We start from the raw sequence: 144,179 nt of genomic DNA, 5'->3' as shown, positions 1-144,179 counted from the left end.
CCGTATATAGTATTGAGGTGCCTTTAACCCACAGTGAGACAGAGATACTTAGGAGGATCTGAAAATTAGTGCCTGACCAAACATTGGCGGCGGCACGCATGTCATGCAGGTTCTGTTTAGCCTAATGAGACTACTGGAGCAGCAGAATCAATTGAATTGAGTACAATCCCACACCATATAATGCCTGTCGGCCTAATCTGTGTTATTGTCAGCCAACTAGCAATGCTTCATCTCCACCCAAGAGCAGGGATGATTGTGGCAACCGGGCGCATGACATAGAGGACTCCTAACGGGATCCGTGGTGGATAGGAACTTATCCCTTTCTCTATGTTACATTAGTCTCACATTGGCAAAGACAAACAGAAACACAATATAGTTCAATAAGGTTTAATGAAGTAAAAGCATCTTTGATAAAATGGCATGTATTGCAATAATTAGGATGAAAAATACACTAGAAGCAAAATCGTGACAAGGAGAGTGAAACACAAAAACAGTCCCACCATACTGTCACTAGGAATAATATATTTGTTTCCTACCTAAGCTATGTAAGAGCACAGTGTGATAAGCCCTAATCTGCCGATACCTGAGCAAGGAAGCCTGTTGTCTAGAACGACACCGTCCCCAAACAGGCCAGGGATTCGGCAGTCTAAGCAAGCAGCTGTAGCGAAGACATTCAGTGGTCAGCATGCAGTCGTGGTCATCTGGCTGGAATCTCCCTCTAATGTATATGGGACAGAGAAGTGTTTTATAATAAAATAACTGATGTTCTAAGAAAAGGTCCCCACGTAAAGATATGTATGTTTCTGTGAATGTCAAAGACACATCGTAACACTTTTGTCGGCAATCCTATCTGATTGCAGCCTTGAGGAAAGCACAAAGTGAAATGAACGCAATATTAAGGATGTGATGCTGTCCTAGGCGAAAAAACAACCAGATATAGAAAATAAAACACCACAAATGTGGCTAATGCCAGAAAAATAAAGCAAAGCTGAATAAACTGTAACTGGACTAAAGTGCACAACGGCAGGCCTAGTTTGCTAAAATAACGTGTCTAAAACATGGCTAAAATAGCTATACAACAATATCATACCACTTTCATTTAAAGAAAACTCGAAAATAACACCTGGGTGGGATAATATTCACCTCTGAGACTTTAACAGAATTTGTATTGTCTTTAACATTGTCCACAAAATTGTAATTCTAAAAATGGAATTCCTCTGCCAATCCATGGCCTTAATAATATTTTCTAACTGCATACCCACTATGAACACCTTTGATGCCATCATCACTCTTGTACAATATATATATTAATGCTTGCTTGTTGTAATTCACCTCACTCAACATGCCAAAGTAGGTGAAACCACAGCTTGACGTGGAGACTTCCAGGAAATAAATAACTGCTTCACTCTCTTTTGCCTGTTTGGATTCATTCTAGCCTTTGTAATCTTTCTGACATAACACCACCCAAAGTTTGTGCTGGGTCAGTAATGAATGATATGAGACGATTGTTAGAAAAGGGGTCTTTGGTTGACAGTCAGTTTACCCCCTGTTCAAGCAAGGACCCTCACTCTAGTCAGGGTAAAAGAGAATCACCCTCAGCTAATCCCTGCTTACCACATTGGAGGCTTGGCAGAGCAGTAGGCTTAACTTCAGAGTGCTAGGTGTAAAGTATTTGTACCAACACAGAAAAATAGGAAATATTTATCTAAAAAAACAAGACCAAAACGACTAAAATCCACAATACACAAGTCAAGTTATCAATTAAAAATCAAAAAGAGTCTTTAAGTAGTTTTAAACACACTAACACTGTTAGCTTGAAAAAGTACCTTGGGTGCGTCAAAAATAACCCCGCATGGGCGAGTACGTGTCAAAAAGGGCCTGCGATGCGTTGATTCCACTCACGTGCGGGACCTTGAGTCGTTTCTCATTTCGGCGGGTTAGGCGCGTCGTTTCTTCTCACCGCAGGAGAGCGATGCGTCAATCCGGTCAGGACTCTCGGGTCCAGGCAGGCCTTGCGTTGTTTTTACACGCCCAGCAATACTTGAGTCGGAAATCCAGCTGCACGATGATCCGAAAACCCCGCTGCACGAGTTGCGATCTCCCAGCCTCTGTCAGCGATGCTGTGCGTCGTTTCTCCTGCTCAGTGCGTCGTTTCTTTGGTCATATTTCCGGCGAGAGCTGCGGAGCCGGCGGTGCGTTGTTTCTTCAGCTGCAGATCGGAGTTGCGTCAATCTTTTCCCCGCACGGCGCTCTGTGCTGGATTTCCTTGTCTTTAGGCTGCCAGCTTCTCCTTTCAGAGTCCCAGGAACTGGATGGGCACCACAGGGCAGAGTAGGAGTCTCTCCAGAGACTCCAGGTGCTGGCAGAGAGAAGTATTTGCTGTCCTGGAGACTTCAAACAGGAGGCAAGCTCTAAATCAAGCCTCTGGAGATTTCTTCTCAAGATGGAAGGCACACAAAGTCCAGTCTTTGCCCTCTTACTCTGGCAGAAGCAGCAACTGCAGGATAGCGCCACAAAGCACAGTCACGGGCAGGGCAGCTCTTCTTCCTCTTCGGGTCTTCTCCAGGCAGAGGTTCCTCTTGTTTCCAGAAGGGTTTCTAAAGTCTGTGGTTTTGGGTGCCCTTCTTATACCCAATTTTTCCTTTGAAGTAGGCCTACTTCAAAGTAAAGTCTCTTTTGAATGTGATTCCAAGGGCGGGTTTGCTGGACTCCTATTCAGAGCCACAGGGACATAACAGGCTCCACAATCTTGAACCCGCACCTGGACCCTGCCTGAGTATGTTCTGAACACTCAAGAGGTCACCACCCACTCCACGATCATTGGTTGAGGTGCTAAAGGTGCCCAGTTGGCCATTTTCCAAAACTGAGGGCTTAGACAAAATTTGGCCAAAATATGCTCTGAAAACCAGAAGGAGACCGCGACCAACCTGTTCGTCTATCCGCCAGAGGTGCAGCGCCAGTCGGCTTGACTTTGTGGATCTCCTGTTACGTTCTCTGCAGCAGCAAATCTGTTTCAGCAGTTGTTCACCAAAGGGGTATCTGACCTTGTGGAACTATCTTCAGCTACAGCCTTCTGCTTCATCCCGCTGGAGATTTTCGACTTCCATCTCGATGACTAAGTTTGAAGGTAAAAATCTTTGCCGCAGCTTTGCTCCACAGCTGTCTGATGATGATATTTCCTTCTCTGCCAACTTAGCAGCCTTGTCCCGCTGAACTTCTACCTTGTCAGATACTTTTACTTCAAATATTTTCTACGTCCGAAGGTAACCACTGACTGTGTATCTGAATTGCGCTCCGTCGCGGTAAGCCTCAACTTTTGTCTTTTTCCTGGTCTAGCATGACCAGATGTCAGAGGTTGGCACTTTTCTCTTTTTCGCGCTATTTTGAACCTTAAACTTTAAAAACTCATAACTCCAGTTCTACTGATTGATTTTTGTTGTTTTGGTATCTAAGAATTTAGTAAAATTTACTCTATTTTTCTAAATTGGTTTAGGATTTTTCTTGTGTTGTGTTTTTACTTTATTACTGTTTGTGTGCTGCATTAAATACTTTACACATTGCTTCTAAGTTAAGCCTGACTGTTTTTACACCAAGCTACCCGGGGTTAAGCACATGTTAATTTAGTGACTTTTTGGTTCACCCTGCAAGGGACTGCGGCTGTTGCTTGCTCAGGGCTCATGCCCCAGTCAACCAACAACCCAATTTCTCACAAATCCCTTTTAGTAAACTGCATATCAATTGGTGCTCCCCAGAAAGGCCTGCGGATATGACTAATCTGTATGTATTTATTGTCCTATATGCTTTTCGCTCCTGATCTTGTTCTGAAAAAAAATTAAATGTGTACAACAGTAGTTTAAGATGGATGAACAGTTCTTTCTGGACATCAGCCTGAACATCTGCTACAGGCACGCTGAACTGCTGTACCTCCTGAGAGTCTCTGGAGCCCAGATTTCCCTATTGAATGCGTCAACAAGCCCCGAATGGTCTTTGAGGATCCACTTCTGCCTGAAATTCTCTAGGTCATGTGCCATAGACTACCCTCTTCAAACAGAGGGTAAATGCCTCCCAGGGTATTAGTCAACAATGTTTCATACAGAGGCAATATTAATAGCACCTCTATAGACAGCTCTAATAGACTGTAGCACCACACCTGAGTTGATCAAAAAAGCATAATTATGATAATTTCCACTGGCTGCCTCCTGCCATGCATCATTGCTCAAAATCATTCTATTTGGCGGAAACATACAATTGAACTGTTAACCCCACAATAAAAGCAAGGTATCTTTTGCAACTGCCTCCATGTTTGGACTCCAGCTGAAAACTTGCTGCACCTGCCCGGTCAAGATGGATGCAAACAGTTCTATGGTAAACTGCCTGTAGCATTTAAGCAAGTTTCAGGAACCATTTCTAATCAATAGGCTTGATTACGAGGTGAGACTGCCAATGAGCAAAAGTGCCAAAGCCCTTTTGCTAGTTCTCTAAGTAGTTTTGAAATTGTGCCTCCAATGAGGTTGACATAGTGCACTAACCAGACGTTGTTCAAGGGAAGCAAGATGCAGCATTGTATCCTGTTCTTTTCAAAGGTACTACAGGGTAGAGATCAATCCAAAGGGCAAACAGGAAAGGTCCCAGGTCTGGTCTGTCCACTCAAAACTCAGCTAGGAATTATGTCATTCCTATACTGCTACTGACAGATACACATCTTTTAAGTCACGATACATCATTCAATCTCTCTGTCAAATCACATCTCGTTGAATGTGAATACCCTCCATTTTGAAATGTCTGCACATCAGCCACTGATTCAGTTGTGGTAAATTAATGAATGATTGCATTTACAAAGCTACCAAAAAACAACTGCGCAGAATAGCTTTAATTAACAAGTCTGTCTCTACTATGGCTCCTTTTTCCAAAGTTTCTTTTAAACGTCCATATCGATATGTTGCCGATTCTCTTTAGAAAACGATAGGCCTGACCGTTTGACACTGACCAAGGAACTCCGAATGGAAACCTTGCACTGTCTGTTTAGATCTTTGCACATGCAGGCATAATGTCCCTTGCGTCCACATTTTCTACACTCCTTACTGACATCAAAGCACACTTTTGAGTCAGAAGTGTGAAAAGAACTCCCATATCAATAGCAAATTTTTAAAAATTATTGTTGTTACTTTTCTGCTGTTTACTTCCCACTTTGGTACTGTGGTTAATTGCCTTCACATTCTAAAGACATTCTGTCTCCTCACCACCACCCATCGTATTATTTTTTTACAACATACATTGCAACATACATCGCTAAGATTCCTTCACAACCTTTGCTATGGCCATAGTATTCTTTAACGAAGGATTATTTTCTGTCTACAACCATTTATATGTTTCCTTACTCCTAGACAGAACAATTAACTGGTCTCTGACTAGTTCATCGGTTATTTGTCCTAAGTTATACTTGACTGAAAAGTCTTGTAAACCAGAAATAAATTCATCCATTGTCTCTTCTGGTTTCCGAGGTCTAGTGTAGAACTTATATCTAGTCATCACAATGTTCTCCTCCTTAGCAAACCTGTGTCAAAGTCACAATTTTGCTTCTTTGTAAACTTCTTCCATAAGTTAACCTTTATCTTTTAGGACCGGTGGAAGGTACTTGAATATATGATCTCCCTCTTTACCCAAGGTGCTCAACAGCAAGGCTTTTTTCCTTTCCGGTTTGTGTCCTTGCCCATCCAAAGCAATAATGTAATTCTATGTATGGCTATTGAGAAAAAATACATAGTTCACAAGGTTTTCTGGAGCAATGTATAAACAGCTAAAAAGGAACAATGTAAAAAAAAAAAAAACAGAATGGGCAAGCTTCTCAAATTATAACACATGACCTCACCAGTGTTTGTTAAGGCGCTTTTCTCTAATACTGAGAGGATATCAGTATTGATGTGCGCTCTCCATACTCCTTGATTCCCCTGTTGCCTCATCTGCAAGCCTGATACTCCTCCTGGTGCGAAAATACAGTAGCATGAGTACTGTATGAATGTTAAATGAGCACCGCATGGTGGCCACTTGCGGCCTCTTCAGTGGATGCAAGTGCGTGAAGCTTGGCTCGTCGCTTAGGCTCCCTATACGTTGTGTACTGAATGTCTTGATCCTTGAAGGCCTATGCTCACTTCAATGCTTGAATTTAAAAACTGCAGTTGAAATCTGTCCCACATTTACAAATAGAGGTGTAGCACAAACTGACAGCTTGCCAGCACATATACTCACGGACACCTTTTCACTTTATATCAATATCTTAGGCATGTCCCCTGTGTATGGGAGCTATTCTGCTTGTGCCATATGTTCCCTGATCCCCCTTCAGGCTGCTTGATCTCTAGGACTGGCTAAAGTCGTCGTCAAAATGTGGTGAAGAAAATGGAGGTAGTCTTCTCTCTCAACAAGATTTCTTGGTAATAGTCTGGAGAGACGTGATCATCCCCAGTCAGTCTGACATCAATGGAATCTCTGTATCTCCAACAAAGCAACAGAACATAGAATACCATGGATAACATTCAATAATACATATTCTTAAAGGAACCTCTAAATGATATAATGCTCAACATCACTACAGAACCCACTGGTGTACCCTATAATGAGTGCCTCCATGCTCCCTCAGAAATTGTTTGTCACACAAACATGTTTGCTGCACAATTTGTTCAAGGAAGTCAGCATCCAAAAAGAGATAGAGACAGTCAATTTGCAAAAAATTGGCCATATCGACTTTACATCCAGTGAAAGGTGGAATTTGTGAATGAAATAAATTGTGGGGTGCCAAGAGAACACATTGTCTGCGCTTGCAGCCGCACATGCCTGCTCTCTGGGATGGTTTAATCTGCTATGGTTGTCCAGCTGAACAGACTGTGCTTAGAAAGGGACAGCATCACTGCCATCATTATATCCTTTAGAACAGCTGGAAGATGAGTTGTCAAGTGGAACCCCACCAACTGAAAAATCACTCCCATATTCTGTTCCATTTTCCTCTCTGTCACATGCTGTTTCAGTTTCTGCTGTCTCAGTCTCTGATCCTGCCGCAGAGCTTTCTTCCATAACCCAAGTTAGAGTCTGGTCAGCAGTCATCCACCAAGACATCATCTAATGACTGGCTAAAATCGTCCTTCTAAATCACTGTCCTATGTAAAAGACAGAAGTATTGTTCTAAATCAGTTGGTGGGTGTGTGCCTGTGAGTTGTGTGCAACAGTAAATAGACGCAAAATTATTTATCTGGTTTCCTGAGTCTGCAAAATCTCCAAAGACCCTAAAAAAGACAACAAAGACACAGTGTTACTTCACCTTCACACATAGCCAATATCACAACATCGCTCTGTCATGGCTTATGAAAAGTTTTATTGCTAGGGGAGCTCCTGGACCTTTGCTAGTATAAAGCTAATTTTCAGAAGCCACAAATTAACATTTGATCACAAGAAGCAGGCCTTGTTGACATCGTAGCCCTTGCAACTTTGTGCGCAGGCGTGCTCCTGGTGAAAACACCATGCTATCACCAGGGTCATGGGAATCATGTTGCTACACAGCACCCACTTACAGCAGAGAGGTTGACTAAATTAAGCAACCAGAGAGGGTCAATTATGCTGCAGTATGCAGAAAATGTTTTGATAGATTGACATCCTTATTTTATGATTTGAACACATGATAATACTGACTGGGCAAAGAGTTCACCTCATTATCATCAGTATAGCATTCAAATACAGAAATAAGCAAGTGAAAGATGACCAGTCAACCTTTGTGCAGGGCCTTCCATTGCATGCAAACATGTTGCCCCCATCTTTAGTAACATTTGGTATATTTTAGCTAATTTTTCTAATAACGTCTCCTACTTTCCTGTTCTAAAATCCTGCCAAACACGGTGTGGCTATTTTTTCAGGGGGGAATGCAATCACCCCACCAGAGGAAATACACATTGTGAGAAATTGGGTTTTTGAATGTCTGGGATATGAGCCCTGGTAAAGCAACAATCACAATTCTTATCATGGTAAGGCATATGTAAACCTCAAATTAACCTGTGCTCACCCTCTGGGTAGCTTGGTGCAGAGCAGTCAGGCTTAATTTGAAGATAAGATGTAAAGTATTTATGCAACAGTTCAAACAGAACTTTGCCAGGTCGACATGGCAGTTTAAAATTGCACACACAGGTTTTGCAGTGACAGGCTTGAGACAGGTTGACAGACTACTTAAGTGTCTGTCACAATCAGTGCTGTGGTCCCACTAGTAGCATTTCATTTACTGGCCCTGGGCACATGTAGTGCACAATACTAGGGACTTATAAGTGAATTAAATAAACCAACTGAGGATAAGCTAAAGTTATAACGTTTTAGGGAAAGAGCACAAGCACTTTAGCATTGGTTAGCGGTTAATGGTAAAGTGTGGAGAATGCTAAGCCCAGCTATAATGAAGTCGACATAAACAGGAAGCCTGAAGGCAAAAAGTTAGGAATAACCACACCAAGGATGCTAGGTCTAACACACAAGTAAAAAAAAAAAAGAGCCCTCAAGGGGGACAACACATGTCTTCCGGTATGACCCCTACCTACATTTCTTTTATTTTTTTGAGTGGGAATGTGTGTTTTACAGGAAGGTGAGGGAGGGAGGGGGTTATTGTGTCCCCAGCCCAAGGCAAAAACACACATTCCCAAAAAAATGAGAGCCCAACATGGGGAAGGCACGTATGTCAGGAGGGCCAATACACTGATAATTTTAAGTTTTTTTTCTCTCTTTTTTTTTTACTTCCCCTGGGGGTTTCAGAGAGACCACATTGAGACTTGTCCACGACTTTTCTAAGCATTGCTGTTGATTCTAAAGAAAACACTTTAGTGAGACAGATGTTTAGTAACTTATGTGATAATTGAATCACCTCAAGTTTATTTGCTGCTTTACAGACTTTAACAGGTTCTGGAGGATAAGGGATAGGCGTGGCACCCCATTTTGCTGCCCTAGGATATCAACAAGGAATCCAAGATAAAGAACTTGCTTTAGCCATTCCTAAAAAGTTTAATTTTTTATTAAATAAAGCATATAGACTTAAAATGTATACAAAAGTTACCACATCATTGTGCTGAATATACGATATAAAAGAATCTTAGACACACGAAATCAGTGACAACTTTCTTTAAAACCTCAAAATGAATCGAGATACTTAGGCTTTTAGTTATCTGATATCCTATTCTGTAGAAAAAAAACACTGTTCTAGCTTTGTAAAAATATGTGATTTTGTGCAATCCTAGTTGTCTTTCATAGGTATATCATTTGGAGTTACAAATACTCCATGTTCCCCTTTGATAAATGTGTCTGTATGAAAGCATGGCAACTTCATCATTATGCTGACCTTTTCACCTAAATTAACTTGCAGTATTGTGTACAGATCACAGAAAAGCTCTCCTGTTAAACCTTCTGTTCATGATCTAGTTTTCTGCACTTTCAGGGGGGAATGCTTCCATGACTACCATCAGAATTGCTGATGTGTTCCCTCTGAAAAACACATGGGCATCCAATCTTTCCGGCTGTGGCGAATGAAGCATAGACTTTGGAACCAGCTGCTGCACCAGAGACTCATCCCACTAATTGTCTGTAATAGGGATTAGGATGATCAGTTTGTCACAATGAGTCCTGGGAGACCTCATCTAGCCTTTGCCATTTAGCCCCCACACAATATAAGAAAAAAAACAGAGAACAGCAGTGTCATCTTGGCCCACCCGTACTTGTGCACAGAATAGGCATATGATATGGTAAAAATATAAAAGAAATTGGTGAAACACAATTAAGTATTGTTCTCCCAGAGACTTGCATGCTCAAACAGCCAAATCCCACAAGACTGCAGTTGAAGGAAATCACTGCAAAAAAAGGGCCCCCTTGCTAATACTGCGAGTTCCAGTCCAGGGAAAGAGAACAAATTGTAACAAACAGTGGACACTCTATATTTGATCTCAAATTCTATTTATAACACACTTCAAAAGAAGGGCAGAAAGAAATGTGCTACAACACTCTACTTATCCAATAATGTTATTTATTATTATCTATCAATGGTAATTGTACAAATATATTTTAAAAAATGACAAAAATTACAGAAACATAAATCTCGAAAGCAAAAAGTCTAAACATCACCAATAATGTATACTATGATTGCTTCATTCAGAATGTTACAAATACTCTTCTTGTTAATAATTTATATCCACGAATCAATTCAATAATACATCACATAATACAATTTTTGTCTGGGTAAAAGCCCAATAATCACTAATGCCATTCATGTATGTTCTTGGTGGAACCGCAACAATCAAATCAACACGCACTTCGGCACAAAGATGCCTTCTTCAGGACATCCATCAGTTAGCCGTTCCTGCAATTATATATCACAGTTCGCAATTCTTATTGCCCTATCTTCTAAACAAAAATACACTGTGCATTAAAATGGCTCTAGCCACTGGACACAAGACTAACACCAAAACGATTCATTAGAACAAATAGTAAAATAATCCATTTGTGTTAAGAAGTAAAGTAAAACCGAAACAGTGAAGAGAAAACAGATTTGTGAAATAAATCAAAAGAAAAGTGAGCCAACAGCCCAAGTGGCCTCCAATTATCTAAAATATCTATACATCTAACTCCACAATTGTGAAAACCTAATAAGCACTTACCATTTTTAACACAGTAATTCTTACCCTCGAAATCCTGAAACGCTCTCAAAGATGGAGAAATTCTGGATAAAGATTCATCTGGAATAAACTTGTGCCCAGAATGCAGGATAATGTATCAGTTTGGTTAAACTCAAACACGAATACCACGACCTTGGGAAGAGGGCCTAAAGCTGAAAGTGAATTGAAATGACATATCTAATGACCACATATAAAAGAGAAGCTTACTTTGCTGAAACAACCTTTTCTAAGTGTTGAATACAAAACCAAGATTTATCGATACACTTACTAAAAGCACTAGTGGTGTCCAAAGTGCGCAAAGCTCACTGACAGGAAAAGTGCCTCCAGATTTTATGTCAAAGACAAGACAGGATAATATGGATTTCCACAAGTTATGTTGATGTAAATAGAACTTGCATGCTCAGTATTGAATGGGCCTAGAAATGGAAGATAAAACAGGTTACCCAAAACCACGCCTCCCAAAACACACCAAATGTATCAAGAGAGCAAAGAGCTCACAGCAAGAAGTCTTGAAAAGCCCCTCCAAGTTCTTAATCAAAAACAGGATGGGCTAATGTACGCTCCCACAAATCATGCCAGTAATTGTAAAGCTTACATATTCAGGATTAATGGACCTAAAACCGGAGGATGAGCAGATTAGCCGTTCACCATTCCTAAAATAGCACCCACCCAACAATCAAGGGACCATAGCTTACCTCTTATTTCCTGTAATATGACTGGACCGACTAGAGTGCCCGATGCCAACCGACCCGCGTACTAGTATTGATTCAATAAAGAGAGAGCAAGCAGTGTGAAATACCTACCTGTTTATAAGGTGTGCCACGATAGAAACACCAACCTCGCACACACCAAGGTTAAACATAGAGACCGGACTAGGTGCAGCCATATTTGATTGAAAAATAAGATACTGTCAACTGAATCCTAGATCATAAATAAATCTGCAAAATTTCCAGTAACAATACATGAAAGGGGTTAAGCACATGAAGTACCTTAACCTCAAAACACAAAAGAAAATAATAACATATGTACAATGATCACAGCTATGTCAGCAGCTATATTGAATGAGAAAAGCCAATACTGCGCTCTACAGGCTGAATCGTACACCAATGGCATAAAATAGCCTACAAATATCCTCACAGGTTACAGAAACTGAATTAGAATCACCACCATCAATGCACCGAAGAAAATAGCATGAGAATATGAAATAACTAGTGTAGCACTAATTACAATTCAATCATAACGTGGCAATCATGTGAGAATTAGTACGGAACTAATTGTGGTTTAATCATAACGTGGCAGTCATGTAAAAATAAGGCCACCGCTAGCAAAATTTAGAACCCTTAATGAACATGTGTATCTCCCATCTTGCCGTAATGTGCCAAACAAATAAAGAAGGTGGATTAACTGGCAAGCTCAATGCTATCCGCAGTGGGAAGTATATAAAGGCTTTGTTAAATGAGGCCAACTGCTGCACCTAATAATGCAGAACACGAACATCTCATCCTGAGCATCATAGAGATGACAGTTTACACTAGGAGATAATGTGGGATAAAAATGAACCTCAACCAACTAGTCCCCCTGTTAATGCATACAACAATACAATGTAAAGTGGCAGCCAGAGAATGGCAATTCCTAGAAAACTCTGCCCTTCCACAGGGAGGCTGTCCTAAATGAATATCTCTGGGGATCCATTAAAATCTTCAGTTATTAAACTAAATAACTTGTTCCCAGGGGATTTCATTTTTTAGTCTGTGTTTACGCGTCTCCAACGTGAAAATCCAAAACACTTCCCTACACTTACGTACTCCCTCTGAGTCCCTTCCTAGTTTAGGATCAATCTTTTCCAAAACTAGCCATATCTTCTGGTGTATGATGACATTGAGAGAAATATTTAAACATTAAAGCACACATTTTATTACTACGGATTGCTGAACGATGTTCTGTAAATCTTGTTGCAAGGGAGTGAGTGGTCTCCCCCGCGTAGTCTTACTAGCAAGGGGAAACCAAGAGATAAACAATGTTCTTACATCTGCAATCAGTAAAGGTCTTTAAATGTATTGTGTATGTTTCTGAAGTCTATAATGATCAGTCTCAATGGCAGAACCACAGGCTTTGCACTGTGTGCATTTGTATTTGCCTATAATGGGAGCACTTCCACCTATAGTCTGCTGTATGAAAATATTTTTTGACTGAACCAGTCATCTACTAACATCATCTTTAAGATTGTTATATCGCCTGAAGGCAAACATCGATCTCGGCAACTGTTGGCTTTTAAGGATGAATGCTGCATGATGCATACAAGTTTTGATTCACTTTTGCATTATCTGACCTGTAAAAGAGAATCCCTATCATAGAAGTGAGCTCTTTTATATGCTTCCCATGCGAGTTGGTACAGTTTCTCTTCGCAACTGAAGAAATTGTCCAAAAGGGATACTTTATTTTTGCATCCTAGGATAAAAGCTACTGAAATGAAGCAAAGTATTTCTTGCTGTTGGTTTAACATAGACATTCACCATCAGCTGGTAGCTGTTCTCTTTAATTAACATTTCCAAACGTTCAACCTGGCTTTGACTAATGTGAGCCCTGAACTTCAAATTGGCATCACATAAATGGATCCAACGAAGAAACTCATGCAGCTGTTCAGTTTCAGAATGACTTGAAAAAAGGGGCCACTTTATGATAGATGTATCTGTGTTAAACGTTTGCCATGTAGATACTCACTACTGTGGGGGCACAAGATGCCCGCATACTGACTCCTTTTATTTGTTTATGGAGTTGGTCATTATAATTCAAACGTATTTTCGTCAAGCAAAATATGAAGACAGTCCAGGATGAAAGTTTTAGAACCTTCAATAGAATACTCCTAGATAAACCACTCCATAGCTTCAATCCCTCCCTTTTGAGATATACTGCTGTAAAAGGAAATCTCAGCCGCCATTGCGTACCTCAGCAAACACATGGAAGTCATGCCCAAACATTCTGCTGATTATATGTTTATAGAAACTCAGAAAACACTGGTTGCAGCAATCCATTTCACAGGTTGAAAGGTGTAATATTTTCATTACTTACTTTGGCGGCAGCAATCTGAACCAGACAAGCAAAAAGAGTGTTTCAGAGTTAGTCTCTATAGAAGCACGTGTCAGTACACACACTATTTGTAATTAAACTTCAAGTCTGAGAAATGCCTTTTATTTGTGGAACCTGCCACAGAAACATCGGTTTGCATCTTTAAAGAAGACAGCAAACGAATGCAGTGTGGATTACTTAGTATTGTATATCTGAAACTCTAAATTGCCTTCAAAGTTCGGCGTTAGATAATTGTATACCAGAATAACACTGCTTTGCTGATATCTGAGTTTGACTCAAGAAAGACTGTGCTGTAACAAGTGTGTAAATCAGGAAAGTTTTGAAAGTAATACTGTAGCACACATTAAACAATTGCCAAATTGTTGTTTAAAGTTTTATCACATTCTTTTTATATAGGAATGAAACGTATCTTTTACATAAGCGAAACAACTGGAAGGGCCATTGGGTCCTTTTAGTTTCACAGTAAAGGTGTGTACTGTAGATCTCATAAAAAGAGTAAGAATTCAATTTGTCAGAGAGAACATTACTCATTCTTCAGTTGTGATGTTCTAGATCTTCCCCATAATACCCTGTCTAATTCCTTTCCCAGTCTGCTCACTGTGGAACTGCAGAAGTAGTGCTGCTTGAAGGTTGGCATTCTGAATGTACTATTTCTGAGGAATCAGAACCTTGGCAGAGCTAGTTATTGAACAAATTGCACCACGGTGGCACGAAGAAACGATTGGCTATGGGATGGCAGATTCGCTGAATGCACACCCTCTATCATTTTCGGAGGACTATACATTGACAATATGTTCTGCATTTGGCAAGGCATAGAAATATTACTCATATGATACCTACAGGAAGATATTAATAACAAATGGAACATCCAGATAATAGCCAATACAGAATCTGACTTCTTGGATATTACGATCTACATCACAGATGGGAAAATACAAACACGACTATAAAGAAAATCAACAACTGCTAATTCCACCTTAAGGGCAGACAGTTGCTACTCTCAAAGTATGATTATGAACTTTCCTAGATGTGAACTCAAACAAATTGGAGGCAACTGTAGCGACAATGAGCTCTATCACTCAAAAGCAAAATAACCATTTTTAACAGTCAATCCTTTCGGTATAAAATGTTTGTAATAGCATTTCAGTTGCAACTAAATCGCTGAAAAACTAATATTCTGAAATCTGAACAAACACCAATATGCTAAGCCTGAAGATTAGCATCAGGAATCTCAAAACATACTACTTACAATATAAATTCAGGGGATAATAAGAATCTCTTTTTGGGTTACTAACAATTGCTTTGGACTATTGTGTATTTTCTAACATGTTACCACGCACAGAAACAACCCAGGGTTAATCTGAAAGACTGTGATTCATGTATGACTGCGTGTCTCATACAAATCACGTAAGAGAAGAAAATAGCTTTTTATTGGTACTAGTTTTGAGGTACGGCAATACTCATTTAAGGCTACGGTTGGAAATGGCCTTTTCTGCAGTGGTATCCCCACCTTATCTTCTTTTTGTTGCCTTTAGGACTCTGGGTGTTTTACCACTGCTAAAGTGAGTGTGCTCTCTCCCCTAAAACATGGTATGATTGGCTTAGACCTGTTTGGCATATCTGATTTACCTGTAAACCCCTTGTAAAGTGGTAATCCATATATTCAGGGCCTGTAAATTAAATGCAACTAGTGGACCTGCAGCGTTGATTGCACCACCCACAGAAATAGTCTTTCAAACCTGTCTCTGGCCTGCAACTCCAGGGCTTGCATGCGCAGTTTACTGCCACCTTGACCTAGCATTTTAAACAACTTGCTAAGGGCTAAATTCACCTTTTATTACAGCTAAGTCACCCTTAAGTAGGCCCTAGGTAGCTGTATGGTTAGGTGGCTGTGTACCTAAAAGGTATACCATGTACTCTTTTGTTTTGCATGTCCTAGTAGTGATACACATCTTATTTTGTTTTTCACTACTGTGAGGGCTGCTCCTCTCATAGGTTAGCATTGGGAATTCCCTTATATACTGTTAAGTGGTAATTTCTGATCTGAAAGAGGTAGTGTTACCGTGTTTGGTATGTTTGAAATGGTAGCGAGACATCCTGCTTACTGGTGTAGTTGGATTTTACATTACTATTTTAGAAATGACACTTTTAGAAAGTGGGCATGTCTTTGTGCTTATAACTTTAGGAGCTTTGCAGCCTGACTCCACTCCACATCTGGGGCTGAGTGACAGTTACACTTTGTGCATACATTCCAGTCTGTCACAACACAAGAAGGGCTTTTTTGTGACAGAGGACATATCTGCATTCATATGTATACTGGTAATCTTCCTGGGCTGTGAGAGGGGGATAGGTTGTTTACACTTTCATGTCAATAGTTTGTGTTCTGCACTCAAACAAAGGGCTTATTTACCCTCTACTGATGTCTGGAGCCAGTGCTGGGTCGAACGGGGTTTGCTGCACACTTAAAAGGGTTCCTATGAAGTCACCCCTTGATCACAGACATTACAAGTTTGAGTACAGGGCTCTGACCCCCATGTTTTCAGAGAACTTTTGGAACGGGGACTGAATCTCTGTCAGAAGTACTACTGCGCTGCTCAAATAACTCATCTGGACTGCTGTTCTGCTGTTGCTCTGCTGACTGCTGGGTGGCCTAAAGGACTCAGTGGATTGCTTTTCTGTTGTTGCCCTGCTGTCATCTGCTACCTGAACTGTTCTGCCTGGGCACTGGGGTGCTGCCAGGAGAGAGCCCCATTGTAACTACTTTTTTTGTTGTGCTGGTCTGCCTGTCTACTGCTTCTTGCTTGTGCACCAAGTGTTCTCCTGGTAGTGGGCTGCCCCAGAATTGTCCGTGAAACTTTGAGTCCAGCCACTCGAGTTGCCTAGAATTTGTGCATTGTGAGCGCTTCATTCTGCACTCCTTCTTGATCTGCATGTGGGGAGTGCTTTACTAGTGTACAGCGGCTTTACTACTCCTGCCTGATGCCCTGCGAGTCCTGAGAAGCAGAGGCACTGGTGTTCTCTTCAGGATCGGGCGCTGCAGGAGGCAGGCCTGGCTTATAGTGGGTACATTGTGGTACTTACACCTTGTGCCAGGTCCAGTTATCTCTTATTAGCAGATTAGAAGTGTTCTAGCAGCTTAGGCTGATAGGAGGTAGTTATAGCAGAGCAGCTTAGGCTGAACTAGGAGACATGCAAAGCTCCTACTGTACCACTTATATCATATAGCAGTATATCATAAGAAAACACAATACTCAATAAAGGTACTTTATTTTAGTGACAATATGCCAAAAGTATCTCAGAGGATATACTCCCTTAGGAGATGGGTAATATACACAAACTATACACACAAACTAAAATGAGGTAAGTAAACAATTAGAAAAGTAGTGCAAACACTGTAGAACACAATAGAATGCCATAGGAGACAATAGGACTAGGGGCGACACAAACCATATACTCCAAAAGTGGAATGCGACCCACAAATGGACCCCAGGCCTAGTGTAGTGTGTTGCTGGGAGTGTAAGAAAACACTAAGGGAGTCCAAGATACTCCCCCCCCAGACCCTGAAAAGTAGGAGTAAAGCTACCCTACTACCCCAGAAAGACAGTAAAGTCGAGATAGGGGATTTTGCATAGACAACAACTGACTGCAAAGCACTGAAGACGGATTCCTGGACCTGAGGACCTGCAAAGGAAGGGGACCAAGTCCAAGAGTCACGCAAGTGTCCAGGGGGGGCAGGAGCCCACTAAACCCCGAATGAAGGTGCAAAAGGGCTGCCTCCGGGTGGAAGAAGCTGAAGATTCTGCAACAACGGAAGGTGCCAGGATCTTCTCCTTTGGTCAGAAGATGTCCCACGGCGTGCTGGAGGATGCAGTTGTTTCCACGCAGAAAGACCGCAAACAAGCCTTGCTAGCTGCAAGAGTCGCGGATGAAGGTTTTGGGTGCTGCCAGGGCCCAGGAAGGACCAGGAGGTCGCCCCTTGGTGGAGGAGACAGAGGCGGCGCTCAGCAACACAGAGAGCCCACACAGAAGCAGGCAGAACCCGCAGAAGCACCCGAACAGGCGTTCATAAGATCTCAGCATGCGGTCGTCTCAGCACAACAAAAGGGGGTCCCACAAAGTCGGAGTCCAACTCAGCAAGTTGGGCAATGCAGGACAGAGTGCTGGGGACCTGGGCTATGCTGTGCATGAAGGAAGTCTTGCAAAAGTACACAGAAACCCTAGCAGCTGCAGTTCACGCAGTACACAGGATTACTGTCTGACGTGGGAAGGCAAGGACTTACCTCCACCAAATTTGGACAGAAGGGCCACTGGACTGTCGGGAAGCCTTGGACCCAGCTCCTGTGTTCCAGGGACCACGCTGGTCAAGATGAGAGGGGACCCAGAAGACCGGTGATGCAGAGGTTTGGTGCCTGCGTTGGCAGGAGGAAGATTTTGTCGACCCACCGGAGATTTCTTCTTGGCTTCCAGAGCAGGGTGAAGGCAGACAGCCTTCAGAGCATGCACCACCAGGAAACAGTCGAGAAAGCAGACAGGATGAGGTGCTACAATGTTGCTGGTAGTCTTCTTGCTACTTTGTTGTGGTTTTGCAGGCGTCCTGGGGCAGTCAGCGGTCGATCCTAGGCAGAAGTCAAAGAGAGAAGTGCAGAGGAACTCTGGTGAGCTCTTGCATTTGTTATCTCATGATAAACCCACAGGAGAGACCCTAAATAGCCCTCAGAGGAGGATTGGCTACAGAGAAAGGTAAGCACCTATCAGGAGGGGTCTCTGACATCACCTGCTGGCACTGGCCACTCAGAGGTGTCCATTGTGCCCTCACACCTCTGCATCCAAGATGGCAGAGGTCTGGGACACACTGGAGGAGCTTTGGGCACCTCCCCTTGGGAGGTACTGGTCAGGGGAGTGGTCACTCCCCTTTCCTTTGTCCAGTTTCGTGCCAGAGCAGGGCTGGGGGGATCCCTGAACAGTCGTAGACTGGCTTATGCAAGGAGGGCACCATCTGTGCCCTTCAAAGCATTTCCAGAGGCCAGGAGAAACTACTCCTCTCAGGCCCTTAACACCTATTTCCAAAGGGAGAGGGTGTAAAACCCTCACTCAGAGGAAATCCTTTGTTCTGCCTTCCTGGGACTGGTCTGCCCAAGCCCAAGAGGGGCAGAAACCTGTCTGAGGGTTGGCAGCAGCGGTAGTTGCAGAGAAAACCCCGGAGAGTTAGTTTGGCAGTACCCGGGAGTTACCATTGTGACGCTACATATAGGTATTGACCTATATGTAGTGCACGTGTGTAATAGTGTCCCCTCACTCACAAAGTCCGGGGAAATTGCCCTGAACAGTCTGGGGGCACCTTGGCTAGTACCAGGGTGCCCCCACACTAAGTAACTTTGCACCTAACCATCACTAAGTGAGGGTTAGACATATAGGTGACTTATAAGTTACTTAAGTACAGTATAAAATGGCTGTGAAATAACGTGGACGTTATTTCACTCAGGCTGCAGTGGCAGTCCTGTGTAAGAATTTTCTGAGCTCCCTATGTGTGGCAAAAGAAATGCTGCAGCCCATAGGTATCTCCTGGAACCCCAATACCCTGGGTACCTAAGTACCATATACTAGGGAATTATAAGGGTGTTCCAGTGTGCCAATCAGAATTGGTAAAATAAGTCACTAGCCTGCAGTGACAATTTTAAAAGCTGAGAGAGCATAAACACTGAGGTTTTGGTTAGCAAAGCCTCAGTGATACAGTTAGGCACCACACAGTGATTTAAACCTGAAGGCTTGGGCCACAGTACTAACCCCTTTTTGGAACCCAGCCTGCCAATCAGCAAGGATGTGATGATCATCAATCCATGAATGCAACCTTGCCATTATCTGTTTGCAGAAACTCTTTTGGCTAACAACAATTAGGCGTATTGGTCTATAGTTCTCTGGGAGGTCACAGTCCCCCTTTTTAGGGTTGAGTCTGTGTCACATGTGCTTACGCATGCGTTTCGCTTGCGAGACGCTTTCGGAGTTATAAAAGGGCTCGGAGCCCCATTGACGTCACGTCAGTTGTCTTTCATTGGTTCGTGGGCTTGCCTGTTAAAATCTGCTTGCTTTCATTAGTGGAAGGCATGCATACGTCATGCCTTTTCTGGTGAATAGCCCTCCTCGAGCGCAGCGACCAAGTACTGAAAACATGCAAGGCTTGCTGCTTCCGTCAGGTTTGTGAACTACTTTTTATCTTTTGTTTGCAGCGCGATCTCGCTTGGCAGAAGTCGAGCGCTTTGCATAACACTGACCCTGTTACATAGCTAATAGCACTTTCGCCGGTTATGTAGATAACTGCATTTTTGCCGATAGGTTTCATTATGAGTGAACTGTAGCAGCGCGATCGCGCTGTTTTTTCTTTCAATGTGGAAAGAAAAATCCGGTTGCGAGTTTACAACTGCTAATAGCAGTGCGATCGCGCTGTTTTCTTCTTTCAATTTGGAAAGAAAAATCCAGTTGGGAGTTTACAACTGCTAATAGCTGTAACTCGTAGAAATGCGAGACCCTAGTGCATTGCAAATGCTTGTTATATATTGGCACAATTGTTGCTCCCCTCCATGTGGGGGGGGATGCCTTCTCCCTTCAAGATGGCAATACTTAGGGTGTTTATAATGTATATGGTGTCCAGACCTCAAGTTGTGATAAATACAAATCGTCTGGAATGCCATTAGGGCTCTGAGATTTCCCCTTATTTAGGGGCAGTAAGGCCGTGGAAGTTTCATCCAGAAGAAATTCTGCCAGGCTTGAACTAGAGAGGTTATACTTACTGTGTAATATGGACCCAACAACATCCCTAAGAGCTGTTGCTGGTGTCTTCCCAGTGACTCTTACACCATATAGCCCTTTAAAATGGGTCATCCATCCCTCTAGCTGGATTGTTGGTTCACACTCAAAAGCAAGGGGATCTTTTGTGTCTGTTACTAATTTCCAGAATAACTTAGAATCCCCATTGCGGAGAGCATCGGTCTATCCCATTGTTTACTTTCCCACCTCATTGTGGCATCTATTAAAGTTCTTTTATAATGACCTTTAGAACTCTGTATCTCCTCTTTGTGCTCCTTATCCACCACATTCAGAAGCTGTCATTTCGCCAATCTACAGGGCTTTGAAAACCACCTTGGTTTGTAAGGGTAGACCCCCCTCTACGTCTCACCAATGTAAAAAGAGTTCTCAGTTTGTCCATCAAATCCCAATGCAGTTGGACAAAATTGAACACTGAGGGGTAAGTAGACACCAAGAGAGACAGGCTCTCTATGACCCTAGAATAGATTGTGGACTGGACCTTCATAATCATTTGCTACCTCTACCCACCTTAAATTACTCCTGTTATTTACTACTTTGATGTTGCTACCCTCTACCCACAAAGACAGGCCACAATCTTTAACAAGCATTTGCAATGTAATCGGACTCGCATTTGCGAGAGTTAGAGCTATTGGCGTTTTAAATGACATTGGGGGTCATTCGAACGACCGCGGTAGCACCGCCAACAGGCTGGCGGTGCACCGCTGGGCATTCTGACCGCGGCGGTTCAGCCGCGGCCAGAAACGGAAAGTCGGCGGTGTCCCGCCGACTTTCCGCTGCCCTTGAGAATCCTCCATGGCGGCGGAGCGCGCTCCGCTGCCATGGGGATTCTGACACCCCCTACCGCCATCCTGTTCCTGGCGGTTCTCCCGCCGGGAACAGGATGGCGGTAGGGGGTGCCGCGGGCCCCTGGGGGCCCCTGCAGTGCCCGTGCCAATGGCATGGGCACTGCAGGGGCCCCCGTAAGAGGGCCCCAAAAAGAATTTCAGAGTCTGCCTAGCAGACACTGAAATTCGTGACGGGTGCAACTGCACCCGTCGCACCTTCCCACTCCGCCGGCTCAATTCTGAGCCGGCATCCTCGTGGGAAGGGTGTTTCCCGCTGGGCTGGCGGGCGGACTTTCGGCGGTCGCCCGCCAGCCCAGTGGGAAACCCAGAATGACCGCCGCGGTCTTTTGACCGCGGTACGGTCTTCTGGCGGTTACCGCTTGGCGGGCGGCTACTGCCGCCCGCCAAGCTCAGAATCACCCCCATTGTCTTTTACCCATGTGTTTTGGTTTGGAGTGGGGTGGATGTATATGGTGTGGAGTGGAATTATGTGGGTTGGATTGGAATTGTTAGATGTGGAATTGTGTGGTGTGTAGTGTATTTGTGTAGTAGAATTATGTAGTATGATGAATAAATAAGGGTGAGAGCTGCAGAGAATAGATAAAAAGGAAGATAGAGAGGGTTAGGTAGTGTGTGCATGAAGTGGTGAATGAACTCCATACACAGATGCAGAGAGATTGTGTGAAAAAGAGAGAAAGAAGGAGATAACAGGCCACAGACGTATAAAGAGGGAGCGCCTGTGTGTGTGCAGAAGACACTCCAAGAAGAGCAGGTGTGCCTGGGTTTGAGGGACGGAGACCTTCAAAAGGCACAGGATTTAAACTGTGCTCGAAGACCTGAAGTCAACCACATAAGAGAGGTGGGAAGAGAGAGGGGTGAGAGAAAGTACAAGAGAGAGAAAGGGATGAGTGGGAGGGACACCAAGAGGTGAGGGGGAGGCAAGAGGTGGACCAGTGCACGACATGATGAGATACAGGAGGGTAGCAAGTGTGAGCATGCAGTATGGAGAGGAGACAGGGAGTGTGAGGGAGGGATGAGATGGGACAGTGGGTGTGTGGGGGAGAGATGACAGGGTTGGTGGAAGTGGCATGGAGAGATAAGTTGTATTGAAATTGTTTGTGGTGGAATTGTGTGGCAAGGAATTGTATGGTGTGAGGTTGTGTAGTGGAATTATGTGGCATGGTGTTCTGTGGAATTTTGTGGATAGTAATTAAATGGCATTACGTGTCCTGGAATTATGTCAGGTGAGACTGTGTTTTATGGAGATAATTATGTAGAATAGTATTGTGTGTTGTGGGTTGGCATGTTGTGGAGTTGAATTATGTGGTGTGCTGTTAAGTTGTGTGGGGTGATGTGGAAATCTGTGGTGTGGATTGGAGCTATTTGGTGTGTTGTGGAATTGGTTTGTGTGTTTGAAATGTGTTCGCAATGCAGTGTAATTACACAAATAAGGAGGGTGAAATACACAACAAAATGGAAAAGTAGCACTGAAGTCAGAACATCTGTGTCAATGAAGCTATTCTGATGGGGCTAGCGATACAACAATCCCCTAGTAGAATGGTGAAAGACCATCACGAGACACATACGAGTACATGTGTATAATGTTTTAATTGTAAAGTACATAAGCCAAATGTGTGCACAGAAGTAAATCTTTATAACCCAAATAAATAACAATGAAGAAATTATCAAAACACATCCTGGAAATATAACAATGTGGACTGAGTAAGGACTAGAATATTCGCACCAGCCCCTCCTTGAGGTTCACGAGGATGCCCAATGTAAGCAGTAATCATCTGAAAGACAAATAAGTTTTAAAAAATTGTTTTTTCCTAAATGAGGATTATGCTGGTTTCAGTATACAACACTGTTTTGTATCAGCAAATAGAAATCTTATCACTAACAATGTTAGGCATTTCAGCTCATGCACGAAGTACAGCTAAATAGCTTCAGCAACATTGCTGGTGCGAAACCTACGAGCCTCATGCACGAAACCAAAGCAAACTACTCATGCGCTACACCTTAAAACACTCTCCTGTCACAACTGCAGTGCCAGTTGCAAGGGACTATACGATTAAAGCCTGTGAATGAAACATTGTATCCCAAGCCATGTAGCGTCATTAAAGTTGTACTGAGTACTCCCTCACCCCCTTCCGAGCAGTTTCTGTTTGCCTGCTGCTTGTCAAAATGTTGCTCCAAAGATTCATTCCACACAGCTTGTAAAGAGGTTTGAGACCCTTGACACACTGGTGTTTTATTCCCTGTATAGTAACCTAAGAAGGGATTGATCTCAGTCAGTACTTTATTTGTAAGTAAAAACGTGCAGGTGCTCAAAGCCTTCCACTTAAATACGCGGCTGCTGCAATTAAATGTGCAAAAACGGAATACTGAGGCAGAAATCCTGAGGCCATCTCGGGCCTCTTTACTCGATTTATAGCCACTCCATGTCGCTTTAGCTCACTGAAGCAGCTTTCTGCTTTCTCCCTTTGTAACTCTTTTTCGTTTTTCTCTTCCTCCTTCTTTCCCAAATGTGTCTTTTGTTCGCAATTAATGCTTGAGGCAGAAAATTAAGCGCTCAGCACCGGAAACTAAAAACACAAATTAAGCACTGATCTGAGCTGAATACAATGAGGTGATCCCATGGCCGGAGGAAGCGAGCTCAGGAAATGTCTATTCTGGAATCCATTATGTTAATTACAGAGGAGCATGTAAATGCCTGCAATTATATCCACAACATAAAGCCAATTTAATCAAAATAATTTAGTGTCTCAGAAAGTGCCTTACCTCACCCATATCAATCTGAGAATTTAAAGTTCAACAGTCTGTATTTCAAACTCAGCGGCTGGCTGATGGGCTCAATGTGGCACTGGTCAGTCTAAGTCACCGGTGGAAGTATAGGAAAACCGAGTGTCACAAATGAAACAGTACTTCCAGAAAGCCAATGTTTGTTTCGCACTATTAGAATAGTAATTAAAACAAGACAAGCGAGATCGCGCTGTGAAAAAAGAGAAAACGTAGTTCACAAACCCGACGGAAAACAGCGAGCCTTGTATGTTTTCAATACTTGGTCGCTGCGCTCGAGGAGGGCTGACCCCGGATGATGTATGCATGCCTTCCACTAATGAAAGCAAGTAGATTTTAAAAGACAAGCCCATGAACCAATGAAAGACACTGACGTGACATTAACGGGGCTCCGAGCCCTTTTCTAACTACTACAGCGTCTTGCAAGTGATACGCAGGCTCAACCCTAAAGAGGGATGCTGAAAAGGTCACGCAAAGAGCCTGATGGTCACTGTCAGCTCTGGGGGTCACTGCCATGTCAATAGTGTTAGAAATGGGGTCCTTGGTTGACAGTCAGGTTACCCCCTGTTCAAGCAAGGATCCTCACTCTAGTCAGGGTAAAAGAGAATCACCCTCAGATAACCCCTGCTTACCCCCTTGGTAGGTTGGCAGAGCAGTAGGCTTAACTTCAGAGTGCTAGGTGTAAAGTATTTGTACCAACACACACAGTAACTTAATGAAAAACACTAAAAAATGACACAACACCAGTTTAGAAAAATAGGAAATATTTATCTAAACAAAAACGACAAAAATCCACAATACACAAGTCAAGTTATCAATTAAAAATCAAAGAGTCTTTAAGTAGTTTCAAACACACACTAACACTGTGAGCGTGAAAAAGTACCTTGGGCGCGTCAAAAATAACCCCGCACGGACGAGTGCATGTCAAAAAGGGCTTGCGATGCGTTGACTCCACTCACGAGGGGGACCTTGCGTCGTTTCTCCTTTCGCCGGATCAGGGCGCGTCGTTTCTTCTCTGCAGGAGAGCGATGCGTCGATCCGGTCAGCACTCTCGGTTCTAGGCAGGCCTTGTGTTGTTTTTCCACGCCCAGCAGTATTTGAGTCGGAAATCCAGTCGCACGATGATCCGAAAACCCCGCAGCGTGGGTTGTGATCTCCCAGCCTCCGGCGGCGATGCTGCACGTCGTTTCTCCTGCTCCGTGCGTCGATTCTTCGGTCGCGTGTCCTGCGAGTGTCGTTTCTCAGCTGCGCAGCCAGCGGCGCGTTGTTTCTTTAGCCGCAGATCGGAGTCCCATTGATCTTTTCCTCGCATGGCGAGCTTCTCCTTTCAGGGTCCCAAGAACTGGATGGGCACCACAGGGCAGAGTAGGAGTCTCTCCAGAGACTCCAGGTGCTGGCAGTGAGAAGTCTTTGCTATCCCTGAGACTTCAAACAAAAGGAGGCAAGCTCTAAATCAAGTCCTTGGAGATTTCTTCTCAAGATGGAAGGTACACAAAGTCCAGTGTCTTACTCTGGCAGAAGCAGCAAATGCAGGATAGCGCCACAAAGCACAGTCACAGGCAGAGCATCTCTTCTTCCTCAGCTCTTCTCCAAGCAGAGGTTCCTCTTGTTTCCAGAAGGGTTTCTAAAGTCTGTGGTTTTGGGTGCCCTTCTTATACACAGACACTCACCAGGGGGTTGGAGACTGCATTGTGTGAGGGCAGGAACAGCCCTTTCAGGTGTGAGTGACTACTCCTCCCCTCCCTCCTAGCACAGATGGCTCATCAGGAAATGCAGACTACACCCCAGCTCCCTTGGTGTCACTGTCTAGTGTGAGGTGCAACCAGCCCAACTGTCAAACTGACCCAGACAAGGAATCCACAAACAGGCAGAGTCACAGAAATGGTATAAGCAAGAAAATGCTCACTTTCTGAAAGTGGCATTTTCAAAAACACAATCGTAAAATCAACTTGATTAAAAGATGTATTTTTAAATTATGAGCTCAGAGACCCCAAACTCCACATGTCCATCCGCTCCCTAAGGGAATCTACCCTTTAATCAGATTTAAAGGTAGCCCCCATGTTAACCTATGAGAGGGACAGGCCTTGCAACATTGAAAAACAAATTTAGCAATACTTCACTGTCAGGACATATAAAACACATTACTACATGTCCTACCTTAACCATACACTGCACCCTGCCCTTGGGGCTACAAAGGGCCTACCTTAGGGGTGTCTGACATATAAGAAAAGGGACGGTTTAGGCCTGGCAATTGAGTACACTTTCCAAGTCGAATTTATAGTTACAACTGCACACACAGACACAGCAATGGCAGGTCTGAGACATGATTACAGAGCTACTTATGTGGGTGGCACAATCAGTGCTGCAGGCCCACTAGTAGCATTTCATTTACAGACCCTGGGCACCTCTAGTGCACTGTACTAGGGACTTACTAATAAATCAAATATGCCAATCATGGATAAGCCAATTACATACACATTTTGTAAAGGAGCACTTGCACTTTAGCACTGGTTAGCAGTGGTAAAGTGCCCAGAGTAACAAAAACAGTAAAATCAGAGTCCAGCACACATCAACAACCTGGGGAACAGAGGGAAAAAGTTAAGGGAGACCACACCAAGGATGAAGAGTCTAACAACTAGGGATAACCAAAGCCTTTGGCCCAAAAAGATGTAACCAAGGTGACATGAATAGGCTCCCCTCCTAAACGTGGGCAGGGCCGGAGTTTCTGATCTTGTATTTCCATTTACCTGTTTTAACCCCATACTAGTGATCAAATTCTCAAGGTAGGCTGCTACCCCGTGGCTCTATATATCTCTTCCTGCACTGGCCTTGATCTACCCAAAGATCTATCATAGGGTTAAGTCATTAATGAATAATCTTCATTAGATCTTAGCTTTGTATTGCAGTCCCCAGCCACTATAACCTGCGTGTTCCCAGGGAGCTAGGTTAATATATCAGCAAGGTGGTCCATCGCAAGTTGGTCACTTGAAGGGGCAGATCTAATATAATCGTTTACGATAGCTATATGTTTCATTCCCAATTGGGTCGCAATCTTAAACTCTACTGCCAGTATGTCCATACTGTGGCTGGGGATTACTTTAGCTCTTAATAATAAATCCTGTTTAAGTCAAACTACAGGACCTCCTGCAGCACGTCCTGAAAGTGAAGGGACAGTCAACTTTTGAAAAGTTAAGTATCCCACTCTGTATAGTACCGCTGGGGCCCAGGCCTCCTGCATCATGATAATATGATGCTGGTCTATAAAATTACACCACTCAGGGTCGCTTACCTTCATTCTCAGGCCCGCAACATTCCATGAGAGGAGTTTAACTGGTTCACCATCACACATTCAAGGTCCTACCTCTTCACATAATTTGGTTCCGTCTAGTGTCACTTCCACGTCCCTGGGCCCCTCTTTAAGGACTTCATGATTGCATTCACACCCCTCCTCTCTATTCACTAACGGCCAGACCAATTTAGTGTTTACCAACTTTTTACTACTTGCAGTGGATGGTTCCACCATAGTTGGTTGTGGCACCTCCTGTCAATCAACATCTGATGTATGCCCGATAACTTCCGGGCAAGAACATTTTGGGAAGTGAGGGGAGGGGCTTCCAATATATGACACTTTTCTACAATCGGTGGGGGTCTGGGGGGCGAGTGATGTAACCCTTATTTGTGACATCGTATAAGGCCTAAATCTTTGCTCGAGCAGTAAAAGGCCATCCACAAGCTCTTGGTTGGCTAATTTCAGCCCAATAAGACCCTGAGCCTTTAAGTCTCGTGGCATGCCCTATATCCTCTATTATCACCGATCTGCAACACCTAGTTTGCCTGATCCAATGAACTGTTTTGTTTGAGTGAATCTTGGGTTTCTCTTTTCCCTGCAGACAGTTTTGGGACATTCGACAGGTACAGTTCATACTGCATTCCTAGTTTGTTGTTCTGAGGAGATCTCCCTGAGATTCCTTGATTCTACAGCCTCCTAGAGCCTGTTCTTTTCTACCTACTAAGTTGGAACTGCAACTATGTGAAGTGGCTGGTGCTCGGGGTTCAATAAGAAGCCTTTCCCTTTCAGGACTGGGTTTAAGTGTGTTAATTTGCATCTTTCCACTTCCTTTGTTATCAAGCTTACTGGGGGTACAAGAGCTATAGGTGTCTGGACAAGATATGTCAATGGGTGAGGGGTATCTAGCTTTGTGACCACGGTCGTCAAGCAATCCAGTTTTTCCTCCAACCTTTTACCTAGTGAGCTTATATCATTTTTCAAATTCTTAATTTCACCTCTCAGTTGCGCTAAATACACCCTTGTAGGGACTTCTCCCTTGCTACCATCATCATTATCAACCCCAGGGAGATTTACACTTTCTTCAAAGATGCATCCGGGCTCTTCAAGGAGTGCATAACTGTTTGAGCTTTCAACGGGTAGCTCCCCAGGACTACATAATAGATATGGTTGGGGGGGGGGGGAGGACGCATAGACCTCTGGTCCTGGGTACCACCACCTCCCTGGGGATATACACATTTTTGACATCATGGAAGGCCCCCCACTTTCCGGGCCATATACGGCCCCAGGGACCACCTCCATAGGCGGTTTGCTTTTGCTTGGCAGAAGCTGTGACAACTCCCTCCAAACAAAAGCAAGCATATCTCTGCTCCCAGCAATTGGGAGCATTTTCAGCAGCTCCCTGCAAGCGTGAGCAATGCTAGCACCCGCAGGAGGAGGGGAGTCGGCTGGGACCACTGGTGCCTTGAGGCTCCCCCCTGCAGTCCCAAACAAGGAAGGCAGGAACACACACAGTGGGGCTGAGAGCCAAGAAAGCAGTGAGAAGGAGAGACATGCAGGCAGCAGGGACACACACAGCGGGGGTGGGAGCCCACGGAAAGGAGCAAGGAGGGACAGGTAGGCAGCAAACACGCCCACAATGGGGCTGCATCCTGGCAAAAGCAGTGAGAAGGAGGAGGCAGCAGGCACACATACAACAGGGATGAGGGCACAGAGGCAGCAGTGAGAAGGAAGGACAGGTGATGCAGGAGGCACTCACAAAATGGAACTGAGAGCCCAAGAAAGCAGTGAGAAAGAGGGACAGACAGGCAGAAGGTACAAACACAACAGGGCTGCAATCAAGGAGAAGTGAGTAGTGAAAGGCAGGCACAAAGCAGAGCTAAGAGTAAGGAGAAAGCAGTGAGGTGGAGAGAAGTCAAGAAACATGCACGCAAAAAACCTGGGGTGGCAATGACAAAGCAGTGAGGATGAGAGAAAGGCAAGCAGCAGACATGCACAAAACAAGGCCAGCCAATCACACACCCACTTAGACCCATACAACCACTGATATACTCACTCACCCGCCCATACAACTACTCATACACCCACTCACACTCGTACAACCACTCACACACCCACTCATACATCGATAGAACCACTAGCACGCCCACTCACAGAACCATACAACTACTCATGGCCCACTCACACTCATACAACCATTCACACACCCATACAACTACATCACACACATCCCTCATGGACTTCATGTACGCAGACATGAAGTTAGTTCCTCTGTCAGACACTACCTCTTTGGGGAACCCCAGAAGGGTAAAGATCCCTATCAGAGTTCACCGTCCTCAGAGGGATAGCCTCTAGATAGTGTGTGGCATGGTCCACCAAGACCAGGACTAACCTCCTGCCTAGGGCTGGCTTGGGGTCCAATGGACCAATGACGTTGATGCCCACCCAGTCAAAGTGGGTTCTAACGACGGGAAGTGGGATCAGGGGAGCTTTCAGATTTTTCCCCTGACTTCCCACTGACCTGGCAGGTGGGGCCAGAATGTGTCTGAGGGTGTCTTCATTCGGGGCCAATAGAAGTGGGCGGCAAGCCTAGCAAATGTCTTTTCTTGCCCTAAATGTGTTGCCAGGGGTATGCTGTGAGCAAAAACCCAGTAGGAAGGCCCGATACCCGTGGGGGACCACCAGCACATGTGTTGCCCCAGTACCCAGGGCCTTAGGCTCGATATACTGGACATCATTCTCCCAGTAGATTAGGTGATCACCAGAGGCTTTACCTGCTGCACAGGTGAGGCCTGTCGCATAAAACCCTCAAGAGTTGAAAACTCTTTCTGCGCTTTGCAGAATTCCTCCCTGGTGGACCTACCCCCAACTTGCCAGCCAGCAAGCCTAGGGCAGCAATGTCATCCCTGGTTGGCTCAGGGGGTCTCCTCCTCAGGGACCCCATTAACTTCCACCGCTGGAACTTCAGGGACTGGTTTCCTGTGCCATCCCCATGTGCTCTGCCCAGGCCCTCAGCGACATTTGAAACTCCACCCTCTTAGTGGCTCCTCAGGCTGGTAGCCCATTCCTGTGCAGAAGCTTTACAAATGGCTGATGGTGTAATCCTTCAGCCTAGCCAGCTCATACTCCCTGGCTCCACTTGTCGAACCAGCCAGAGACATGATGTAAAGGAAGTATTAAAAATGCAAAACAGGATAAATTGCAGAAAAAGACAAACAAATTGAAATGATCTTTAAAGGTGTGCAAGTAGTGTACACATAGCTATTGGATGGTACTGCACAAACGCCATTCCGATCCTCACTGCTCATCACCATTGTTAGAAATGGGGTCTCTGGTTGGCAGAGATAGGCATCTTGTCCAAGTAGGGACCACAATCCTAATCAGGATAAGTCACAACACAACCTAAATTACCCTGTGCTCACCCTCTGGTAGCTTGGCACAGAGCAGGGAGGTTTAACTTAGAAGGCAATGTGTAAAGTATTTGTGCAATAACTCATAGAGTAACACAGTGAAAACATCACAAACAGTACTCCACACCAGTTTAGGAAAATAGATAATATTTGTCTGAATAAAAAAATAAGACCAAAATGACAAAAATCCAATATACACAAGTAAAGATATCACTTTTTAAAGGTTTAGATGAGTCTCAATCCTTAAGAATCAGTGGTTGTATCCATTAAACACACAGTAACTGAAGTAGGAGATGCATCGAAAAGTAAAGCGATGCAGTAATTTTTCCGCTGCAAAAGGTGATGTGTCATTTCTTTCCACACTGCAAGGCAATGTATTGCTTTCCGGGAGATATTTGATGCCGAGGGACAATGTGTGGAAAACCCAAAATGCGTTGAGAAGAGGCAACAAGCGATACGTCAATCTGGCAGGTGATGCAGTGATTTTTCAGCCGCAAGTCAGGCATTGTGTCAACTTTTGCAGGAGTTGTGTCGATTTTCTGACGTGCTGGATTCTCTTCTCTTTGGTGAAGTCTTTGAAAGCACTGAGGCCTCAGAACAGGGGGCAAGGTCAATCCAAGCTCTTGGAGTGCACTTGTGGAGAAGGCAGAGACCTTCCAGCAGAGTCAGGGCGTCAGCAGTTAGTAGGGCAGCAAGCAGGCCAGCAGTCCTTCCAGAAAAACAGTCCAGATGAGTATTTTAGGCCGAGAGACAGTCCATCTGATAAAGTGCAGGTCCAGAAGTGTCAGATGTGGTGGGGTCACAGTCCCAGTATATAGACACACACCCAGAAGTGCCATTGAAGTGGAGGAAACTTCAAAGTGTGGTTTTGAACTGCACAAGTTACCCATTCAACCCAGCCCTGGCTGCCGGAATCCCTGTGGGGGGTTATCAGTCCTTTGTGTGAGGGAAGGCTACTGGCCTTTGAAGTGAGAGCCACTCCACCCTAACTGCCCAGGAAGACTAATCAGTATGTAGATGAATGCAGATGCAGCTTAGTGTCCTGTGTTTATGGCTGTCTGGGTGGAATGTACAAGGGGAGCTGTTAACCAGCGCAGACCAGATGTAGACTGTAAGCCACAGAAAGCAGTAAGTGCAGCAAAATGCCTACTTTCTAAAAGTGGCATTTCTGAAATAGTAATGTAGAATCCAACTTCACCAGTAGGTGGGATTTCTCAGTACCATTCCAAACATGACAAGCCTATTCCTCTCAGATCAGAAATTACAACTTAAAAGCATATGAGGGAATTTCTAATGCTGGCCTATGAGAGAAGCAAGCTTCAGAGTAGTGTAAAATGACTTGGGAGGGGTGGGGGGGGGGTTCACTACCAGGACATGTAAAACTTATAAGTACATGTCCTGCCTATTACTTACATAGCACGCTGTCCTATGGGTTACCTAGGGGCTACCTTAGGTGTCATGTGTAGGGAAAGGCAAATTTAAGGCTTGGCAAGTAGTTTTGAATGCCAAGTCGACGTGGCAGTGAAACTGCACACACAGACCTGGCAATGGCAGACCTGGGACATGGGTAAGGGGCTACATATGTGGGTGGCACAATCAGTGCTGCAGGCCCACTAGTAGCATTTAATTTACAGGCCCTGGGAACATCTACTGCACTTTACTAGGGACTTATAGGTACCTTAAATATGCCAATTTGGTATGAGGCAATTTTAGGGGAGAGAGCACAAGCACTTTGGCACTGATCAGCAGTGGTAAAGTGTGCGGTCCTAAAACCAGCAAAAATGAGATTAAAAAATGGAGGGAGGCAGGCAAAAGGTTGGGGGAAGACCATCCTAAGGCTCTGAGGTCTAACATTATATACATACTGTGCCTATTACCCAGCCTAAATTAAGAGGACACTGGCACTTGGAGCTGGACAAAACTTTTCTGTAACAAACTTTTCCAGGTCTCACCAACTAGACAGCTGTTAGTTTTGTTATAAACCTATGAACTATACAATAAACGTTGAGTGAGTGTGGAGCCAACCCACTGATTATGACTGGTTGGCTTTATTGTCACACATGTTCTTGATTCTCACTCAATGGATTGCCTCCCTCCTCTTGTGTTTGGCCTCCTCTGGAGCACAGCCTCTTTACCATCATTGTGATTGGGTGACATCTTTTCACACCTTGCTTGTGTTTAGTGAACTACTATTTCAATTAAGCACTCCATATGTTTTCTTGTTTTCTCTTGTGCGCAGCTTACCCCCCCTCAAATGGTTCCCCTCCCCACTACTGATTCCCATTCACCCCTCCTTGCTTCTCTACCCCTCTTGGTCCTTGAAATAATTTTTTTATTTCACTTTTTGGATATCATGCAAGCTGCCATTTTACCACTTTCGGGCACCTATTATCTCGCATTCTGTCAGTTGTTTTTTTAATTAAAATTTTTTGGAGAGCATGGCGATTGCCATTGGCTGCTGAGCCATTTCGCTATCTGAAATGTGTTTTTGTACAAAAATAATTATTATTTTTTTCCATTTACTGATCAGTAATTAAAATGTTAAAAAATAAACAAAACCACTGTGCAACCACACCCCTAGCAAATAACGCGACTGGCAGCAATGGCCACTTCACCTCACTATTTTTTGTTTTTGGCCAAGGCACCGAATTCACAAGAAATACTGCAAAAAAACAGTAGGTCAATAAGAAGATACCTATTACCCATAACAATGGTTATTTAATTTTAGTTCTGTACATAATGAATATTCTTATGAACAAAGCATATTAATTTAGAATGTTCTAGCACACACAAAAAAAGTTACACCCTTGATCGCATGAAACATTTTGTTGGATTGCTTTTTGGGTCATTTTCCTCGCTGAAGTTAATTACTAATGAAGGAGATGTTTACTTGATATAACAAAGTTTGTGAAATAACAAAACATTCTTTGGTTGACACTGCATTCCTTAGAATCACGACTGTTGCAAATATCAGATATTTCAATCATTGTACTGTAACTGTTTTTATATCTCCCTTACTACTCCTGATGAGGTATTAAAGCATTTTAAAGCAAGTGGCATGCAGCTCCAAAACCCAAGGCCATTGGCTAATCCACTGATTATCTGGATTAGTTGTGTGTTCTCAAGTAAATCATTAAATGCATTTTTCCCGGTTCTGTATGGTAGATTTAAATAAATAGAAGTAAGGTGTGACCATTAGCTGGAGCTACACAAGTTCACACAATGGTTGATGGGTTGAACAGTTAGTCTGGCAGAGATTTGGCATTGCTAGGTTGCAGGCATGCTTTCAAAGGAGATGTTGTGATCTATGAATTGAGGTGGGGGTTGTATGCGACACTGTACTAGAGAATAAGTTCTAGATGTACTAAGATTAGGAATAGTGATTTTCTAATTGCGATTTCTTGCTAATCATTATTAGGGAATCGCTATTCCTAATGTATGAAACTCATTGAGTTTAATTTAGCGATTTGCAGTGCATCGACAATAGACCTACTCATGAATAATAATGAGGCAGGTCACAATTTGTGACGCACTAGGATTCGCTGCCATCACAGGGATGGTGGCTTTCTGGGGTCAGCAGACAGCTTTTCAATAAAGCATACTGGTTGTTTTTTACATTTAGCCCATTTTCCATAAAGGAAAACAGGTTTTCAAAAAATAAAATTGAGAAGTTTAATTTTTACTTTTTAAAAGTATGCAGTAGCCTGCAGGACCACCTCCTGCTCTTAAATATTTATTTTTATCATTTTAAAAGGGAAAGGAGTACCAGGGGACCCCCTTCCCATTTGCTACTGGGTTACCACCAACTTTGAGTTGGCGGTAAAGTGTGAATGTTTTGCAACCACAATACGGTCACAAAACATTCAGACACACCAATGTCAATCGGTATTTGGAAGGGAAACCCCAAACACACTCTTTCAAATACCGATATGCAAACTGAAATTGCTATTCAGTAACAGGTTACAGAACCGTAATGTGGACTTTGTGCATTGTAAAAGGCATTTTTGCATTTGAAAACGGACCAAATCTGTGAATCGGGCCGTTTGAGAAGGCTCTCTTCCTCTGCACTCACAATGGCATCCCACAAAATGATATACCCCATTATCAGTGGCAAATTATTCTTTGTACAGCTTTACATGTCTGAACTTCTAATACTGTACACCCATTGCGGCCCTTGAACCTGGGACAGCTTTTGGCATCCCACTACTTATGTGATCACAAGAAATTACATAATGTTGTGATATACACTATGGGAACTGGGGGGGGGGGTGGTTGGGGTGGGAGTTGCTATAACTTGTTCAAAGGCCACTTATACAAGGAGGCAGTGTTGGACTTTTTTATGATGTATTTTATTCAGTACGTAATGCGACTACAGTTCTTTCCCTTTCAAGTGCTGTAACCTCTATCAAAATGTACATTCCTGGCCTCACCATAACGACTCACTGACGTAAGAAGGAAACATCTAATTACTGACCTGCACAGAGACAAGATATAAATTACAAGATAATACAGATACAGCCTCAACAAAAAGAATGAAGCTAAACAGAAAACACATCTTGACTTTACATCGGTATTAGCAGAGAAAATCTTAGGCAAACTGATATTCGCTCTTGGTTTTTACTTTGCCGCAGTATCATATCAAGCTGGTAAATGGCTCCATGTCATGGGTGATGTTTTCAACCACAGCTTACTTTGCAGCCAAAAGTGCAATGCGAACTAAAAAACATCTTACAATGAAACATGTTTGTTTCTCAAGAAATCGGAGTAACTCACAAATGTGAACATCTAACAATTCAAACATTACACAGTGTCTCAAAGCATTCTTTTATTTTACTGCCATCTCAGCGCTGTTTCTCACTATGATCACAATGATCCATTTATGTGTTGCCCAAGTATATACTAAACGTTCCACTTGACCACAGCCTGGCACCCCAGACTTCAGTTTACATTCCTCCAAAGGTTTGAAGAAAACGCCTACAAAGGGATATCAGCTCCAGTCACACACAAGCATTGGTCTGTGAAGCACTTAACAGAAACACCACCCTTTATATCAGTAAACACTCATACTGTATAAAAAGGGTACCAGTCTCTACAATTCTTTATACATCAATTCTGGACACTTCACATAACAAGCACGTCCTTTCTTCAGCGGGAAAAAGTAGCCAAAGTGCTACATAGAATGACACTAGCTTCTTCCGTCAAAGATACTAACTAGCACCGTCTACTTTAAATGTGGGGGTGATAAAACAGAGCTATAAAACATGAGGGACGAAAACAGTAAAAAAGGATCGCTAAAGATCTAAATGGAATCAAAACATATCAAAAGAAAAAAAGACAAAGATGATTAAAACAAACAACGGGCTGCAATCTTGGAATGGACTAATCACTAATTTAGCAGGTGGCCTAGCCTGACAACAGCTGTCCACTGGCTAAGATTGTCCTCTGTTAAGCTTCCTTTTGGTCAAATAAGGGTTTACAAAATCACATAATAAAATGAAAGCAGATATGTGCAGGAAAGGTATAGCTGAAATATAGTTTATGGCATAATAGCATTGTAGCTATGCAATCTAAAACTGTCAAGACCTATGCAACCTGAACTGGGCTCTTAGGACCATTAAAACTGCGGGACCCATGCCACATTGTAACATATCAAACATAGAAAGCTTCATATAACGGGAGTTCTTTAACGATTCAAATCAGGACACACGTTGAAAGTACAGGTGGGCAGACAGTACCTACTCACTCTTTTCACAGGGTGGACACCGTCTACCCTGCCAAGAGGTTGGCCCCCAGAGAAATTTGCTAAAAACTTGTCCCAATTTTCAGACACCAGGAAACATTTAGCAGCACCTGCACGTTGTTTGCTTTTATTCCGAGCAGCAACATGCAGGCAGGAGGGGGGCTTATCGGATTCCAGCTGGGCCCCCAACAAAGGCAGATGTTAAGGGGCCATCGGGCCTTCTTTTGTTGGAGTATCGTGACGTGGAGCTACTGGAAGCCTCATACCTAAATGCAATGCAGGGGCAACAAAGGCGTACAGCTTATTACTTTACAGGTACTTAAGAGAGACATACGTTTTACTTTGTTCAGTCAATATAAATAAGAGATTAACATCCAATGTAAGAATGTCAGATGTGTTGCTCTGTACCAGTATTTACCAAAATAATTTAAATACCATTATTTCGCTACTCATCCAATGCAGGGTGTCTTAGCACTTTACATCACAAGTATCAACTGACAATAAATCATGTGTGTAAACTGATGTGTTAAATAGGACAGTGAGGGCTACAAGGTGTAGGAGCCACATGTTGTTCATAGCTCACTGTGCTATGTTAGAAGGATTGCAATGTATGAACTGCAAGTAGCAAAATTATCTGTTAAAAGCAGTAACAACTTAACCATTTACATAAAATAGCAATCTGTCATTTGTGAGTTACACGCGCTTTGTCAGTATCACACATCAACGCTCCATGTATTTTTGATTCAGAACTGATACTTGACAAAACACAGATCTCTCCAGCAAATAAGTTAACATCCAGTGTTATCTTACTATTATCATTACCTGATATTTATTTGGCACACAATGATCGCTGCAGCAGGTGCCTTAACCCTTTAAGATATTTTAAAATGCACTTTGCAACCAGTTAAGCAGAACAGATTTACTGTCACATTTCCCCTTGTTGCCAATTTCTTTGTGGCAGAGTTTTTAAAAATAAATGCATAAGTTGAGGCCCAGATTTTGTATCAGGGTTGCTTCACTTTTTTGGAACAACCCCGATGCAAAATCTCATTTATTGAATATTATAATGAACTCAAATGTACCGATGATAGACGTGCTAAATTTACGTTTGAGATGTTAAGATCTGATGCCATTTTTAAGTCGCACATAGATGGCACTTGCTCAGTCTCGAGACGTGTAGTTTCTACACTGTGGGCTTACAGCCTGCCTCTTGCTTGTTTGTTAATGTATGCTTTAAAAAATACTTCCTCACAGGTGGTTAATCTTTGTTTTTTTGTTCAAACGTACGGAGCAGCGCTCCAGTACTTGGCACCTTCCACTTAGCCTGTCTTATTTTCTACCTCAGGGACTCTTTTTTTAATGGGGAAACTGCATTTCAGTGGAGTGTACATGTTTAGACTAGCTCTCACCAGGCTCTTTCTCCCACCCCTCCCCAATCAGTCCGTGCCAGTTTCTTCTCTTATCCCACCCTGCTCATTGATGTTGCCGACTAGCTTGTTAGCAGCGTTCTGTATCGCCGCTTTTAATCACCGCTTTCAAAACCCAGCTTTAGCCACACTCTGCACAGGCTCCTGGGACTTTGCTCGAGGCTCTCCCGTCTGCACCTTGTCAGCTGCAGTGGCCATACAGGTACCAAACCCGGAGCCTGACATCCAGTAGTACTTATTGGCATTCCACATCTGGGCTATGCCATCTTGTTTAGTTAGTAATCGAGCATCCACAGCGCTACATTGAATCGTAGTCCGTTGGACTTTGGAAGTAGCCCTGCTCTTCGCCTGTGTTGCTTTTATATCCATCCCCTTACCAAACCCCATGCTGCTTTCACATCCACCCCTCAACCCCTTCCCTGTGTTGCCTCTGCGCTCACCCCTCAATGGTCCCCCTTTTTAGGTCGAGCGCGCAAGCGCTCTGGCCTGTTGTAATCTATCTGTGGGCTTTTAACCACACCGCACACCCATCACTATCGCCCGTTCATGGGCTTGCCTTTCAAAAATTATTTACCATCATTGGTAAATGCTTTACGCTTGTCCCTCTTTGGGGCAGTTTTGTAACCACCTTGGCCATCTACACTGTTACATGAATAATTGCACGATTGCTGCTGCGTTTGACTAGGAGCAAACTGTTTTTTCCCCTTTTGTGTCTCACCTTCACGTTCAAGGCAGCGTGGCGCTTTGAACCGGCTTGCTTAAGTCAACTGTTTTACTTTTCATTTTAAGTTAAGTGGCAAGCAGAGTCCAGTTAGGAATTTACAGCATTAATAGCTCTAACGCAAGCAAATGCAAGACCCATTGCTTGTTTTTTTTATTCTCCGACTGAAGTCTAGTCTCACAGCCACCGTGGAAACGGTTCTACTCTGGTCCGAACAAGCTCTGTGCATGCCTCATGGGGCTTTGCTCCAGGCTCTTCCATCTACAATCACTGCATTCAAAACCCCCAGTTTACCATGCTCCGCACAGGCCTCCAGGGACTTTGCTCAAGGCACTCCCGTCGGCCTCACCCAGTCCGCAGCTTGTCGGCTGCAGTAGCCATCCCGGTGCCAAACCCAGAGCCTGACATCCAGTACAACTTCTTGGCGTTCCACATCTGGGTTATGCCATCTTGTTTAGTACGTAATGGGGCTAATAGGACTTTGGAGGCAGACCCGCTCCTCCCCCATGTTGCTTTCGTATCCATCCCTCTCACCCAACTCCATGTTGCTTACACATTTAACCTTCAGCCCGTGTGTTACCTCTGCACTCACAGCCCAACCCCACCCCCTTGTTGTTTTCTCTGATCAGAGTCCAGCCTCTTGCCCGCAACAGACACAGTCCTACTCTGGTCAAAACATGCTCTGTGCAGAACTTGTGGGACTTTGCTCCAGGCTCCCCCGTCTGACTCACCCAGTCCGCAGCTTATCACACCGCTGTTGGAACAAGGAACGCTGCTGCTCCTCATGTCTCATATCACCCCCACCACTATAAGGCTCCACAAAAGGCAATTGTCAAAGCTAATAGGTCCCCAAGGCAAGGTCTTTTAGCTATGCCAATGCTTGTTTGTGATGCACACCCTGGGTTGTGATGCCACGTGGGGTCACACAATGTCATGTCATGCACATGTGGCTGGCATATTGCTTAACTTGGCTAGACACCCCACTTTTTTTTTTTTTAAAGAACCTATGCACTAATTTCGACAGAATATTTTGACATTGCCTCATTATGTTTCAACCTTACATTCATGAGAAACCAAACACCTCGAATAGGGTCTAGATATCAGCCATTAAATCACATCACGCTCCTTGCTGTACTTGCATGTTGCCCGCCTAGATCAGTCATGAGCTTTTCTCGTTTGCCAGCCATCTCAATGGCCCCTAAAGCAATTCATCTATAGTTTTTAGTTAAAGAACAGGTCGCTCTCGGCCTGGGAGATCAATTAAAGAGACATACACGTGACAGATGATTTTCATGAGACAGAATAGCTCTGAATGTTCAAATGGGACGAGTGCTCAGTAAACATAGACCTCCAACCATTCCCAACTCCCCCAAAAAAAGAATACGAGTGCGCACAGCCCGAATATGTAAAGGGCCCCGGTAGAAACAGTAACGTAAATCATACATTTAAAAAAAAGGCTGGTGGGCGGAGGAAGATCAGACGGTGAAAGCAGACTCCGCACATTCGACACTCAATCCGAAAGGCGATTTGGACACAGAAAGGCCACGAACAGATTAAGGCCGCTTCGACGGAGGGAAGATAAACAGAAGGCTCGCCGCTCGCCTGAGAACGTCGACTGCGTCAAAAAGAACTACTATCACTGAAGGATAGATCGGACGCTACCTGGGGTGAGCGAACATCGCCGGTGATCAGACGTGATTGAACCACTCAACGGCCAATCAGTGCCTTGTCTACGTAACGTCTGTGATGTAAACTTCCCTAGGCCACCCAATCAGAACCTCCCCCAAGCCAGCGGCGAGACGGCGGGGAAGATACGTCAACTGTTGACCTGCGCCCCCACCAACAGCCTGTTTAATACTTGGGAGTTGACGAGAAACGCCGGGAGAAAAGTAAAGTAACTCAATGTAATTTTACAAATATTCAGGAAAGGCTTCGCGACTATATACGCAATGTTCTGCCCCCGTATGTTTCATACAAACCCTCTCCTTTACGATAATCTAGTTCAGTTACTGGATTCGAGGGCTTGTGGGGGTACTTATTCTTGCGCCAATCAAAGTAATTATGCTCCTGCCATTTTGCTGCCAGCTCGTTGTTCTAGTTTTTTTGGTTTTGTGGTTGTTTCTCGAATTGGATATTAATCAGCAGCACCACGCTTTCTGCATCCCATAGCTGCCTTTATAGTAAAAACGGATGTGCTTTATGCAGGGACACTGAGCAAATGACTATTCTGTAGCAGGACGAACTATTGATCCAGCGAAAATGAAAACAAAACATTTCTTAAAGAGCTAACTATATTGTTGATCAGTAAACTTTTTTGCTCTTTGTTATTCTTTTTTGTATGATGGTAAAATTGATTTAAATGAAAGCTACGAGGATTTGAGGTGCAAGCTAGTATTTTGTGTTGCATGCGCTATTTTGAACCTTCAAAGATTATTTCCAAAAATGTGCTCAGTAATAACATTTCTTGTTTTAAAATACTATCTCGCAAATAACTTTCATAACATTGATGTCTGTTTATCAAAATATGATATATAAAAGTAGTTAAAATTAAAACTGCCTTTGCATGAACTGCCTGCTTGATTTTTCTCGCTATATTATTCATAGACGTGCCAAAGGGTGCATTGATTTTAATAGTTCTTAGTACATTAGTGGCAGTTTAATTTTGTTGAGAAGGATTCTGTCCTTCTTGGTTTGAGAACCTCTCAATTGACATTGCTAACTTACGTTATTTCCTATTTTTTTGCAGGAGAACATTTTGATGTATTTGAAATATTTTGCTCTGTCTCTTGCAGACAAAAAGTGTTTAATGAAGATTACGTGGCACATTTTCAGTTAATTGGAGTGTCTTGGAAAGTACTGATTCCTCATTGTTTAACAGCTGCAAAAGCTTTCTCTGGAACTTCTGTTTTAATTGTTAGGAAGGTTTTGTGGAAATCTGTATCTAATGACGTCAATGGCAAGCTTGTTTTCTTTTACTAGTCCAGCTGTCAAACGTTTGCTGGGATGGAAGCAAGGTGATGAAGAGGAGAAATGGGCAGAAAGGGCAGTTGATGCTTTAGTTAAAAAGTTGAAAAAAAAGAAGGGTGCCATGGAAGATTTGGAGAAGGCTTTGAGCTGTCCTGGCCAGCCAAGCAAATGTGTTACAATTCCTCGTTCCTTAGATGGTCGACTTCAAGTGTCTCACAGAAAAGGCTTACCACATGTTATTTATTGCCGTGTTTGGCGTTGGCCGGATTTACAAAGTCATCACGAACTTAAACCGTTGGAGTTTTGTGAATATCCCTTTGGATCAAAGCAGAAGGAAGTGTGTATTAATCCATACCATTACAAAAGGGTGGAGAGTCCAGGTTTGTTTATAACGTAGACACATTTTATGCTTCATAATTTTTATGTGGTTTGCTCTGTACAGAACTCATCATTCAGTATTTAACTTTATTGTCCAGTTGTTGGGTTACTTAATGCGTAGTTTGCATAAGATCAAATGGCACTTCAAAATGTACCAATATGCTATTTATATGTTTCCACTAATTTATCACAGGCATATTTTACATTTGTATTCTGTTCACACTTTTGTGGAATAACTCATTCCGTGTAAGAAGTTTACCTAAAAAATGGCACAGGAGTTCAAGAGACTAATGTAAGCAGTAGGTGTAATTGTTTTTCTTTTTATCCTATCTCATTGAGTCCTCATCTAGAACCTTCCGATTGTCATGGCCATGTTCAAATAGAATTTCACATTTCATTTTCTTCTAGAATCATGTGACCTCATTGTCTTCTGACCTACATCCTATTCCCACTGAAAGGCGTACACATTGAATAGCCCACCCAGTTCAGTGTTGTTTTTCTGGAGATTACCTGCAAATTCATTTTCTTTCTCTGCCCACTCCACTTCTTGAAAAGTGTTGTATATCACCTTGTAGTTTTTACATTTTCCACCAAGCGACCCATTGAGATTGGCAACATTAGATAATTCTTGACTGCCAGGCTAGACCTCAGAAACACAATTTTTCTTCAAATTTTGAAAACGATGTTCGTTTTACCCCTTCTACATTTTAACTGTAAAAGAAAAACAACGTAAAACTACAGAACCAAGAGAAACACAGGTCTGCTCTTTAAAAGTGTTTAAACGGTTAGGAATGCCTACTTGAGTTCTGCACAATTGTACTTTTTTCTGTTATATTACTATGTAAAACGTACATTTTGGGGAGGGAGAGAAGGGTAGATTACTCATCTGAGGAGGATAACTTTGCCGGAAAATCAGTGCTACAGTTACGTAACACTTATATTTAGACACCATCTTCAGATTTCTGACCTTAGAGTAGAAATATAACAGGAACTGGCATCCAGTTCTGTGCTGTTTAAGCATCTCGTCCATGGCCTAGTCACATTTAAACCAAATAAATAGCAAAGCCTGTTATTGACCTAATTGCATAATGGTTGTGGTCATTACCCATCCTTTGTGTCCATGATTTTAAAAAAAAAAGTGAAAGAAATAATTTGAATTGTATTTCTCCTTCGAAGAATTAAATATAATTGGGAGAAATTGAATACATATACAAGCATTGGCAAAGTCATTACGTCTGACTGTAATGTTGTAACTTGCATACACAAATGCAGATTTGCATTCCTGTGCTAGTATGCATTTGCTATAGCCACATCTTGCAAAGTGCTTTTTAGATTTTTCATTTCACATAGAAACAAAAGCACAGCTATATCGAAGGCCCCTTTCCTGTAAATGAAGGTTGGATGGCTAGTGAAAATTCATAACATTTCTCCTTTTAGTTATATGGCATAAAAAGACATGCAAGAATACATTTTCATGCATTTCCTGAATGGAAATTAACTTGCACATTGCTGTTTTTTTGTTTTTGAGGCCTGTTGCATGGTTGAAAATCAGTTGTAACCTAGGGCAGAACGAGTAGTGGGATAATTTAGAATATTCGAGATGCTGGCTTTTTGGTCATTTTTCCCCCCACATTTCTTCCAGAGTGTATTGATACGTTGTAGTCTTCCTGAATAGATTTTTAGGTTTGGCGTTAGCCATTACTTTTAGATTTTACTAAAATAATATGTATATTATTCTTATTGATTGGGGGTTTCATCTTGCCCTCTTTATCCATTAGTATGGTGTAGTGCAGTTAACATTTTTCTTCTGCTCTTAAAGCATACACCATGGATCAGTATATTATCCGACTTCAGCCACTGACTGAATTAACTGTGAGTGACGGCATTCTGCCCTTTAAAAAGGTGCACAAGCTAAATAGTTCTCTTAAGCTCCAGGGACTACAATGGCAAAGTGTGATACGAGTCAAAAATATTTTTGCTTTTAGTCACTTTGTTTTCAGGTTGTGATTGTGTATATATATAGCACTTACTGTCCCTGACGAGGTATGAAAGCATTTTTCGGTGAGTGGCACGCTACTCCGGAACCTAAAAGGATTAGTGATGGATTAGTGTGGGGAAATAAAACCACAATATTAGTATAGGGAGGTATGCGTTAATTTGACCAGGAGACATGTGGGACTGTTAGTTGCTTTGAATAGAATAATGGAGGGATAGGGGAGGGACGAATCCAGAAGTGTTAATTGGAAGATCAAAGTAGTAAGATGAGTTTTCGGATGAGGAAAGGAGAGATGGAGGAGGGAAGAGTCTGTACAAAGGCATTAGGGAGATCATAGTAGTAAAATGGGGTTTGGAATGTGTCAAAAGAGAGATAAATGAGGAAGAATCTAGCAGGGTTGTGTGGGAGCTCATAGTAGTAAATTGAGGTTTGGGCTGAGCCAGGAGGGGTGGAGGAGGGAAAAGTCTAGGAAGGGTTACTTTGGAGATCATAGTAGTAGAATGGGCTTGTGATGTGTTAGAGTGGAGATATAGGATAAACAGAGATATAGGGTGATGGTGAGACAGAGTAGAGCTTTCAAGAGAGTATTTTTTTCTTTTTTGTTCTCTTGTACAGTAGAACTAAAGAAATAAATATATAGATAAATGATTACGTAGTAAGGGAATATATGTTTAGGGAATGTAATATATTGAGATATAAAGTTGTACCATATATAAAAACTTTCAGAAGCTGCAGTATTTGAAGTTCATTTATTTGTGTGTTTTATAACGTTTTATCTTTCTTCAATATTTCAGTAGTGAAATGTGTGTTGATAGTTACGATAATATTTATCTATTGTGATAGTTAAAATAAGAACAGAGACTCGTAAGCATCTACGAGGCCTGCATGCTATGACCAGATCCATAAATTCACTTTGTGATATTTGTTTGAAGGAGTGCATAGGTGGGTTGGCTTACTCTTGGAGGGGATTTTTGGAAACAGGTTTGTTCTTGTGGTTCTCCTTTGTTTTAAATAGGAGTCCAATGTGTCTGCCTTGGTTGTGTAATGATTTCCCAGTTTGTCTGTGAATTCTCGAGTAACAAGATGAGTTCCTCCCATGTATTTAGGTTTTGAAATTCCTTGACAATTTTATAAAATCCTTTATTTGCAGATAGGGTATTTTGAATTCTGAGTAGTACCTTTTTTGATTTCTTTTTTTTCTCCAAATGTATTTATTAAACAGTTCAACATCTAGTCGCTTCAGTAAACAGTGAACAACAACATACATCAAGGAAATTGTATAATAGATGAATACATTGAACATTTCCCTCCAAAAATCCCATGTTCCCACCCCTAAGCTTCCAACAAGGTTCCAGCTTTTGGTATCACATCTACGGGATCTAAGTGTATTAATCTAGCATCATATTGTTTATGTTGAACAGACAGATAACAACACCCAGGTTAGACCCTATATGCCATTGCAGGCTGTGGGTTTTTTCAAGTTCAGTGTCAACGGACTGAGGTGTTTTGAGGTGTCAGCCATCCCACTCAGGGTCCTAGTCATTTCTGACCAAGCCATTATTATATCTTGTGTTTTGTTATCCTTTCTGGCTCAACCTCCTCCTCCTCGGCTCCTGCCCATTCAACAATATCTGATTCCCAAGCAGCTCTCTGTGGTTCTCTGGGACTCACCCAGTGGATGGTGATGCACAGTTTTGTGACCACCCCCCACAAAACCCAACACTGTATACCTCCTAGTCAGTTCTTGGGGTGGGGGATGGTTCTCGGGAGGAGTCCCAATAAGCATTGCCCAGTCTCAGTCTGGACTACCCAGCCTGTCGCTGCTCTAAGTTGCAACATGATTTCCCCCCAAAAACAACTTATTTTTGGGCAGCGCCAGGAAACATGGATGTAGTCAGCGCTGCCCCCCATATTCCCCTCCCTCCGCATTTAGGACAGTGAGTGTCACGTGTGGGGTATATGCATGCATACGCTTGGGGTGTTAGATATACCATATGTAGAAAATTATATTGGACCAATTTAAATCCAGCACAGACTGCTACATCTTTAACTCCTTTATGTATCTTGGTCCATTCACTTGAAGTCAGTGTACGGTCCATGTGTGAGTGCTACTGATTCACCACTTTTAGTGGTGGTTGTGTTCTGTCGGTGCGTAGTGCCCTATATAGCTGGGTAATAAGTCGGCGCCTCCCTGCCAGCTCCAACAGTGTAACCAAAATCTGAGTCGGTACCGGTGCGTCTGGGACTATAGACCACAACTGTCAGGCTACAGTTGCAGTCTTTGCAAATTGCAGAAATTGTCCGTGCCCCACCCCAAAAATGTTCTTGAGCTTGTCGGAATGTAATAACTCTATCTTCGGGGTAAAGATCTGAGAGCATCATACAACCATCCTCCTGCCACCTGGAGACTGACATAATTTGTTTAATCTGAATAAAGGGTGTTATAATCCAGATGTCCAGATCTGGTGCATGCATACCCTCTTAAGAACTTTCCTGACTACTCTTTCCCACACACTATCCATTACCTGAATCAGTAGGGGGAGTGTTGGTAGTATAGCGTTTTCCCATCATCACATGTTTTCCCAGTTGGTAAAGCCTCATGAGTTCCCTCCAATAGGTTTCTTACCTTCCTAGGCGCCCATCGAGCCAATGCGCTGCGTGTTGCAAGTGGGTGGCTAAATAGTACAACTCAAAATCGGGGATTTCCAGACCACCCTTTTCCCATTCTCGTCCTAGAGTGGCTAGGCTTACCTTACAGCGTTGGCTGTCCCACAAAAGGTCGATTACTAAGCGGTCTACTTCTAAGACCGATGTCGGATTTTCAAGGAAACCCCCTTACATAACATATAAACTTAATTGTAACACCACCCCTTTCTGCAGTGCTCTCTTCCATATTAGGGAGAGACTTAGTGTATTCCAAACTGTATAAAGGTTTTAGTTTTCATATTACTGTGCCAGGGTAATAATTAAAGAAATCGTGCTCATTATTTGTGTTGTGTATGCCTAAATATTTAACTTTGCCCGAGTTCCACATGAAGCCTGCTAACATCTCGCCCCCTGATACCTGAGTGACCAAATCACCCACCGGGAACAGACTCGATTTCTTTATGTTGACTTTGAGTCCTGAGATTCTGAGAATTCCTGCATTACGTTTAAGAATATGGGAACCAAAATGTTAGGGCGCCTTATATATATCATAGCATCATCTGCATAAAGGGATACTGTATGCTCTGTGGTTCCCACCGTGATGCCCCAACCCTACAATATGTGTCTGTCTATAGGCTAAAGGTTCTAATGCAATCGCAAATATTATTGGAGACAGCGAGCATCCCTGTCTCGTGCCACGGTTGAGGACAAAGTCCTCCGACACGTAGTGTCCCGTCCGAACTCTCGCCCATGGATGGGCGTATAATAATTCAACCCTGTTGATATATGAGGATCGAGGTCCAGCTTTCTCAAGGGCCCTCCATAGATATTTCCAGTTTAAGGAATCAAAAGCTTGTTCTATGTTGAGAAAAGCTAGTGCATAGCTTCCCTCCTGTATCTGCTTGTCTTGGATCACGTGCATTAATCTACCATTCCTGGGTATTTCCCCAGGAATGAACCTGGATGTATCACCATGGATCAAGCAAGGCAGGTATGGCAGAAGTCTGGCTGCCAACACATGACTCAGGAGTTTAAAATGAACGTTTAACATTGATATGGGGTTATAAGACCCCGTTTCAAAGGGGTATCTTCCCGGCTTTGGAATTAAAGTAATTAAGGCCTCTTTCGTAATACCAGGGAGGACCTGTCTTTTATAACCCTCTGCATACCCTTCCACTAATTGGTCTAATAAAATAGTAGGAAAGTGTTTATAGACTTTGGGGGGTAATCCATCACCTTCTGGGGATTTGGCTGTTTTTAAAGTGTGAATGCTTCCACCAACTCTTGTTTATTTATGGGGGCCCCTAATATTTTTGGTCCTGAGTAAGAGATTGTGATCGGAGCATATTTAAATGGGTTCCCAGTTTTTCATTAGTACGGGGAAGGCCATGAAAATTCTGTTCGCCCACTCGTTATGGTGAGTCGTATTTTATGAGGTTGAGCTATTTTTTGGGACCTACTCACCCCTTCTGGTGAGTTGACAAAGAACAGGTGTTCTGTTCAGTATGAAAGTGTAGGAGCAATAAAGATGCCTTTAAATCTTGTGATCTTGTCACATTAGGTCTGTGTTCAGAGACAGAGGTTAAAAGTCATTTTGTCTTATAATTAATTTTCCTTCTGACCCCAGAGTTCCAGGATTTTGTAAGGTGAACTCTGACCTACTGTACAAAGTATTATTTAAATGTGTGTGTGCAGACATTTCAAAATATGTGAAAGCCCATTTGATGTACTTCTGTGTGATGAAAAAAGTATTTTAAGAGGATTGGTGGTTTGCAAATGATAAATATGTTTTCTGAAACCCAATTTTCATACATTATTGTTAAAACACTATATGGTATTATCAGTAAAGCTGCAAGTTAGTGGAATGGTTTTAGGACATTTCTTGGAACTGTACTGACTGTAAATGACAATGTGCTGCCACATCATGCTTCAGTAATACATTTATTAAAAGTGAGTGTTTATACGTAAACTGAGAAACACTCCTGCCCTGATAGCAATGTTTTTAGTAAACTAAGAGGCAAGTCATTAATTATATGTCTCCTATTTATGTGCTAGGTTCTTCTTATACATGGAGCAAACATTTAGTCTATTTAATCAAACAAAATAGTTTTTTTGTATAGCAGAAATGCTAAGCTCACTTATTTGAAGGTGCACTTGCATGTGAGAACAAAGAAAAAGGTGACTGTAAACTAAAATATGTGCTTAGGATAACACTTTGAGACCCATTTACAGATCAAGTGCATCACAGTTAGGGCGAGTAGATTATTTAATTACCAGACTTGCAGGTTTAGTAACATTTTAATAATTTTTCGAGGCCTGCCGGGTAATTGTGGTTGCGAATATATCTTGCGCATGTGCGCTGTGAAAACCCTGTGAATGGATTGTTGGGTAAAGTGTAACTTATTTTCATTATCTTGTATAGAAAGAATGGGCATGGGAGCAGTTTAAGATTTGATCAACCTGGCTAACACTCTACGTCCCATGTCCCCTTCATAGTACCAATGTTGTCTCACCTGTTTTCTACCATGTTTCTCCAGCTGATCCCAGAGCTCACATAGTTTGTGTCTGTCTATCCCAGGCTAGAACAAGTGATGGGTCATTAGCGAGTTGCCTTTCGAGCTTCGCCAGTTCTGTCTCTTGTTTGGAAAGGTCATGCTCTAGTATGCATCGCACCCCACCTGTGGTGGCCATGCATAACCCTCTAAAGACCACCTTCATGGTGTCCCATTCGGTGGCACAGACTTCAGTTGATCCCCATTTGAACTTGAAGTATTGCGTATTATGAGGAAGCTATGTTATCGTGAGATGCTGGATCAATAAGAAAATCTGCATCTAGCCACCAGAGTGGCGCCCTGGGTGGCTTTCGACGGAGAGAGTATGTGAAAAGGAGAGGAGAGTGATAGGAAATATATTGCGCTATGTAACGAACATGAGATGTCTTGGGTGCAGCCGAGGCTTGTATAAAAACTTAGTCGAGACAACTGTGTTTTGCAGTGACTGGAGTATAACAGGAGTATTTATGGGTGGTAGGATTTCGATGTTGTCACAAGCTGTGTATTGGAGTGCTGCTGAGGCGTGGGCTTTAAAGCCCTCCCGAGGAGGATATCTATGAATATTTCCATCAATCACATAGTTGACATCCACAGTAAGGACTCCTTCAGTATCAGGGGGCAATATGAGCTGCTCGGATTACTACCCCTAGGAATTCTTTATCATCGGTGTTAGGTGCATAGATATTGATAATACATAATGCATGGGCATCTAGTGTCCCTTCTAGGATAGTATTTCTGCCCTCAGGATCATTAACGATCCTGTATTGAAATGGGGATCCGGGGGCTATCCATATCACGGTCTCTCGGGCACATCCAGAATAAGATATGGCTGTTAGCTTTCCTCTCCATCGTCTCTGCAGTGCCTTAATACTACTACACCACAAGTGTATCTCTTATAGACATGCAATCACTACCCCCAACGCATTTTAATTAACCCTCTATTCCGTTTCTTTGGGTTTTCTAGGCCCCATATTCCATGTCATAAATTTATAATGTGATCCCCCTGTGGTCTGAGTCATATGGGGTAGTGTACTTGTCTGTATTGGTTCCAGTCAGTGGAACCCAGTAATACTGATTTTTGTATCTCTCATTTTGGAAGCTTCCCAAACCCAATCAAAGTAATCAATTGTCTACAAATTTCTCAGAACCCCCCCCCTCCCCAGGAAATGGCTGATGGTTCCTCCAGTCTCACAAGAATAACCGAAGATTGTTGTGTCGAGAGCAACCCTCCACGTCCTCCTCATTGTTTTCGAGTTGCATTGTGGTACGTTGGAGATTCTGTGTCATTGTTTGTAGCTCATGGACATTGTTTTTAAGGGTGACAAGTTCACCTTCTGTGTTTGTGACTCTGTTCACCACCTTCCATAGATCGAGGCATAGATGATTTATATCCATTGCCATCGAGTCCATTTTGTTTTCAAGTGCCACTCTGGTGCCATGGATTTCGGAGGTGGTTTGCCCTGTTGCACGGTTTCCCAGAGATGGTGGGGAACCGAGTCTCTTTTGCGGCTATATCTCAGCCCTGTACACTATATTACACAATTGTATTCACTTGTGTGCTTGTCCATTGTTAACAGTTGAGTAGGGACCCCCTATTTGGGATGTAGTGTAGTATGATTGCTGCTGTGGCACTTGTACGTGGGAGAGTGAGGCTCCAAGTCTGCTAGATCGAGGCGCAGGATCAGCCATGCTCCCAGGTCAGGGGCGGTCTGTGCGTGCATGCACCAGGAGGATGCCCGGAGATCTTTCTCCGCCTCTCGCCTCTGTGTCGGTCCTACCCTCGCTAAGGAGCCACACCTGGGAAGCAACCTTCAGGGAGCTTGTGTAGTGCAGCCCAATTCATCTCCCTCGGGTGCCGGAACTCCCATGCTCCGTATACCGCCATCTTGCCCCGTCATAGCCCACTAATGAAAACCCTGTACAACAGGACTCACAGACAGGCGAGGCATAGAAAATCCAGAACATGCTGCAGGGACCCACTGGGGTGGCATCTATGGGTTTTTTCGGGCTTAGATTGGTCTAGGTGGACAGGATTATAGCAGGATATTTTCTTCGGGGCAGAGCTCCAGCAAGCTGTGTCTAAGTGGTCAACTTGCTCGACCACTCCCCCTCACCTTTTTGATGTATTATTTTGTTAAGTTTGCATAGGTGAAGTTTGTCTCAAATGTTGTTTATTTTGAGCCAGGTTCCTTGCAGTCTTCTGATTTGTTGTTTTATCTTTTTTTTAGTTCTGTATTAACCAAGGTGCTTGTTTTCTTTTGTCCTGTTTAGTTTTTTTCCTGAGTGGTATTAGGATATCGAAAGCTTCCTGTAGCCACTCAGAGTTTTTGGAATGAATTTATTGTTCTAGATCTGTGTTGGCAATTAGTTGTGTTTCTAAGTATTCAAAATTGAGTTTGTTCCATGGTCTATAGGTGGATGTACGTAAGGTGGTCTTGGGTGTGTTGATATGTAGTGTTTTATGTTGTAAAGTTCCCAAATGGTGGTCTGACCAGGTGACTGGTGTGATGCTTTTAATGGTAATTTAGTTCTGGGTTTGCAAAAATGAAAAACAAATCTAGGATGTGTCCCGCGATGTGCGTGGGATGTAAGATCAATGTGACTAAGCCAGTGATGATAGTTTTTGGGTGGGACATATTGGGTTTGTCAAACCAAATGTTTAGGTCCCCAGGCATGCATAGGTTTGAGTATATTGTTATAAGGTTTGAAACTGTGTCTAGAAATGTGTCTGGGAATGTTTTATTGCTTGTTTGTGGGCTGTAAAGGAGGAGGAAAGTTGGTGTAGGGTTGCATCTGGTGATGAGGGTCTCAACTTTTTTTAGGGATGTTGTCTGTTTTGCTGAGATGTATTGCTTGTTTGAGTGTAACACCTCCTCTTTTGTTCATACAATTTTGTGTGATAGTTTGATAGCCTGGAGGAATGGCTTTGTGCAGCACTAGAGCCATGTTATCTACCGACCATAATCCAGTTATAAAGAGTAAGTCAGGTTGTGTGTCAGTGAGTAGGTCGTAGATGTGGTGCTTGTTTTTGGAGTTAACGAGCATTTATGAGTAGGCAGTTTGGAGATTGTGCTTTTGTGGTGGCGTAATTTTGTTTTGGAGACAAGTGAGCAGTGTATTTTGAACTTGTAGCAGGTATATCGTTAGTGCTGGTATTAACTGTATGAAGATCACAATAGTGTTGTTTTTCTATATTGTTTTCCGCGTTCAGCAGACTTAGAAGGCATTTTGTTTGGTGTTGGTGATGGAGATGGTGGTTGAGAGTGGCATGGTGAGCTGTACTCTTGTAGAGTAGCCTTGTTGTGTAATAGTCAAGGGGGTGCGAAATTGTGAAGAATGGCATATTGTTTATTTTGTTTGCATCTGTTTAGGGAAGACTGAGTATGGGGTAGGGGTGGTGGTGGTGGAGCATATGGGTCATATTCTAAGGCTCTAAATTGTGCTAAGGATGAGAGGCGGGTGAATGAATGTTTCTGTATTGGGGTCTTTGTAGTAGATGTTGGTGAAGATTGAGAATTTGGGATAAAAGTGGGTTCAGGATTTGTATTATTTGTGTAGTCATGAGGGTGGGAGTGGGTGTGATGGAAAGTGTTATGAAAAGTATGTGCGATTTTGATGTGCTGGTGTGTGTGTTTTGTTTTTATAGAGTAGCTAGATTGATGCAGTGTTTTTCTGTGAAGGATTTGCATATGAGTTACTGCTGGTGAGTGTTATTTGAGTAGTGCAGGGGGTGGTGATATGCTTTGGAGAAGACTATATGTGGTGTGTAAGAGGGGACGGACAACAGTTATAAGTGTTTTAGATTTGATCACTGGAAGAAGGAATATGTGTGGTGGAGTGTAATGTATGTTTGTGTGTTTTTGGTAAAAGGAGGAGGGTGTTGGTGGTTGGTATGATGGAAAGCTGAGTGTAGATTTCAGCATGATAAAAAGGGGTCTGTTAGGAGCAAGTACAGGATAGAACTGGTATTTTGTACGAACAGTGTGTCTCTGAATGTATTCAAGTTATGTATAATGTGGCTTTGTGTTTTGTGGATGTGTTAGTGGCATAGGGCAGAGTTGTGTTTTGTGTGAGAGTTAAGGTGTCAGTGTTGTAGTTGTGGTAGAATTGTGTTTAGGTGTGGTATGTTGGGTTTGGTGTGGATGTTGAGACACTGAACTCTGTATGAGGTTTGTTTGTGGTGCATGAGTAGAATGCCTTTGCTGATATTGTTTGGATGTTGTATGAGGTGGAGGGATTAAGATGGTTGCTTAAAATTGGGGAGCATTTCTGGCCTGAACAAGCCCAAACAGGCAACTGCCCATGTCTGCTCCACCCTTAGCCTTGATGCCCGGCCAGAGGCTACCTGAGACCTAGGCTTAAGTAGCCAACCGAGCCCTAGCCCTAACCAATCCAAATCCTAACCCTAAAGGCTAGAGCCAATGGGAGACATGGCCCTATTAACCAATCACAGCAAATCAAAGCCCTAATTACAAAAGGAACCTTAGCCCTACTAACCAATCAGAACCTTACCCTTGACAGCCAATTAGAACTGTAACTCTTATCCATTAGTCCAGTGGAAACCCTAGCCCTAGTAGCCAATCAGAACCCACATCCTTAAGCCAATCACAGCTCGGACCCTAAGATCCTAATCCAATGGCAGTACTAGCCCTAGCAACCAATCTCAGCACATGATGCAACAACCAATATAAACGTACACAACGGGCTAATGACCTTAAGCCCAGGCTGCTGTGTCACAGGGCAGGAAGGTGCTCCTCTATTTAGAATCTCCTTGGTTAGCGACAGGCACAATCCACACTTCCTAGCTACCAGATTCTACTTTTTCAGGTAAGGAAAGCCAGCCTTAAAACCACTGACATACAGCTTTTCGCACACTTAAAATAATCATAATTTCATGCCAAAAAACAAGTGCTGCATACACTTTCCAAGCGCAGTTTAAACCATAGAGCAGATTACGCAGCCTACTAAACACACTGGTTAGCCACGGATGTCTATTTAGCCTGTTTTAAACCTTGAAAAGAGGCACGGTATAAGGGGGAGTTTAATTGATTGATTGGTTGATGAGAGTGCAGTATCTCCCGCAACAATAACATTTTGCAAACACCATGACGAGAAGCATTGACCAAGCCATAAGGCTGATAATACATCCATTGCTGAAGCAAGCATATATTGTTAACGTTTTGTTTTCAAATTCCACAAGGGTGTGGCTGCCCCTTTCCACATTGAGGTCCAGCCTGAAGAATAGTGTTCTTCAACATGGAAACCTTCAACAAATTAATGAACACTGGATCCCAAACCCCCTTTACAAGAGAAACGGATAATGAAAAAAAACAGGTTAATGAAAGACAACGCTACACTACAGTCTTACACTGAGTTAGAATACACTGTGTCTTTAAGACTGCATGCTCGCCCAGGTCTTCCAGAGAGCACAGCTTAAGTCATTTAGTTTTTCGTTTCATGTTCCAGTGTGAAGATCCCTGACCACAGGGCTCTGCCCGAGTTACTTAGTATTTTTCTGTCACAGTTTCTTTCTATCAGCACCTCTCTACATCTTGAAATGTTGTTTTGTTTTTCCACTATTATACTTTATAACATTCTGATCTTTCCTGCTTTCTTCTTGTCATAATTGCCTTCAGTATTTATTAAATGCCATTTGTGTAGCATGAAGGTGTCTGGAAAAAGTCATCACGGTAATGGTATACTTTTTTGCTGCATCATCAGGCAGTAGATCAATACTTATAATCTTCCAGAAAATGTACAAGTGAGGAAAGTATCTGTAGGCAAGAGTGGAAAAGAACATTCCGGGAATCAAGAATTTTGGTGTTGTGGCCATACAGAAGAGAGATAAGCTTGAGGGAGTATATTCCTCTGCCCCAGCTTTGTTTTTGAGTAATATATAACCACAAGTACAGTTTCGAAAGAGGAACGAAGGTTCAGCAGTTGCACAACATTGAAAGATCTGGTACCCTACCCGCTATGTATGACAGACTGAAGGCAGGCGATGCCAAGGGTCAAAATTCATACTTGCTGGCGAAAATAAATATCAAAGTACATGACATCAACAATAATAGTCTCATTACACTTATTTTCCAGGCCTTCCATGTTGAGCAACATGTCTTCATACCTTTTCATGCTGAGATAAAAATCTTTACGCAAGTTCCTAACAGCTGTTCTGCTCCAAAGATAGTAGTTGGGAGAAGAGAGTAACAAAAACAAACTTCAACGTAACACAATCTTTGCATGATGAAAGCCACTCTGACACCTTTCTAGACACAGTAAAAGAAAAGCCTGTTGCTGCAAGGAATCCTGGAGAATAGTAGTTCAATGTAAATCCTAAGACGCCTTCCACATTACCACAGGCATATTTAAGCCCTCCGCTAGAAGTGCCTCAAAGTCCCATAAAGGAAAAATCCAATGGCTACTCATACTGAAAGATCAAGTTCACAGTCTCTTGTAGCATCAGAGGCTACATAGAGTATGTCCTTTGTCCACAATATCATTGGCAGTTCTGAGCAATAGTCTGCACAAACCAAAAATGTCTCAAGGGGCCGGCAGGCATTGTCACATGAGAGATTGACTTCTCAAAGGTTGTAGGGCCCATGCAAATTAAGTCACTTAAGATCTGCGACTGAATGAATGAAAAATCCCTACATAGTGCACTGTTACTCTAACAAGGTGCCCCGGTGCCCCAAAAGGCTGACAAATCAAAGGCCAAATAGAAGCTAATGAGAAGAAAATAAAAATTAGTATTGACTGCTTTACTGAAAGCAAGACGATTTGATAATTAATTTAAGAAAAATGGTATAGAATTATGTTGTTTATCAGCAAGAATTGTAAAGGAATGACTGCCACTGTGAGGTAATTAAAGCTGCACTAAAGATGCAATATGAAATAAGAAAAACTAGTCAGGTTTGTGGCGGGCTAAATGACAGTTAGCAAAAGTATGGTAGATGAGCAATTGGCAGCTTGAATCCAGTGAAGTTTAGAAAAGTGGGAAAGAATAAAGACGTGTGAGAGACCAATCTGGCTGCTGCATTTTAAACTGTTTGCACCTGCTGGAAGAGATAAGCAGGCTCGAGTGAGTTACAGTGACAGTGTGTGAGAAAATGGTTGCTTGGGCAAAGCTTTTGTGATGACTAGATTACAAGGAGGAATGATCTGGAGTAAAGGCCTTGGGTAGAAGAAATAGGAAAAAGAGACCTAGTTGATTTGCTCTGAAAAGAGTGATCAAATATTATACCAAGTTTCCTAGCAACCTTAACAGGAATAGCTGAGGAGCCTAGCTTCTTTGGGCTCCACGGTGGTAAATAAACCGTGGAGTTCCCCCAAAGATAAGGATGTTGTTGTGAAATATTAGAGCTGGGCACAGTCAGTCACATCTTTGCGTTGTCTCTCAAAGATCAGCTATGCTAAGGTTAGAAATGGTCAACTGTCATTTGAAATGGTAATATCAAACATTCTAATGTGAATAACTCGAGCCCAACACTATTGCATCACATTATAAAATAGGGAATGTTTTCGGCAAGTTTAAAAAAAAAAAAGACTAAAAATATAGATCGTCTCTAAGCCGAGGGGCAACATACCTCAAGTTGTGGGTCTAGTGTGAGATATTCTAAAATTTTAAACCATTTAAAACTCACATTTAAGTCATCTGGGTGATTAATAAATTTGATATTGAAGTTCTAATCCAGTCAATATGTCTTCTCCATTGTAAATCTTATTGTCTTGTCTGATGTAGATACATTGATGTTGCTGATGAGGTTCCGCGTCCAGCATTTGCACGGTTGGGATTAAGCTATCATCAGTAACTTTCTAGCCCGCTGTTCTTGGCATGTGATCTGCGAGGTGGCCTCCTGACCTAGTCATGTTACAGAACAATTGTCACTAGACCTCAGGAGTTCAATTATCAGCACTAACCCTCCACCCTTAGTCTGTATATCTGCATTCTTCAAACTGTCCTACAAGTTGGCAACATAGAGGCTGGGGTGTAAGAGTAAGTACAAGTGAGCTTTTGTATTGGGCTGTTATAGATGATGAGGAAAGCAACAGGTGTGTGTAAGAACCTGGGCATATTGGAGGACGCACTGGCAGCAGGCTGGGCATAAATGGGTACTGCAATGCTAGTTTATCATTACTAATACTTTGTTTAGGAGTACGAGAATGAGTGGATGATGGGGAACCTGTAGATATAGAAGCCATTTTGAGGAGAACAAAAGTATGGATAGTTTTTAACAGTGCTTATTTATCACTAATTGACAATTGTTCTACATTGTGGCTTAAATATTGTTACTGCCCCTTTCCTCCCCTTTTACATCATTTACGCCGTAATTTGGAAAAACTTTTTGCTGCAAATGTGTATGTTTATCTGATTACTTTTTCTTTCTTTCAGTTTTACCACCTGTGTTAGTTCCCAGACACGGTGAACTTAACACACAGCACAGTCTTCTGGCTCAATTTAAGAATCTGACTCACAATGAGCCACTTATGCCTCACAATGCTACATTTCCAGATTCATTTCAACAGCCCAACAACACCCCTTTTCCACTTTCACCTAGCAGTCCCTACCCACCATCTCCAGATGAAAGTCAGTACCCGAGCTCCCCTGCTAGTTCTGGATCATGTAGTCCATTTCAGTTACCAGGTAAGAAAAAAACATGCTTCAGCTTAATTCTTGCTAACATGTTCCTAGTATGTGCTCTGCTGCATCACTTGAATTATGCAGCGCTTCTGTTGTTTTTAAACGAGTTTTTGGCTGACCTATACAAGGCAGTGTAAATGTATAAATTCTAATTATTCATAACCCTTTCTAGATATGTCTCAGTGCCAATCTCATAGGTCCCAGTAAAGGGCTCCTAATGCTTGAGTGTAGTCCAGAATATCGAAGCAGGAATATCGAGTGCTTTTAATATTGTGACCAAGATATCAAAACCCTGAATATCAAGAAGGTAAGTGCACAGAGGGCAGTATAGATTTACTATTCTTAATTCCTCACCTGTGTACGTAGGATATATATGAATACAATAATATGGAGTTGGGTATAAAAGTCTTTTGAACACTTACCTGTCAGTATTGTGGGTTTCGTTATTCTGTTCATGACTTTGTGACAAGTCGATATTCCTAGTTCAGTATTTTGAAACGGCACCCTAATTCTTTTCTCACTTGCCTCGTATGACAGTAATGCTAGAGGAAGGTTTTGAGGATTGTGCAGAGAAGGATACCTCTGAAATGTAGGAAGCCGGACTGGCGTGTGGTGGACCCCTATGGTGTTTGAACCTTATGCCTGGTCCAAGCAACCCATTTTAGTTAGTGAAACAGTGTCTAGGAAGCCAGGGCTCTCTAGTGGTATCTGTGGTGAGCAGCCAAGACTTATCAAGGAGGAGTGTAAAGCACTTGCAATACCACAGGAGTCGCACAGTAGCTTATCTCAAATGAAAGGAACCACATTGAGTTGCAAAAATAGAAGTAATTTATTACAGTAACACTGAACTAGACTACTTATAGGCAGTCTCCCAACTGGAGGATAGTACACACTATATATACACCGTAAGTATTAGGAAGTAGCATAGATAAAAAGCCAGCATTGTCAAGGAATATCAGAAAATAGCTAGGGCCGGGGGTGGGGGGGCAAACCATATAGTGGAATGCAAAGTAAGGTCCCCCACCCAAGGATGTAGAAGGGAGGTGGGAGAACTCGGGACCCCAAGAGGTGAGTACCTATATGACTCCCAGTGACCAGTAGAGCAGAGGTAAGTTACCTGGTCTTGCCAAAGACTAAGGAGGGAACTTCGAAAAGTAACTTTGTAAGAACAGGACCAGTCCAGTGGAACCCAGCAGTGGATTCCGGTAGAAGAGGACCTGCAAAAAGAAGGGGATAGAGGCCAGTCGACGCAGGAGTGTCCAGCTGGGGCAGGAGCCACTATAACCTTTCTGTGGATGTTGATCTGGGTCGACGGTGGATGATAAAGGCCAGCTGTGGAGCTCAGGAGCTGAAGAGCAGTCCCTGAAGACGTGCAGCTGTCCCATGCTGATCGCCGGGCCGCAGTTGGGTCAGTGGTGAAGAGGACCAACAAGCCTTGGCAAATGCAAATCCAGGCAGAAGAGGACTAGCAAGTTCCTGGAGACTCGACCATTGGAGGGGAGTCTGGGCTGACCCTCCGCAGTCGGGAGATCCAGCAGAAGAAGTCGTAACCCCCATAGCCAACCCACTGGCAGCAGGCACAATAAGTTGCAGTGAGTCACCGTCAGCACACCTGGAGAGGAGTCGCTGGAGCAACAGAGGACAGACTGTCCTTGCAAGGATGAAGTGCTGGAGGCTGGGGGTACTTGGAGTCTGAAGATCCCTCGTAGTGGGAGTCAACAAGCCTTGGTTGCTGTAAGAGTCGCGGTGCAGAGGAATTCTGTCCTGCAAGGAGAGGCAAGGGCTCACCGTCTCCCAACTCGGACAGAAGGCAGAGAGGACCAAGAGGACACTCAGAACTGCCACCTGTGATGAAGGATCCATGCAGTTCCTGTGGAGAGCAGATCCCAGCAACCAGACATAGTTGCCTTAGGTTCCTGCAGATGTAGAGGAGTGACTCCTTCACTCTGAGGAAGATTCCTTCTTGCATCTTTGGTGCAGCTGAAGTCTTGCCGACCCCCAGAGGATGCACAGCCATGGAAATGTTGCAATTGCTGGAAGGTGCCGGACAGACAATGTTGCAAGGCAAGGTCATCTCTGGAGTTGAAGGCTTGTTTGATTCCTGTGAAGTCCAGCAGCTGTTCTGGTGGCCTGAAGCAGAAGAGGTCCATGCAGAGGATTTCTGGTGGAGTGTTGCATGCCAAGCCTGGCTACCCACCACAAGGGAGTCCCTAAATAGCCCTAACTGGGGGCTTGGTCACTCTGCAGGGTGATCACCTATCAGATGGGTTCACTGATGTCAGTTACCTGTCCTGACCAACCAGATGCTCCCAGGGGCTTCTGCATATCTTGTTCCCAAGATGGGCAGAATCAGGTGGTCCCCTAGAGGAGCTCTGGGCACCACCCGTGTGGTGTGATGGACAGGGGAGTAGTCACTCCTCTTTCCTTTGTGTAGTTTTTCCCCAGAGCAGGGACCAGGGGTCCCTGAACTGGTGCAAACAGATTATACACAGAGGGCACCAAATGTGCCCTTCAGAGCAAGCCAGTGTCGTGGGGAGGCTACCCTTCCCAACCTTGTAACACCTATTTCCAAGGGAGAGGGTGTTGCAACACCCCTCTCCCCCTCCTCACACAGGAACCTGCACCCTGCATTCTGGGTAGGAGAACCTACCATAGGGGTGACTTCCAGTGACCACTAGTGAAAGGGTGCATGCACCTTTTCACGTGGGATACAATAGCAGGCCTGTAGACACAGTTTGCATGGGGTCCCATGGGTTGCATAATACATGCTGCAGCCCATGCAGGACCCCTGGTGTACCAATGCCCTGGGTTCCTATGTACCATATACCAGGAACTTACAGGTGTACACCAGTATGCCAACTGTGTGGTGTAAAGGGTACCACAGCAGCCACATTTAGAGGAGAGAACATAATCACTGGGGTCCTGGTTAGCAGGATCCCAGTGAGAACAGTCTAAGCACACTGATAACAGGCAAAAAGTAGGGGTAACCATGTTGAAAAGAATGACTTTCCTACATGAAAGGTCACATTTTTAAGCATACTTATGGGCTATGCCTTAGTGAGTATTGACTTAAGGCTTAGTGAGGCACTCCTATTCCCTTTCCTTTTAAAGAATATGCCCTTTTTCCAAAGGAAGTTTGTCAAAGGGAAGTCAAAAGTTTTTTTTTTTATTCTCCTATCCCGGAAGTGACCTATTCAATTTTCTATAACCTGTGTTCATTCACCATTGTGTCAAAAGATAAAACCTATGATTCCCACTGCTTGCTATACGTCGGTATTACAACCTGCCATGATAATGAGACATTACTTCTGTGCTCTGCATGGAAAACATAGGGCATGTTTGGGTGAGGGTCTGACTAGAGATTTCATAGTTAAGAGGTGTGTGCACATTCTTTTGGGCTTGTCCTGCACAAAAGAAAGTTGTTATGCTATGCAAAGCTGCAAGTTTGACCTCACGTTCTGAAGTTGTATAATTTTTTATATATTTACACCTTCAAATTCTGCTAAAATATAGTACGTACTTGTCAATCTTTCTGTCTTGTAGCTGATACACCGCCTCCAGCCTACATGCCTCCAGAAGATCTAATTGGACAAGATGGTTCTCAATCTATGGACACCGACAGCTGTATGATCCGTTCAATTTTGCCAACTGTGTCTAGTAGAGGTAAGGAGATAATTCCAATTTGAGTAACTTGTACACGCTTCTCAAAAAATAGATTTTTACACAGGCAAATCTACACATGCACATTTGCTTGTGTTAAATTACAGTTCACAAATACTTTTTTAGAAGTACAATTTCCTGGTCCACTTCTGAAAATTTTCATGAATTCATGAAAGGCACTAATGAAAAGATATACACCATATACACATAACTTTCTTTTAGTGTGCCTTTTGCCAGTGTTTGTTACAGTCGTGAGTGCCTGGCAGCTCCCACAACAAAAAAGTGTTTCTTGGGCGATACGACTCAGATCTGTGCGCTAGAGGGTGTGGTATGGTGCAGTCCTTTTTCCATATCCTCTGGTAATGCCCCATAATTCAGCAGTACTGGAGGGGGGTGGTGCAAATTATGGCCCAAGTCACAGGTCTCACTGTACCACTGGAGGCGAGGTGGCATGTACTGCACATAACGGGAGATAAAGTGTGCCCCAGATATCAGAGGATCCGGTTTATGTTACCACTCAGGGTGGCTAACAGGAACATTGCAAAGGCGTGGTGTGCGAGCAGACACCCCCCGCCCCCAAGTATTCAAAATTGGGAGAATGATTTAGACTGGTGCTAGTGAGCAGAGCAGGTGATGTATCAAAGTCGGGCTGTCCTAGAAAATATAAGAAAGGTCACTGTTGGGGGGCATTTGTGGACTGGAAGTGTTTCTAATGCGGAACATGCTTGTTTCTGGATCAGAAATATAAATATGCATTCTATACTGTTGTTCGCTATTAATCACCATTGTAATGATATTGTACCTTTTCTTCGCAACATTTCCATTTATTCGTCAGATTGTACCAATTCTATGCACTGAGCAACTGTTAAATAAAAAGATTTTTTAAAACAAATCCAATAAAGTGTTACAAAAGCCATGTCAAAACAAGGCATGCACTGGCAAAACAAAAAGACTGACACCCAATGTCTGATCGGTTGGCTTTGCAAGTGCTTGTTTATTTTCATGTTTCCCATTATCTTGTTGAACATGCTTACACTGGTTTTCCATTATGAGTATTTTTTTAAATACTAGCATGCATCAACACATTTTACTAAATGATGCTTTAAAGAAATTGTACCTAAAATGTCACAGTTATTTAGCAAAACTTTTTTTCTGAATTTTTTATTTTGAAAGCAAAGAATTGTCAATCATGCTTACAAGCTTCTGCAAACATTTGCATCTTATCAGAGAGTATTCTGGGAGCATTATACAGAGCGTCATATTGTTAAATTTTTCAAACGTGTGTACACCTTTTTACTGGAAGCACTGTCAGTAGTGCAGCGTCACCTTAAAAAGTTTATTTAGAGAGCTCAGCCTAATAATAAAGGCTTTGCATTACTGAAACATAAATAGAAGTTCGAACACCATCAGCATATGGCTATAAATATTACCTCAACTGCAGAAAGTTCCCTGCCCTATAAACTGGCACCTTAGGTGTTTGTGATGCAGGGGATTGACCTACTTGTCCCAAGGACAAAATAAATAGGAAAACTTCTTGTGGTCCTTGACCCCAAACAATATGTCCTGGGCATTGGGCTATAGGAATGTCACACCCCTGATAAACCTTGACCCCAAACAATATGTTCTGGGCATTGGGCTATAGGAATTTCACACCCCTGATAAACCTAAGAGCTCCCGCCTTATTTGAATACTTTGTTTCTCATTAGCAAAAGCTTGTTCCTTATTCAAATGCATTGTTTCTCATTAGCAGAATATAGATATTTTTTTCACATCCATAATTTGATGGCTAACTTTAATATACATCTCTTAGCACACAGTGCTTTGACATCTAGGGCTTTAGCTACATTCAAATCAAATGAGAGCAGAATGTCCAGGAACTGGGCACATTATTAACAAGAAAGTTACAAAACCAGAGTCAATCTTCTATCAAATGTAATTTTTTTCATATCGGACCTCACGCCTTGTAAGTTAACTTTCCCACCTGGGATTGGTGGCATTGTATATCCTCATAGTCCTCTGAATATGGACACCTTTGGAGCCTTTTCAGGAATGTGTTGGGGTTCATTGGTGCAAGAGTACAAGCTACTAGGGGCAAGATGTACAAATGTACAATGTACAAATTGCGACCAGTAAAGATTTTTTGGAGCCTAGCTATGAACTAACGGGTTGGTTCTTAAAAACCCTAGTCGTAGTGGGCCGCAATCCAACCTACCTCATGAATATTATTGAGGTAGGTCACAAATTGTGACTAACTATGATTGGAGGCCATCATGGGGATGATGGCAGCAGACCACCATGACTAAGATTGCCTTTCAATAAAGTAAGTTAAAAAAAAAATGCATTCCATTTTCCTTCAAGGAAATTAAAGTGCAAAAAAAAGTTTACTTTTTAAAATCTTTGTTTAATGATTGGCAGCGGTTTCTTGGACCACTGCCTACTCTTCAACAAACTTTTTGTTTTTAGATTGTTTTTTGGCAGGATTTTGGTCGCAAAAAATTGATACACTGTATACCAATTTAGTATTTGGGAGGGATGACTACAACACTGTCCTAATAGATACCAAATCTGTTTCTTTTCGCCATCCTACTTTAGAAGTCAGAAAAATATTTCTGACTTTTAAAAAGTAATTAGTACAAAAGAAAAAAGCATGTTAATGATTTACAAATGCCAAGTTGGAGCATTTGCGAGCGTTAAAATGGTTAGTACTTCTTGTGTAAGAGACCAAATTGATGATAACACTCGCAGTTTTTCAGTTGTCTCCCTTGGTGTGTCATTCAAAGTATATGTCAAATGGAGTACTTTTATAGCCGTGGGTGGTCGAATCCTATTGCATCTCCATGGTTGAACCACTTCACACCCTGGAATTTTAGCTCTGAGAGAAATAATTTGTATTACTTTTTTAAAAAAAAAATGTTTATCTTGTCTTGTCGAAAGTCATATGCAGACTAATAGTATCCTTGTTAAGAGTGTTTGTAATTGCCCTAGCATAGTGCCTATAACTGCTTCTCCTGCTAATCACATGGGAGATTGCTGTAGGGAATGCACCTTCTGACTAGGATGGAGTGCATCGTGCTACATAATAGCTGGCCTTAAACAAGTGAACTATGTGTCTTCTGAGTTCTTACTCTATGGGCCTCTGAACCTTCCTCCTCACTTTGTGAACATCTTGAATAGTGCTGTTATGATGCTGCATCTGCCTACAAAAAACAGTTAAAGATACTTTATTTATACAGAGACATTGATCACTGACCGTTTAAAAAGAGATGTCATTTGTTACCATTCTAATCAGAATTGATGTGATTTTCAACGTTGTTTTAAGACCTATCAGACTGTATTATCACTTTGATAAAACTTAATTCCAGCTATCTGTTTTCACTATTCCTCTGAAGCATTTGTTGAAGCGTCTTAAAAACCTTTAATCTCCACCTAGAAGGCCTCCTCTTCTTTGGTAGTTAAAGGCAGCCATTTCTATATTGATGGTTTTTCCTTTTGAACCATTAAACAGACCTGAAATCCAACACCATTTGCTTAAGGTGTTTTTTTTTAGAAGGTGACACATTGGCCAGGACGGTACAGAAAATCCATCTATTGTTTGTCATCTCTGACATTTATGACTAAAACATTGATCACTGCAGATAAAAAAAAAAAAACTATTGACATACTGGTTTCTGAGAAATGAGTGCTTGGTCACCTATCTAGACAGCACAATGGGTGAAGGAATGCCTATTGTCTTCCATAACAGTCTACCCCGCAGCACTTAATCCGCTTAATAGTGACTCCAGGTCACAGACTCCAAGCATCTCACTTCTAACTTCATGCAAATACTACATCTACATTATCTTGGGTTACACACTCCAGGGATGTGCCTGCAATTTCCAGAGTTACATGCTGGTCTACATTTTCAAGTTCCCACTCATGGCAAAGATTGTGTTAGTGCCCTAATTTTCCTTTGTGTTCATCTATTCCAGCCAAATGGGCTTAACCCATTTACAAATTATTAGATCTAGTATTGGTCCAAAACATTGATATTTATTTATTTATTTTTAACCTGCCTTTCAAAAATCAATATGCTGCTGATAAGGTTACATCATAACTGAATAGGTTAGCCACATTTTTGAAAATCAGGTTTCCTGTTTGAAAGTTTAAATTCAAACCTCCTATTAGTAACTCTATAAGAAGTAAAATGGCTATTATTTGAAGCAGTCGGTCTCCTTTAATTGCCCTGACTGATTTTTCTCTTTGCCAGCACATGAATGGAAGATAGAATGGTATTGTCTCATTGTATTTGTGGCACTTTCTAAGGACACATTGGCCCTTGAATGATGGGATATTGCCAGTATTCTATGCTTCCATACGTCATTCTCTACGCAAGCAGCAATTCAGAATGAGGAAGCAATATGCCAAAGTCGTATTTATCCATACAAAAAAACACATTGCTTTATACCACAAAGTCCAGTCAGCACCAAAGTTCTGCAAGGATAATGTAATGGTAGCTCATAATGCACCCAAAAACGTTCCTGCACTGTTCAGATTTTGTTTGAATACTGTACATCCATCACCTCTACAAAACAACATTTGCATTGCATGAAAACGTATAGATTATGAGCTGGCTACTGATACAAGCACTTATTTAGTCCACTTGTGAGTTAAGGTTCTTTCCTTCCTAAATGAAGGAATTCCCTAACATATTGTCTTAGGCAAACTACTATGTACAGCGGCCACAACCTGATGGTTCCAGAGATGAGACTGGTATACAGATTAGGAGTGTGACTTTGCACAGTGAAGGGTGGAGAGTGGCTTTGGAGGTCTGCTTGAATTGATGAAAGTATTTGTCGTCCAGATATTTATTGGTGTTATTGAAATGTCACCTGTAAATATTTTTCCCAATTACATTCCAGTAGTTGTTCTGTCAAAACGTCAAGCTCAGGGCCCTTAGGATCACAGACTGCACTAACTAGAAACAGTTGATTGAATTTAGGCATTACTAAAATGTTGTTTTGGAGTATCTTAGTGAGTTGGCCGACAAGCATTTAGTGGTATATTGTTGAAGGTAGTGAAAGCCATTAATCATCAAGAAGAAATTAAGAAGGTTTATATTGCACCCTTGGCGGCTCTAAATGAAAGAAATCAGCCTAGTTGATTAATAGCATGCTTCATATGGTATTGCATTTTAAACCCAGCTTTATTTGGGGCAGCTGTGTTCTAGATTATTTCCTGTGAAATGTCCTGTTAGTCCAGAAACAAAGACCCTGAGTTTTATCAGCCTTGCAAGCATAACAGAATGAATTGCATAGATTTTCAGTTTGTTGGTAAGTAAATAAAGATGTTTTCTAGCCAGGTACAGTTTGGCTGCTGATCCGTAAAAACGCTTTGTGATGAGAGTGGTACAGGATAGCCTCTAGTTAAAGGAGAATACCAAACAAATACAGCTGGAATGTGAGAGTATGAAGGCCATGTAAAAGGGATGCCCCTTAGATGAGAAAAAAACCCATGACAACTATATCTGTCATGCCTCTGCTGAGATGCAATTATCATGTTTTTTCCAGCTATGGATGCTCTTAGCATCATCAGACTTGTGGGTGTAAAAGTCAACCTTAATAGGATCACGACCACAGAACCGTCCTTTCTTTTCCGTACCAATGACAATTTGCTGTTAATACCTGCAATTAAAAAGTCAGTGGGCGGAGCCTAGCCGGACCGCAAGATGGCCGCTCTGTAGAGGGAATCTGCCAGACGAATAAAAAAAAACCTGCACATATCTGTCTCGTGGCTAAGGAATATGGCAATCCGACCGCCACAGCGACTCTTATACACTATATGACAGCAGCTGCGGGGATTTCTTTGAGAATTTGACCATCCTAAACCTTTGCCGCATCCGAGCTTGGGCCGTAGCCTATTGCTGGAGTGCTCTGCCTGTGCTGCATGTGGGCAGTGAAAATAGTGCACCCAGCTGGAGTGTCAACCGGAAGGGCATTTGAAGCTAGGAAGCGGAGACTTGCAGCGGACCCCTTAGATCACCGCCTGGCCCCCTGACATATGTTTTTCACCCATGACAGGTGCATCACGATTGGCAGGCGGATCAGCTGTCGTGGTTATGGGCCTCTGGCAGGTGCTTGTGGGCACGCTACTGGGACTCCTGATTCCACTGTTTCCCCTGGTTTTGTGAAGTGACTGGCTGGATCCCAGCTGGTGGCCCAATGGTGCCCTGACTTTTCGGCCGCCGGGGATGGCTTGTTTGTGGAGTCTGTAGGGATTGGCCAGACGGGAAATCCTGCATAAAGGCCTGACAACTTGTGGCCCTGTGGGCATCTCTGCTGTGGTGCAGTCAGGGAGCGGGCCGCCTGGAGGTAACCCTCCCACCCCCCACACTATGTCTGGGGCCCAGCCCTTGGCCCATGTTTTTGCAACTGGGGGCCGCATCACGAGCACTGGGGAATGAGGAGAGATCTGGAACTTCATTGAGTGCATTAGGGGTGTTCTCCCTCATCGTCGAAGGCCCCTCCTGTCTGCTGTCCAAACACTAGTCATTAAGCAGCCCAGTGGATGGGCCCTTGGACATTATAATTCTCTGATTGTGGGGCCTGCTGTGAAAACCTGGGACAAATTTCAAAACCACTTTGTGCCCCGTAAGTACTGCTCTCCATATTACCCTCCACTAGGTTGAACGAGCTGCTGCCAGGAATTGCAACCATCCTACATACCACCTCTACTTCACAGGCATCACAGCATATCTGCTTCCCCCTCAGTCAAGGCTCGGTCAAAGAGCTATTCATTGATGTGAAAACTTGCCTGAAAACAATAGATGCACAATTAGATATCCATACGAACTGCCTGGATGAAGTCAAGCAGCATGTAGACAAACGCAATAATAGGCTCAACATACTGGAGAACCGTGTCTCAGATGCAAATAATGCCCAGATGAAATCCAGAGAGCACCTTCTGCGAATGGATAAAGTCCTGAACCTTATCAAAGCTGAAAAAAAATACCTCAAAGCGCGATCCAGGCGAAACAACCTCAAAATTGTGGGAGTGCCCAAGTCCACTGCCATAACAAAGAAGGAAGACTATGTGGAAATCTTGCAACGTGAACTCTTCGGGGAGGCCATGTCCCCAGTGTTCATCATCGAGCATGATTGCTTACTTGCATGGATCAGTACACCGTCCTGCAACTTGTGTGTGAACACCAGAAGACACAGCACCAAGGCAATGACCTTTCCTTCTACCTGGATTTTACTGTGGCGGTCCAGGCCGCCCGTCGAGATTTCTTACCTACCAAAACACTGTTTACAGCAAGCAGATATTCCCTACGCAGTACTATATCTGGCCAAACTGCATGTAACCTATGGAGGCAGATCTAATTTCTTCACAGATGCAAAGTCTGCCCTCAAAGTCGCTAAAACATGTCACCGGAAGCGGGTGGTTGCGTGTGGCCTCGCCAGACGCCCCTGATGAACACCCCCTCAGTGACAATGACTAATGCCAGATGATTTGGGGGCTCCTTGTGCCATGTCACTACGCAATTCTCCCCTCCACCCTGTGCAGAATAGACGATTCTCAGTAGAGTACCAGCTGTGTTTATTATAGCTCCCCTGCACACTTTAGAAATTCGAGCTTAGTGTGAGCCCCCTATCTGGGGTGTCCCAGTTTGGCTTCCCAGCCTACCTGGCTGGGTTGTTTGTCCGGGTCTACTTTGTCTCCAGGGATGGTTCCTAGTTGCATCTTTGTACTGATCTTTGGTTTGTTGGGTGTGGGCAAGGTGTGTGATTCGTAACCATGTTCCCGGGTTGGAGTGGGTGGGGGGTGGAATGGAATTGTTTCTCATGTTTGGTTGTTGCTGATGTTTCCTCTTCCCTCTATGTTCCTGTCACTGTATATTGCCCTACTTCAGCATGCTTGTGTGCTACTCACTACATTGTACATTTTTGGCACCCACAATCCTCATCAATCCCTGGTGACGACCTCAATCACATCTCACCTGAATTATTTGAGGTCTCAGTGATTATAGGAAAGTTGCCTGGTTCACACACACCTCTCTACGCATAAACTTGACATCTGTTGCCTGCAAGAACTACACTTTCTGCACTCAACTGCTCCAGGGCTGTGCGCCCATTGGTGTGGTGTGACCAACACTTCACTGTATTCTAATTATGCCAGAGGTGTCACCATACTACGGCGCAAGGTGCTCCTGTGGCAACAAGTGCACTTTTACAGATAGGGAGGGTCACTGTTTGATCGTTGCCGGAACACTACATAGACATCCTGGGATCTTGGCAGCATTATACGGACCGAATACAGACAACTTGACTTCTTCACCAAGGTCTGGTGGTGGATCGCTGTCTTGTGGCCTAAAGCCATAATGTGGGGTGGCCACTTTAAGTGTACCACTGGAACGACAAAATGGATCGATCTGGAGTCTCCAGACGCCAGCATCCAAAGACATTGTCAACCCTTACTCCGTTTATGACAACTATCTGCAGGACATCTGGAGACACACACACACACACACACCTCCCCCACCTCTACCTTACAGCACAGCATAATGTGTGGTCAAAAATTGACTACTGGCTGATCTCTAGGGATGTCCAGACATGGACTGTGAATGTATGGCATTTGCCCTGCACTGTAGGAAAGTACCATCTTGCCTGGCATGTTACCCCCATATTTTCACTGTATATATGTTGTTTTAGTTGTATGTGTCACTGGGACCCTGCCAGCCAGGGCCCCAGTGCTCTTAAGTGTGCCCTGTATGTGTTCCCTGTGTGATGACTAACTGTCTCACTGAGGCTCTGCTAACCAGAACCTCAGTGGTTATGCTCTCTCATTTCTTTCCAAATTGTCACTAACAGGCTAGTGACCAATTTCACCAATTTACATTGGCATACTGGAACACCCTTATAATTCCCTAGTATATGGTACTGAGGTACCCAGGGTATTGGGGTTCCAGGAGATCCCTATGGGCTGCAGCATTTCTTTTGCCACCCATAGGGAGGTCTGACAATTCTTGCACAGGCCTGCCATTGCAGCCTGAGTGAAATAACGTCCACGTTATTTCACAGCAATTTACCACTGCACTTAAGTAACTTATAAGTCACCTATATGTCTAACCTTTACCTGGTAAAGGTTGGGTGCTAAGTTACTTAGTGTGTGGGCACCCTGGCACTAGCCCAGGTGCCCCCACATTGTTCAGGGCAAATTCCCCGGACTTTGTGAGTGCGGGGACACCATTACACGCGTGCACTATACATATGTCACGACATATGTATAGCGTCACAATGGTAACTCCGAACATGGCCATGTAACATGTCTAAGATCATTCTGGCATTGGGGAGACAATTCCATGATCCCCCGAGTCTCTAGCACAGACCTGGGTACTGCCAAACTACCTTTCCCGGAGTTTCACTGCAGCAGCTGCTGCTGCCAACCCCTCAGACAGGTTTCTGCCCTCCTGGGGTCCAGCCAGGCTTGGCCCTGGAAGGCAGAACAAAGGACTTCCTCAGAGAGAGGGTGTTACACCCTCTCCCTTTGGAAAAAGGTGTCAGGGCTGGGGAGGAGTAGCCTCCCCCAGCCTCTGGAAATGCTTTGATGGGCACAGATGGTGCCCATCTCTGCATAAGCCAGTCTAAACCGGTTCAGGGATCCCCCAGCCCTGCTCTGGAGCGAAACTGGACAAAGGAAAGGGGAGTGACCACTCCCCTGACCTGCACCTCCCCTGGGAGGTGCCCAGAGCTCCTCCAGTGTGCTCCAGACCTCTGCCATCTTGGAAACCGAGGTGCTGCTGGCACGCTGGACTGCTCTGAGTGGCCAGGGCCAGCAGGTGATGTCAGAGACTCCTTCTGATAGGCTCTTACCTGTGTTGCAAGCCTATCCTCCTTCCTAAGTAGCCAAACCTCCTTTTCTGGCTATTTAGGGTCACTGCTTTGGGGAATTCTGTAGCTAACGAATGCAAGAGCTCATCAGAGTTCCTCTACATCTCTCTCTTCACCTTCTGCCAAGGAATCGACCGCTGACTGCTCTGGATGCCTACAAAACCGCAACAAAGTAGCGAAGACGACTACTGCAACCTTGTATCGCTGATCCAGCCGCCTTCTCGACTGCTTTCCTGGTGGCGCATGCTGTGGGGGTAGTCTGCCTCCTCTCTGCACTAGAAGCTCCGAAGAAATCTCCCGTGGGTCGACGGAATCTTCCCCCTGCAACCGCAGGCACCAAAAGACTGCATCACCGGTCCTCTGGGTCCCCTCTCAGCACGACGAGCGTGGTCCCTGGAACTCAGCAACTCTGTCCAAGTGACTCCCACAGTCCAGTGACTCTTCAGTCCAAGTTTGGTGGAGGTAAGTCCTTGCATCCCCACGCCAGACTGCATTGCTGGGTACCGCGTGATTTGCAGCTGCTCCGGCTCCTGTGCACTCTTCCAGGATTTCCTTTGTGCACAGCCAAGCCTGGGTCCCCGACACTCTAACCTGCAGTGCTCGACCTCCTGAGTTGTCCTCCGGCGTTGTGGGACCTTGCTTTGTGACTTCGAGTGAGCTCCGGTTCACTCTTCTTCGTAGTGCCTGTTCCAGCACTTCTGCGGGTGCTGCTTGCTTCTGAGTGGGCTCCTTGTCTTGCTGGGCGCCCCCTCTGTCTCCTCACGCAATTGGCGACATCCTGGTCCCTCCTGGGCCACAGAAGCATCCAAAAACCCTAACCGCGACCCTTGCAGCTAGCAAGGCTTGTTTGCGGTCTTTCTGCACGGAAACACCTCTGCAAGCTTCTTCACGACGTGGGACATCCATCCTCCAAAGGGGAAGTTCCTAGTCCTCTTCGTTCTTGCAGAATCCACAAGTTCTACCATCCGGTGGCAGCTTCTTTGCACCCTCAGCTGGCATTTCTTGGGCATCTGCCCACTCACGACTTGAGTGTGACTCTTGGACTTGGTCCCCTTGTTCCACAGGTTCTCTCGTCTGGAAATCCATAGTTGTTGCATTGCTGGTGTTGGTCTTCCTTGCAGAATTTCCCTATCACGACTTCTGTGCTCTCTGGGGAACTTAGGTGCACTTTGCACCCACTTTTCAGGGTCTTGGGGTGGGCTATTTTTCTAACCCTCACTATTTTCTTACAGTCCCAGCGACCCTCTACAAGCTCACATAGGTTTGGGGTCCATTCGTGATTCGCATTCCACTTTTGGAGTATATGGTTTGTGTTGCCCCTATACCTATGTGCTCTCATTGCAATCTATTGTGACTGTACATTGCTTGCATTGCTTTCTATTGCTATTACTGCATATTTTTGGTATTGTGTACATATATCTTGTGTATATTTGCTATCCTCATACTGAGGGTACTCACTGAGATAATTTTGGCATATTGTCCTAAAAATAAAGTACCTTTATTTTTAGTATATCTGTGTATTGTGTTTTCTTATGATATTGTGCATATGACACCAGTGATATAGTAGGAGCTTCACACGTCTCCTAGTTCAGCCTAAGCTGCTCTGCTAAGCTACCTTTTCTATCAGCCTAAGCTGCTAGACACCTCTTCAACACTAATAAGAGATAACTGGACCTGGTGCAGAGTGTAAGTACCCTTTTGTACCACTACAAACCAGGCCAGCCTCCAACATGCACCCTATCAGATCATGCCCCAGTAAAAATCAAACTGCAGATTCCTCAAGCTGCCCCTCGGGCCTTCACCTGACGGTTCCCACCAGGTGTGCTTCGAGATGCTGTGTTCCGTAATGATATCTGTGAGTAGATAATGGATTACCTTGCGCTCAGTGGGGGCTCTGTACGATTGGTATCTATGCTGTGGAAGGCCTTTAAAGCGGTCATCCAGGGCTCTTGCGTTGCAATGCAAACTGGGAAACACAATGCCATCCCTGGGAGGCTCGGGCCTAGAGCGCGGTATTCGTGAACTTCAAACAGCGCTTTTGCTCAATGACACAACCTCACTAGCCAGCATTTGCCACAAATCTGAATTCTCAGAGGAAGCTGCTGGGGAAATGTATCTGCACTGGGATGTACAGGCCCAACCTAATGGGGAGGAGATGCCCCAGCAAGACCCTCGTGAACCTGCTCCACCACGTCACGTAATTACTAGACGATGACTTCAATTGCATGTCCGCGCCCTCAGGGCTACTAACCGTGATGGTTTCTTTTACTCCATGTTATATACAGCCCTCAATGTGCTTGATCTCACCGTGTACCTAGACACAATCCAACTGGTGTTGCAGGACTGTGCTTGCTGCATCTATTTAGTCTCACCCATAACCACAGAGGAAATAGTCCAAGTAATCCATAGCTAGCCCAGGGACAAGGCTCCTGGGGGAAAAAAGGCCTCACTACCGCCTTTTATTAGGAATTTGCCCCCATGTTGGTGCAAAATCTCTTGGCAATGTATGAGGAGTTCCTTGAAACTGGCTTGTTGCCCCCATCAGTCCAGAAAATGGTCATTGCTACCCTACTCAAGCCAGACAAACCCACCTCAAGGTGCAGCTCCTACAGGCCCTTCTAACTTTTAAACTTGGCCAATAGCATTTTCTCTAAAATTCTTGCAAACCATTTCCTTCCACTACTGCCAAAAATAATTCGGCCAGATCGATCTGGCTTTATCCCTGGGCTTTCCACATTCCATAACCTCCAAACTATTTTTGCGACCATGCATCACCTTGACCCTTGTTTTCTTGTTTCTGCTGCTCTCTTGCCACGCTTCATCCGCCAAATACAACTCCTTTACACCCTTCCCACTGCATGAATGAGATTCAATGGATTACTGTCAGAACCTTTTTGGATTTCGCGTGGCACACGCCATGGCTGCCCAGTATCGCAGACTTTTTTGCAGTGGCCATGGAGCCATTAGCGTCAAGACTCAGGCAAAATTACACGCACCACACCATTGGTTTCTCTACTATGGGACTGGTAGGCTTGATGTATGCAGACAGCGTTGCTCTGTATATTTCTGATCCGCAGGAGAACCTAGGCCCCAGCACTCATGAAGTGCTGCCCTTTGGCAAACTAGCAGGCGTAAAGATAAACTGGTCCAAATGTGTTCTGTTTCCTCTTCCGATAGCACGCCCCCTTTTGACACGGACTGCCCACTGACCTGGGTGATGGAAGTAGTGCGCTACCTAGGCATTTGTTTAAGTAGCGATCTCAATGAACTATGGCGAGCTAACTATGGTAGAGCCATTACCTGGCTGTAGATCAGGCTACTTGTGTGGACCAAATTGCCACTGTTAATCGCCAGACAAATAGCAGTTGCAAAGATGGTGGTACTGTCTAAATTTCTCTACCTGTTCCTCAAAGTTCCTATTCCACTAACGGCCCATATCTTCAAGTGCTTGAGAACTGCCATGGTAACCTAAGTGTGGGCTGGCAAGCAGCCACTGATTTTGTGGGATCTCACACTCCCGCTTACCCAACGGGGATTGGGGCACTCCCTTTCCCGAAGTGAAGCTATATTCTATTTGTGCTCAAACCCAATACTTACATGTCTTCGTTTATCCAACACCTCTTCAGCCCCATGTTGCCATAGAGACTGCTCTGACAGCTCTGTGGCCCCTTATCCATGGCACTCTACGCACCATATAAACTCTTGAGGGTGGGTATAGACACGGTGGACATGGTACGCTGGATGTGGGTGGGACTGAGAAAGAGAGCTAAATTACCATGTCTCTAAGCCCTTTCCATTCCACTTGGCAATAACCTGCTCATAGCACCACTGCAAGACAAGGGAGCTAGGACGAGGGCCCGCAACTGTAACATCATAACATATTGTGACTTATACCTTGAGGGTTAGAAATGGGGTCTCTAGTTGGCAGTCGGTTTGCACCCTGTTCAAGTAGGAACCCTCCCTCTAGTCAGGATAATGAAGATACCCGCTCTGATTACCCCTTGGTAGCTTGGCATGATCACTCACGCTTTTTTCAGAAGCAATGTTTAAAGCATTTGCACATAACACACCATAATAAATGAGAACACTGCAAAAGGACACCACACCAGTTTTAGAAAAATAGCCAATATTTATCTGTATAAAACAAGGCCAAATACAATAAAAATCCAACATACAGTAATAAAGATATGAATGTTGAAAGATTTACTCAAAAAATACAGTTCCTTGAAGTCGATGGCTCCACCTGAGTCTATCACGGCGCCGTGATTAACAAAACCAACAGTTCAGGCCGGCTGTGGTGTCAAGGGTCAGCTACGATGTCGGGAGGACCTGCAAACGGTACCTTTGGAATTGTAGGGCGTCATGATCCTCGGTGAGCTCTGGACAGCGGCCTCACTGGCGTTGCGCTGTTGGTCCCGGAGTCGGTGCGGGAGTCGTCGGGCCCTTAAAGTCACACGTGTTGCGGATCAAACTCCAGGCTGATGAAGTCAGAAGCGATTGTGTGGATAGCGTCGGGGCTCCAGTGTGAAGTGGGTTGATGCGACATGCAGTGCCCACAGGTCACGGTGCAGTCAAGTGGCTCTGCCATGTGCTGTGTCACCAGGTCAAGATGCTGAACCGCTGTCGTCGGTAGGCCCAAGCTGGGGGTACAGGACGGTGCTTCATGTTCCTCACGAGCATTGTCCACAGGCTGTGGTGCAGGCAGGGATGCCTGGTGATGCCACTGGAATCAATAGTGCTGGCGTCGGTGGACCGGGGCTTTGGTGCGGGACGTTGCTTTGTGCTCCTTACAGGCGGTGTCCACAGGCCCACGGTGCAGGCAGCGGCGCTGGTGTCAGCAGGAGCTGTGATGTCTGGGATGCCCAAGCTGCGGTGTGAGCAAGGCCATGGCAGAGTGTGGGGCCAACAGGTTGCGGTGCGAGCAGCAGCTCTGTGAAGTCGTCTGATGACTTCGTCGGTGGGGACCAGGGTCGCGGTGTGAAGTGGGGCAGTGTGGCTCCGTGAGCCGTCAGCAGGTCGTGGTGCAGGGCAGCGGTGTTGTTGGCATTGCAGTGGTTTCTCCTCATCAACACCACAAAATACACAGTTCCCAGTGCTGCAGGTCAAGGAATTTGAGGTCTTTGGTGTCCCTGAGACTTCCAACAGGAACACTCCAAGCCCTTGGTGAACTTTCTCAAGCAGGACACACAGCAAAGTTCACCCTTTGCACTCTTTTCAGGCAGAAACAGCAACTGCAGGCCAGTCCAGCAAAGCAACATAGCAAAGGGACAGTATTCCTCCTCCAGCTTTTCAGCTGTTCTCCTGAGCAGAGGTTCCTCTTGATTGCAGAAAGATTCTAAAGGTCCATGGTTTTGGGTCCAATACTTATACCTTTTTCTGCCTTTGAAGTTGGCAAACTTCAAAGCAAATTCTCTAGTGTTTCCAAGATCCTTCCTTGTCCAGGCCAGGCCCCAGACACACACCAGAGTTGGAGACTGCATTGTGTGAGGGCAGGCACAGTCCTGTCAGGTGTAAATTACCACTCCTACCTCCACTCTAACTCTGGTGGCTCATCAGGATATACAGCTCTCTTTGTGTCACTGTCTAGATGAGAAGTGTAAACAGCCCAACTGTGAAACTTACCCAGACAGGGAATCCACAAACAGGTAGAGTCACAGAATGGTTTAAGCAAGAAAATGGCTACTTTCTAAAAGTGGCATCTTCAAACTTGCAATCCAAAAACCAACTTCACTATAAGATGTATTTTTAAATTGTGAGTTCAGAGACCCTAAACTCCATATTTCTATCTACTCTCAAAGGGAATCTGTGCTTTAAAGTTATTTAAAGGCAGCCTCCATGTTCACCTATGAGAGAGATAGGCCTTGCAACGGTGAAACCCGAATTTGGCAGTATTTTACTGTTAGGACATGTAAAACACACCAGTACAGATCCTATCTTTTAAATACAATGCACCCTGCCCATTGGGCTACCTAGGGCCTACCTTAGGGGTTCTTTACATGTATAAAAAGGGACGATTTACTTGCCAGGACTAACTGGCAGTTTAAAATTGCACTCGCAGACACTGCAGTGGCAGGTCTGAGCCATGTTTACAGGGCTACTTATGTTGGTGGCACAATCATTGCCGCAGGCCCACTAGTAGCATTTGATTCACAGGCCCTGGGCACCTGTAGTGCACTGTAGTAGGGGCTTAACAGTAAATCAAATATGCCAGTCATGGATAACCCAATCAACAGTACAATTTACATAGGGAGCACTTGCACTTTAGCACTGATTGACAGTGGTAAAGTGCACAGAGTCAATAAACCAGCAAAAACAGAGTTCAGTAAACCATAAAAAAAAAGGTCAGAAGGCAAAAAGACAGGTGAGACTCGCCAAAAAGCTTCCAGGTCTAACACTGAGAACCACCTGACCCGGCATCACGACCCACACCATGCTATAATATGTTACTCTAATACCAACTTCGAGCTACTTGCCGAGCCTTACACGGCACATACCCAGCCCCACCTGCGAGACTACCTGCATTGGAACACATGCTCACCTACCCCTCACAGCACAAACTTGTAACACGCCTCAACACTATCCTGCAGTCATCAGCGTCCCCTTGTCCCACCTGAGTCACACACAGCGTGGAAGCCTAACGGACCCTCCCATCACCGAAAAACAATGGTTACACTACTGCAAACAATTACATGCATTCTACCCTAACTACAGATTGCGCCTAATATAATTCATATTTCTTCATTGGCTTCATCACACCCCCCCATGCAGCTCTTTAGGATGGGGCTTGTTGCTGCCCCCCGCTGATCCCGATACGGTTCATCCAAGGCCTCGTTTATCCATCTCGTGCGGCATTGCTTGAGGGTGGAGTACTTCTAGGAGGGTGTATTCCCTACTATTTACTCAACCACTGTGTCTTCTACCCTACGGCCCCCCCCCCCGGTGGGTCTGTTGGGCTATGTAAAGGACACACCACCTGGCAACCGCCACCTAACTGCCATGCTGCTCCTTCTGGCCATGTGCAGAGTGGCTGTGCACTGTAACTGCTGTCTTGCTGCGACTCTCCGGGCATGGCTACAGGACGTAACCTACAGTCAAGAATAGCTGTCACATTACTGGGAAATAATGCCCCCCAATTCCCGCCCAAAGGATATATAGGACCCATTCCTCTCATTTCTTAAGCAGCAGGAACCCCTCCTCCCCAGCCCTGTTGGTAACCAACTCCAACAACAAATCTTCTCCTGCCAAGGCAATTTGAGCGGGACTTCACCACTACATACCCCTTTGTTCAGTATACACTGGTGCCTGCGACTTCACACGTCATATAAGACTATTGGGCCAGCAGCCTATACTCCTATCTCCAGTCCCTAGCTGCCCCTATTGGCATACTCCATTTTCTTTATTTCTGTCCGGTTTTAAAATTGTAAAAGATTGACTGACAGGTGTGTGTCAAACGTTTGCACTTCTTTACCTTGACCTACCCCGTCTTCCCTCCCCTTTTCTGCCTATTCCCCTAGGATTTCTGCACCATTCCTTCCTGGATACTGTACCCCTTTCACTCCCTTTCCCCATGGTTATTATGACAGTTATATATACATATTATTTCTTTCCTAAAATGCAAATAAAGAGATTTAAAAAAAAAAGCCAATGATAACATTTCAGTGTTGAAAAATACTGTTACCACCCACCTTTCCTTGTTTAGCACTGGGAAAAAGACATCAAAATGTATCGCTTCTTCTTGAAGTTGTCCTCTCCATGTGACCAAGTATTTGTTGTAAACTGTCGCCCATGTTGTTGGTTAAGAATTAAAAACCCTGTAATAAATGGCTTTAATGAGTGCTAACATATTCAGAAGAGTTAAGGTTGCTGGTTTTGTCCCTTTAAGGAGGCTGTTTTAGTACTATTTTATCCGAAACACGACTATAACGTAATTCAGTAAAATATTGCTCTTTGGGTGTGATAAGAGTTTCATTTTGTAAAAAAACAAAACTTTAAATCCAGCTAGATAGAAAAAGGCGAATTTTTACTGGGTTGTGTTTGATATGGGTGGGTTTCATTTTGAAAGGTGCCATCCTGTGAGCTTTAGTAATTATGGTGCCCCTTGTAGTTTTAATATTAACAGTTCTTTAAAAACTGTTTGCTCCTTTTAAAATGGCAAAATATTAAAAAAGGTTAATCAACATACCCCACACTAAGCCAAAATGAATGTGCTAATATTTCTCAATATTGATGGTGTTATTTTAAATATTCAAAATTTTAAAAGTGAACCTTCATTTGGGAGGACATAACATAGACTCAGGATTCTGGTAACATCTTCTAACATTAGGAATGTTATTTGCTTTTAGATGTGCAACCGGTTTCTTACGAAGAACCAAAGCACTGGTGTTCAATTATGTACTATGAATTAAATAATCGTGTCGGGGTGGCATTTTACGCCTCTTCAACCAGTGTTCTAGTAGATGGCTTTACAGATCCAACAAATAATAACAACAGGTTTTGCTTGGGTTTGCTGTCAAATGTTAATCGGAACTCCACCATTGAGAACACCAGACGTCACATTGGAAAAGGTAATTTTCTTCTTCATTTGATTTTTATTTTATTTTTTTTAACGTTTTTTTTTTGTTGTTTTTTTGTTGCTGTTTATACAATTACTCCATAACACATCGTTTAGTACTTATTACTCAAATGTATTATGTATGCATAAAATTAAGTCAGATTCGACTTTAGAAAAATATTCTTTTTTTTTTTTCTTTTTTTTAATTGGACAGTCTTACGGATCCTATTGAATTAGAATGACTTTAACTTACAATATTTTATTTGTAATGATTGCTTGGTTTTACAGGAACAGACTAATTGATGTCGTATTGTACTGAAAGTTTTTTTTCTAATCTTTTTCTAATTGGCTCAGACAACTGATTATCCATGTGTACAGGTGTTGGCAGGAGCCTGATGTCGTCCACCACTCCAAATATTGTTGACAAGTGTTTTTTTTCCTTCAAGATTTTAATTTTCTCTGTTTTACTGAAAAAAAGCTTACAATGTGATTTCTCTTTGTAATATGTTCTGCTTTTTCAGTGTGGCTTGGCAGCACAGCGGTCTATGAGAAATTGTATCAGTTATCTTCTAAAAAATATATATACTTTGGCTTTAACAAGTAAACATCTCTCATCACAGGCTCTTGGCTGTTTGGGGTATCATTCTGTCTCATCCGGTCTTCTTCAAAAGCAGTGAATGCAGAAACCATCTTAGAAGCAACACTCCCCTATTAAAAGTAACACAGTCTGCATAGGTAACTGTTAATGTATCAATGTCGATATGCAGACTATATTAAGTACTACTTTCACAACTCTGGAAACACATTAATCATTTTGTGAGTAAGTGAAGTAAAAATATTAGTAATGGTATTTTTATTAAACCCATAACTATGCTAAATCTTTATGGATAAAAATTAAGAGACAACTATTCTTTCTCTTCCCTGATATTTATTTACTCCAATGCAGTTAAAAACACCCCAGTGGATTATAGCATCACTTCTCTTACATTGCTTCAAGTTCCAGACTGTTGTTAAAATGAACTGAATCAAAAATGGTTACTCTGAAGTCTTGTGAGAAAAGCAACAAGATCCATAATCTCACAAGATTTCAGGGCAGCCATCGTAGGGTCTGCTGTAAAAGCACAGTCAACTTTATTTTTCATAATATTGCCATTTCTTTCATCATACATTATTATGTTCTCTTTCACTTTTTATTTATTTGTACATAACAACTAGTACAGGAAAATATGCACAAGATCATTTGAAACCTTTTCAGAATATACAGTAATCATTCATGTGTGCATTTCTTTTTACAAATATCCTCAATTCCCATTACTTAGCAAACATTCTGTTATAAATGTGTTACTTTAAAAAAAGGAGACCTCTGTTATCCTAACATTGAGTAGCATTGGTATTTATTTAAAATGGGGTTCTTTAGTAATTGCTTGTGATACTTCACCTTTGTCAACACTTTTCAAGGATGTTGCCTTTCTCACGAGGTAATCTAGTTTCAGCAGACAGTACTCCTCCGTTGTGAAAGAATCTGAGTGCGTTTTTTTCCTCAAAGTTTTGGGCAAAAGTGTATTAGCTAACAATTTGTCTATCTCGGGCATAGTGCGGTCTTTTCAAAGAAAGAAGCAACTGCCATTTTATTTTTTGAACTTGGAGCACAAGGTAAAGAGCTGTGAATAAAGATAGGTACTTTTTAAGTAACCATTACTGGAAATAAATGTAAAGATTATGGAATATTCACCTGAGTCTTCTGGATTAAACAGTAGGTGCACTCTAGCCTGCAGTAATGACTAGCACCATCACCCCAAAGGTAACCCAGCAGTGAGATATTTATTTAGCTTATAGAAAGCTAGGAAAAAATAAATTGACTGCAAAAGTCACACACTCTCTGTGTGCTCTCTTAAGTATTTTCCAACTCTTTGTAAAATGAGTTGTTCAGGGTGTGCTCTGTTCATAATTCATGCCAGACCCACTGACTGTGCCAGTGCATATTGTATTATTGCACAATAGTGACTTTATCACAACAGGGTAATCAATTGTTTTGGTACACAGAAATTTTGAAGAAACGTCAGTAATGCGTAGTCTGGCAAAGAGTGCTTTGATTGGTTAAGGTGCATGGCAAACTGTCCCTCGTTGTAGTAACTGGTTACACAAATTAATAATTTACCATATTTAAAAGGGAACCTCCCTCTTGTACTCATTTCGCTTCTGCAACAGCTGAATAATTGGCCTTTGCCTTGGATTCTAGGGTTGTGGAAGGAACTGTCAAACTGATTAAACAAGGAATGAAGTTAGGGTGACAATGTAAGCACTGGGGAACAGAGTTGTAGGCTCAGTTTGTAGGCCCTGTTATATACCCCTACTACCAATGTTGGCACAGATGTCTGCCTGATTATGGCAACAGAAAGGCATCACTACATCCTCAGAATAAAGGTAATTACTGCAAATATATTTAACTACTAATTACTTCCCTGGCAGTGCTATATGAAGTTAGGCAAGTGTATTGTCTGCTGCACTACATGCACAGTCAAGCTTTGCAGCACAATGTCACTCTCTGTGAGCAGGAATGCTCTTATAATCTTAACTGAACAACTGTTGCCCTTCCCAAGAGGAATTCTGAAACGGTTTTGAAAATCAGTGTTGTTTTATTCATTCCCCTACACAGTGAGAGTAGGTCGTAAGGTGGTGTTGCTTCGCTGTATAAGTATTCCATCGAGACAGTATCTACAGTCAGACCCGTACCTGCTGCTATCAGCACGTAAATGGTTGTCAGCAAAGAAAAAAAAAAAGTGATGTACGAATTCATTTTGCCCTTATCATTCTATCCCTTACCTGCGTAACTGGTATATTAACAGAGTATGCTTAGCAGAGTAACCTTTGATAGGCCAACTTTAAATGATTGTGTTCTAAACCTCCCTGCTTTACGCTGCCCCTCTGCTTCTTTCATCTACTCGTCCCCTATTACTAGAACCAATTTTATCCATATATTATCTCCATTTTCGCTTTCCACCTTCAAAACTGTACTAAAGACATTCTGAACGTTGAAAGTAGTCACACTTAATTTAGTTGCCCTTCTACCCCCTCTATTTTCCCACATTTCCCAATTCTACTTTATTTGAATTACGATTAAACTGTCATCAACAGTATACTGAACCTTGGGCAGTACTGGCCTCATGTTACCGCAAACATAATTGTAAAGTGTCCTCACCAAAAGGTATGTAGCTTGATATTATTGGTATTTGCTAGACCTGGCATCCTTGGTGTGGTTCCCCTAACTTTTTGCCCTCTGACATTCTCACCTAATTTTTGTTTGCATCAGGACTCTGGACACTTTACCACTGCTGACCAGTGCTGAAGTGTATGTGCTTTATCCCTAAAACATGATAACATTAACTTACCCACAGCTGACATATTATTTTACCTATAAGTCCCTAGTAAAGAGCACTACCTATGCCCAGAGCCTGCAAATTAAATGCTACTAGTGTGCTTGCAACACTGATTTTGCCACCCACCACAGGAAGAGGCCTTCAGACATGTCTCAGGCCTGCCACTGCAGCACCTGTGTGTGAAGTTTTCAACTAACCCCCTTGCCAGGCCCAAACCTTCCTTTTTAATACTTCTAAGCCACCCCTAAGGTAGGCCCTGGACAGACCCCAAGGGTAAGGTGCAGTGTATTTAAAAAGTTGGACATGTACTTTTAAGCTTTACATGGTAAAGTGATGGAAAACTCTTCAATTCGTTTTTCACTACTGCAAGGCCTATCTCTTCCATGAGTTAAAAATGAAATTGCCTTATTACATTTTATAAGTGGAACCCCCAAGTGTGGTGTCTCTGGAATCACAAATTACAATCACAACTTATGATGAAATCAGAATTGTAATTCTACAAATGCCACCTTTTAGAAAGTTGCCATTTTCTTACTTCAAATCATCTAATGCCTTCTCCCTGTATCTGAATACACGTCTAGGTGGGTGACAGGTAGGCTGTTATGCAATCCCTCCAGACAGCCCCACACAAAGGTAGCTGGTGTGTGTCTGAGTGGCCATTTGCATGTTGATGGAACAGCCTGGGTGGGATGGGAGGAAGGAGCTGGCACTCCTGAATGGGCTGTGTCCTGAGCCCAGAAAAAGGGTTGCATAACCCCCTTTAGTGTGTCTGGAGGCAGGGCAGGAAGGGTAGGGACCCTGTTCATTTCAAAGGATGTCTTTGAAGTCTCCCCCACCTCGAAGGCACCACTGGGTATAAGAACTGGACTTCTGACCCCACCAAATCAGTACACTTCTGGACCCAAGGACACTCTGCCAAGAAGAAGGACTGCTGGGCTGCTGAAGGGGCTGTCACTCTGCTAGAATTTGCTGGACTCCTGCTTTGCTCTGCCTGCTCTGCTGCCCTCCTTGCCTTGGAGTGAGAAGAACTGGACCTGCATCTCTACTTCCTCAGAACCAAAGTGACTCCAAGGGCTTGCTGGCTTGCCTCCTCTCTGAGGTCGCAGTGACAACAAAGACTTCCAACAACCTCGCTGCAGCTTTTCAACTCTATCATCGGTGAGTCCTGCCCTGTCAAGGGGTGCCAATCCAGTCCTGGGCCCTTGGACGTGGGTTTGTTAGTGGTTTCCTACCAGAATCCATGCATTGCAGTTGTGCCCATCGGAACCGATGCATCACTTTCAACGCCACCGTAAAAGACTTTGCCATATGTGCCGCTCGATGACGCATCACCTACATCTAAGGGGTTTGACATTGACGCATATCCGATGACTTGGAACCGATGCATCGCCTACACCATCAAGATCGGCGGCGATGCTTTGACAATTCTGCTCCTTGCATCGCTTCTCAATGTCAACGCAAAACCAAACTAAGGTATTGATTTCAGTGGGACAAGGTTTGTCCTTTTTTCATACCCACACTCCACTGCGGTCGGCTTGACTTTTTAGGTTTCACCATGTCTAGCGCGACCAGATATCTCCGGGTGGTGCTATATGCTTTTAAGCACTATATTTGCAGGTATTCTTGAAAACTTCATATTTCATCTTCTAGTTATTGGATTTTTGTCATTTATGTTCATTAAATCAATGCTCTATTTTTCTAACCAGGTGTTGTATCTTCTTGTTTGGTGTTCTCACTGTTTTACTTTTTGAAGTGTTGCACAAATACTTTACACATTAACTCCTAAGTTGAGCCTGCCTGCTTTGAGCCAAGCCACCAGAGTGTGTGCACAGGTAAATTTATGGTGTGTAACTGGCTTACCCTGTCTAAGATTGTGGTTCCTGCTTTGACAAGGTGCATACCTCTACCAACTAGAGCCCCAGTTTCTAACAGTATTGTACCACTGTTCTTCTAAAAGTTTCTACCATTCTTTTCACCTGGTATCGCCACACAGTTTTGCTCCTAAGTGCATTTATCTGCTACTGTTTTATGTGCGTTCCAAACTCTCCTCTCTGAAGCTGTTTGAATGCTGAATTTTGAAGAATTGTAGAGATATCTGCAACAGAGAAACACCTTAGTTATTTATACATACAGATTGGAAGAGCATTTAAATCTGCCTTGTTTGTATTCCGCCAAAGGTTGACCAAGAGGTAGATATTTGACTTCAACTGAATATTTTCAAAGGAGAGTGCTTAAAGCTGGTGCATCGGAAATTTTGGTTTTCTGAAAGAAGAAAATAAATAATTATTTAAGCTGTGCTGATGAAATAATACTGCTTTTTTTATTGCTTTATTTTTTTTAATTTGATGAAACAGCTATCCAGTATTCAGCCAGGTGTACAGCAAACACATGGTGTTTTTGTGTCCACTGATAGAGAATTATTATGCTTATAGTTATGTTGTAGCGTGTTGTTAAATGCTTTAACTCAGTTTTTTGTCTTGAAGGTGTCCACCTTTATTATGTTGGAGGAGAGGTATACGCTGAATGCCTTAGTGACAGTAGCATATTTGTTCAAAGCAGGAACTGTAACTTTCATCATGGCTTTCATCCTACAACTGTGTGCAAGATTCCAAGCGGGTGCAGTCTAAAGATTTTCAACAACCAAGAGTTTGCTCAGCTTTTAGCTCAGTCTGTCAATCATGGATTTGAAGCAGTCTATGAACTCACCAAAATGTGCACAATTAGAATGAGCTTTGTAAAGGTAAATACATTATTCTTCCTTTTTTTTTTTTTTTTTTTTTTGTTGTTCTTTTTTGTTTACTTTTTTTTTTTTTTTACTTCTTAGAACAAGTGCTAAAATGTGTGCGCAGTCTCTAAAATAATTTTTGTCTTATCATTAACTGAAAATGCTATTTACTTTGAGTGAGACAATGTTCCTGGCCTTTCTCGTTGATTGACTTCACTGAAGCGGTCATATTGGAGGATTAGAAGTTTAGTTTGCCTTCTACATGTTTGCTTCAAAATATTGTATAATCCTAAATATGTGGTAAAAATCTCTTAATTTGCATTTTTCATATCCAAGTGATTCCACCATGTGGATTGAGTATTTATTGCACCGTAATTTACAGATGTTGCCTTTTTAACCGATATTTACTATTGATCTATTTTGACACGTTTTACCCAGCAAAATCTGTCAGATTAAAACTACTGTAGTTTGTTTATTACAACTAAATTCTGATTTCCAGTGCCTCCACAAACTCCTCTTTGAGCAGGGATAGAAATGTATCCCTCAATGCTGAATCAACACATTAGTGTCAGTCTCTATTAAAAGTAGGACAAAGGAGTGGCTACTGTCTAGTAGATTTCATGAACATAAACATTTTGAAATACTGCTTTTTGGACTCTGTGTCTTTCTAAATATCTAGCATGCACGCAAGGCATAAAAGTAATACTGAGCCTGTATGTGTACATTCTAGCCATACACGCTTTTGACTTAACTGTCAGTTACTTTCTGAAAATGTGTTGTACATATATTGTTTTGATGAACCATTTGTTCAAGGAATGAAGCAGCCCACACTGTTCACGTGAACAGTATTATTTTTAGATGGATGCATTTAAAGGTATGTATAATCCGTTAATGTATGTGAAGCTGCACAAATAGGGGAACAATAACTACATTTTATACATTCGTAAAGTGTGGATTTGTGGTACAGGGGACTTCCAAGTGGAGTTTAGTTGTTGCAGTCCGAGACATGAGTCCGAGTCACAGGCGTATTGATCCTAGTTATAGCAAGGTTCACGAAGGCAATCTTAAAAGAAGATGGTTGGTGAAGGTTCTTGGTGGTTCATAGCTCAGCAGGGAGTACATTCCAGTGTAAGGGTCCTTTTAAGGGTCAGCATGTTGAAATTCTATGTGATAAATTACAGTTTGGGGTGAGAAGGTTATAGTGAGCAACAGGTAAATCTTTGTATTGGGTAAATTGAGGCAGTACTGTGAAAGGCTTTGAAGAGCAGGATAACTATCCAACCTGAAGACGATAGAGGGTGATGATTTTGTGTCTATTATATTGAAGAGTGTTCATATAGCAACATTTATGACATTTATCTAGTGGAAAAAAAAAAAAACCCGGGGCAAACCAACCAGGTGGCTGTTATAGTTGTCATTGTTACTCATGAAGTGTGCTGACTAAGGCTTTGGCTGTTTTGACAAGAAGGTGAATGTGGATTTATATATGGTTATTTTTAGGTCACTTGTGAACGTATGACCTCTTGTATTCTTTTAAGCATACTTCTTCTGTGGGCTTCCAGCTATTTCATTTGTTAATTTCAGTGTCGTTTAAAAATCCTTGTTTGCTAGTGGTCAGTCGTGCCTCCTTGTCCCTCCTTCTTTTGTGTGGGAACAGGGACCAACTACTGTATAATTACGCTTTGTTCTGTTTATGTGGTCGGAAGGGAACACTTCTTTTTACTTTGTTTCCTTCTCCGGTCCAGGGAGCTTTCCTTTTTATTTGCAGAGCATTCTTCCTCTGAGCTTAGCTGTAAACAAGACTATAAATCAGGCTGTTATCTTGGTCACATTTGGTCTTAGTGGGCTCGCTGCACCCTCTCTCAGCTTCCTGGCTCCCTCTCTTCCTTGGCTTTTATTTTCTTTACCAAGGGTGCCTGCCTGTGTGCTGAGAGCAACGGTGGAGGATCAGTTGCTTATAGCCTCCGTTCTTACAGTGTGCTTTTCCAGTACTGGGAGCTCGGGCGCAGCTCCATCATTGCACCTCAGTTTACACACTCCAAGCCCCTCAGCTGTACCAGTGTCAGAACCCCACACACGCCATCTGCCAGAGCACCTCCGTTCTTACAGTCGGTACACTCTGCTATTCCAGTACTAGGAACTCTGGCGCAGCTCCATTAATGCACCTCAGTTCTACCCCGGCGAGGTCACTTCCTTCCCTATACTGGGACCATGCTCACATACAGTTCCATTACAGCATCCCAATTTTAATATTCAGTCCCACTGCCAAGCCAACACTGGACCCAAAAGAACAAAACACAGATCAGCCAGTGCACCTCAAGTCTAAAATCCAACACCATTGTTGATGGGAACTACCACAGCTCTGGCAGAATCCATCAATTCTAACTTTCAGTGCACATTCCTTTTCAGTACTAAGGGTCAAACACACACGCCCTTCAGGGCCTTACTCACAGCTTCACCCGGGCACCTCGAGGCTAACACTAGGCAACACTGGCACGCCAATGCTATGTTCCACACATAGCTCCATTAACATACCTTACTTCTGACTTTGTGTGTCCCTTATTATTCCAGTACTGCATCCCACATACAACTCTGTCAGTGTACCTCAACTCTAACCTGCAGCACCCCATTATTCCAATACCAGGAATTACATGGCACACTGTTTCTCATTCTTCACCCGCTGCCTTTCTCTTATTCCAGCACTGGGCTGGGACACAACTCTTTCTATATCCCCAGTTCTGATCTGAAGCACCCCAATATTGTTTTATTGTGGTTCACATACACCTCTGCTAATGCACCTTCTGCAGTGCTTCCTGCTGTTCCACACTCTGACTTCTGTTTGAGGATGTGGAATGTATTCTTAGCTGCCATTTTTATTTGGGAGGGTCTGTTTCACCCATCTCACTCTGTTCTTTCCTTTACTCTGTTTACTCTATCCCACACATTTCTCTTTCCACCTCTTAAAATACACACATTAACAGTTTCACTCTTTCAACTGATTATTTCTACTCCTCTCCCTTTTTTTTAAATTTCCCTCTTCCTCTTGCTACCTCCTCTTTCAAAGTCACAAAAACTTGGTTGTTTCTTTCTGTTCCTCTCTTTTTTTTTCTACATCAGGTATTCATTCTTTTACAATTTTTTTCTCTTCCCTTCATTCTTTCTTTGCCTTTTTAGGGTCGAGCCTGCGTTGCATGCGCTCGCGCATGCGTATCGCAGCAAGACGCTTTAGTTATTAGAAAAGGGCTCAGAGCCCTGTCGACATCATGTCAGTGTTTTTCATTGGTTTGTGAGCTTGCCTATTAAAATCCGCTTGCTTTCATTAGTCGAAGGCATGCACACGTCATGCCTTTTCCGGTGGCTAGCCCTCCTCGAGCGCATCGGCCAAGTACAGAAAACATGTGAGGCTCGCTGTTTTCTGTCCGGCTCGTGGACTACTTTTTCTCTATTTTACTAGCGCGATTTTTCGGGTTACGTACATAAATGCACTTTTGCCGATAGGTGAAAAGTCGAGTTAGGAGTTTACAGCGCTGTCAGCTCTAACATGAGCAAACGCGGGACCCGTTGCATTGCAAATGCTTGTTTTAATTTGCTCTTTCCTTTGACTTGGTATTCCTCCTTTCACTTTTTTATTTTTTAAGATCTTCCTTCCTTCCTTTCTCTGTTTTTTTTTTTTTTTTTTTCTGTCAATTCATGTTTTACTGTAAATCCCTATTTTTCCCGTCTGTATGTGGAAGCCACAAGTTACTTCTCGGGACCCGAAATGTCAATGTGGTTTTCCCATTCTGTGTCTGTGGGAAATCTGTCAGTACATGCATGCCCTGGTTCTTTCATGCTTCTTTCTCTCACATCTTTTTCTTCTGTAATGTTCATTTTTCTGTTTCTTTCCACACTTCTTTCATTATTTTTTTACTCTGTATCTTTTGTTCGCTAGCTTCCTTCCCTTTTTACTTTTGTCTCAAACGTTTGCTCTTTCTTCTCTTAGTTGTTTCATTTACTTGTTTTTTCTTTCCCTTCTTTATTTGTTTGCGACCCCTTCTCTTTCTTCCTTTTGTCTGTTGTATTTCTTTCGCTTCTTTTGGTGCCCCATCGGCTTTCTCCTGAGGGCTAGTTATCAATAGAGCAAAAGGTGCAGTGGCACCGGGGCCCAGAGACAAATGGACCTCACTCAACTATAATTACTGCTGTATTTTCCTACCGATATTAAGGTCAACCATTTTCCTTCCTACTCCAGGGCGCATGACACCGTTACTGCGTCACTTGTCTTCTCCATCTTTATTTCCGACTCCCTCTTTCCCTTCACCCGCCAATCCATCCCACATTATATTTTTGTTATAGTATTTTGAGCATTACACTCTAATGCCAAAAGTTTATTTCTGATAAAGGTTTATATGATAATAGTATATGTTTTAAGATAGAGGAAGAAGGTAAATGAAATTGCATTAGTTAAATGCTGAGCCACTGGAAATATGGTAGGAAACGACAAAATTATGAGGCAGGGTTGACCAGTTTATGTGGCAAGAAAAGTCCAGTAATGGATTTGCAATGCCGATAGCTCCAACTAAAGAAAATGCAACACCTATTGCATTGCAAATGCTTGTTCAAGATGTGGCCTTTGTTACTGTATAGGAGCTCATGCCGTATGGTTCCAGTGTTTTGGGCTGAGAGGGGTAGAGTTAAGTTGGAGACGAGTTGAAGGGAGAAGGCTGATCAAGGGTTGCCGTAGATGTTGGGAAATAAAATAGTTCTGTATTTGATACATTTTAATGGAGCTAGCAGCAGGTCCTCCAACATTCCACTACAGTTTGACAGTCTTAAATTGGAGACTCCTGATTATGGGAGAAAGACATTAAAGGTGACGAAAACCTAAGTATCGTATACATAGAAGTGATATACGAGACAAATAAGGCAGTCCCTTAAGGATTTGGTATGGAAAGAGAACTGGACCAATGATACAGAGTTTTGGGGGGGGTTGTCTAGAAAGATACCAACCACCAAGTTAGGGAAGTAGATAGAGAGCATAAAAAACACCAGGAGACGTAGTAATACCGAGCAGGTGGATGAAAAGCTTTTTAGTGCTAATCCGGAAAGGATTCAGTGGAGCTTATTGTTGTTAAGTTGAAGTGATTGAACATGTCAGAAGCTACAGAGATAGGGGAAATGGGTGTAACCGTAACGTTTCAGCGTTTAAATCGCAGAACATTTATCATAATGTTTCCCATGATGCTGCGTGGTATATGAGGTGCCTTTACTTTGAAAGGCAGCACATTGGGAATTTTTACTTAGTATGTAGGTGTTTATTATTTTTATTTTCAGTTTTTTTTACATTGGATTTATATGTGGGTATGTTTTGCATTTTAATTGTTTTTATTGGTCACGTAATTATATAGTTTGTTTTGGTGGATTTAGTATATGGTTATATTATAGTTATGTTCTTGGTTTTAGGGTCGGGTATTTTTTTTTGGGTTGCAGGTATGTTATTTTTATTTTTAGAGTTCAGGGGCAGGTTTTTAGAGAAGGATTATTAAGGTTATTGGAGTTTGGGTAGTGGTAAAAAATAGGTCTTTCAAATTATCAGAGTGTTTACCCAGGCACTTTCAGTGGAAATAGTAGTTGATAGTCTCTTAACAGTACTCTTTCACCCCTTTTAATTTTGATTTTCAAGGACCTTTTTTAAATGTTAAACTTCCAGTTTTCAGTGATGTCATTTTTGGGTGGATGTTGGAGTGTACAGACTGGCTGAAATACTTCCAGACCTTCATTTCTCGATTTCTAAAGGAACATTTGAGTCATATAACTAAATTATTTCCAATGGGTTTTTAAACTACATCAAATTTTAATTAGATTAGAAAGTATTCAAGGGGTTTTGTTTTTTGGGAGTTGGTACTACTTAAGAAGGTAATCTTTAGTCCTGTTTGTTCTGAGGTTTCCTGGAGTAGTTTTTAAAAATAGCATTTGTCGGGTTTTGGTTGGTTTTGTCACTGGAGGTTAGATTTGTTTACCATGAATGCTCTTGAAATATTATGGAATTTAGGTGAGCTTTAATAATACCTCCTTCTCTTTGAAGAAAAAAACAGCCAAAAGAAAGCTTAAAAATTGTCTTTTTTTTTTTTTTTTACCGCAACATACATTCATAGTGGCATTTTTCATTCTGCCATGTTATGCATTGTTAGGTCTTAGTGCTTGTGGTTGGTTTACAGTATTTGCCGGTTTAGGAGGTTATGTAAATTCACAGAAGTAGGAAATTAATTAGTTTAATGTTAATAGAATACATGCACCTTTTTCAAGGTTGGTCTACACCTGAAAACATGCCAAAGTTTTGCACTTGTTTACCTTAGCTGTGCATTCATGTCTTTTGTCGTGTTTTCAATTTTAAATTGTAAAGTATCTGAAAAAGATTGCAGTTCTCTCATTTCTTGAAAACATTGTTCTTTTTATCAGGGTGTGAGCAGGGAAAGAAGTGTGCTCCTACTCGGCAGGGGCTTTGAAAATGCTCTGTTAGCTGAGAGAGAACTTCTGTGTCCCTGCCCGCTATCTTGCCAAAGACCATGCGCAGCTGAGATTGGCTGTCCCCAGGGAGTCGTTTGCAGGGCCTGGCCTCCAGCCGTGCAAGGCACTGAGGTTACTTGCCTGCGAGTGGTTGGCCATAGACCTGGCCCTGTACCCAGCCCACTAGGCCATGCGCGGCAGCATGTTGGCTTTCCGTATGGTAATACAATATCACCTTATGTTAAAAATAACCCTAGAAATTCACTGAAAAACCAAGGATTAAAGTGATGAAAATTTAGGGAAAACATAGGGCCTGGTTTAGAGTTTGGCAGATGGGGTTACTGCGTCACAAATCCCAAATTTGATGGATATCCTATCTGTCGTATTAAGATCCTTCACAGGATTTCCGTCACACTTGTTAGAGATAAGTATAACAGTTTTTTTGAGTTTAAAACAATACATTGTCACTAAAATATTTTCCCAACTATAACATCACTTTACCTAGGTAGTTATAGTTAGGACCAAGTTTCTAGAGAAAGAGCATTTTTTGTTTTGTTTTTTGCTAATATCTTTGGATTCCGTTGGATGAATTGTCATGAAATTTTCCAAGATAATACGACGCTCACTTCAGCTACAGTCTGGAAAGTTTCTAGGTGATCCATCAAGCGGGGGCCAAGAAAAAGGGCAGGTCCCAAAATGTGTTATCGCTGTTCATTTTTACATAGGGATTTTTAACAGCGATAGCACCAAAACCACTGGACAGAATTACACTAAATTTGGCAGAAAGGTTGTTCTTGGTCCAGAAAGATCCCTTTTTGTTATTTGGTGTAAATCCATTCATTAGTTTTCGAGAAATAAAAGGAAGCCCCTGGGACCACCACTTCCTAAGGCATATGTTAAAAAAATAGAAAGTTTCGGACCTCCTGCAGCCCCAGGGACCACCACCTCCTATTCTCGTCAGGGGGTGGCTGTGTGGCCCCCCCTCGAGGAGCCCCAGAAGGCCCTGGGGTGATTTTTCCTGTGGCTTGGCTGCAGCAAGTCACAGCAAACACTCCGCTTTCTGAAAGCGGAACCTTTAAAAAAGCGGAATTTTCATCTCTGGTCCCTGCACACAATAAATTAGTTGGTTTGCACTGTATTGACTGAAATTGTGTAGGAAAATTGTCTGGTAGCACCTGGAGGGATTATGCCCCTTCTGGCAACACTATTGACGGATCACTGCAGCGACATAATAATTAAACACTGATATGGTTTTATCAGGCGCTGGAACAACTTGAAAATGCATAGAAGCAGCGCACCTTTAATAACACGAGGGTTAGTGCTCAAGGACATACTCCTGCCAGAACACTTGCCCAAGGGGTCGTTGCCCTAAATGTAAAAAAAAAAAAAAAATCCCTACCGCCTGGTGAGGTGTTTTAGGGGACATGACATGAATGGGTGGTAATGCTCTTTTAGGGTTCAAAGATGAGTACAGTTTAGGAGTGGTGCAGGATTTTGAGGGATCAGGGAGGTGTGGGATTTAGGCCTAAATAAAGATTTTTTACAATTCAGGAATAAAAAGAGTTAGGGGCAGTGGGGGAATTTTAGAGGTTATGAGGAGAAAGGGCTCTAAGAGCTCAGAACAAAACGTGCAAAAGAAGGTATTTACCACAGCCAATGAATACCTCACTCTGATGTGTCACCTTTTTCCTTTGTGCAGTAAATGCACCATCCCTTTTACCCACTCGAGGTTGGTGCACAAGTCTTCTTGACCAGAACATACATTTCATTAAGTCAAAGATTTCCTTTTCTTTAGTGGACTGACACGGATGCAAACAGCATTTGTGTACAGTTTATGTAGCCTGCTACTAACTTTTGTAAACCGCGCTATAGTGCTTTACTACTAAAGTGCTGTTGAACTAGAGGAAGTGCATTTCCTGGATTTATTCCTCGACACAGTAATTTATAAGATTTCTCCATACTTGCATCCTACTAAATGCTGTTTGTACATTTCTTCTCTGCTTTGACTTGAATTCCAATAGTGTTGGTATGGTGTAGCTGATTAGCACTCCCCTATGTACTCCCCACTGTCTAAGGTATGGAGTTCCACTCTCTTCTGTGAAACTCTGCCACGTACTGCTCCGTGGGTCTCTGTCTACTTTTGGATGCAGAGGGTGTCTTATTAGGAGTTCTCTTCTAATATCGCACTGGTTACTTTTTAATATCTGTGCTACAGCCACATAACTGCATTGTTCCACAGGCCCTGAGGGCAGTGAAAGAATTGTATTCAAATACTTCAAGAAAATGATAGGGCACCGACTTTAGAAGTGTGGCCCGTTAAGTGGTTAGTGGACAGTGACAACTTTTATGAAACACTTCACTGTGCCTGCTGTGTTCTACTGAGGAATTTTTTCATAGTTGTTGAGCATTGCTTTTTTTAGTCGCATCTGCTACAGCACATGCACTGAAAGCACTCTCGCTTGTGAGAGATATTGTATACAACAAAGGACTTGCTGCCCACCCATTGCATAACATTGATTGGCGGCATTGTCACTCTTATTTGCTGTCTTCTAATTGACCAGCGCTTGCTGGCTTCACTTCCTCTTCTTTCAGCTGGAACATAGTCCAAATACTGATAGCCTCAGCTTGATTGCTGCCCTTCCGCTAATTGCTTTGTGATTGAGGTACTTGTATTTTTTTCTTCTTCCCTGCCGTCCTTGTTGACCCTCATGCTATATGTAGCTGTCTTTTACTAATTCACACACTTCAAAGAAGCCCTTTTCTTCTTTGTAATGTATGTTAGTGACAGCAGATGTACTCAACTTCCAAATATAGTTTTACTAAGACATGGACATGGGCACAATTGCTTTCTTTATGTGATAGGAGTTTTTGCAAATTGCATTTTTTTTTCTTTTTCATGCATGGGGAAGATTAACTGATTTGCTTAGAATCACTGGTTTTGGCCCAGGCCTAACAAGTGTTGGCAAAGTTAATAGGTCTTGCCTTTGAGACTATGGCTGTTCCTGCTGTGCAACATGGACATTATCAATTTTGGCAATGATGTGTAGCCATGCTATATAGTAGCATTTTGCTGTGTAGAATGCCTAAGAATAATAGGAATAAAAAGACTGATGCATCCAGCACTACTGCACTTTAAAAAACAACAGTGCATTAGCCCTGGCTGCATCATAGTGCCTTTTTTAGGTTAGTTTCAGCAACACCGCAAAGAATCTGCCCTACTGTACAGCTGGACAACAAAACGTTGTGAAAGCCAATATGTCTCAAAGGCAAAATGTATTGGCTTCGCCAATTGTTGTTTCTGCTACTGTAAGAGATATACATTAAAGGTGTGAAATAATTGAGCCTCTAGTCTTGCAATAGAATCTGCTGTTGATTCCGTATTTTATTTTCTATTTATACAATTATTCCATTCCCATGCACAAATCAATGTTAAACACACACACACACACACACACACACTGAAAGGAATTCCTGGAATGCAACTCTTAGTTCGAGAAATACATTTATTTAATCACTCTGCAAGGTTTGTATTAAAAAAAAAAAAAAGTCAGTAGAGCCAAAAATGCACGTTTAAAATGTGCCCTATAATGAAACTAAAACATGTACAAAAAATCTTCATTCTGTGAACAGCAAAGATATATATATATATATATCAAAAACAAAGTTGTCCTCATGTGAAAGCGCACTCCCAACAGGTTATATAAACGGGAAGAAAAAGCAAAGCCAGCAACTCACAGTGAATTCTTCAAGCAGTTTCATTATTCCAGGCCTTAAGTTATAAAATCATCCCTGGACACGTGTTTCAAGGTCAATCCTTTCTTCAGCAGAGAAAAATATAAAAGTGTTTCACCCTCGTAGGTGCAGCCAGTGCTGGAAGTGTTCCAGGCATTTCGTTCTTACTGAAAAGACCGGCCTAGCTTCAGCTTGTCTAATTACAGGCACCTGATTAGTCTCTTTGAATACCAGTCCGCCCCAGTGGGCCTCTCAAGTGAGTAACAGTGCATGCTGGTTGTGGTGGTCCTGCAATTTTATCATTTTGCCCCAAGTGGGTTGCTGGAGCCAAACGAAATAATGAACCAAAGTGCAAAACCTTTGTAGGCGAATCCAAAGTAAAATTGTCAGATTTGCTGTGAATATCCCAACCTGACTGCTCTTATGTGACAATCCATTTTTAGTCACACAGACCTGCTTCGATGTGCAGTGGTGCTGCTTTCCCGTCTGGACAGGCCGGTTAATTATCAAAAACGAAGTTGTCCTCATGTGAAAGCGCACTCCCAACAGGTAATATAAACGGGAAGAAAAAGCAAAGCCAGCAACTCACAGTGAATTCTTTAAGCAGTTTCATTATTCCTGGCCTTAAGTTATAAAATCATCTCTGGACACGTGTTTCAAGGTCAATCCTTTCTTCAGCAGAGAAAAATATAAAAGCGTTTCACCCTCGTAGGTGCAGCCAGTGCTGGAAGTGTTCCAGGCATTTCTTTCTTACTGAAAAGACCGGCCTGGCTTCAGCTTGTCTAATTACAGGCACCTGATTAGTCTCTTTGAATACCAGTCCGCCCCAGTGGGCCTCTCAAGTGAGTAACAGTGCATGCTGGTTGTGGTGGTCCTGCAATTTTATCATTTTGCCCCAAGTGGGTTGCTGGAGCCAAACGAAATAATGAACCAAAGTGCAAAACCTTTGTAGGCGAATCCAAAGTAAAATTGTCAGATTTGCTGTGAATATCCCAACCTGACTGCTCTTATGTGACAATCCATTTTTAGTCACACAGACCTGCTTCGATGTGCAGTGGTGCTGCTTTCCCGACTGGACAGGCCGGTTAATTATCAAAAAAGAAGTTGTCCTCATGTGAAAGCGCACTCCCAACAGGTTATATAAACGGGAAGAAAAAGCAAAGCCAGCAACTCACAGTGAATTCTTTAAGCAGTTTCATTATTCCAGTCCCTAAGTTATAAAATCATCTCTGGACACGTTTCAAGGTCAATCCTTTCTCCAGCAGAGAAAAATATAAAAGTGTTTCACCCTCGTAGGTGCAGCCAGTGCTGGAAGTGTTCCAGGCATTTCTTTCTTACTGAAAAGACCGGCCTGGCTTCAGCTTGTCTAATTACAGGCACCTGATTAGTCTCTTTGAATACCAGTCCGCCCCAGTGGGCCTCTCAAGTGAGTAACAGTGCATGCTGGTTGTGGTGGTCCTGCAATTTTATCATTTTATCATTGCAGGACCACCACAACCAGCATGCACTGCTCACTTGAGAGGCCCACTGGGGCAGACTGGTATTTAAAGAGACTAATCAGGTGCCTTTAATTAGACAAGCTGAATCCATGCTGGTCTTTTCATTAAGAAAGAAATGCCTGGAACACTTCCAGCACTGGCTGCACCTATGAGGGTGAAACACTTTTATATTTTTCTCTGCTGAAGAAAGGATTGACCTAGAAACACGTGTCCAGAGATGATTTTATAACTTAAGGCCTGGAATAATGAAACTGCTTAAAGAATTCACTGTGAGTTGCTGGCTTTGCTTTTTCTTCCTGTTTATATAACCTGTTGGGAGTGCGCTTTCACATGAGGACAACTTCGTTTTTGATATATATATATTTATATGTTCGATGGCATATGTAGCTGCAGATACACATGCTATGTATTGCTACCGCCATCTAGTGTTCGTCTCAGAGTGTTACAAGTTGTTTTTATTCAAAGAAGTCTTTTCGTAGTCATGGGATCGAGTGACTCCTCCTCTCGATTCTACTGCGAATGGGCATCGACTCCTTTGTTAGATTGTTTTATTTCTGCTGTCTAGTTCGGACGTGTTTCCTCTCGCTCCGAGATTTTAGATTCGGAAATTTTAGATAACTTTCTTTGACCGTCGCTATTGTTTTGATCACGTTTTCATCTATAGTCGAGCCGATAGTACTGTTGAAAACCAGATTTCGCCATTTTGGGCGCGAGCGCCCAACTTGGGCCTACCACATCGAAGCCTGATGGATCGGACTCTATTCTGATTCGGTCCTCGATGCCACGCAAAATTTCCATACACACACCAACAGACATATGTTGTCTCCCTCCTGATCACCGAGAAGAAGATTGTGAGGCTCCAAGAAGACACTGCGTGACCGTAGAGCCAGGAGACTGGAAATGGCGTCAAAGAGTACAGAATATATCGACACCGTTGAGGAAGAACAGGTGCAGGCGGCAGTTTCCATTCAGGACACTGACTCCAAAGAGGACTCTGAGGAAGATAGCCAACTCATCACTGCGGATCAGCATGTGAGTACGACTGCCCGTATGCCCACTCCTAAAAATCATCAAAGGCCTTGGGTGCACCACTGCCAGAGAGCCATGGTTCAACCAGAAAGAAAATACTCGGCGACCGACCTTCGGGCCACAACAACTTCGATACCGGAGTCGAGCAGATCCACCAAAAGCTCAACATCCTGCCTCTGAACCTATACAGGGCGTATTTTCAGGCCTGAGAAGATTGCAAACTTCGGAGCCGAAAAAGTATTCTTACACAGAAGAACAAGGAATTTTGAGCCGATTAAAGCGGAGCTCCAAACTATATGATGAACAGTCCTCTAAATCACCAAAACAATCAGAATACACTTCTGAGGACACTTACATTCAACCTATTCTGGAAATTATGGATGAAAGACAGTCAAGGATCCATAAAGAGACTGGGAGGATTATTGCTGCACCTCATCCACAAACAAAAAAAAGTTGGCTTTTCAGGAACATCTCGATACTGCTCCACCACTAGCAAAAATCTTTTAAAAGGAAGGAGAAGCCATTACCCTTGCATACTTCTCACCCACATTAACCACAACTTTCTTTTTCACCACCACCTGTTAGTCCACCACCATTGCCTTCACCAACTCACTCACAATTATTCCCATGGTGATACAATTGATCCTTGGGATCTGTATGATCCAGATCCCATACCAACGAATGATCCAGACCTATATCCTTCAAAACTTTCGCCACCAGAGGATACAATTGCATATACACAGGTCATCTCTAGGGCAGCTGCGTATCATGGGGTACTCATGCATACTGAGCCTTTAGAAGAGGATTTCCTTTTTAATACGCTATCTTCCACACACTCACGTTACCAGTGCCTACCAATGCTACCTGGCATGATCAATCATGCAGACGAAATATTTAAGGAATCTGTTAAAGCTAGGGTTTTAACACCACGCATAGGTAAGAAATATAAGCTTGTACCTACAGATCCTGCTTACATTACACATAAGTTACCTCCAGACTCAGTGGTTGTCATTGCTGCCAGAAAAGGTGCTAATAGTCAGTCGTCAGGAGATGCCCCTCCCCCTGACAAGGAAAGCAGGAAGTTTGATGCTGCTGGCAAGAGGGTAGCTACACAGGCAGCTAACCAATGGCGCATTGCCAATTCTCAAGCTTTGCTAGCAAGGTATGACAGAGCACACTGGGACGAGATGCAGGAACTATTACAACACCTGCCAAAAGAAATTCAGAAGTGGACTCAACAAATTGTTGAAGGTCAGGCAATAAGTAATAACCAAATAAGGTCTGCTCTTGATGCTGCAGATACAGCAGCTAGAAGTATAAATAATGCCGTAACCATACACAGACCTGCATGGTTACATTCTTCTGGATTCAAACCAGAAATACAGCAGGGAGTACTAAATATGCCTTTCAACAAGAAACACCTGTTTGGTCCTGAGGTTGATACCACAATAGAGAAACTCAGGAAAGATTCAGACACTGCTAAAGCAATATGAGCCCTATTCACAACGCCTCACAGAGGCTCCTTTCATAAGCAGCAATTTAGAGGAGGATTCAAACCTCAATCTACAGAAGCTTCTACCTCCCAACCTAAACAAGGTCAAGAACAACAGTACCAGAGAGGGGGATCTAGAGGCTCTTATAGAGGCCAACACTTCAGAGCCAGAGGAAAATTCCAGCCTCACAAAACGTCACTACAAGTAACTTCATAAGCATGCCACAACCCCACACAATCTTGTGGGGACAGACTGCAGCACTTCCACTCCCAATGGCAAAATAGCACCACAGACCAATGGGTACTTTAAATTATCCGCCATGGTTATTGCTTAGAATTGATTTCCACCCCTCCAAATATTCCTCCTCGTTATCACAGGCTGTCCTCAGAGCACAACGTTCTGTTACAAGAACAAGTGCAATCGCTACTACTAAAAGAGGCAATAGAATTAGTTCCAAAATCTCAAAACGGAACAGGGGTATACTCACTATACTTTCTCATTCCCAAAAAGAATGCTACTCTCAGACCCATTCTAGATCTCAGACCACTAAATCTATATATCCTGTCAGAACACTTTCACATGGTTACTCTGCAGGACGTCATTCCACTACTACAAAAATAAGATTACATGACTGCATTAGAACTCAAAGATACGTATTTTCATATTTCCATCCATCCAGCTCACAGAAAATACCTAAGGTTTGTGATAGCGGGAAAACACTACCAATGCAAAGTTCTGTCATTCGGCATAACAACAGCTCCAAGAGTATTTTAAAAATGCCTAGCGGTAGTAGCAGCTTACCTAAGAAGACAGCACATACATGTCTTTCCTTATCTAGACGATTGGCTAATAAAGTCAAGCAATATTATACAATGTCAACAACACACTCAATACACACTAGAAACCCTACATACCGTATTTATCGGCGTATAACACGCACTTTTTCTCCCTGAAAATAGGGGGCAAATGATGTGTGCGTGTTATACGCCGATAAAATGTAATGGGTTTTTTTTCTGAAATTTCCTCTTAAAATGAGGTGCGTGTTATACGCCGGTGCGTGTTATACGCCGATAAATACGGTACATTAGGGTTCACTCTCAATTACCAAAAATCACGTTTTCAGCCAGCACCGGTTCAACCTTACCTAGGTGCTATTCTCAATACACAAAAAACCTTAACCCTACCCAAATACACAAAGGATACAAGCTTTTCAAAATCTCATACCATAAATGCAGCCAAATCAACAATATACAGTAAGATTTTATCATGAAACTATTGGAAATGATGGCATCCTGCGTAGCAATAGTACCACATACAAAACTAAATATGAGAACATTACAACAGTGCCGCTCACAATGGTCTCAAGCACAGGGTCAATTGCAAGATCTAGTTTTGTTAGACCGCCAAACACACAAGTCCCTTCAATGGTGGAATCTTAGCAATTTAATGAAGGGGTGGTCATTTCAGGACCCTGTGCCTCAGACCACAATAACAACAGATTCATCAATGATTGGTTGGGGAGGCCATCTCAGCAACCTTACCATACAAGGGGAATGGGATTCAAAACAGTTAAATTATCACATAAACCATTTAGAATTATTAGCTATGTCCCTTGCCCTAAAAGCGTTTCAACCACTTCTCAAACACAAGACTGTCTTGATAAAAACAGACAATATGACAACCATGTATTATCTAAAGAAACAAGGTGGGACACATTCATCTCAACTGTCCCTTCTAGCCCAAACAATATGGAAATGGGCATTTCACAATCACAATCACTTACTAGCAGAATACACTCCAGGAATACTCAATCAGCAAGCGGATCTCCTAAGCAGAACACACCAATAGATACACGAATGAGAGATTCACTCTTAGGTACTTCAAAAGTACTTCCAAAAGTGGGGGACACCAGAGCTAGACCTATTTGCAACAAGCAAAAACGCAAAATGCCAAAACTTCGCATCCAGGCAGCCACACCCTCTGTCCAAGGGCAATGCTCTATAGATCAACTGGTCAGGGATATTTGCTTAAGCTTTTCCCCCCTCTCCCACTACTTCCATTTCTGGTCAACAAACTGTGTCAAACCTCTCTCACCATGATAGTCATAGCCCCCACATGGTCACGACAACATTGTTACAAAACAATCCTAGACCTGTCAGTAGTACCTCACTGCAAACTTCCAAACAGACCGGATTTGTTAACACAAAACAAAGGACAAATCAGACATCCCAATCCCAGCGCTCTCAATTTCGCGATTTGGCTCCTGAAGTCATAGAATTTGGGTACTTGCACTTCCATTAGAATTCATGAAAATTCTCAAACTAGCATGCAAGCCTACAACTAGACAATGCTATGCTAACAAGTGGAAAAAGTTTTTTTTATTACTGTCAATCTAAAAATACTGACCAACTTACAGCATCAATACAAGATATTGTATGCTACCTACTTCATTTACAACCGTCAAATTTAGCTTTCTCATCTATTAACATTCATCTTACTGCCATATCAGCACACTAGCAGACTATTCAACATACCTCTCTCTTTAGGGTTCCAGTTATTAAAGCCTTCATGGAAGGACTAAAACGTATTATGCCACTGAGAACACCACGAGTTCCTGCTTGGAATCTGAATATTGTACTCACAAGACTAAAGGGCCCACCTTTTGAATCCATGTATTCGTGTGAGATTAAATTTCTAACTTGGAAAGTTGCTTTCTTAGTAGCTATTACTTCATTAAGAAGAGTTAGTGAAATACAGGCAGGCATTCACTCTCGAGGAACCTTTGTTCCAAGTACATAAGCATAAAGTTGTATTTAGAATTAATCCATAATTTTTGCCAAAGGTTCTATCGCCTTTTCACATAAACCACACATTGGAATTGCCAGTCTTCTTCCCACAGCCAGATTCAACTGAAGAAAGAACTCTTCTCACTCTTGACCATAAAACAGCTCTAATATATTATGTGGATGGAACAAAAGAGTTTAGAAAAACTAAACAGCTTATCATTGCCTATCAACAACCACATAAAGGTAACCCTATCTCTAAACAAGGATTAGCTAGATGGATTGTTAAATGTATTCAAACATGTTACATTAAGGCAAAACTAAAACTTTTAATAACACCTAAAGCTCATTCCACTAGGAAAAAAGGTGCTTCTATGGCATTTTTAGGAATCATACCAATGGCAGACATATGCAAAGCTGCCACATGGTCCATGCCACATACATTTACAAAGCATTACTGTGTGGATGTATTTTCAAAGCAACAGGCCAATGTTGGTCAAGCTCTACTAAAAACATTATTTCAAACAACTCCAACTCCTACAGGCTATCCACCACATTTTTTTGGGGAGAGCAACTGATTTTTAGTCTATGCATAACGTGTATCTGCAGCTACACATGCCATTGAACGGAAAATGTAATTTGCCTAGTGTACATCTGTTGGTGGGATGTAGTGTTGCAGATTCACATGCACTCTCTCTCTCTCCTCCCCTGAAGCCTGTAGTTGTTGCAGTTTGTTATTTGTACATATGTATATACATTTACATTTGCATGGGCATCTATTTTACTTATTCTTTTAATAGCACATTTACATTCTTTCATTCTATCACTCCTTCCTACACCCTTTTGTGGGAAAACAATCTAACAAAGGATTCGATGCCCATGCGCAGTATGACTGAGAGGAGGAGTCACTCGATCCCGTGACTCTGAGAATACTTCTTCGAAGAAAAACAACTTGTAACACTCCGAGCCCAACACTAGATGGCAGAAGCAATGCATAGCATGTTAATCTGCAGCACTACATGCCATGAACAGATGTACACTAGGTAAGTGACATGGTCCATATATATATATATATATATATATATATATATATATACACACACACACACAATGCAAAGCTGATGATAGGAATTAAAAATTCATCATCATTGGGCACAGTTGCTTCATCTTTTTCCCGTCAGCAGTAAGCCGTTGACCCCAGATCAACTGTGAAGAGAAAGAGAGAGATCTACCCTCACGGGAAGGATGACAGGCATTGGCGTACCGACCCTGTCAGAGGTCTCTGAATCACTTCACCATCAATCTTTGGTCCCTTATATACCTTAAACAGTTTAGATGAGATTTCTAGAAAACCCCTCCCACTCCACAAGTTGTTGTTCAAAAATGCTGGCTTCTTCAGGTCAGTTTTTAAATAAACATGTTGGAACTGGCCAGGATCCTAAGGTACTCTTCCAAAAACCAAACTGTTCCCTGCCGTACCATAAACCTCATCCTATTACATTATCTTCCTGTCTCCCCCATGTTATGCTTTAGCCCTTGATGAGAAAAAACACGCAGACACGTGGAGTAAAAACATGAACGAAAACATGTTGTGCATGGAAAAATACTTGCAGTTTTAACGTGGTGGTGAAGCTAAGGCTAAGCTGAATACAAAATGGAGTCGATATCTGGTGGCCGCTAATGTGACGGTGGACAGCTAAGCGAAGGGCAATGTGGAGTCTGTGATCAGAACACAAATGTCATTACATTGAGCCCCACCACATTAGAAGCATATCATCACATAACCCCAGTAATAATTATTTGTAAAAATATTTTCCTTGCAAAAGGATATCACATTTTTATTGCATTAACAGTTTTATATAAATTCACACATATAATTGGAATGCCAAATTAGGCCTCCAATCTTCTATAATGCTCACCGTTGTTTGTATTTGCATGAAAACGTTCTGCACCCATGTTACATAGATTACTTATTCATTTAGCAGTTTTATATAGCATGGGCTAAACATAAAACTGTGACAGATCACATAGTGAGGATAGTGAGGAAAGTTTTGTATCATTGTTAACATAGTTACTGTTTTGTTACAAACTTTTCAGCTGCATTTTATTGTTAAGCTTATTTATTTTATTACGTTTTAAAACAGTGGTATATAGCAGTTAAACTCAGCAAATATTGAAATGTTCTTTTCACTGTATGTTGCACGTATGGAAAATCTTTATATTTCAGAGCTTTATTTTCTAACATTTGCTGACAAACATTGCTGATAACCTGGAGCATCCCATATTTAGGGCCTCATTATGACCCTGGCGATTGTGCCACGGTCAGACCGCTAGTTTACCTCCACAGGAGAGACTGGCAGTCCTAATCCTTCAGGGCAGCGCTGCAAGCAGCGCCACCATTGGGATTACGACCCCCGCTCTCTGCCAGCTTTTACATGGTGGTAGCACTGCATGTAAAGGCTGGCGGATATGGGGTGCAGGCGGCACCAAGGGGACCCCTGCACTACCCATCCACTTGGCATGGGCAGCGCAGGGGGCCCTCATGGCCAGCCCCATCGTGTTGTTGACCTACGCACTGCGACATTGCCGACGGCTCAATTATGAGCTGGGGTCAATGTTGTAGGCTGTTTCCTGCCGGGCCAGTGGGGAACTCGTAATGTTCCCTGCGGGAAGGCGCCCGTACTGGTGGCAACCTGACCGTGAGAGTTTGATGGATGGCCTTTTCCATCAGCCAAACTCATAATGAACACCTTAGTCTTTAACTATTTTGCGTCTCTTCCAGTTAACTGTGAGTTTCTTTCACATGTTCTGGACATCTGATGTGCTACTGAGGAAATTTTCAGTCATTCCAAAAAGATTTGGTTCACCCATTAGCAAAGATGCCAAGTTTTATCTATGTCTCCTTCTGAAAAGCATGGAGTCTCATCGAATAGAAAATAACTTTTGGCACACATCTCTGTTGTGGGTATTTTCTTAGTGTTTGTTTGCTGTTGACATGGATCTCACTGGTTTGTAACTTAAATTGTATTGCATTTTTTGTAGGGCTGGGGAGCAGAATATCATCGACAAGATGTAACAAGTACACCTTGCTGGATAGAAATTCATCTCCATGGCCCTCTGCAGTGGTTGGATAAAGTACTCACACAAATGGGCTCTCCACTTAATGCAATCACATCAGTTTCGTAGTTTTTTTGTGTAAGGGAGAACAAACGTTTTTGATACAGATGTGCTTAATGTTAATCATTTAAAAGCAGATGGTCTGAACTAATTGAAATCTTGGATTCAGTTGTCTGCTGTTCTCCATTTATGTGTTGACCAGTTATTATGGTATATAATTTTCTTTTTTAAATACCAATGCATACTATTTGTGTAACACTACAAAGACATTTACATTTTCCTACACATAATTCGGAAAACTTACAGAAGAGTATTTTTCAAAACTATGTTTTAATAGGTTTTGTCTTAACTCGAAAATTATTTTTTTAGTATTTAGGCTTTGACAGCCGAAAAGTAACAAGTATTTATCTGTTTACTTTCAAAAGCTATAGTACTCTGTTTGCAGAAGAAGGCTACTCCTAACTCAAAGTACAGCTTATGTAAGCTTTATTTGACTAAGATTTATAGAGAGTATATCAGTATTGGCATTTGTTACAGTCTGTTACCGTTTTGCTTTTAACGGATTACAGTGTGTTTTGTAAGCTTGTTCACTTGTTGCCTATGCCTGTAATTACTAATTGGCTTTGACACATACACTTACGAACATTATATCTTTTATGTATATATTTTTTTAAGTTTAGCCATGTGTTTTATTTGAAATACCTCAACTTGTTATACCTTTGTGAACAGTACTCTTAAAACATACTTATCTTCTTTCCTTTAATCTATTGGAATGAGATCTTGCAAAGATTAATAAATATTCATAAACAATACCAAAAATGCAGAAGATTATCAAGTTCTTCCTGGTGGGTTTAATCTTGGATGCATAACCATTCTATTTCCGTTTTAAATTGCCATTCCTTATTGTGTTTTGGGGGCGATTGCAATTAATTTATGATGCCAGCTGTGGTCTTTAATTTTTGATGTGTCATTTTGGCATGACATTTTGTTTTTAGCATCTCGCATCATTTTTTTCAGGTTTTGCTTCAACCACATTATTTGTCTGGAATGTCTCCTGTATTCACCTGAAGCAGATACATATGGATTTCAGTTTTCTCTCTGTCCACAGCAGTGTTGCTGTGGTATTGAAAAGCCAGTATGCATCTAATTCGGGTGTAAAATAGCCACCCCTAGAAGCCTTGCAGATAATCTTATAACCCATATGTTTTTTTCTGGGTAGAATGATAAATGTGTCTGGGAGAATGAAAGCAAGTTAGTTTTCTCGTAGTAAACAATTGTGCCATCTATAACCTTGAATTCTTATGCTCATGTGGAATAGTGCGATAACCTTTTCATAGATGTTGGACTTGGTAGCTTGTGATGTGGCTCACTGTGTTTGTGGAGAATGCTTTTGTTCACACTCTGGTCATCTTAAATGCAGGGGCTAAAGTGTTTATTATCTGAAAGTCCACAACCTTCCTTTTTAGATTCATGTGAAAGGAAAAAGTAGTTATTAAAAAAATATATATATATTTTTTGCAAGAATGAACCAAAAAGAGACAGGTGGAAATGCTTGAATCCGTCCCACACGTGTAATGATTATTAGCAAGATTCTATTCCATCATATTTAGTTTCCCTATGTGATTACATACAAGGACCATCGGTATAATACTCTGTCTTGACCCTGCTGCTAAAGGGACAGTTCAGCTCAAACTTATAAGTCTTGTTCCTTCTGTACTGGAAGACAAGTGACTCCAGTTGTGATTCAGCTAAATTAGTATGCTTTCAGGTTGGAAAGCTTGAGCTCCAATTGCACTAGAGTTTGGGGTCCACATATGTGGATACCCAAACCACTTAGGGTGTCTCACTGAGGCAGCAAAGGTATGAGAAAAATCTGTTTTATTGTGTGCTCATCAACAGTCAGATAAGAGAAACATTACATATACCAGTTGACAGCACAGCAAAGAGGAATGTGTGTCCTGTAATTGTACCAGAGTGTGATTAGTCGACCACATTTCTGAGAGGCTAAATGGGGTTACATATAAGAGCATGAGGTCATGAAGGAGAGCCGAGGGGGCTTTCAATTAGTCCACAAATAGATGCCCATTTAGCTGCTTCTTGGGGGTATAAGTGGGAGGCATCCACCCAGTACAGCATACAGCATGGGACAATGTGTCAGCCTACATGAGCCACTGACTAAATTCACATTAAGTGACCACATTTTGCTCTCTCAGAAGGAGCATATCCACACACAAGGTTGTTTCCTTCAGTACCATCGTTTTTGTTTTACTTAATGTTATTCCTTTAGTGTGGGTGTCTTCGTATTTAGAAGCTGATGTGATAGCTGGATGCATTCTACTCTCGCTTCACCTTGCTTTTGATGCGAGCATGGGGCACATTCCAGCTTTACCAGTGCGTGTTTCCTGCTAATGCTGTTGTACATTCCTCTTGGAGTGGCCTTTGTTAATCTGACTGCATAAAAGATTGTGTCCGTTTGTAACTGTCCTTCATAAAGTGATCATCTTTTTTAGTATGCCCTCAATAAAAGGCTTTTAACTGCACTCCAGTATGTCATGCGGGGATGGATTTTGGTTGATGATTTAGTCTGTATCTCCTGCTAATATTTCTTTCAGTGCTTTTGTATGATGTGCCAGTGGGTCTTAAACGAACACATTTTATGAATACCAAAAATCCTGCTGGATTCCAAAATAACCAGGGAGCACACCAAGTAGAGTCCCATTCAGACTCACAAATAAACCTGTTACGACAAAGAGGTGAGCAATTGTACAGCTCCTCTTCCATCCTCAAGTGAGCTTGTTTGACTCATTTCTGGTGTCACTTGGATATATCACAATGAGGTTCCCATTGGACCTCATACATGACATTTATCCCATTGTCCTGGTATTTGTGCACAATTGTGTGGATCCTATGCAGCGGAGATGTGTGCCTTTCGAAATGCTTGTGGAGTCCTTCTTGTATTAAAATATAATTGTTAACATCATTTGATGTTCTCCTCTATATGTCCTTGTTTGGAGGCACAACTGAGTATAGACTGCAGCACTTATTTCAGTTATTTTGCCAGGAGTGGGTTACCTTCTGTACTAAAGAACCATTTGCACTATTACATAGGGCTACCCATTTTAGGAGATTAAAGGAATTCATCTTAGTTTTCTTCTGCAGCGTCTTTCAGACTTCTTCATAACTCATGAAATGTCTATTGTTTTTCAAACCCCAGTTTGCATACTGAAGGATCTCTCTACACTCAAGCTGCCAGGAAGGTTCTTAATATCTTTGAGCACACATTTTGTATGAAATACCACCAACCCATGGTATAGCCTGATATTATTTACATAGTCTTCAAACTATTAATATTCTATTTTTAAAATGTCTTCCCATATCCCTCCAGTGCAGCATTTGTTAATCTGGATCTAACATCAATTTAACAAAGTTTTACAGTGTCACTGAAGCAGGTGAATCCTAGTCAGTACCGATGACTATATATGTCATCACCTCCTTTGTCTGACAAAACCCTGCAACTTAGAATTGTCCCTCTGGCTTTATGGTTGTTTTGATTTAGGTTGGAAATGGTGCACAGTGTGGTGATTCTCCTGAAGTACTGCCAAGTGGGATGTGTTTCTCCAGCCCTAAAAATCATAAGAAAAGAACTCTGTACTACTTATACTACTGCACTGTGGTAGGTTTACCACTGGTTCCAGACCTTGTGACAAAGCATTGTACTACTGAAGAGCCCTAGTTATACCTATCCTTAGTTATACCTATCGAAATGCAACCTCAACAAATTTTATGAAGGTCCCCATTCCACTTGGATAAATTTCAAGCTTACAATAGGTGGCCTGAGCTTATTCCCAGCCTATCTCAAGTCATGAATGTCTGGAAGGGTAACCCCTGTGGCCTCATCATGTTGACGGTCTTGTTTTTATGTTAATGGGTAAGCCATGGTTCTGTTTTTATAAATAACCAGACTTGGACAGTATGGTGTAACCTTGTTTGTGAGCAGCCCTTTAATCACGGAGGTTTGTCATTTTGAAAATAAATCCAAAGGCTTTCTATGACTGACCCTAGCTCTGTTCAGCCATTCGTGTGCCAGTAGCTAATTTTCAACAACTGTTTTGTCAATGATTATCCCAAAGCCGAATTTAGATGGGCACAGTAATAAGGTGTCTGCCAAAAAGTTGGATTGAGCACCTTTTATGATATTAGCACCCTATTTATTGTACCGTGTTTGGCAGGCTTGCTGCCAAGCAGAGTCACTTCTGACTTTGCCATCCAGTCCGCCAAGGTCCAGTGTTGAGTCTGCCAGACGCATCAGTGGTAAAGTTGCAGAGCCTAGGATGAATGTTCCCCCATCATATGTGACAGACTTATCTCCATTAAAGAATGCCTTGGAAATGCTAAAGGATATTTCAAGATTAGGTAACCTTTCCCTAACATATGCTGGCTACGCGACACCAAAATTGTAAAACATTAGATGTGTAGAAACTGACAATCCACCCTCTCTTCAGGGAACGCTCCCTTCATCCAAATTTGCAGACATAATTTTCACGAGAATTAAATAACCTTAGTTGATTTCAGCAGCAAAAAGCTAATCGACTAAAATTGCTCCTCCGTCAGCAGATAAAGCAGTTTTTGTTTAGAAAGCCATACAATTACCTCTAACGAAGTGGACTAGAAAAATCTGTTGACCAAACAATATATCATGCTGTTTATTTTTACATTATTACCCATATACTTCTATAAAAAGTGATACACCTATTGCTGTGTAAATGCATGAATTCATTTTTCATATTTTGATTGTCTAACTTTTGTTATTTATAGTTAGTAAAATGTTCTTCACTATTAAGGCTTAGTTTGGAGCTCTCCTAGTTTACGTGCTCATTGAACTGTCATTTGAAGCGTTGTAACCGCCCTGCCCCCATTGCTTCTTTTTCACATATAAATGTGTAGACTAGGAAGCAGATTCAGGATAGCACAGCACCAGTATGCAGTTGTGAGGTATCGCTCAGCAATAAGAGATAAAAAAGGAGAAATGTGATAATTAGATGTCACATAAGTGTAAAAGGTGTGCATGAATATGACCGCACCGTTTGTTTGCCACATATTGAGGTGTTAAACGTCCTGTTGTGCCACTTCAGCATGGGACAGAAACATGATCAAATGATGTTTGTGCGAAACCATATTAGGCATACAATCACATTTTGTCTTAAAACAGCCTTGTGAAACATCAGGAGTGCTAAAAAATGTAGGAACATCACATATAGGTAAAAAAACGTATATGGGGCAAAAATCACGTTTTGATGCACAAACAGTTGCAAAATTATCTTCCTTGCACAATGAAAATTTGGTAGCATAGTGTAACACTAAGGGCCTTTTTACGAGCGTGGCAGGCTATAGACTGCCACCAATGTGGTGATCCAACCTCTGCATAACTGCCCTGACAGTCTGACCACCAGGGAACCTCCAGCTCTGCCAGGGTTTTGGATCCTGGCTGTCTGGCGGTGGCCGAGATCCCAATATGCCATGGCAGAGCTGCCCTGGGAATTACGACCTCATTCTCCCCAGCGGTTTCTTGGCAGTAGCACTGCCATGAAACAGCTGGTGGAAAACAGGTGCAGGGGGCCACAGGGGGGCCCATGCACTTGGCATAGGCAGTTCAGGGCCCCCCCTGGCCAGCACCATTGCACTGTGGACTGTCTTCTTTGCAGATAGTGAACATTGCGAGGGTGCTGGTGCACCCTGCAGGCGACAGCATTCCCGCTGGCTCAATTACGAGCCAGAGACAATGCTGTAGCCTGTTTCCCGCTAGGCCAGAGGGCGGAAGCCTATGTTTCTGCCCACCGACCTAGCAGGAAACCCATAATAGCTCCGGTGGGGAGGTCACCCTGTCAGGAGTTTGGCGGACAGAGTATTCCGTCCGCCAAACTCAAAATGGGGCCCGGAGTGTAAAAGGTGTACATCACTATGACATCACAGTTGGTTGACACCACATTGAGGTGTCCATTCGCCCCAGTGCAATACCAGCATGTGTTTTTAAAACACTTAAGAGGTAAAGTTGTACTGGGGTGGAAATCAGTTTTAGCTGCAAAGGTGCTATTCATACAAAGTAAGCAGCATTGTGGTATCCCATTTAAGAGCAACATCACATTAAAGTGAGCAGTCATCTTGATAAAACATCCCCACAGGGTGGAAACTCTTCAAGGGGCAAAAATCACTTAATGTAATATGTGAGTTGCAAAATCAAAATTGGCATGACTTAAACAGAAGTGTGAACAAGTGTAGGTGCAGAAACAAAGGGATGGAAATTCATGCTTAATGCAAATTAACAGGAGTGTGGTCACATTCTTGGTGCAAAAATACTCACTGTGCAAAGAAACCAGCGTTATTTTCTCATATTTAGGAGCAACGTCAAATGTAGGTACAAAATTACAGTACGGTGCTGCCTTTGGTGTCACATCAGCAGGAGTTCAGAAAAGCTTTTATGTGTAAAATCGTTGTTGGTTCTGCACCTATACGTGTCTGGAAACAACTGGCAGCACAAATGTACTTCTGTTGATGTTCATGGTCTCTTGTCTTCACATTCAAGCATTGAACTAGGAAGCACTCTTAGGGCATGTGGCCTAACCTGATATTTAATAGCCAAGAAGGAGACTGAAGTACTTCTCAAGCCCTATTCAGACTTCGAATGACTCTTTCTTCAAGCAAAGGCCTAAAGGGACTAGCCTAAACGAAGCAAAAGTTGATGTGGACTTATCTGCAGTACAAATTGATATTGAAATAATGTCAAATAGTGACACCATAGTTAAGAATGTTGGACAAATTGTCTAGGATAAGCACCTACAACAGATTATACATCATTGACCAAATGAGCAAAGCCCATCTGTTGTCCTGGTGTATCTGTCAAATAAGCCTTGACCAATCTGTTAGTACCTATGAGGCTAAAGGCGCACAATATGTCTAAATGTATTCCTTTTGACCAAAATTGCACAAATCAGCATCATCTGAGCTCTGCATCTCACCAGTGCATGTCAGCACTTCTGAGCAGAAAGGACTGGAGTGCTTGCATTGTACAGCTCTGAGGTCTACTAAAAGAAAAAATCAAGGGGACCATGTGCATGCTGCTTGGTGATGCCCTGGGTAAACGTGATTTTCAGTGTGCCATTTTCTACACCGTTTTGTGCCGTCTAGCATATTGAAGGGCTGAATTTCTTACTAATGTTCATTGAAAGCCAAATGTGTTGTCATTGGACTGAAAGAGTGAAGATTAGGCCGGATCTCTCTTTTAGAGCGGTGAGTTATGTGTTGTCAGTGGTGTAATGTATGGTTTGAGAAGGCGTTTGGTGTGATGGAGAATTGTGTTGAATTTTTGTTTGTGGTGGTTCATGGTTGTTGTGTGCAGTGAGATAATATCCAGTGGCATATCCAGTTGTTTTCATGCAGTGGTTGACATGGATTGTTGATTGGTGGTTTGTGGGTTTGTGTTTTTTGATATTGGTTAGGTGACTTGTTAATAGTGCTAAGGGTTTGTGTGTGGAGCTTAATTGTCTTAATAGTCGGTTGATATCTAGTGAGATTTATTTTGTGGTGTTTTCCAGCAGTGGTAATTTGAGATATTTTGGGTGTGTTGAATCTGGAAATCGTGCGTCTGGTGCAGTGATCATGAGTACTGCAGGAGTGTTGTAAATTATGTTTTGTTTGGGGTTCAGGTTGAATTGATGTCTGCTGGGGCTTGTTGAGAACATGGAAAGCTTACGTGGCTTGGTAGTTTAGAGGGTGTAGTGAGGAGGAGATATAGTTTGAGTGGTAGGCGATAGGAGACATCTATAAAACAGGAAAAGGCTGAGAGAAGGTAATGGTTTAAAGCATTTGGTGCGTAGATTAAATCCATTAACTTTATGATGCATTTGCCTGTATGTGGTTGAATTTTATTTGTTGTAGTGCATGTGGTGCTTCCGTTTGGTGTGGGAGGCATGAGCTAAATGTGGTGTATAATAGTGAATGAATGGTGCCATTGGCATCATGGTGTTCGAGGCCCAGGGTGTGGGCTGGAGTAGACCTATTACTAAACTGCCAATGATTAAGCAAGAATACTTGCAAAGTGAATGAACTTCTTGCAAGAACACTTATAAAGCGAGTCTGTGCTTTGGTTTGCTCTGTCCTGTTCAATACATACATCCGTTTAGTGGCTACTTTAATGAGGTCCTTTGGGGTCAAATGCATGAATTACACTGAAGACACTCCACTGATCATTAAAATGGGCATCACTGGATCGGCCTCGCTTTAGTCATTCCATCACTGCATGACTGCAATTTCCTCCTGGCTGTGACTCACTGCCCTGAAATTGGACTCAGATAAGACTGAGATCCTCTGGATATCTCAACCCACTCTTGCTAGACCATTTCCATCAACGCTTTTGCCTAAGCCCTGGTCTGCTTTCTCCATCCCAGCTTAATCAGTAAAAAATCTGGGCTTCCAACTGGATATGAACTTGACTCTGTAAAGAAGACTTACCAATCATTTTATGTCTTCTTCTTTTGTTTGGCTACAAGTGTTAACAAAGTTTGTTCCACTTCTCATGTCCCCAGCTCACCTGATTGTGGTCCAGTCGACTATTCTTAGTCGCTTTGACTACTGCAACTATCTATTTCTAAGTGCATCGCTGGGCATAGGGAGTAAACTTCAGCGGATCCAAACCACTGTGGCCAAATACGCCCTTGGCCTTCGCAGGATCTGCCTCATTTTCCTCCTCCCTGCATATGGCTCCCTGCAGCAAAACAAGTATTCTCTTTCAGCCTCTGTATTGTCTACCGATGCATACGGCCCACTCCATCTGAGACACAAACGCAATATTTACGTTCCAAGTTGGTGCCTCTACTCACAGGAGGCTGCTCTCTTATTTCCCAGATTCCATCGATTCTGCTTGGGCTGCCGGCCCTTTTCAGTTGCGGCCGAAAGAAATGTGCAACACCCTTCCGATTACAATGGAGAAAATCTGTGTCACACCTGCGCTTTCGAAAGGTTTTTGCGATTTGCTGTATTTTCTGGCACATGAGTTGATTTGCTTTATGTGACTCATCTTTCTCTAGATTGGGTTGGCAGGATATTCTCTTTCTGATGTTATTCCTATGCTTTTGCACCAGGTGGGGAAAGGCCTTTTCCTGCTTCTTGCAAGGACACCTTTTAGGTATTTGCACGATTGTAAATCTATAACATAACATTACCATCCTGCATAATATTGTGTGAACCTCTTCACCTAGAGGTGCTCCTTCTGTGCTCTAGTTTTTAGGCATCAACCTTCATGGCTGGAAGTGCAGTTTTTTAGGGCAGCCACTTTGTGTTTGCGTTCCAAGTCATAGTTTACTCAGGGTTAATCACATGAAACAGCCGAGCGTTGTGTTCTGCAACGTGCCACCTTGATTGCTTACCACCGTTAACTATGGTTCAGAGGATTACTTTATTTTATCTGCATTCCTGGTCTTTCTAAAGCCTAACCAGCCCCACAAAGGAAGTAGGAAAAGGACAATTTACGTAAAAACAATTCTCCACTGGAATCCAACAATCTTGTAAAGAGATTAAAGTACCCTGACTTGTTCCGGAACACCCGTCGGAGATTTGAGCTGTCTGATTGGGTTGTAATGTTAACAGGATCACTGTAGGAGTTTTGGTATATCACAGGTTTTCGATCTTATGTAAATCTTGCATTGAGATGCAGGTAATGCTAATGGGTCCCGAGGTTTTTCGATCACATTTGAACCTCCAAGGGTAGATTTACAGCTTATCAGTTTGGAGGTCTATGCAAATCATCAACCACAACAGTTTTCCTTTAGAGATCCCAAAGTCTGAATAAATGTATTTTATACAGCAAGGACTGTGGTAAGATAGCCTTTTAATATAGTAAGGCAACGTTGTTACTGTGAAACACTATCATCCTCTCTTCTTAAGTAAATCATATTACAAATGCTTATAAATGTATATTTTACACAAGAATGTCATGCTTAATATCGGTTACCGTTGTCTGAAGACTAGCGTTATGCAAACCAGACAAAATGAGTCTGTGTTCTCATTAGCCTGGTATGGTTGTTGAGGGATGCGTGCACCACTTTTCATTTCCATTTGGGGAGAAATTGTATTTCGAAATATTCATGCATTTCATGTATCAGTTGAATAATTTTATTTCTGATACAAAAGGTTCATGGTAAAACAATGGAATTGCATTTGTTAAGCGCGAACTGCCACTCCCAAAGAATCATGGTGGCACTATGGAAAGAAAAGCCTGCCATCCTAGTCTATGCGTAACAATCACAACTGGAACAACACATCAGTAGCTTAAAGGATAAGGGAAAAACATAGTGTGTCAGAAATTGCGAAAATCCAAGTTTTTAACAGCTTTCTAAAAGTAATTTCAGAACCAGTGAACAGGGATATTGTCCCTACAGCAGTAAAAGATTTGCCCCCTCTGGTTCTTAATCTAAAAGCAACAGATTTGAGCATATTCGCCAGGGGGACCTGAGGGTTCTACTTGTGGTGTAATGGGTGAGCCCTGATGTTAAAGATTTAGGTCCAGTTACTTTAAAGGCTCTAAAATTCATGAAAATAATTTTGAATAGGAGCCTCTTATGCACTGACAGCCAATGCAAAGTTTTAAAGGCTGCCAAGGCAGATGAACTTCTTGGTAACTTTAGGACTAATCTGGCAGCTGCATGCTGGGCAACTTGAAGTTTCCTCACAATTTGTTTTGTAGTTGTGGCATGCAGACTGTTGCAATAATCCAACCTGGAGGAGATGAGGCAACAGGCCACCGATTTTCTGCCTGTCAGAGGCAGGTCAAAAAATGCCCTCAAAGACTTGGTTAAATTGAAGCATTTACTAGGTCCTTACTGAAACTACTTGTGTATTCAGTTTTCATATTCATACAAAAATAGACATCTATACTTGAGTAATTCACTAGTGCTTTAAAATAGCTGTTTGTCTCAAAATACACGGGTAATACAGCATAGAGCTAAACTGGATATGTTTATGGGCCTGCCATGTATTGAGTGGATAATTTTAGACTTCCAGCTCGCAAGCCTGTCAGATTTTTAAGATATCCAACTTGCATATGCATGAGAATCTTTTTATACAATGGATGAAATTTAAATATGATTACAAAATAAGTAAATTAAAAGCAGCTGTGTTCATCAGTGCTGAGTATCCTATAAATTAGATGCGTTTATGTTCCCTTGGTACATGAAGGATAGATAGATACGCTGTTGAATGTGTATGACGATGAGTTCTTTTGTAATACCATAGCATTACAAAATTTGTTCTGTCAATTCTGAGTACGGTGCGGATTGGCGTTTTGCTTCCTGGATTCATTACAGGGGATTTTTTTTGTCTTTACTCGTTAATTTTGCTGAATATTTTACGGAACAGAAAAAAAGAAGCTACCTTCTTTAAGATTGAAAATCAGGCCTGTCACCGTGCACTGCCCACTACCAACCGAACAAGAAGGTTTGATCCCTCATAGCCGCAAGCTGCCAGCCTTTTCTTATTGTCAGTGCTTGTTTTATCTTTTTTTTTTGTAAAAACCATATCATCGGGGAGCTGCGGGGCCGTCAAACGTTAAAGAAAAGTGGCTAAAAACAGATTTGTTTTGGTCTCAAAGACAAACATTGCCTTAGTAGTAGTCCCCTCCACAGAAGCCAACTACTTTGTGTGCAAGTACTCCTAGTGAAAGAATGCATTCACTTACACTGGAGTTAGACAATGGTTAAACCGCGCGGATTCTCTGCCTCATGCTGTTTTCTGTAGTCGGCAGAAATAAAACAAAAGCAGACCCGAGGATGACGGTTGGTTGAAAGCCCCTAAAAGTATTTTATTTATATATAATTCTGATGGATACTTTTAACCTCCGATTCCTTCCCTTAGAATATCTGCCAGGCCCAATCCTGGATCTCCAGATTTTTTTCATAGCAGTGCTTTCACATGCTTGAGAGCGGTTTTATGCAACTCTGCTCTGCCTAAATACTACCCTGGAAGCGATGGGGCAGGGCCCCATATAATCACAACCCCTGCATGCAGATGTCAGTTCTTTTCTGAAAATTCCAGTGTGGATCTGGAGCTCCGCTTGCAACCTTGAAGGTTTTCTGATGACCACCTTTTTCATGGTGTGCTAGAGAACAATGTCCACTCAAAAAATGACAGGATTCAGGCTGTGCTGTGACTTTCTGAAGCATAAGTCGGTCACAGACCTGAATAAAGTATGCCTTTGATGTCTGGGCTCAGGACATGACTTGAAACTATGTGATGTGTGCCCCCATGCACCCGAAGTCATTTCGAGACTGGGAGGCAAAGTTGTATGTCGCTAAATACAAGAAGAACTTACAGCTTTTGTGTGGATTCTGCTCCAAGTCGCAGGTCTGTTTCCGCAGCCGCTCCACTTCCTGCTTGAAGTCCTCTGGTAAGTCCAAGTCCAAACCTAAGCATAAAAAAGTCAAGCATGTTTAAACCCCATCCAGCCACTATTCCAAAGAAAAGGCACAAGGGCATCAAAATGTCAGCTACACTTCATCAAGGTCACAGAACCGATTCCTCGGTTGGTTCCAATGTGGCCAGAGGTAAACAAGATGTCGTGGCTCCTGCAGCAAATTGAGGCCTTCAGAAAGGCCATGCACCAAATTTCCAGTACACATTCTGCTCCATATGGTATGCCTTCAGGCCCCACAGAACTATAAGGGACTCCAGTCTGGCTACTGATGGCAAGTCCCTTCACTGAGCTGACTGCCCCCTCTAACTGTTGGGCCTTATTGACTCAGTACAGGCTTCCACCCTAGCCCCAAGTACCTTGCTGGTTCTCCCCCACCACAACTCCGGTGAATGATCTGGTGCCAATATCTATGTTCAAACCCAGACCAGCATCGTGCTCAGCTGATGTTACACTATGAAATTACAAAAGTGCATCCTGTTGTTCTGCACCCTGTCTCTAAACCTGTGCCATTTTAGTGTTGCAGCCAACAGCACAGCCTCTGTTCTCTTTTTGGTTCTGATTGTGACTCAGTGCCAGAGCAGGGTACCACCATGATGTTGATGTTGATAATAATGGAGAAGAGGATGGATAGCTCCCCCTATTTACACTAATGATGCCTTATAGCTTGATTTACAAAACGCTAGTTTGCTTGATCCCAACCCAGAAATAGAACTTGAGATGCCACATGGGCCACCAAGAGAAGAAAGTGTCTTGTCAACAGTGGTAGTTCGGAGGGCAGCCGAAGTAGTTTAATTACAGCTGCCCTCCATTGAGATTAAGGTAAATGTTTTGATAGAAATCCTGTAGCCTGGACAGGTAGCATCTAATACCTTGCTCCTATATGTTGATGTCCTCACTGATACTCTGGTGGGTACCTGATCAAAACACTTCTTCTTGGCCTGTGAGGAAGCAAATGACACATCATAGGCTGGCTTTTGGTGACGTAGATTTTCTCACAAAGCACCCCACTCCAGAGCCCACGCCTTGACCAGTAATGTGTACCCTAACCCAATTACAGCTAGCACATTCGAGGACTGCGTCTCCCAGCAACAGGGTGAGTCCTCCATCTGAATTTGCACATAATTGCATAGTGATTCAGTGGTGGCAGTTAACAGCTTTTGATCTGTCACCAGAAGTGGTACATGATATCCTCCCTGCCAGACCACCCTCCACCAATATCTATGTTGGGGCTTGGAATACATTTGTTAACCTGTGGGGTGTGTGACACACAGGTGAATCTTTTGGATGTCCTTTTGTGTGTTTTATCTTTAGGCCATCAAGGCTTTCAGTGAGCAGTGTAAAAAGCTATTTGTCAACCCCTTTGGCCTTTTTAAGTTTGCAGACCAAACCTCCTAGTTTGCATAACATGTTGTGATGCCTTTTATTAAAGGTTTGACACACATATCCCCCCGCCGCCCCAAAACCATTTAGGTGGCCACCTTAATAAACGTAACAACTCCCTTCTTGTTGAGAAATCCATCACTCTTTGCTCATCCTGACCTTTCAAAAAGGGACGAGAAGCTCCATCTATTGGACCCCAAAAGTGCTTTAAACTATTACATAGATGGTAACAAGGACCAATTGAGTGGATGATCAACCTTTTATGGGATTTCTGGCACAAAGAAAGAGAAGGTTGTGTGAGAAGGACCTTGTCAAGGTGGATAGTCCACTGCATTAAGAGAGCACTGGCTGAAAAGCAGCCCCTTTAGATCGGAGAGCCTGTAGTAAAATGTCCCTTTTGCATGGTCACTCCCAATTTGGGCCAAATTGTATTGCTGGGTTTTGAATTTTGCTCACTGGGGCACTGCTGTCCAGTGCCCAATTTATGTGCTCTGATTTCTAAAACTTGGCAAAAGTGGTTATATTCCTAATTGTTATATATAACATACCTCTGAGTCCCTAGTATATGGTACAAAGTGTACTCAGGGACAGTAAGTTCAATTTTACTAGAGGACTGCAGCACCTGTGTTGCCACCAAAGTAGTGACAGACCAAAACATGAGTGCAGGCCTACCAGTATAGGTTGTGCAGTTTGAAAACTGCAATTTTGACCTGTCAGAGTAACCCCTTTTGACAGGCCCAACCCTTCCTTTTAAATATTTTAAATATCAAGTCACCCCATAAGAAACCTCCATGCTCATGAGGCAGCGTGCACAGAATTTGAAAATAGGAAATAAACAAGTTTAATATTAAACATGTCCTTATATTGACAAAGCCCTAAAGGCTGTTTTCACTGTAGCAAAGTTAGCTGTTCCATAGAAAGTCACTGGCATACAATATTAAATGTAATAATGCCATGTCTGTCTACAAAACTGCTACAAACTTCATTCTTAGCCTTTTTAAGATACTTATTACAAGTCCATTTGACTGGTAAAGCTGGATTTGTAATGAATAATATGCAAAAGGTATTATTTAAGTAACATTTTACCTGCTTAAAGCCTTTGGGTCCCCCTTATATGAATTTCCAACTGTCAGCTGAACACCCCCTTGATGAGGTGTGAACATTCAGCCAAAGCAGAGACAAAGGCCTTGAGTGTGGGGAGGTGTTGTGTTCCTCTGAAAGGCTGACCATCTGTGCTGTGCTCAGGAACTTAAATTCAAAGAGGCCTACACTGTCACAGACAGATGTATCTAACACTTAGGCCTGCCACCATCCTTTGTCCCTATTCATCCTGGCACCAATCCCAGTGGGAGAGCAACTGCCTCCAGACCTGGGTTTGAGTGACCACAGAGGAGGGGTTTCTCATTTCCCTGGCCATACTTCTAGGGTGGGTACAGTAGCTGGAGTAGATAGGTTCTGCCATGTGGGATGTAGGTAGAGAGGGGCACTGTGGAATTGTTTCCAGTAGAATACACAAGAACTACTGCAAAAGTGGATAGGGTTACCCCTAGGAACATTTCCTCTTTTGGTTTCAGAGGGATAGGAGTCATCCTCACCTACAGGCTAGTACTAGAAATAAATGTGGGACTTCTGGGTACCTTCTTCAGAACACTACTGGACCTGTGAAAGGCAGAAGACTGCACCTTTTGAGACCTGAAAGCCTATCCCTGCTCCAATTTTTATCCAGGACAAAGACGTGGACTTCACGGACGGGTCAATTGGCTTGACCTCCCTTTAAGCTACAGTCACACAGCAAGTAGCTAGAAGCCTTTTTCATGAATGCGACCCTGCTTCTGCTGAAGTGAGTCTATGCTATTTTTGAGGTCCTGGGGACTTGGTTGAGTTAGTGTGCTCCTCCTGATATCCTGAAAAACCTGGGACTTAGAAACTTTTTTTGGTTCCAAAGACTTCTAGGGGATTGGGGCAAACCTACGAAGTCAATCTGGCAAAGATGCATTGCTGATGGGCCAAAGATTCAGGTTGCTCCTGCGTGAAGGTTTTCTGCAGCAGCAAATCCATTTCAGTTATGACCGCATAGAAGCGATCCAGCCTTTTGGACCTCTTTTCAGCTACGGTTTTCAGCCTTGCCCCATTGGGTAATGAGAGCTCCAAAAAAGTGACTAACTGAAGGTAGAAATCTTCACCGGATGAATGCACCAAAAGTATCCCTTCAGCGAGGAACCTCCCTCTGGTGAGAATTTCGAATTCCCCCCGCTCGGTGCTTTTCTACCAAATGTCAACAGCGTCACCGAGACCTCTTCCAACAGCCTGCTGCCTTCCGCGCTGAGAATTTTGAACTTACTTTACAGTGACTAAGCCCAGGACAGACCTGGTTTCTGTATCCGACCAGCACTTCATTGTTGTCATCCTTCAATAATAATACGTATTGGTCAAGCACAACAAAAATGACTGTGGTTGGTGCTTCATTTTTTTTTTTTTTTTTTGCACTATTTTTATTTAAAATTTTAAAAATTCATATTTATGCTTTCTCTTAGTGGATTTTTGTCATTTTGATTTAATTTTGTTTATTACATTATTTTCTATTTTTATAAATTACAATGGGATTGTTATTGTGTTTTTGCATTTTTAACTGTTTTGATACTTCTAAATGCTTTACACATTTTCTTAAGTTAAACCTCTCTGCACTGTGCCATATCTACTAGTGGTTGAGCTCAGGTTTCAATTACTGGCATCTTTACAGGACCTTACAAGAATAGTATCATTATTACTTGTGGTGGACTGCCATCCACCCCAACTAATAATCAACTTTCTTACATAGGTGTTCAGCAGTGCGATCCAAAACTTGTGTTTAGTGGTATCACTCAACTTTTTTTTATTTTACATTTTATATTGTCCATTGTATAACACATAGCATAAGAACAGCCGCTCAGTACCAATCAGTTCTGCAATCAATAGACACATAGTGCAATATCATTTATATGGTTAACAGAGGTAGAGGTATGGTACCTACATTAAGCCTTATTAAGGGTGATTCCTAAAATGTGACATAATCACCATCCGATCCATAATGCACCAGTGATCATACAGATGTACCAACATAGGTGGGTGTAAGAAATTGGATTACTGGTTGAGGCGGGCGGAACCCTACTCAAGCAGCAACCATAATCCTTGTCGGGTTGAAGTCCCAAACAAACGCCAAATTAACCTTTGCTCAAACCTCTGGTAGATTAGCACAGAGCAGTCAGGCTTAAGTTTGAGGCAATATGTTAACCATTTAAGCAGCACTTCAAACAGTCATAAAATTAAAAGACACAGAAAAATCCCACACCAACTTAGAACAATAGAGTACAATTTAAGAAATAATTTGACACCAAAATGACAAAAATCCAATTAGTAGAACCGTAGATATGCAGTTTAAAATATTTAGGTGAAAGAGTGTAAAAGGCCAAAACGCCACTTTCAGCTATCTGGTGGTATGAGGCTGGGAAAAAGTCACAAGTTCAGACCTACTCCAATGAACCTGAATCAGATACATGGATCAGGTTAGTCCTGCTGAAAGGATTAACTTCTTAGTCCAATTTAAGGGGTTCCATTCGTAGCGAAGTGGCAGCAAAAAGTGTGGAGAATATTGCGGATGGCCTTCGATGTAGGGCAAAGGGCCGTCAGCGTGTCGTAGATGGTTGTTGCTGTAGAACGAAGATCCTGTTGGTATTGTGGCTGGTCATGGCAGGAGGTTTGCGTTGGCAGTCAGTGCGGCGGTCAGTGCTGCAGCATAAAGAGCTGACTCACTGGAACTTTACTTTGGTGGTTGGTGAGGGCGACACTGTCTTTACGTGAATGGGCCCATTCACGAAGAGCCCTTGAACATCAGGAGGGCTCACTTGAGGCCACACCATTGATCCAGGACCTGCGTGGCATAACTTGGGAGTCAGAAATGAATTTCTTCAGAGACCATGAGGACTCAGATAGGTTCTGTTGCAGGTCCAGACAGTTGCATGAAGCCTCTGGAGATTGGTATGTACCTGTAGCGGAGAAAAGGTGCTCAGCTGGCTGATACTTGGAATCACGTCAGCCTGGGATGAAGGCTGCAGGTCCAATTTTCCTTCTTAGCAAGCAAGGCAGCAGGCACCAGTATGGCAGTCCCTCTGGCAGCAAAGCAGCACAGCAGTCCTGTAGTGCCTACAGAAGAGTTGATTCCCTTTGAAGGGCTCAGATTTCCTGTGTCCCCTGCCCTGGATACAAACTAACTAACTAACTACAGAGAGTATGCAATCCTTTCGGTGGAGGAAAGACACACCCTATTCATGTGTAATTGGGACTGTGCCTAATTGCACACTCCCACCCTGCCAGTGCTGCCCCATCCAGGCACAGCTCTCTGTTGTGTGCGGCGTTCTAGGAGGAATATACAAAGGCCAATTACACCTAGTCATGTAATCCAGAGATAGGCTGCAAACGCTAAATGATGAGGGTAGGTAAAAGCCAACCTTCTAAAAGCAATTCAAACAAAAGGGCAACCTGATAACCCCTTGTGAGCTTGGGTATCTAACTATAGTGAGATAATCTCCTGACAAATTAATCATTCAAGCTGACAGACATTTGAAAGATTCAGCATGGTTGGGCATTCTAATCAGTGGCAACACAAACTAATTTGTATCATTCAGATAACACTGTTTAACAAAAAATTGAACCATGAATGCCTAGTAAGAAACAGACAGGCATGTAAGATGAATAAATCAGAGCAAACATGTATTTATAATCTGAAAACACTGGGGACAGTATAGATGATATATACTCTGACAATGCATTATCCTAATACTACACCATTTAGTGATTCTATCTTTCAATATAGAAGCAACCCACTCTCAAACAAAGCAATGTAAATGTATGTCTTTTTTCCAGACAAAATTCAAAGTTGATGGAGAAATTTGCACCAGAGAGATTGGCTTGTCATTGACATTTCAGTCTCGATTGGTATAAATCCGTTAGACCATCCTCCGGACCAGTAAGATTTTATGCAGAGATACATAGGTGACCGTACCGGAACTGATACCTTCACAACTGAGGAATATAGTATGGATCTGATAGGAAATGGAGCCAGAGTGTCTCTTCACTATTAATCACTAGAAAGCTCACAATGGAGGCTGACGTGTTAGGAGAGCCAACCGTGCCAGCTTCCATTGCGAGTAGTGTAACTATTCAATGGTTGCTGCCTGGTTTGAAAGTCACCCATTCATGAAGTGCTTACTAGTGATTATTATTGAAGAGAGACCCTGACTCCTTTTCCTATCGGATCTATGCTGTAGTTCTCAGTTGTGAAGGCAACTGTATCCACTTGTCCTCTTGTGTATATAGTTTATATAGTATCTGGCATAGCTACTCCTTTATCCCTATAAGTGTTAATGCCCAGGTTTTAAATTGAGTCCAAGCACCTTGCAAACTGATTTCCAGAGTGGATGGTGTCAGGTGGTATTCCTCAGACTTTCACAGTTTAATTAATATGTTGGTGTACGCTTCAAATTTAGTAAGTTCAAGAAGTACTGGTGCAAGTTTAGTGTTGCAAATGGGTTCCACCCATGTATTACGCCCAGATTTTAAAGTTTTTGATCACCCTGTTTTGGACATTTATTGCGGGCGAGTCTGGCGCCCAACAATGCATATGTTCTGCCACTATTGTATGCCTTTTAAGATAAGGCTGCTGCTATTCACTGGGCCAGTTACACGTGTGCACATGCGTGTGTGCACATGTACAAGCTGCACATGAGAGACTGCAGTTGTGTGCAGACTGTTAACTGCATACAGGTAACCTGCCTATGGCAGTTTTAGATGGCAAAGTTGACCTGCCAAAATACCCCTCATGACAGCCCCAAACCTTTCTTTTAAAATATTAATAAGTTGCTTGTGTGTTGGCCCATAAAGGCAGGCTGAAGATAGTTAAAAGAAGGGAATGTAGAAACTAATGTTAAACACGTTCTTACAATGAAGATCTCTAAAAACGACTTTCACTGTAACAAAAGCGGATCCTGCCAAAGGGAGTCACTGAGCTACATTGTTATATTTATTAAATGCTAAATTCTGATAGGTAGCAAAAGACAAATACTTCTTTCACTCTTTGGAATTGTAATTTTAAGTCCTCTTTAATAGTGAGGGCAGATATTAAATATTTTTATTTTTTTAGAAATGCTACTTTTAGAAAGTTGCCATTTTTCTGGCCAAGGTTTCTGGCAGTTTTTAGCTGCTTGGGCTGCTAATGGCTTTCCTTCTGGGAAATTGGTATTGGAGCCAGATAAGGCATGATGGGGCTTGGGTGTAAATAGAGTGGGTCTTCCTGACTGGATGGCTGGGGAGGAGTTGGCTCCTGTACTAATTGCACTTCAAAAAGACTTTCCCTGGCAGACACAAAGATTTGCCACCAGCCTTTTGTTTCACTAGCCAGGCTGGAGCTAAACCCAGGGAAGAAGGGAGAACTGACCAGAACCAGTTTTAGAGCTAGTCAAAGCGGTGTCCCCCTGCCAGTGGCTGGACTGGGCAAAAAAGTGGCATTCTAGACTATAAAGGAGAGCAAGATCCTAGATCCGGACTGTGGCAGCAGCAAAACATTGGATAGCTGGAAGAGCAAGCCCCCTGACTGGATGAGGACTCTGCGGCTGACCCTGGACAACTAGGTCTCTCCAGGGCCATTGATGATGGTTCCCTTACAGCCTCTGAGGATCAGTTGGGGGAAAACGTGATCCTATGTGTTAGAGCAAATCAAAGGAGAAATATGTCAGGGGGAGCATGTAAATCCAGCTCTCTGCAGACTACTCCCTTTCAGATGTCAGACGGCCTGCTAAAAATGCTCCATCTGGTGTGGGATGGCCACCAGGAGCAGCACAAACCAAAGATCATCTCAATCAGCCCATTGGAGACCAACATATACACCTGTAAAGACTGCACATTTGAACATGACATTTGAAGGAATTAAGTGTATGGCACTTAGTTGCAAAATTCCAGATGTACCTGCAGGGTGGGTTATTGCCCAAGGGATTGTTATTCAATTATCCCAGAGAGGGGGCATGCTGGGGGGAGGGGGGGGCAATGGGGGTGTGAGGGCTCCACAGACTCCCTCATTGGGGACCCCATCCACTGGGCCAACATATCAACTTAAAGGGGGCATGGGACCCATTCCTGGGCCCAAAGACAAAGCAGCCACTACCTGGGGGAAGATAGGGAGAACTGACCAACCCATTCATGAGGACACAGGTAGAATACAACCACTGGAATCGGGGAGAGCAGACCAGGCAGTGCGAGAGTGGATACCCGCACTGCCCCAAAGTCGGAACCCTGTTACAGGGTCATGGGGCAAGCAAGAGTTACTGGGCCCAACTGTGGGGGTAGATGCCTTTTACTCCTGAGGCCCGACCTACTATGGGTCCTGAGCAAGAGGTTCAAGTACCCCTTCAGCACTTGATTCTTAGTGGTAGAGTAGGTCGAACAATCCAAGGCTTGTCGGGTGTGAGGGAGTAGATGTAGAGTGGTGAACACAGGCTCACAACTCAGCTTAGGTGTTAGACTGTGGGTCTCTAGTTGGCAAAGGTCTGCACCTTGTCCAAGTAGGGACCACAGTCCTAGTCAGGGCAAGTCAGTTACACACAATAAATTAACCTGTGCTCACCCTCTGGTAGGTTGGCACAGAGCAGGCAGGCTTAACTTAAGAGGCAGCGTGTAAAGTATTTGTGTAACACTTAAAACGGTGAAAACTCCACAAAAGAATGATCTACATCAGGCGAGAAAAATTGGGCTTAATTTAATGAGCAAAACAAGACCAAAATGCAGGTATCCGATAAGTTGGAGTCTAGATATGGAATTTCAAAGTATATCTGCAAATATAGAGCCTAAAAGCCTTGGCTATGAGGTTGTGCTAGACTGGGGTAAATCCAATAGTTCAGGCTGACCGTGATGGAGGGTGGGCTGGCTACATGGACCAACCTTGTCCTGCTCAAAAAGTACCTTGTGTGGAATTTTGCATCGACTTAGAGGATCCAATGCTGTGGAAGTCTGTTTCAATCAAAGACCAAGACTCATACTCTACATAAAGAAAAAGGCAAAATGTATTTAACATGGCATGGAGACAGCTGACTTGAAAAGCCAAGTCCAAATTGCAGAACTCCAACACACACTTTTATTTCTGTAAACCATAAGGCGTAACTAGGCGTTTTATCAATTATCAAATTATATTTGAGCATGTGATCATTTATTGAAAATCACAGTCAGGATTTCATAACGTGTGTGTGTATATATATATATATGTTCGATGGCATGTGTAGCTGCAGATACACATGCTGTGCACAGTCCGCCATCTGGTGTTGGGCTCGGAGTGTTACAAGTTGTTTTTCTTCTAAGAAGTCTTTTCGAGTCATGAGACCGAGGGACTCCTCCCATTGCGCATGGGCGTCGACTCCATCTTAGATTGTTTTTTTTACGCCATCGGGTTCGGACGTGTTCCTTTTCGCTCCGTGTTTCGGGTCGGAAAGTTAGTTAGAATCTCGGAAAAAATCGTCGGTATTGTTTGCGTTCGGTATCGGGTTAGTTAGAACAAATCGACACCGAATTTTGAAGAGCTCCGGTTTCCCTTCGGGGTTTTTTCGATCCCCCGTCGGGGCCTGGTCGGCCCGGCCACGTGCGACTTTAAGGCTGATGGAATGGACCCCATTCCGCTTCTGCCCAAAATGCCATAACAAGTATCCGTATACGGATCAGCATCTGGTCTGTAACTTGTGCTTGTCCCCCGAGCACAAGGAGGATACTTGTGAAGCCTGTCGAGCGTTTCGGTCGAGGAAGACGCTGAGAGACCGAAGAGCCAGGAGACTACAAATGGCGTCCACTCCTACAGGTCAAGAACATTTCGAGGAGGAAGAAGAACTTTCTCCATCCACGAGTCGGATTCTGAAGAACTCGACGCCGAAGAAACACCCCAAACCGTGAGTAAGACGTCAAATCAAGACTCACGAGAAGTCCACAAAAGCCCAGGGGACGCCACCGCCAACAGGCCATGGCTTAAACCGAAAACTAGGTGACCGATCCAAGGCACCGAAAAAGGGCATGCTGGTGTCGAAGTCTTCCGACTCTGGTCGAGATACCGCCACACAGCAACCTCGGAGCCGAGACAGCGGCTCCGAGAAAATTCGGCACAGAGACAGCGGCACCGAAGAATTTCGGACCTGAGACACCACGCCGAAAACAAAGAAGGTTTCTTCGGAGCCTAAAAAGACTTCCAGAAAGGTTTCGGTTCCGAAACATCCAGCCTCGGAGCCGAAAACTAGTTCCTATACAGAGGAACAAGGATTAACCTCCCAATTACATAGATTTGGAGAGGAGCTTCAAGCTGTAGAGCCTGACTACACGCAAAGAAGGCTTCATATTCATGAGGACACAGGGAAGATAACCACTCTTCCCCCAATCAAAATAAAAAGGAAACTTGCCTTTCAACAAAAGGACAAGCAACCACAGGCAAAAGTGGCAAGGAAAACAACCCCACCACCGTCTCCACCACCATCAATACATGCATCACCAGCAACAACTCCACCACTGATGCACTCACCAGCTCATACTACAATGAGTCAGGATGATCCCGATGCATGGGACCTTTACGATGCTCCAGTGTCTGACAACAGCCCAGACTCCTATCCCACAAAACCGTCACCACCTGAGGATAGTACATCCTACACACAGGTGGTCGCAAGGGCAGCCGAATTTCACAACGTCACCTTACATTCTGAACCAATTGAGGATGACTTTCTGTTTAACACCTTATCCTCCACCCATAGCCAGTACCAAAGCCTTCCCATGCTCCCAGGAATGCTAAGACATTCAAAACAAATATTTCAGGATCCAGTTAAAGGCAGAGCCATAACTCCAAGGGTGGAGAAAAAGTACAAGCCACCGCCAACAGATCCAATCTATATTACAACACAACTAACACCAGACTCAGTAGTTGTCGGGGCAGCTCGTAAGAGAGCCAACTCTCATACCTCAGGAGACGCACCACCTCCAGACAAAGAGAGCCGCAAATTTGATGCTGCGGGAAAAAGGGTTGCAGCACAAGCAGCAAATCAATGGCGTATTGCCAATTCACAAGCACTTTTGGCAAGATACGACAGAGCTCATTGGGATGAAATGCAACATTTCATCGAACACTTACCCAAGGAGTTCCAAAAAAGAGCGCAACAGGTGGTAGAAGAGGGACAAAGTATCTAAAATAATCAGATACGGTCTTCCATGGATGCAGCAGATACAGCTGCAAGGACAATAAACACTGCAATCACAATACGAAGGCACGCATGGCTGCGCACTTCAGGGTTCAAGCCGGAAATCCAACAAGCTGTGCTCAATATGCCATTTAATGAACAGCAATTGTTTGGGCCGGAGGTAGACACTGCCATTGAGAAACTCAAAAAAGACACCAATACAGCCTAAGCCATGGGCGCACTCTACTCCCCGCAGAGCAGAGGCACATTTCGAAAAACACCTTTTAGGGGAGGGTTTCGAGGTCAACCCACAGAAACCACAACCTCACAAACAAGGCCTACTTACCAGGGTCAATATCAGAGGGGAGGTTTTCGGGGGCAATATAGAGGGGGCCAATTCCCAAGAAATCGAGGAAAATTCCAAGGCCCCAAAGCTCCTCAAAATAAACAGTGACTCACAAGTCACACAACCCCATCACATAACACCTGTGGGGGGAAGACTAAGCCAATTTTACAAACTTTGGGAGGAAATAACAACAGACACTTGGGTCTTAGCAATTATCCAGCATGGTTATTGCATAGAATTTCTCCAATTCCCTCCAAACGTCCCACCGAAAACACACAATATGTCAAAACAACATATAGATCTTCTAGGACTAGAAGTTCAAGCATTGCTACAAAAGGACGCAATAGAATTAGTACCAAATCTACAAAAAAACACAGGAGTTTACTCACTGTACTTTCTAATACCCAAAAAGGACAAAACTCTGAGACCAATACTAGATCTCAGAACACTAAATACCTACATCAAATCAGACCACTTTCACATGGTCACGTTACAAGACGTAATCCCACTGCTCAAACAGCAAGATTGCATGACAACATTAGACCTAAAAGATGCGTATTTCCATATACCAATACATCCTTCACACAGGAAATACCTAAGGTTCGTATTCCAAGGAATACATTACCAATTCAAAGTGTTGCCATTCGGAATAACAACTGCGCCAAGAGTTTTTACAAAATGCCTGGCAGTAGTAGCTGCACATATCAGAAGGCAGCAAATACATGTGTTCCCGTACTTAGACGACTGGTTAATCAAAACCAACACGCTAAGACAGTGTTCACAGCACACAAAATATGTCATACAGACCCTTCACAGGCTAGGTTTCTCCATCAACTACGCGAAGTCACACCTTTTGCCGTGTCAAACACAGCAATACTTAGGAGCGACAATCAACACAGCAAAAGGGATTGCCACTCCAAGTCCACAAAGGGTTCAAACATTTCAAAAGATAATACAGGCCATGTATCCAACACAAAAGATACAAGTCAAAATGGTAATGAAACTCCTAGGCATGATGTCTTCATGCATAGCCATTGTCCCAAACGCAAGATTGCACATGCGGCCCTTACAACAGTGCCTAGCATCACAATGGTCACAAGCACAGGGTCAACTTCTAGATCTGGTGTTGATAGACCGCCAAACATACATCTCGCTTCTATGGTGGAACAGTACAAATTTAAACCGAGGGCGGCCTTTCCAAGACCCAGTGCCACAATACGTCATAACGACGGATGCTTCCATGACAGGGTGGGGAGCACACCTCAATCAACACAGCATCCAAGGACAATGGGACATACATCAGAGGCAGTTTCACATAAATCACTTAGAACTGTTAGCAGTATTTCTAGCGCTGAAAGCATTTCAACCCATAATAACCCAAAAATACATTCTTGTCAAAACAGACAACATGACAACAATGTATTATCTAAACAAACAAGGAGGGACACACTCGACACAGTTGTGCCTCCTAACACAAAAAATATGGCATTGGGCGATTCACAACCACATTCGCCTAATAGCACACTTTATTCCAGGGATTCAGAACCAGTTGGCAGACAATCTCTCTCGAGATCACCAACAAACCCACGAATGGGAAATTCACCCCCAAATACTAAACAATTACTTTCAAATTTGGGGAACACCTCAAATAGATCTATTTGCAACAAAGGAAAACTCAAAATGCCAAAACTTCGCATCCAGGTACCCACAAGATCAATCCCAAGGCAATGTTCTATGGATGAACTGGTCAGGGATATTTGCGTACGCTTTTCCCCCTCTCCCTCTCCTTCCATATCTAGTAAACAGGTTGAGTCAAAACAAACTCAAACTCATACTAATAGCGCCAACATGGGCAAGGCAACCTTGGTACACAACACTACTAGACCTTTCAGTAGTACCTCATGTCAAACTACCCAACAGACCAGATCTGTTAACACAACACAAACAACAGATCAGACATCCAAATCCAGCATCGTTGAATCTAGCAATTTGGCTCCTGAAATCCTAGAATTCGGGCACTTAGACCTCACACAGGAATGTATGGAGGTCATAAAACAAGCTAGAAAACCTACCACTAGACACTGCTATGCAAATAAGTGGAAAAGATTTGTTTATTACTGCCATAATAATCAAATTCAACCTTTACACGCATCTGCAAAAGAAATAGTAGGATACTTACTACATTTGCAAAAATCTAACCTAGCTTTCTCTTCCATTAAAATACATCTTACGGCAATTTCTGCTTACCTACAAATTACGCACTCAATTTCATTGTTTAGGATACCAGTCATAAAGGCGTTTATGGAAGGCCTAAAGAGATTTATACCACCAAGAACACCACCAGTTCCTTCATGGAACCTCAACATTGTCCTAACACGACTCATGGGTCCACCTTTTGAGCCCATGCACTCTTGTGAAATGCAATACTTAACGTGGAAAGTTGCATTTTTAATTGCCATCACATCTCTAAGAAGAGTGAGTGAAATTCAAGCATTTACCATTCAAGAACCATTTATTCAAATACACAAAAATAAAGTTGTTCTACGGACCAATCCTACATTTTTGCCAAAAGTAATCTCACCGTTCCACTTAAATCAAACGGTAGAATTACCAGTGTTCTTCCCACAGCCAGATTCTGTAGCCGAAAGAGCACTACATACATTAGACATCAAAAGAGCACTAATGTACTACATTGACAGAACAAAACTAATTCGAAAGACAGAACAACTATTTATCGCCTTTCAAAAACCTCATACAGGAAATCCAATTTCAAAATAAGGCATTGCTAGATGGATAGTTAAGTGCATTCAAACCTTCTATCTTAAAGCTAAAAGAGAACTGCCTTTTACACCAAAGGCACACTCAACCAGAAAGAAATGGCCTTTCTAGGAAATATTCCAATGAACGAAATATGTAAGGCAGCAACATGGTCTAAGCCTCATACATTTACCAAGCACTACTGTGTAGATGTGCTAACTGCACAACAAGCAACAGTAGGTCAAGCTGTATTAAGAACATTATTTCAAACTACTTCAACTCCAACAGGCTGAACCACCGCTTTTGGGGAGATAACTGCTTACTAGTCTATGCACAGCATGTGTATCTGCAGCTACACATGCCATCGAACGGAAAATGTCACTTACCCAGTGTACATCTGTTCGTGGCATTAGTCGCTGCAGATTCACATGCGCCCACCCGCCTCCCCGGGAGCCTGTAGCCGTTTAGAAGTAGATCTTAAACATTTGTACATTTGTAAATATATTACTTAAAACTTTATTATGTACATACGCATTCACTCCATTGCATGGGCACTATTACTAGCATACACAACTCCTACCTCACCCTCTGCGGGCAAAACAATCTAAGATGGAGTCTACGCCCATGCGCAATGGATTCGAAATGGGAGGAGTCCCTCGGTCTCGTGACTCGAAAAGACTTCTTCGAAGAAAAACAACTTGTAACACTCCGAGCCCAACACCAGATGGCGGACTGTGCACAGCATGTGAATCTGCAGCGACTAATGCCACGAACAGATGTACACTGGGTAAGTGACATTTTCCATTTAAATATATATATATATATATATATATATATATATATATATATATGAGATCCAAACAAATCGGAGATTTATAGTGAACAGTAGGCACCTATATAAGGATGGCTCACGTGTGCTACATGGCAACAGATGGGAACTTTTAAAATTGAGAAATACATTAACCTAGTAACAGGGGCCATATCCATAAATGGGATGTAATGCTGAGCTAGCATGTTTATTGTAAATCACAAGTGCTGTCTCTTGAGCAAGCCTTGCATCATATTGCGTTTCAAGCATTAAATGGGAAAAACATTGGTTCATCAGGGTTATGTGCTTTAACAACATGCATTGTTATCACTGAGTATAATAGGACTGAGCAAAACAAAATGGATTCCATACCTTATAAGAGAATGCAATTAAAAAATGCAAGGGCGATGCAGTGGTTCGGATCCGCACAGTCGGGAATGCATCATCAAGCTGCGCAGTTGTTGATATGATGTCCTCAAGCAGCGATGAGGTATTGACCCCTTTTGCAATGAAGCTGTGTCAATTCCGAGCCGCCCAGTCAGCACTGGGATTTCTTTGTCCTCAGCAGCAGTGGTGATGCGTTGGCGTCAAGGAGAGATGCAGCAGTTCCGATCAACGCAGTGATGGTGATGTGTGGGTTTTTGTAGAAACAGCTGCAGAACCCACTTCCCAGGCACCACTTGGAGGGCAGGGCTCACATTTGGCAAAGTCCAGAGACTGTAGCTGGGGTGAGTAAAGTCTTGGGTGTTCCTGAGACCACAGAACAGCAAGCAAGCCCTTCAAGTCACTTTGGTTCCTGAGATGTAGAGATAAAGGTCTAGTCCTTCTCACTCCCAGACAAGCAGGGCAGCAGGCACAGCAGAGTATGAATCCAGCAAAATCCAGCAGACGTCTAGCAGAGTGACAGTCCCATCAGCAGCACAGCAGTCATTCCTGGCAGAATGTCCTCAGGTCTAGAATGAATTGTACTGATTTGGTAGGAGCTGAGGTACTTCAGCCTACTTGTGGTACCTGAGGTCCATTCAGGTTATGCCCCACTATTAGTCTGTTCTGACTCCTATAAAAGTCAAACGTATTGCAATGCCTGAGGCGCTATTGTAACAGAACAAGTTCTCCCAGGGCAGTCTGGTAGTTCGATCAGTCTTAACTGCTCCTGTGAGGATGGTGCAACTGAAGTCTCCGAAGGGAGCGGCTGCTGTTGGTGAATAGCACTCAAGGCTCAGCCAGGCAGTGTCTGGGCATCCACAGCACTTCTTCCAGTGAGATGTAAGTTTCCTCTGATCCTTTCTACATGTGGGGTGTAGGTTACTCGGGTTCCGAAACTCAGTTGGGATTCAGGCCTCCATGGGTCACCATAACGGCCCTTCCTCACAACAGCGACTTTACTTTGGCAGTGGTCCTTTCCGATGGTCCCCACAGGACGTAAAGAGTCACTGACCTAAATCCCCACTTGGCCTGAGTGGAGTTCTGCTTAAGTAGATTTTTCACTTGAGCAGCAGCTTTCTCAACCCTTTCGCCAGTATGTGTCCCACCCAGCTCACAGGAATGCAGCAATACGCAAATCTGCCGGGGTGTTCACCTCCTTCCTTGTGCTCCTCCGGGCAGCCTTTGTCTCCCACAGTGGAGCACAGAATCTTCCATGTTTTTTACCATAACAGGCACACATAGACTCAACACATGCATATGGTAGACACATGCTGATCATTTCTGCATACAAACTTAATTTGGGCCGAGGGTGAGTTAAGCACACTGCAACAGATCTTTGCATGTTTGAGCCTCTAGTCCTCACTCTTGTGAGACTGGTAAAAAGGCCTGTTCCCTTCTACTGAACAATGGCAGCACTTTGGGTGTTTCTCCCGGTCCAGCAAGATTGCAGTCCATGAAAAAGGCCTATGTCATGGTGCACAGCATGATCCATATTTGCCCATGACAACAAAAATCAGAACTAGGAATCCAGACATTGTTGATGCTGCTGCACCCTTAGCAGGACTTCACATCCGTCAACATGTGAGGGACTTTTCTATCCCAACACCTAATATGGTGGAACGCTTTGGGTGTCCAGGATGGAACTGGGCCACTCCTCTCAAGAAAAGAAAAAAAACATGCAGCAACACAATGAACAGCCAAACAACGCAGGCAAAGCTGCTAATAAAATATATACGTTCCTCTGAGGGAGCGCCCCATTATGTCCTGCAGTGCTAATACTGCCTGTAATGTTGGCCTTGTGCTTGCCCCAAAACGAGAAGGGGCACCACAAACATGATTTCAAAGTACTCTGGTGGCTGCAGGAGGTGCAGCAGCCTTAAAATAACTAAGTTACCCTATGTCTCCTAGGTCATCTAATTCATGAACTATGGAGACTTTTCCCATTTTTTCTTTTTCAAGCATGCTATGGTTGCATTGTATGTGGCCTAAAAGGTGTTTAAGAAAGAGTCAGACACATGTTATGTTGATTTTAATGCTTCATTAACAATATATTGTTGACCGTGATTTTTGATAAACATTGAAATGCTTTATTGACACTAACAGTTGTATTTAACTCCTTGGGCGCCTGTGACGACCCTTCCTGGTGCGTCTCACGGCCATTGGCCATTACCAGACATGGCTTTAAAAAATCCAGAGGATTCTTTTTTTTTTCAAACCCCAGGTGAGAAGCGGAATAGTTTCTGTTTTTCTCCCTGTCCCCTCCTGCCTGTCTGACATTAGCATGCCTTGTCACATTCTTTTTTTCTCCACTTAAGTAAACACACAGTATATAAACCCACTTTCTACGCCGGTGAGGAAAAAAAGGCCATAACGGCCTCCCAGCTTTCAGGGAGGCCTTGTTTTAAAGGGGGCAATCCACTCCCAGGAAACCTCACTAGACACCAGGGATTTCATCTGGGCTGGGCCTCCCCTGGGGGCATAATTTTGTTGAATAAATATGTTGTTTTTTAAAATGTCATCTTTCTTATACACTGGCTTATATTTGAAAGGCACAAAGGCAATCAGACCTCCCAAGGTTAAAAATGAAAAAAGGGAGTTGCCTGTGAGCAGGGCCGACCCACTATGGGGGGCTATTTTTTTTTTTTTTTTTTTTTTTTTTTTACAGCCACGAACCCCAACCCCCCCACCCCCTGGAAACCACACATCTAAGAAAAAAAAAAATGTGAACCTTAGAAATTCACCTGTTTAGTTAGAGTTAGAATTAACTCCTGCCCCAAGGTAGCTAATCCGCTCCCTGCCATGCACATTTATCTGATCAATAATTTTACTGCAGATGTTACAGTGACATTTTCAAGGATGTTAACAAAGATGTAATGAGGGCTGTCATTTGTGGGGTAAATAGCAGTGCATGGCGAGGGCGTGAGTTATAATTACCTTGGGGACGAGTTATAGTTACTTTAGATAAAGGTGAATTTCTATGGTTTAGTACGTTTAAAATGTAAGCTTAACTATAATCTCGCTGTAACCTTTGGTTTTTTTAAGTGAATTTCTATGTTTAAAAAAAAATTCTATTTCCTAACTACAATATCCTAGTAGCCTTTGGTTTTTTCAGTGAAGTTCTATGGTTTTTTTTTTAACACAAAGTAATTTTCATTACTATACGTTAATCCAACCACTGCCACGCACGGTCCTCGGCCGTACCCAGCGGCAGTTGGCCGCAAGACCTGGCCTGCGACCAGACCCTGCGACCAACCCCTCCAACCACCCACCCTACTCTGCGAATGACCCTTTGGCCATGTGTGGTGGGAGAGGGCTGCAGCCTATCTCCCTGGGTGTGGGAATAAGTGTGAAAGGGTGTATTTGGGGGTACATGGCTGTGAGTGTGTCTGTCTGGGTGTGAGAATGGGTGCATCAGTGTCTTAGTGAGTGTCAGTTTCTGTGGGTGAAAGAGATTGAAAAAGAGAAATTGAGAGAGAGTGAAAGAGAGGTAGAGAGATAGTTTTTAGGCTTTGATGAATGATATACTTAGAATGAGATATTTCTGGACAAATTGAAAAGAAAAAATGTACTTGTCAATTAAAAACAGTGAGAGCACCTTTCATTATGAACGTTAAACTTTTGAAGTTGAAAACAAATTAAAGTAGGGAAATGACCACAGACACACCTGGACTAGAACCCTCAACTTCCAGAGCAAGGGTCTGTGACCTTAACCTTTAGAGCATAGGTGGCTCCTTATTGTGTTACTTGCAGACAGACCTATGATTGCCAGCCCACACATGTGATTTGAAAAAAAACATGAATGTTGCATCACTAGGAAGGCTTAACAATCAAAACACAAGTAAATAAACAACACTGCCAAGCGATACTAGGATTTGAAACTTCAACCTACTGAGTGACAGCACAAGAGCGTGATCATTAGGCCAGAAGTGATTCTGTTCTGCTCTGCATTCAAACTTAACTATAATATTCATTCCAAACCTCTTGCTAGTTTAATTCTTTGACCATCTCCTTCTCCCTCTCTTCCTTCCCACCATGGGATGGAAGAGAGAGAGAGTGACAGGACCGCAGGGGGAGCCACAAGGCCCCTGCAGTCCTAGCTGGCTCCCACATCCTGCAGGAGCTGGCATTGCTCCCACAAGCAGGGAGCTGCTTTAAGTAGCAGCTCCCTGTTGTGGGAGCAATGTTTTTATCTGTGTTCCTTGCATGCATATTTGCATGCAGGGAAGACAGATGAAAACTCCGCCTTCTGACAGCAGGAGCTATTTGATAGTTCTCGCTGTAAAAAAAAAAAAAAAGACTTTGCTTTTGTTTGGTGTGAGCTGTCTGCTATGTCCCAGTGATGGACATCCCAGGCCATGGCAGGAGCTGGCCCTGGGGGGTGGCAGTACCCAGGGCCATCTATGGCTCCTCTAGGGAGGCCGTACAGCCCCCTCCACCATTCTATTTGCCCTGTAAAGGGGGTGATCCCCAGGGCTGTGGTAGGGGGCACGTGGCCACCCTGCAGTGAATTTGAATTATGCCCTGAGCAGGTGGTGGTCCCCCCCACCATGAATTTCAATTAAGCCTCGGTGATGTCGCTGTCCCAGCGGCTGCGTGGGGCCACGTGGCACCCCGTGTTTGCTTTGACAGAATCTCCGGGGAGGTGGCGGTCCTAAGGGCTGTGGTGGGCAATGCTGCCCCCCCCATTAAAATGTCAATGCCCCCAGTATGTGGCACACCTGGGGGCATCATAGAAACAAGTGCAGGAGCCTGCGCTTTAAAAAATAAAAAACATTTTGGCGTATCTGTCGCAAAATCCGCCAACAATCTTTTTTTTAAAAAAAAAAGCTTTTTTTTTTTGTCTGAGTCTACAGTATCAAAGGTAAGGGATCAGGATGTCCCTACCCTCGTCCATTTTCTTATTTTTGGACATTTTTGTCAGGGACTCGGCTGAAGCCAATCCCCAACAAGGCTGGCAACACTTCCTTGTTGGAGTGTTTTCAGCCAATCAGATCTCTTAACAAGATCGGGAGGGGGTTGCGAATCCTTCAGATCCCTATATATTCACAAATTTGGGTTTTCTTTATTATCTTTATGGACAAAGCGCTACCTTTCTGCCAAATTTGGTGTAATTCCGTCCAGTGGTTCGGGTGCTATCACTGTTTAAAAAAAAAAAAAAACTTATGGGAATTAACATGAATAACGCTCCTTTTTTGCTCCCCCCCCCCCCCTTTGTCTCGGGCCCCCGCATGATGGATCACCAGGAAACTTTCCAGACAGCCGCTGATGTGACTGTTACAAAAACTGCTTTTTCTATAGAAATGAGGTCCCAACTATAACTGCTTAGTGGCGATCGCCATTAGGTAATATATATAATAGAGAGAGAGCTAGAGCACTTACCACTTTTTTTTAAACTTACATATATAAAAGTGATCTCTTTACCCACCTACACAAGTGAGGCACCTTTTTTCTTGGGAGACTTGTGGGAACGCTGGGTGGTAGGAAATCTGGGACTGTCTGCAAATTCCAGAAATTTCCATCACAGAAATGTGAGGAAAATGTGTTTTAATCAACGTTTGACATTTACAGGGATTCTGGGTCAGAAAACGTGGAGCGAGAGACACAAGTCAAACCACCCTGGATACCCCTAGGTGTCTAGTTTAAAAAAATGTTACAGGTTGGTTAGGTTTCCCTAAGTGCTGGCTGAGCTAGGATTCAAAAGCTTGAGTTACCCCTATTGAGAATAAAGGCTCAGTTTGCGGTGGAAAAATGTGCTGCTTTCTTGTTGCGTTTTGGGATGTTTCCTGTCCCAGACACTTGGCCTACCCACACAAGTGAGGTACCATTTTTATCAAAAGACCTGAGGGAAGGCTGAGTGTCGGGAAAATTGTGGCTCCCTACGGGTTCTAGAACTTGCCACCTCAGAAATTTGAGGAAAGTGTGTGTTCGATGGCATCTGTCGCTGTAGATACGCATGTTTTGCAATAGCTCGCCATCTGGTGTTGGGCCGGAGTGTTACAAGTTGTTTTTCTTCGAAGAAGTCTTTCGAGTCACGGGACCGAGTGACTCATCCTTTTGTCTCCATTGCGCATGGGCGTCGACTCCATCTTCGATTGTTTTTTTTCCGCCATCGGGTTCGGACGTGTTCCTGTCGCTCCGAGTTTCGGAACGGAAAAATAGCTAATTTCAGAAGATTTTCGTCGGTATTGTTGCGTTCGGGGTCGGCATAGTTAGATTCAACACCGCGTCTAAGATCGAAGAGCTCCGGTGCCCTTCGGGGTAATTTTTTCGATCCCCCGTCGGGCCCTGGTCGGCCCGACCGCGTGCAGAAATACGCCGATGGAACGGACCCCGTTCCGTTTCTGTCCCAAATGCCACAATAAATACCCCTATACAGGCCAACACTTGGTCTGCAACCTGTGCCTGTCACCTGAGCACAGCGAAGACACCTGCGAGGCCTGTCGTACGTTCCGGTCCCGAAAAACTCTCAGAGACCGTCGAGCCAGAAGACTTCAGATGGCGTCCACGCCGACAGCCCAAAGGGAGTTCGAGGAACAAGAAGAGGAGGGATCCTTTTCGATCCAAGAATCGGACTCCGAAGGATTCGACGATACACAAACCGTGAGTAGGACGTCGAAAACCACTCAAAAGAAGATTTACAAGGCCCAGGGGACGCCACTGCCATCAGGCCATGGCTCGACCCATAAATTCGGTGACCGACCGTCGGCACCGAAAAAGGCCCAAACAGTGCCGAGATCGTCCGACTCCGGTCGAAACACCGGCACGCAGCCTTCTCGGGACCGAGAAAGTGCTGGAGACAAGCATCGACACCGAGATACCGGTGTAGACACGGCTCGACGCCGAGACAGCGGCACCGAAGAAGATCGACGCCGAGAGGTTTCGGCCCCGAAAAAGAAAAAAGTCACCTCTGAGCCGAAAAAAGATGCAGACAGGGTTTTGGTGCCGAAACAAACTGCAACCGACCCAGTTTCAGGCTCTTATACAGAAGAGCACTCGCTAACCTCCCAAATGCAAAAGCATAGGTTTGAGGAAGAACTACACTCAGCGGATGTAGACCATACGCAAAAGCGTATTTTCATACAGCAGGGGACAGGAAAAATAAGCACCCTTCCCCCTATTAGAAGAAAGAGAAGATTGGAGTTCCAAACTGAACAAACACCACAAACAAAAGTGGTGAAAAAAGTTACCCCACCACCCTCTCCTCCACCTGTGATTAACGTCTCACCAGCACAAACTCCATCACATTCCCCAGCTCACACCACCATGAGCCAGGGTGACCAAGATCAAGACGCATGGGACTTATACGACGCACCAGTGTCAGATAACAGTCCGGAGGCATACCCTACGAAGCCATCTCCACCAGAGGACAGCACTGCGTATTCTCAAGTGGTGGCTAGAGCAGCACAATTTCACAATGTAAGCCTCCACTCAGAACAGGTCGAGGATGACTTTTTATTCAACACACTCTCCTCCACCCACAGCTCCTACCAAAGCCTGCCTATGCTCCCTGGTATGCTCCGGCACGCAAAAGAAATCTTTAAGGAGCCGGTCAAAAGTAGAGCAATCACACCAAGAGTGGAAAAAAGTATAAGGCGCCTCCTACAGACCCGGCTTTCATCACTACACAGCTGCCACCAGACTCTGTCGTTGTAGGAGCAGCTAGGAAAAGGGCCAACTCCCACACATCTGGAGATGCACCACCCCCAGATAAAGAAAGCCGCAAGTTCGATGCAGCTGGTAAAAGAGTCACAGCACAAGCTGCAAACCAGTGGCGCATCGCTAACTCCCAGGCACTACTTGCGCGCTATGACAGAGCCCATTGGGATGAGATGCAACATCTCATTGACCATCTGCCCAAGGACCTACAAAATAGGGCAAAACAAGTGGTTGAGGAGGGACAGACCATTTCCAACAACCAAATCCGCTCCTCCATGGACGCTGCAGATACAGCTGCACGGACAATTAATACATCTGTAACTATCAGAAGGCATGCATGGCTCCGAACGTCTGGATTTAAACCAGAGATTCAGCAAGCAGTTCTCAATATGCCTTTTAACGAAAAAGAACTGTTCGGTCCAGAAGTGGACACAGCGATTGAGAAACTCACAAAAGACATGGACACTGCTAAAGCCATGGGCGCACTCTACTCCCCGCAGAGCAGAGGGAATTATAGCACATTCCGTAAAACACCCTTTAGAGGGGGGTTTCGGGGTCAAAGCACACAAGCCAGCACCTCACAGGCAACACCGTCCAGTTACCAGGGACAGTACAGAGGAGGTTTTCGGGGACAATATAGAGGAGGGCAATTCCCTAGGAATAGAGGAAAATTTCAAAGCCCCAAAACCCCTACTACTAAGCAGTGACTCACATGTCACTCACCCCCTCCACACAACACCAGTGGGGGGAAGAATAAGTCATTATTACAAAGCATGGGAGGAAATCACTACAGACACTTGGGTTCTAGCAATTATCCAACATGGTTATTGCATAGAATTTCTACAATTCCCTCCAAACATACCACCAAAAGCACAAAATTTGACAAAACATCATTCCAATCTCCTGGAGATAGAAGTGCAGGCACTATTGCAAAAGAATGCAATCGAATTAGTGCCAAACACACAAATAAACACAGGAGTTTACTCACTGTACTTTCTGATACCAAAGAAGGACAAAACGCTGAGACCAATCCTAGACCTCAGAATAGTGAACACATTCATCAAATCAGACCACTTTCACATGGTCACACTACAAGAGGTATTACCATTGCTAAAACTACACGACTACATGTCAACTTTAGACCTCAAGGACGCGTATTTCCATATACCAATACACCCATCGCACAGGAAATACCTAAGGTTTGTATTCAAAGGAATGCATTACCAATTCAAGGTACTGCCTTTCGGATTAACAACCGCACCAAGAGTCTTTACCAAATGTCTAGCGGTAGTCGCTGCACACATCAGAAGGCAGCAAATACATGTGTTCCCATATCTAGACGACTGGCTAATCAAGGCCCATTCGTTAGTAGAGTGCTCAAATCACACAAATCAGATCATACAAACCCTCTTCAAACTAGGGTTCACCGTCAACTTCACGAAATCCAACATTCTGCCGTGCAAGGTACAACAATACCTAGGAGCCATAATAGACACAACAAAAGGAGTAGCCACTCCAAGTCCCCAAAGAATTCAAAATTTCAACACCATCATACAACGCATGTATCCAACACAAAAGATACAAGCAAAGATGATATTACAACTCCTAGGCATGATGTCTTCATGCATAGCCATTGTCCCAAACGCAAGACTGCACATGAGGCCCTTACAACAGTGCCTAGCATCACAGTGGTCTCAAGCACAGGGTCATCTTCTAGATCTGGTGTTAATAGACCGCCAAACTTACCTCTCGCTTCTGTGGTGGAACAACATAAATTTAAACAAGGGGCGGCCTTTCCAAGACCCAGTGCCACAATACGTAATAACGACA

At 43.0% G+C, this 144,179-nt stretch overlaps 1 protein-coding gene across 3 annotated transcripts; it reads left to right on the top strand.

Moving 5' to 3' along the window:
- Window positions 1–40,269: 40,269 nt before the first annotated feature.
- On the top strand, window positions 40,270–108,778 carry SMAD5 (SMAD family member 5). 3 transcript variants are annotated; one of them, XM_069199221.1, is made up of 7 exons: window positions 40,270–40,687; window positions 41,545–42,145; window positions 57,727–57,978; window positions 61,519–61,638; window positions 79,844–80,065; window positions 85,913–86,169; window positions 106,219–108,774. In XM_069199221.1, exons 2-7 carry the CDS (start codon window positions 41,743–41,745, stop codon window positions 106,360–106,362), a joined length of 1,398 nt encoding a protein of 465 aa, XP_069055322.1. In that variant the 5' UTR covers window positions 40,270–40,687; window positions 41,545–41,742; the 3' UTR covers window positions 106,363–108,774. The 3 variants fall into 3 exon arrangements, with proteins under 3 accessions (XP_069055322.1, XP_069055325.1, XP_069055324.1); XM_069199223.1 differs by having other exon boundaries at window positions 40,573–40,702; XM_069199224.1 differs by lacking the exon at window positions 79,844–80,065 and having other exon boundaries at window positions 40,535–40,687; window positions 106,219–108,778.
- The last annotated feature ends 35,401 nt before the right edge of the window (window positions 108,779–144,179 follow it).

Source organism: Pleurodeles waltl, chromosome 7 (genome assembly GCF_031143425.1).
Source record: "Pleurodeles waltl isolate 20211129_DDA chromosome 7, aPleWal1.hap1.20221129, whole genome shotgun sequence".
Classification (NCBI taxonomy): Eukaryota; Metazoa; Chordata; class Amphibia; order Caudata; family Salamandridae; genus Pleurodeles; species Pleurodeles waltl.
The sequence above is the reverse complement of the archived record's forward strand: the minus strand, read 5'-3'. Positions and strand labels throughout refer to the sequence as shown.

Bases quoted from the DNA above. Each gene is read 5' to 3' on its own strand.
- SMAD5 (XM_069199221.1), top strand. From the start codon at position 41,743: ATGACGTCAATGGCAAGCTTGTTTTCTTTTACTAGTCCAGCTGTCAAA. The intron at 42,146-57,726 runs GTTTGTTTATAA...TCTTTCTTTCAG, and splicing joins CAAAAGGGTGGAGAGTCCAG to TTTTACCACCTGTGTTAGTT. The intron at 57,979-61,518 runs GTAAGAAAAAAA...TCTGTCTTGTAG, and splicing joins TAGTCCATTTCAGTTACCAG to CTGATACACCGCCTCCAGCC.